Raw genomic sequence first — 134,985 nt, 5'->3', positions numbered from 1 at the left:
AGTTCCCTGACATCCACCTCCCCCCCAGGGCCCCCTTCACCCCCCCGCCTCCTCTCCCACTGGCGGTGAGGGCGGAAAGCCCCTGAAGGAACTCTCCTCATCGTCCGAGGATTCAAACACTTCTAGCCACGGCGTACCGTCTCTCTCCCCGTCTTCCTCTTCTTCGTCGGAGTCGGCTTCCTCACCCACCCCTGACTCTGGGAACCCTTCAAACTCCCCTTCCTCATCGGTGGTCCCAAAGTGTTCCCTCCTAAATCGTGCCACGGGTTGCGGTTTTTTTGGGAAACGCTGATGAAATGTTTCTATTAAAACCTCATCGTTGACTACCTCTGCTGGTACCCAAGTGTTTTCCGACTCTACTTCCCCCTCCCATTCTACCAGATATTCCACCTGATTCCCCTTCCACCTGGAATCAATGATTCCTGCCACGTTCATGTCGCTTTCTCTCTCTTCGATCATGGGCGTTTGGGTGACCTCTCTCTCACGCTCCCCCCACTCACGTCCCTCTCGGTACGGCGACAGTAATGACCTTTGAAATACTGGGTGCAATTTCATGTGACTGGGCAGTCTGAGTTTGAATACTACTGGGTTGACCTGCTGTATGACCTCAAAGGGTCCCAATCTTTTGGGTCTCAATTTTTTACTCCCTCCCTTGAACGGTAGTCCTTGGGTGGATAGCCACACCCGGTTTCCCACCCTTATAGTTTCACCTTCCCTCCTATTTCTGTCTGCTTGCTTCTTATATTCTTCCTTGGCTTTCTCTAAGTTAAGTTGAAGCTGACGGTGGATCGCTTCCATCTCTTCAACAAAATGTTCCGCCGCCGGCACGCTCCACCTCTCCCCTCCCTCTCCTGGAAATGCCCGGGGATGACACCCATAATTTGCCAGAAAGGGACTCATCCCTGTGGACACGTTCTCCGCATTGTTGTAGGCAAATTCTGCCAGAGGTAACTTATCTACCCAATCATTTTCTCTGTCTTCTACATAACACCTCAGGTATTGTTGTAAAATCCTGTTTGCCCTTTCCGCTTGCCCATTTGTTTCTGGGTGCCGGGCAGTTGAAAAATTGAGTTCCACGTGCAGTAAGCTCATAAGTTTCCTCCAGAACCTGGAAGTAAACTGTTTCCCTCTGTCGCTGACCACCCTCAAGGGGGCGCCATGCAACCTGAAAATACGCTCTACAAACAACTTGGCGGTTTCCTCCGCTGTGACCGCATGTGAACAGGCTATAAAATGACACATCTTAGTTAATAGATCTACCACCACCATGACAGCTGTTTTGCCCTTGGATTTTGGCAGGTCCGTCATAAAATCTATGGATACTGCCTCCCATGGCCTTTCTGGTGTTTGTAAGGGTTGTAATAGCCCCGCTGGCGCCACCCTCTCCCCTTTCGCTCGCTGGCACCTGTCGCAACCCCTGACATATTCCCGTACGTCCTCCCTCACCTTGGGCCACCAAAACTCCCTGGTAACCAACCACATGGTTTTGTGCTGTCCAAAATGCCCCGCTGTGGGGCTGTCATGCAACTGCTTGAGTACTCTGCCCCTCAGTTCCCCATCAGGTATGTACAGTGCCCCTTTGTAATACAACGCCCCGTTCTTTTCTTCAAACCCCCCTGTGTTCTCCTCTGTCCTCCTGAGTTCTCTGAGTTTCTCTTGGGCGTATTCATCGTTCTCAGTACCCTCTATCAGTTCCCTCTGCCCCACCAATGCCGCCCCACACACCCAGCGGTCTTCAGGGATTACATGCCTTGCCTCAGGCGCTCCCTCCCCCTCTAAGTACTCAGGTTTCCTGGAAAGAGCGTCCGCCCTCACGTTCTCGGAGCCTGGCACGTAACTAATCTCAAAGTGGAATTTGGAGAACTCCTGGGCCCATCTCACTTGTCTCTGGTTCAGCACTCGGGCTGTTCTCCAGTATTCCAGATTTTTGTGGTCAGTTCGGACTTGAACCTTGTGCTGCGCCCCAATCAGCAAGTGCCGCCATCTCCGGAATGCTTCATGAATGGCGAGCAGTTCTCGGTCGTATACTGTGTAGTTCCTCTCGGATTTGTTCAACTTCCGAGAGAAGAATGCACACGATCTCCATTCAGACGTATCTTTTCCCGGCTGGAGAAGCACGGCCCCCACCGCTCTGTCTGACGTGTCAGTCTCCACTCTCATTGGTTGTTGTAGATCTACGTGCAAAAGTTGCTCTTCCGACGCAAACGCCTGCTTTAAGTGTTCGAACGCCCGCTGCGCTTCTTCCGTCCAAACAATTTTTTTCTTGCTGCTAAGACATCTGTGATGGGCGCTCTTAAATGGGCAAAGTTTTTGATGAACTTCCTATAGAAGTTTCCGAAGCCCAAGAATCTTTGCACGTCCTTCTTGGTCTTTGGTGTTTTCCATTCCAGTACCGCTTGGATCTTGCTGGGATCCATGGCCAATCCCTTGTCAGACAACCGGTACCCCAGGAATTCCACCTCCCTGGTATGAAACTGACACTTCTCCAGTTTCACCCACAGCCGATTTTCTCGCAGTTTGCTCAGTACTTCTCTTACATCTCGCACATGCTGCTCCTCATTCTCTGAGTACACCAGGACGTCATCTAAGAACGCTACGCAGTTCTTGTAGAGCAATGGCCCCAGGACGTGATTCATGAATGATTGAAAACAGGTTGAGCCCGCCTGTAGTCCGAAGGGCATAACGAGGTACTCAAAGGCCCCCAAGGGGGTGAACATAGTGGTCTTCCACTCATCCCCCTTTCTCACACGTATCAAGTTATATGCCCCTCTAAGGTCCAGCTTGGTAAAAATTTTCCCTTTTCTCACCCGTGTCAGAATGTCATCAATTCTAGGCATAGGGAAAGTCACTGGTTCTGACACTGCATTTAGGGCCCTGAAATCACATACAAGCCTGGGTTTACCCGTGTTTTTTTTTGTCCACAAAGAACACTGGGCTGCCCCCCACCGCTCGTGACTCTCTGATGAAACCTCGCTTGAGGTTCTTGTCAATAAACTCCCTTAACTCCTGCATCTCACTGTCTGACATTGCATACAGCTTGCCCACTGGCAATTGTGCTCCTGGGAGTAAGGTAATTTGACAGTCAAAGGGTCTGTGCGGGGGCAGTTTATCTGCTTCCTTTTCGCTAAAGACGTCAATCAAGTCAGCGTATTGTGGTGGCACCTTCCCCTTGTCCATCACTTCCATCCCTGCTAGAGTGGCCCTGGCCCCTGCCTGAGCCTCTCCCTCCTTGCAGTGTTCTAGGCAATGTGCTGATCCAAAGGAAACCACTCTCTGATGCCAGCCTACTAGCGGATCGTGTAGTGCCAGCCAGCTCATTCCCAAAATAATAGGAGCTCCTCCCAAGGTGGCTACGTTAAACGCTATCAGTTCTGTGTGTCTTGCCACCCTCATTATCACTGGTACAGTCTGTTGGCTCACTTCTCCTCCCAACAGTTCCCTCCCATCAATCGTGGTAACCTGCAAAGGCTTACTTAATGGGATAGTCTGTATCTGGTGTTCAGCTGCAAACTCCTTACTCATGAAATTACAGGAGCTGCCTGAATCCAATAGCGCTTTTATCTTTAGTGGGTGTCCGTTTGACAGTTCCAGCAACACCTCTATCACAAGCGCTGGTCTTGGAGGTTCCGGCGTGGGCACATTCACTACTCCTTGGCCTGGCTGCTGTGCCCTGATGTTGGCAGCCAGGCGTTGGCTTTTACTTGCTCCTTGATTTCTCCTTCCTCCTTCCCCCCAACAGTTCCCGCCATCCCTTGCCATTCCTTCCTTTGCGGACAGACTCTGGCAAAGTGACCTGGCTGTTGGCAGAGATGACATCTCTTGGCGCTCTTTCCCTCCTTCTTCTGCCCTTCACTGGTGTTTGAAACTGCGCGCGCGCGCGCTGTTCCAAGTTCCATCGGCTCTGCTGGCGGGAAAGGCTGCTCCGGAATCTCTGGAATGCGGAAGTCCTTCCAACGTTCCCCCTTTCCTTCCCGCTTTTCCAAAGCTCTTGCCTCCTGGCGCGCTCCTATGGACAGCGCAGATTTAGTCAGCTGATCCATAGACTCCGCCCTAGGCGCCCGGGAAAGTTCATCTTTCACTGCCGGAGAGAGCCCTTCTTCAAACAGCATTTGAATAGGTTCACTCGCAAGGTCCCACCCCAGTCTATGAATCAGCATGGTGAACTCAGTCCAGTACTCACGTACAGATCGGCTCCCCTGTTTACACGCCATTAACTGCCTGCGCACCACCCCCTGCTCAATCTCGCTGGAAAACATCAAGTCCATGGCGCGAAAAAACTTCATTGTGACCTTTAAGATTTCATTATTGGCTGCCATCAGGGGTCTAACCCAGTCCTTCGCCCCTCCCTCTAGATGGCCAGTCACGTACGCCACTCTAGAGTTCTCATCGGGGAAGTCATCAAACAGTAGATTGAGAGCATATTGCATCTCTGTCCTAAAGGCTTGATAGTTCCTGGGATCCCCCCCCAAATTTCTGCACCAATCCAGGCACCTTTCTGGCAAGTGGGGTGGTTTTCCCCTTATCCGCATCTTGAGCCCTCCTCTCCTCGAGCCTCGCCATTTGCAGCGCGAGCTGGACCTCCAACGCCCTGTACCTTTCTTCCAGGCTTGGACCTGCTCCAGCTCCAGCTCCTGCTCCTCCGGTTCCGGCTGGTTCGCTCATGATGCCCTCTGCTTGCACAAGCTGCTTTCAAAGACTGTCAGATTGCTGTGATGGGATAATGAGCTGCTTGTGCGTAAAAGCTTGATCCCTCTGGGGTTTGGCTGGTCAACCAAACCGAGTCACTAACGGAGCCCCCAAAGCATGACTCCGTCAGTCGCTGGTAGAATCTGACAGTGGGCGTCTACGGAACTTACTCCAGCATAAAAGCTGTTTGACGGACATGCGCCTCCTGGACTCTCTGCGTGACAGTTTCCGGCGAAGGGTGGGAGTTCCTAAGGGGGGTCTTGTTACCTCTTCACTATTCTCACTGGAAGTATCCCAGAGCCTCCCCTCCGACTCCCCTTCCACCGGAGCTCCTGCTCTCCCCCTACTGGTTCCTTCTTCTGCTGCAGAATCTCTCCTATTCTCCTGGAGCCTTTCCACCACCTGTTCCTCCGATGGCAGTTCCCTGACATGCCTACATGTCCCAACCTGCCTTGGGGTCTAAAAAGGGGGAAAGGCACTATCTTTTCTGAAAGGGGCAGCATTGTTATTCCTTCTACCTACTACTAATACACAGATTTGCTATCACTAAATAACTGACCCGGGTGTGTGTGCAGAACAGTTGGGCTGCCCTGATATAGATATTAACCAGGCAAGGCTTGGTTGAAGAGGAATGATTTCACCTGGCACTTAAAGGTGTGTACAGTGGTACCTTGGGTTACAGACGCTTCAGGTTATAGACTCCGCTAATCCAGAAATAGTACCTTGGGTTAAGAACTTTGCTTCAGGATGAGAACAGAAATCATGCTCCGGCGGTGCAGCAGCAGCGCAAGGCCCCATTAGCTAAAGTGGTACCTCAGGTTAAGAACTTAATTCATTTTGGAGGTCAATTCTTAACCTGAGGTACCACTGTACTTGAAGGTGTCCCCCCAAACCTCCTTGGGGAGAATGGAATCTAACCCCACATTGAAGGTTCCATGGGGCTGAAGAGCACTCTCCGAGCATCACCCTCTGGAAACAATCATCTAAGTAGCACTGGAACCACAGCAAAGCAATGCCACCCACCCCTAACTCAGACAGCTGCTCCAGAAGGATACTGTGGTTGATGGTATCGAAAGCATATGATAGGCTGAGGAGAATTAACAAGGACACATTTCCCCTGTCTCGCTCTTGACAGAGGTCATTATACAGGGCAACTAAAACAGTTTCTGTGCCCAAACTGGGCTAACCCCAATTGAAATGGAGCTAGAAAATCAGTTTCATCCAATTACAGATAGGTAGCCGTGTTGGTCTGCCATAGTCAAAACAAAATAAAAAAAATTCCTTCCAGTAGCACCTTAAAGACCAACTAAGTTAGTTCTTGGTATGAGCTTTCGTGTGCAAAAAAAAAAAAAAAAAAAAAAAGCATACGAAAGCTCATACCAAGAACTAACTTAGTTGGTCTTTAAGGTGCTACTGGAAGGAATTTTTTTAGTTTCATCCAAGACTGCCTGGATCTGATCTCCCTCCCCCGCCCCCACCCCCGCTCAAGAATCTTGCCCCACAAGGGGGAAAGCAACTGACCAATAGTTTGTTAGATTTTCCAAGTCCAGGGAGGGTTTCTTAAGGAGTGGTTCTACCACTGCTTCCTTCAAGCAGGCAGGGACCACCCCTGGCCCAGCCAGCTGTCCCTTCCTTGCTAGTTTTTATCAGCTAAGACGTGCAAGGGTCCAGAGTGCAAGCTCAACAACTTTTGGGGTGTCCTGAGTTTTACTTGTTGAAATATGGCAACCTTACTTTTGCTGCCTTCACTGCCACTAAGTAGTTCAATGAAGAACCCTCACCAGTGTTTGATTGTGTTCAAGCAGAGTCTCCCTCCACTCACATTCTGTTGGAGAACAATGTTTTAATGTACTCTGCTCTGGAATCAAATTTTGTAAACTTCCCTGGAAGCAAATCTGATTGAATAAGCATAAACATAACCCATAAGTATTTCCTATGGGGCAAAATAGCAGCTGCCAGGGTGTGGGAAGAGATTTACAGTGGAAAGCAGCATGGGAACAGGAAGGGGGATAAATCCTCATCTGAATACCCGCCACAGTATGATCATATATCTTAAATAGTCTATCTATGTTGTTTGCATGCACATATCTGAAGGAAAGGGCTGGCTTTGCCAGCAACTCAGTTCTGAAACTGCTGCCCGTGAAACTGCTGGGAGGTGCTGTTTACTTCAGCATTTATTTATCAATTACATTTCCCCCTGCATTTCTTCCAAGGAGCACAGGGCAGTGTCTGCATCACCCTCCTGTTATCCCCATAACAACCTGGTGAGGTAGGTTAGGCTGAGTAATCGTGACCTGTCAATGTCACCCACTGAGTTTCATGTCTGAGTAATGACTTGCACTGGGATCACGCGTGCCCAGAAATCCAAGTCCGGCCCCCTGTCTCCTGTGTGGTGTCTGGGTTTGGATGCTGCCAAGCCTGACCTGGCTGCCTGTTGCCAAGAGCATTGTCTGACCCCAGCAACATGATTTGTAGAGGTGCAGTACGGTTGTTAGAGGAACATATACACATGGGCACTCAGGTGGAATTAAAGGCAAGCAGAGACTTAATTGCTACTTTACATTGTGTTCCTCTTTTCACCTGGATTTCCAAATAGTGAATCATCAGGGCATGGTTTTCGTACCAGGTTCACTTGACCTTGTGCAACCAAGGGCTTCTGAGATTTTAGGCTGACTTCAAAAGGAACATGAAGGTGTAAAACAACAGTGTTGAGAAGATGAAAAGTAATTCTTAGCTAAATTCATGTGGCAGGGAAATCTTCTGTCCAGATGTGTAGCAGTAGAGCCCTGTGATATAACCAGTTTATCTAGTGATAAATGTGCCCTACATGATGTAGGCATTTTTTAAGGAAGTGCTTCTCTAGGTGGGGTTATCTAACTTCCCCAAATGTCCAGCCTGCAATATATACTGGTAGTTTCACACTCTGTAGTTCTCTCCAGCAGCAGAGAGCTGCAGGACAAATTTACAGGAAAGATTCCTCCTTTTGGAGGTAATACCTGTTTCATAGTTTTATAACTGAGCAGGTATGATGACTGGGGTGCAGAAGCAAAGCACACAGCAGCCTGTGCTAGATTCACAGCACTATCACTTTCAAGGCTGATGCAGCATTACTACAGCTGGGTCCAGAAATTTAGGGATGTAGTGGTTAGAGTGTTGGACTAGGACCTGGGAGTGCAGGGTTCAAATCCCCCCTCACTGGATGATCTTGGGCCAGTTACTACCTCTCAGTCTAACCTCTCTCACAGAGATCACATGACAAGAAGGAGACCATGTATGGCACCTTAACTTCCTTGGGGTGAAAATTTGAATATAAATGCAATAAACAAACAAATTATGCATCTCCCATCCCTAGTTTGTGAGGGCATCTTTAAATCAATTCCCCAGGCAATAGCAGTGATATAGAGAATATTCCTAGAAGAAAAAGTGGCTTGGGGTGGACAGGACTGTGGATAAGTGGATAGTATTAATGCAATATGCTCTGTTTTTGTGTATATAACAGCAGGGTGAGTGTCGAGGTGAGAAGGCAGACAATCAATGAGAACAGAGAAACAGAAAGGCAGAAAAAGTCTTGTGGGGTAAGTGGTGAATAATAATGCAGCCAGAGACCACTGCCTTTTTCTGCCACTCCTGCTTCCTTTTCATTCGACATGCTATTGCTCTGATTCAATTTCTTCTGCACTGTGAGCCCATTTTCCTGCACTCTACACCATTTGCCTTGTACGTCAGTAGAGTTCCCTTTCACATTATTAGCTAGGAAAACCACCCACTGGCCTTTGACTAACATCTCAGAGCCAAACTAGATGCGATGTTAAATGCATCTTTGCATTTCACAATGCACAGATTTTTTTTTTTAAATGTCACTTGCATCATCGAGGGAGGGAGGTGATAATAATTATCAGGATCACAGCAGCCACAGGAGAGCAATTTGACCTTTTCTTCCTTTGTTTTGGTCCTTGAAGAAAATCCCTCTCCTGCAGATGGCATTTACACTGGGAGGACATCCCCCTTCAGTGCCACTAGCAGCTTCAAGGGAGGGATTTTCCTCAGGACTGAAGCAGAAGAGGAGATTGTTATGTTCCACTCTCATGCTTGCTGCAAACTCAATAACCCACTCTGGATTGTATTTGCACTTTTTAAAACCTCTATGTTAAATGCAAATAGGCATTTAATATCACATCTAGTTTGTCGCTCCAAAGGAGGGAATGCAAAAGAATATTTTAGGAAATATTTGGATTTTTTTGGTGCAATGCGGACGTTCTTTGCTCATCTCTTCCATTTCACACATTATATTTTAGGTGTACCCCCAAAAAGGTAACACACAGATGAGACATGAGGTTTCTATCTTCCATATAGAACAACACAGGAGAGAGGAGGAAGCGTGAGCTGAACACCTGCCCTCTAATGCTGTGTGTGTGTGAAAGCCTGGCATCCTTTGCCCCCCCCCCATATCTGTTGGAAGGGTCTGGGTTCCTCATTGTTGAGAGGGCGGAGGAGACCGAACGCAGATCCAAGTATAGCATGGCTTCAGTGGTCAGCTCCAGAGGCATAGGAAGGTCAGGTGGTACCCGGTGCGGAAAATTTCTTGTCACTCCCCCCCCCCCATTGATTTTAATTTTTTGTTTTTGTTTTTTGCCTGCAAAAATGGTTTTATGTTATTTCATATTTTATTACAAAGGAATGTGGATTCTGGGCCTCTGATAACAAGTAGGCGACTATGGACAGATACTTAAATTTACAGGATGGATTGTGTTTTGGCTTGTGTTGTTTTATTTATTGTTTATTTATTTAATAAAATTTCTCTTTAAAAACCTGCAAAGTGGTTTACCAAAAAACAAAACAAAACAAAAAAACCCACACTACAGCAGTAAAATCAAGAAAAATCAGCTGCGTGCAGGGGGTGGGGCGAAGGCAAGGCAAGGCCTAATCTACTTGGCGTAATGTCGTTTTCTTCACAAAGGCTAACTTTGCAGGACTCGGGAAGCCCAGCGGAGGGTAAGGCAGAAGGGTGGTTCATAAAAAACTTTTTTTTTATTAAAAAAAATGCCTGCTCCAAAGGTCTTATCTTCCTAAACTAGGGATTATATAGCTATATCTGAAATTCCATGCATATCGGTTAATATCTTGACCCTGCTCCACTGAATTGAAATTTCAGCCTTCACAACATAGGAAATTGGCCAAGTAAACAGCTATTTTCGTGGAGGAGTGTCAAGATATTAACTGATATGCATGGAATTTCATATACAGTCATACCTCGGGTTACAGACGCTTCAGGTTGCGTAGTTTTTGGGTTGCGTACTGCACCAAATGCTGAAGTACCAGAATGGGTTACTTCCGGGTTTCGGCGCTCACACATGCACAGAAATACTAAATCGCGCTTTGCGCATGCCTAATCGCAACCCTCGCATGCGCAGATGTGGCGCTTTGGGTTGTGAATGCTGCGGGTTGCAAACGTGCCTCCCGCATGGGTCACGTTCGCAACCTGAGTATCCACTGTATAGCTACATAATCCCTTGTGTAGTAAGATAAGACCTTTGGAGCAGGCATTAAAAAAAAAAGTTTTTTATGAACTGCCCTAATAGGGCAGTAATTGTTCCTTGATCATTTGTAACCCCCTCTCCATGGGGCGGCCTCCCCCCCCTTTCCTACGCCCCTGGTAAGCTCCTCCTGAGCACGAGAGGAGGAGCCACCGGCCATAGAACCCATAGAGCTCCGCACTCAGCCCCTCCTCATGATGTTGTGCATGCACTGTGCTCATGATGTCACACGCAGGGAATGTGCTGGGCGCCCTCAATCTTGGGTGCAGGTCGGCTCCCCTGCCAGCAGATGTTTGCGCTGTACATATAGGGGATCAACCTCTCAGCATAAGCAATACTGAAAAATAAAAATGCTGGGGCTGCTTTGTAAGATCTTGCAGCTGTATTGCTTCACACAGGAGCTAGTGAAGGCTGAACCTTGTCCTGCCAGGGAATTCGTTTGCCCGCGTCCCCAGTGCCGAAGAGAGAGCAAAAAGCACCAGGAAAGTTTCTTCTTTGGAGAAAAGAGTTTATTGCAATCTGCGCAGAGTGACAACCAGCAGGATAGCTCCTGCAAACTGGCTGTGTCCCAAGACACTTCAGCAGACTTTCTTATACTTTTCTGAACACTCTCCCCCCTCCCATACGCTTTCCAGATTTGCCCAATCAGCTGGCAAATGTTCAACTTATTCCCTTATATGGCACATCTATATTGCTTGCTAAACACATTTTTAATGCTTGCTAAACATTCCCTATACGTGCCTTTCTGCTAGCTAAGCACTCCCCCCCCCCCTCTTGCTTATTGTGTCTTTTCTTATCTTTGCATTAGTAAGCATAAGGCAGGAAGAAGGGGCCTGGTTAAATCTGCAAACAGCAGCTAAAATGTTTTTGCAAGCTAAGAAATGGACTTTTGACCTGCCAGACAAATTTAGCTGGCGATGTGCTAACTGTCTGGCCAAATTTGCAGAAGTAAGATTAGCACAGGATTTTACTGCAGATAGCATTTGAGAGCAACCTTTCTTAGGTACAAAGTACAAAGCACAGAGAGTATTGAAAGAAATCCTTCCCATCTCCCTTTACTAGAGTACCTGAAGATAACCAAGGAATTATATAGAAGCATTCCTACCCAGGGAATTCCTTACGGCCTCTAAGATTATCTCCCACCACTGATCAACTTGTTAGATGCAGTCTTGTTAGATGCAGTGATACCTCGGGTTAAGTACCTAATTCATTCTGGAGGTCCGTTCTTAACCTGAAACTGTTCTTAACCTGAAGCACCACTTTAGTTAATGCGGCCTCCTGCTGCTGCTGTGCCGCCGCTGCACAATTTCTGTTCTCATCCTGAAGCAAAGTTCTTAACCCAAGGAACTATTTCTGGGTTAGCGGAGTCTGTAACCTGAAGGGTATGTAACCTGAAGCGTATGTAACCCGAGGTACCACTGTACTTGGGGCGGAAAAAATTCAACCAGATCTTGGTACCTCGGGATGCGAATGGGATCCGTTCCAGAGCCCCGTTCGCATCCTGAATAGAACGTAAGACGCGACGGCGCATCTGTGCGTGCGCGGGGCGCGTTTTGCCGCTTCCGCGCATGCAAGTGACATCATTTTTAGCGTCTGCGCATGTGCAAGTAGCGAAACCCGGAAGTAACGTGCTCCGTTACTTCCGGGTTGCCGCGGAGCACAACCCGAAAGCGCTCAACGTGAAGCACATTCAACCCAAGGTATGACTGTACTGTGGTTCTTGCAATGGATGAAGAAAGGGACACATCTCTGCTTGAAAACAAGACAGTTCAGTGTTCTTTTCCATAACTGTATGTTCTGAGCATGTGCAAAACACCTACCCATACAACTACCCAGCTCCTGGCTGCTGGACATTTGTGAGAAAGGCTTGCAAGGGGTCCCCAAGCACACTTAATTTTTAAAAGCAATCGGTGGGGGAAAAATGGGCTGCACCTCTTACTCTACATGCATGCTTTCTGTTGTTTTATGTGTGCTGCCTGGATAGCCGTGACATCTTCATTGGAACTGATGTCTGTAGAAAAGCAGAAAAAAGAGGTACTCCTGTCACTTAACAAACTCAGTAGCATTCCTACTTAATATCCTTGTTTTATTGTGCACCTTTTACTGCATGTGAGTGAAGGTAGTACTGGCTCAGTATTAACAGATCTGAACAAATATTTAATGCATTCTACTGCCTTGTTAAACAGACAGCTTTAATGAGAAGCATTAATCGAGCAAATGCTGAGCACAAGTGTCAGGGGTTCAGGAGCAGAGACACAGGAGATGGAGCAAATGGAGAGTGAGGAGGAGGAATCCGAGGGGGGTGTAGGCAGTGACAGTGGTCAGAGAGATTCCACGAGTCTCTCCAGCGAATCGGAAGATTCACAGAGAGGAGCGCCGATGGCCAGGGCAAGGGGGGTGCCAAGGGGGAAACCCCAGAAGGAAGGAGCCAGCGGGGACTCCCTGAGCAGCAGTTGGAAATCAGGACCAGCTTCCCCACCAGAGCGCAGTGGGGGGGGGAGGAGTCCCAGGCATCGGGACCAGTGTTCTCACCACCAGAGAGAGGAGATGAGTCAGGATTGACCACGCCTCCATCGGAGAGCGGGGAAACGGTCAAGGGGAAAGTCACCGGCTGGGCGCGCGCGCCAAGTTCAAATGTACAGGCGAGCGGCACAGCAGGTAGCCCGGATAGGGAGCCAGGTCCTAAAGCCCGCCGGAAGGAAGGGCAAGACTCAGGGGGGTCAGCGTCAGAAGAGTCCAGGAAGGAGGAAACCCCAGGGGGCAGAAGGACCCAGAGGAGGAAGGAACAGCGCAGGAGGTGGAGCCGGGCTAGGATCTTAAACTGGTGCGGAAGGGGTAGTGACTCAGAGGGGACTTCGCCGATCTAGAACCAAGACGTAGGGCTGCACGCTCTGGGGTTTGAAATGGAAACTAAACTTCAATAAAGACTTTTGTACATTACATCAACCGGGCGTTGGTCCTCTGTGAGCTGGGACCTAGAGGCAGCTCTGACAACAAGTCTTTAAATGTCTGACATAATTTGAGCTACGGGGAAAATGGCCACTTATGCACACCTGTAAGTGGCAAATCTCATTGGGCCTGTCTATAGTTTAAAAGAGGGGTGGCTAACCAGTGGCCCTCCAAATGTTGTTGGACTACAACTCTCATCAGCTCCTACCACTAGACAACCAACAACATCTTGCAGGCCCACAGACTCCCCATCCCTGGCTTGATTTTTATTATGATTACAAATATGAATATGATTTGCCCAGGGTAAGGTTAAACATTTTAAACAAATCTGTACTAGCGACTGCATTTTTGTTAGGAGAATCAGCTGCTAAAACAGCAGAAATGCAAGATACGTAATTGAAGGTGAAAGTCTGCTATCAATGTGTGTACAAAGTACAAGAGACCAGGTGCCTGCCCTAACGAGAAATGTAAGTTGCTGCGAGACACTTTTGCAGAAAGTGATGAATAAATGCAGCTCACAGTAACAGGATAAGACATCGGTAGAAGGGGAAGAAGATGAATGCAGGCGATAAGAGGGGAGTTGAGGAGGGAATTTAAGGAAGACAGATTGCCTCACACTTGTTAGATCTTTCTGGACATATGGAGCAAGGAGGGAGAAGTGGCAGAGTCAGCTGAGTGAATGAAGAGATCTTCAGTTGGCTGAAGGTTCTGGAGAAGCAAAGGTCGCGGTCTGGGGATACAAGAGTGGTGTGATAAAGGCAGGAGAAGGGTAACGGAGAGCTTTGAAGATAAGGACACAGAGTTTGTGCTGAATCCAAAGGCGGACTCCAGAGAGGGGAATCACACATTCAGAGCAACAAAGGAAAGTGAACGATTTGACAACAGAGTCCGGGATGGTAATAATAGTAATAGTAATAATAATAGTAATAATAGTAATAGTAATAATAATAGTAATAATAATAATAATAATTTATTATTTATACCCCGCCCATCTGGCTGGGTTTCCCCAGCCACTCTGGGCGGCTTCCAACAAAACACTAAAATACAATAACCTATTAAACATTAACATCGTCCCTAAAGAGGGCTGCCTTTAGATGTCTTCTAAAAGTTTGGTAGTTATTTTTCTCTTTGACATCTGGTGGGAGGGCGTTCCACAGGGGGGGCACCACTACCCAGAAGGCCCTCTGCCTGGTTCCCTGTAACTTGGCTTCTCGCAGGGAAGGAACCGCCAGAAGGCCCTCAGCGCTGGACCTCAGTGTCCGGGCAGAACGATGGAGGTGGAGACGCTCCTTCAAGTATACTGGACTGAGGCCATTTAGGGCTGCACCCCAAGGGCAAAAAGGAACGATACAGTGAAACCTCAGGTTACAGACGCTTTAGGTTACAGACACTTCAGGTTACAGACTCCGCTGACCCAGAAATAGTACCTCGGGTTAAGAACTTTGCTTCAGGATGAGAACAGAAATCATGCAGCGGCGGCATGGCGGCAGCAGGAGGCCTCATTAGCTAAAGTGGTGCTTCAGGTTAAGAACAGTTTCAGGTTAAGAACGGACCTCCAGAACGAATTAAGTTCTTAACCTGAAGTACCACTGTAAATGGAGAAAAGTGCTGTCCTTTCAGGGGTGGCATTTTTTTCCTTATTAAACTGCTGGCTTTATGTACTCAGACACATGCACCAGTCAGTTGTGCTACTTTGCCCTGGTGCAGCAACTTTGCCCTGGTAATTAGCAATATTGCTGAACTGCATGATTCCATTTTCATTTTTTTTTGTTCCAGCCCTTATCGCTGCTGGCAATGGCTGATGCAACAGGAGCAGGTTTGCACAAACAAATGCTCATATGCATGTGATATGAGCTGCTGTTGCTTTTATTTAAAACCAAGCAAATGGGGAGGAGGGGAATGGCTTTGACAGGGATAACACCCATCTGTAATACATTACCCGTTTCTTAGGCTTCAAGTCACTGTGAGGATGTAAGCTGAGGAAGGTTAAAGGGAACAAATTGAATGAGTAAAGTCTGTGGGGAATAAACAGGAACAAAACATATGGAAAAGATCACAGGAGAATGCTGCTCTAGGGATATTAATGCACCGTAATGGCACATTTTCCTTTTAGTATGTCTTTGTATTAGTGTTCTGAATCTACCAAACAGTCTATGTTTATATAGCTTTCTTCTGGAAAAATCCTGCTTGGCTCTACCATTTGGCTTCAAATTTGACATCTTAATTCTGGTCCTGCATCTTTTTTATTTTATTTATCTTCCTTTTTTAAAAAAATAAATAAACACCCTTATATTGACATGTTACATACAAAATTCCTCTCATACACATGCTTTGGCATCTGTCACAATGGAGTATGCCAAAAGTGACCTCCATGGGATGCATGCACATATTTAAACAATATTCCCTATATTACAAAGGACCCTTAAAATAAAAATGTATTATTTAAAAAAACAAAACCTAAAATGGCGAAGCATAATTTCTAATATCTATGAGGGTGTGCATATGTGACTAGAATAATTTTGAAGGACTAAATCCCCCCCCCTTTTGGCAAGCAACTGGGGGTTTCTCACATTCATTATTCTAGCATCCTTACATTTGGCTGGAATCCGAGAATTGCAGATACTTGGGTATTGTGCTGGAATCATATTGCCATTTCTGTTTATATCCATATATAGAATAATATAGAATAAAGTCTTGCCACTCACTCAGAAAGGAGTCTTCTTTTATTTGGCCTCTGCCTAAAAGAAGTTTTTGGGATAACTTTTCTGCTAGCAATGTTATCCTTACTTGATTATGACATTCTTCTTTAGTAATAATTTCTGGTTTAGTAAACACTCCTAGTTATTCGTACTCATCAATCTTGTGATTGACTCTTTAGCAATGCTAAGTTAAGCAGCGAGATGCCCCATTAGCTAAAGTGGTACCTCAGGTTAAGAACAGTTTCAGGTTAAGAACGGACCTTAGAACGAATTAAGTTCTTAACTCAAGGTACCACTGTACTTCTTTGCATTTAATTCCCATTTGACCCCACTGTTAACAATGTTTCCCTTTACACTCATGTAGACTCAATAACCAAGAACAACTGATCATGCAATAACACATTTACAATAACAGATTGGGGGGTTGTGAACAGTATTCTTCGACCTCGGGTCCAGATTTTGTTGGACTACAACTGCCACCATCCCTAACCATGGTTGGAGCTGATGTGAGTTGGAGTCCAACAACATGAAGGGCCAAAGGCTGGCTATCTGTGGTTGGAAGCATATTGTTATCATGCCGGTTACAGAGATCAGATGTACTGTGTTGATCTCAGAATTCATGTCCTCTAGTAAAAATGGCAGACGAGGAATAACAGTCTCAGAGAGACTGGAACAGTGCAGAGGACAGAACAATGTGCACAACAGGCTCAAAATCCATTCATGAGATGGGCTACAAAATCATAAGCGTCTTCAGTGACCATTGTCTCCTCCTTGCTGAGAAATTAAGACTCTCTTATATTTGCTATTGATAAAACTATTTTATCTGGAAGCAGTTCCCTTATGAAAACTCTGGGGGCTGGAGAGTAGAGCAAGGCAGATGGAAACAACTGCCCCCCTGATGGGAAACCCAGAGTCTCTCTCTCCTCAACTCTGATCTGAATGGTCTTACTCAGGCATCCCCAACCTGCCGCCCTCTGTTGGGGACCCTCCTGCTCATTCGGTTGAGAAGGCCTTGCCCTGATAGCACCACTATAGAGGAGCAGGTCTGCTCAATCCCCTGATCTTTTAAACTGTCTCCCTCCCCTTTTCCCTAGCTTAACCACTGACCAATCCATGATATGTATGCTGCTAGCCTTACTTACCGTATTTACTTTCCTTAATTGCTTCCTGAAAAGGGCTCTGACAAAAGGCAAGTGCAAATATGGCTTTGGGAAAGGCCAAATCAATAATCTCTGCTACTCTCCTTTTATCTTTTTCTTAGATGCCTCAAGAAGCTTTCTCCTCCCCTGGGAAATTTCAGGAAAGGACAGTACCTGCCATATGGTGCCTGCTGTGGAAAAGAGAATTAGCTGTCCTTCCAAGACATTTGCTGCTGTTTTTCGGCTGAGTCCCGGAGATGTCCACTCTGACAGAGGGGAAATGGACAGAACAGAAAGAGGATGACTCTCAGGAAAGCAGAGTTGGTCTTAGTCTTAATAATTGAATATGCCTTTCAGCCACAAGCTACTTCTGAGAGGGGACAGGAAGCTCCTTTTAAAGCATTTCAATTTCTCGGTTATCTTTCCTTGTGACTTGATCAAAAAAGGAAGAGCAGAAAATACTAAGCATTGTTGTAGTTGTTGTTGTTTAGTCATTTAGTCGTGTCCGACTCTTTGTGACCCCATGGACCAGAGCACGCCAGGCACTCCTGTCTTCCACTGCCTCCCGCAGTTTGATCAGACTCATGTTTGTAGCTTCGAGAACACTGTCCAACCAGGACTTCCGGGTGTGATGGCCTGGGATTCCGAGTCTGAGAGTGATCCGGAGGAATCCCAGCCGGCGCAGGAGTCCCCGCCTCCAGGGCCGGCTGAACTGGGGCAAGGTCTAGTTGCTGAGGAAACTCAAGAGCAGGCACCAGGTGAAATCATTCAGGCCCCAGAGGTGCTGGAAGACTCAGTGGCTACAGGTGAGCCTCCCCCGGGGCCCAGTAACCCTTCGGCCTCTCCTGATCTGCAGAGGCTTAGGGCAGAGAGGCGAAGGGAACTGGTGTCTCCCAGGAGGAGTGCTCGCCTTAAGGCCAAGAGAGGCGGGGCTTCTGGGGGCCGGGACCGCCCCCGGCCTTAGAAGAAGATAAAGGTCAGGCAGCCCGGTCCCAGGTTGCGGGAGCAACGTCGTTGTGAAGTATCTGCTTTACCCAGTCCTTGTTCGGCACTCCCAGTGTGCCTGTTCCTCGCCCGGCTTCCTGCTTCTGCCTTACCAGTGTTCCTGTTCCCCGCCTGGACTCCTGCTTCTGCCTTACCAGTGTTCCTGTTCCCCGCCTGGACTCCTGCTTCTGCCTTACCAGTGTTCCTGTTCCCCGCCTGGACTCCTGCTTCTACCCTACCAGTGTTCCGGTTCCTCGCCTGGCTTCCTGCTTCTGCCCTACCATCGTTCCTGCTACCCCGTCCGGCTCCCTGTTGATCTTGGCCTACGGTAATAGTACCTCATCCCCCCTGGGACCAGCACAGTTTGCTCCCGCCATACCCGCACTCCCCCTTCGTAGGGGTGCGTTCGGGAAGAGCCAGAGGCCATGGCTGACCAGGCGGCTGCACTGGTGGATTTGGCCCAGAGGAACCAGACCTTGACTCACACCGTGCAGCAGCTCAGTGACGCGGTTGTGGCACTTCAGCAACACTTGGAGGCCCTACCGGCTCCTGGGGCCGACGCCCCGGCTCCTGGCAAGTACCCAGTGGCTTTGCCTGAGAAATTTGATGGAGCCCCGGCCAGCTTTCCCAAGTTCCTGGCCCAGGCCAAGCTGTATATTCAGGGGCGAGCCCGGAACTTTCCTGACGACCGCACCAAAGTGCACTTTTTGATTAGTTTGTTAAAGGACCAGGCGGCCAAGTGGGCGTTGCCGCTACTCAGGCAAGACTCCCCCTTGCTGGCAGACTATACGGGGTTTTGCAATCATTTGGAGGCCGCGTTCGGCAATCCCCAGAAAGGGAGTCAAGCCAACCGGGCGATTCGGCGTTTGAAACAGGGCAAGTCCACGGTGGCCGCATATACCACGGAGTTTCGGCTGCTGGCACAGGACTTGACCTGGAATGATTCGGCACTGCGGGACCAGTATCTCGAGGGGCTTTCAGACGAGGTACTGGACCAGTTGGCCACAATGGAACGCCCCACCACGCTAGACACTCTCATTCAACGGTGTCTACAAATAGACGATCGGTTGGAGGATCGTCGTCAGGCCCGGGGTCGCCGACACTTCCAGTTCACGGCACCAGCTTTTTCCAGCAGCCCCACGGTCACAACTGATTTAACGGAGGAGCCTATGCAGCTCGGGGCAGTGCGGCCACGCCTTTCCCCTGCAGAGAAGGCGCGGCGTCGGGAGGGAAATCTCTGTCTTTACTGTGGCGGAAGTGGACACTTCGCTCGGTCTTGTCCAGAGAAACCGCCAACCCCAGTAGCTGATGGCCCTAGCTACCGGGGGTCCCAAACAGCACAGAATGGGGCCGCACCAATTGAATTACAACACCTTATGGTTCCGGTACATCTATACCCTCCAGGAGGGCCATGGATTCTTACCCATGCTCTGGTGGATTCAGGGGCAACCCGCTCTTATATGGACGCTGCTTTTGCTGCCCAGCATCGGGTGCCACTTCGGAACAAGCCAGAACCGGTACAGGTGGAGGCAATCGACGGACGGCCACTGCGTTCGGGCGCCGTCACTCAAGAGACCCAGCCCCTGGTCCTGTGCCTCCAGCAGCACCGTGAGATACGAACTCTGGATATTGCTTCCATGCCCCGGTTCCCCCTGGTGCTTGGGATGGACTGGCTAGAGGCTCACAATGTGCAGATTGACTGGGTCAAACGGACTGTACACTTCCCAGACCCCAATTCTCCTGCTGAGACTGAGATGCTAGCAGCTGCGCCCACTGAGGAGGCGGCTGCGACGCTCCCCGCTGAGTACCGGGACTATCACGATGTGTTCGAGGAACGGGGGGCAGACCAGCTGCCGCCGCATCGGTCCTTTGACTGCGGCATAGACCTCCAGCCCGGAGCGCCTCTACCGGTGAGTCGCTTATACTCGTTAACAGAGCCAGAGCGCGAGGCTTTGCAGGACTTCTTGCGCAAGAACCTGGAGCGTGGGTTCATTAGACCCTCTACCTCGCCCACTGCTGCACCAGTGCTCTTTGTTAAAAAGAAATGTGGGGAGCTCCGCCTTTGCCATGATTACCGGGCCCTGAACAAAATTACCATCCCGGACCGGTACCCCTTGCCCCTTATTTCGGAGTTACTGGAGCGGGTGCAAGGGGCGCAGGTGTTCACCAAGCTAGACCTCCGGGGAGCCTACAATTTGATTCGGATCCGCGCCGGGGATGAGTGGAAGACAGCATTCGGGACCCGGTACGGACAGTTTGAATACCTGGTTATGCCCTTTGGTTTATGCAACGCGCCTGCTGTGTTCCAACGGTACATCAACCACGTGTTCCAGGACTTGCTAGACAAGTACGTGGTGGTGTACTTGGATGACATTCTGGTTTACTCCCGTGACCCGGCGTGCCACGAGGGCCATGTCCGGACCGTGCTGCAGCGCTTGCGCGAGCATCGTCTGTATGCAAAGCTCAGCAAGTGCGAGTTCCATCAGCAGTCAGTGGACTTCCTGGGTCATCGACTCTCACCAGGTGGGGTGCAAATGGATCCTGGGAAGGTGGCAGCGGTTCGAGAATGGGCGGCACCTCGGAACCGCAAGGACCTACAGCGTTTCCTGGGGTTCGCCAACTATTACCGGACCTTCATTGCGGATTATGCTCACCGCACCACCCCGTTGACCCGGCTTCTGCGCCCCAAGACGCCGTTTTCCTGGGACAAGGAGGCGGAGGAGGCATTTCAAGGGTTGAAGGCCTGTTTCCAGAGAGCGCCAATCTTGCAACATCCGGATCCTTCTCGACCCTTTGTGGTAGAGACTGACGCCTCCAGTACGGCTCTCGGTGCCGTCTTGTCTCAGCAGCACGGACCGGAAGCGCCACTCTTACCCTGCGCCTTCTATTCCCGCCAGCTCCTTCCAGCGGAGCGTAACTATACCGTGTGGGAGCGGGAACTGCTGGCCATCAAGGTGGCCTTTGAGGTTTGGCGCCACCATCTTGAAGGAGCAAGACACCCGGTGGAGGTGAGAACCGACCACCGGAACCTGGAATACCTCCAGACCACCCGCAAGCTGAACCAAAGGCAGATCCGGTGGGCGTTGTTCTTTTCCCGGTTCCAGTTCCAGATCCGCTACATCCCTAGCTCCCAAAACCAGAAGGCGGATGCCCTGTCCCGGAAACCTGAAGACAACGCAGACACGGTTCAGCAAGCAGCACCCACCACGATCCTACCACCAGCTGCGTTCCTGGCCACCCAGGAGGTCGAGCCACTGCAGGCTCGGGTGCGGGAACAGCAGCGGGTCGACGCTTGGGCCCAGGAACGACTCCGGGAACTGGCCGAAGGATCATGCCCTCAGTATCCAGGGCTGGTCTCGCATCAGGGTCTTCTGCTGCACTACGGGCGCCTGTACATCCCACCAGGGCCGCTGCGGGCTGAGGTTCTCCGGATGACCCATGACGCTCCAGCGGCGGGGCACTTTGGGCGGTATCGGACCACCCATCTGGTAAGCCGTGAGTTTTGGTGGCCCCGTTTAAAGGCTGACGTGGCTCGCTACGTCGCTGGTTGTGACGTCTGCAGGCGGGCCAAGGGGCCTACCGGGCGACCCCCCGGCCTCCTTCAGCCGTTGCCGGTTCCACCACGTCCTTGGCACACAGTTTCTCTAGACTTTGTAGTGGAGTTACCCCCGTCTCGTGGCTGCACCTGCCTTCTAGTTTTCTCCGACCACTTCACGAAGATGGTGCACTGTGCCCCCTGCCCATCCATACCCTCAGCTAAGGAAACCGCGCAGCTGTACCTTCAGCATGTCTTCCGCCTGCATGGCCTACCTGAGCGTGTAGTATCCGACCGCGGCGTTCAGTTCACATCCCGGTTTTGGCGTGCTTTGCACCAGGCCCTCGGAACAGAGGTCTGTCTCTCATCTGCTTACCACCCACAGACTGATGGCCAGACGGAACGGGCGAACGCGGTACTGGAACAGTACCTCCGGTGTTACTGCAGCTACCAGCAGGACGACTGGGTCGACCACCTAGCATTGGCGGAGTTCGCTTATAACAACGCGGTGAATGCGTCCACCCAGCAGACCCCGTTCCAAGCCAGTTATGGCCTTCATCCACGGTTGTTTCCGGATGTGCTGCCGACATCTACGGTCCCTGCGGTGACAGAGTGGCTTCAGGAGCTCCAGTCCCAGCAACAGCTGTTGATGGAGCAGCTGCACCAGGCCAAGGAGGCGTACAAGGTCCAGGCCGACCGCCACCGCCAGGTGGGGCCGGAACTTCACGTCGGTGACTTGGTATGGCTTTCCACTCGCCACCTCCACCCTTCTCGACCTTCGCGGAAGCTGGACGCCCGGTTCACCGGCCCGTTCCCTATCGTGGACCAGGTCTCGCCTGTGGCATTCCGTCTCCGGTTGCCAGCAAACCTGAAGGTTCACCCGGTATTCCACAGGTCCCTTCTGACGGACGGTGGCCCCACCCGACGAGTTCCACCCGGACCGTCCCCGACCGCAGCCAGTCTTGGTGCAGGGAGAGCCTGAGTACGAGGTGGAACGCATTCTGGACTCCCGATACCGCAGGGGAAGGCTGCAGTATCTCATTGACTGGAAGGGGTATGGGCCAGAGGACCGTTCCTGGGAACCAGCGGTCAACGTCCACGCACCTGCCTGCATCCGGGAGTTTCATGCAGCGTATCCCAGCAAGCCGGGTCCGGGCCCTCAAGTGAGGGGGGGGCCTGGGAGGGGGGATGGTGTGATGGCCTGGGATTCCGAGTCTGAGAGTGATCCGGAGGAATCCCAGCCGGCGCAGGAGTCCCCGCCTCCAGGGCCGGCTGAACTGGGGCAAGGTCTAGTTGCTGAGGAAACTCAAGAGCAGGCACCAGGTGAAATCATTCAGGCCCCAGAGGTGCTGGAAGACTCAGTGGCTACAGGTGAGCCTCCCCCGGGGCCCAGTAACCCTTCGGCCTCTCCTGATCTGCAGAGGCTTAGGGCAGAGAGGTGAAGGGAACTGGTGTCTCCCAGGAGGAGTGCTCGCCTTAAGGCCAAGAGAGGCGGGGCTTCTGGGGGCCGGGACCGCCCCCGGCCTTAGAAGAAGATAAAGGTCAGGCAGCCCGGTCCCAGGTTGCGGGAGCAACGTCGTTGTGAAGTATCTGCTTTACCCAGTCCTTGTTCGGCACTCCCAGTGTGCCTGTTCCTCGCCCGGCTTCCTGCTTCTGCCTTACCAGTGTTCCTGTTCCCCGCCTGGACTCCTGCTTCTGCCTTACCAGTGTTCCTGTTCCCCGCCTGGACTCCTGCTTCTGCCTTACCAGTGTTCCTGTTCCCCGCCTGGACTCCTGCTTCTACCCTACCAGTGTTCCGGTTCCTCGCCTGGCTTCCTGCTTCTGCCCTACCATCGTTCCTGCTACCCCGTCCGGCTCCCTGTTGATCTTGGCCTACGGTAATAGTACCTCATCCCCCCTGGGACCAGCACACCGGGTTAGCGCGAACGGCTAATGGCGGATTCCCTCCGAGCTCCGGAGGGAATCGGCTCTGCTGAAGACGGGTCTTGCTGTGCCGGCGACACGGGGACCCTCAGAAACCGCAGGCGCGGAAGCCTGCGGACTTGGTGACTCGGTGGGCACCTTAAGCGCCCTCCCCGACCCACGAAGAGCCTTTTTAAAGGCTACTGAGAGGGTACGGAGAGTGGCGTGGTGCTGAGAGTAGACCGCTACTTCAGTGGAGCGAAGCCGCAAGCCATGGCCGGAGAGCGCTGACTTTCTTCCCAAAATTTGGACTGGATAACAAAGGACCCGTGAGTAGTGGAATTTGGACTTTAAAAATTTTTTATCCTTTGAATTCGGCACGACCGGGGGATGTGTTAAAGGGAAGTCCGCACCCCCTCTACTTATAGACGATTTAAAGCAAGGAACGGAGAATTAAGGCGGAATGAATACTGTTTTGATGATTTAAAAGTTTTTCACAAATTTGATAGAAGAAGATTTTGTGCTGGAGAGAAAGGGAGGAACTTTGGAACTTTGTGTGTAATCCCCCCCAAAACCCGGGAGTGTCCTGTTTGGGTGCCGGAGGAAGAAGTGAAAGGAGTTTGACAGCTGTCAAAGAAGCTGTCAAACGGGCGGACAAAGTAAAGAATTTTGTTATTTAACAACTCTCTGAATTAAAGGTGATACATTTGAACTGAGGCGATTGGAAACAAAGTACTGATAATAACAAAGTAACAGATTATTGGAAAAGGACTACTAAATAACTGAAAGCCCCCTAGGGGGATTTAGTGACATTACAATGGCTGCAGAGGGAAAATTACTGGCGGAGATAGAAAAAATGTTCTTTCTCGTGGGAATCCTGCAAGAGCAGAGTATGGCTCTGAGTAAAGTATTTATGACCTTGAATTCTGAAACAAACAACTCTGCTGAATGCACAAAGGAGACGTATGACAAAAACTCTGCAGCTGAGCAGGAAGAGATGCCTTTGGAATTGACAGAGAAGAAAGAAGGAGTGCAGACACTACAAGTGGAAAATATCAACCAGGAATCTACATTGTTAGAGTACGAGCAAGAAGACCTTTGGATTACAAACCTGCGAAAGATGAGAAAGAAGAAGAGGGAAGTCCCTGGAGTACTTGGAATATTAAAACTAAAAAGAATAAAGCAACATGATTGGGACTTTCCTCTTGAGTATGGAAAAGTAGATGATCCTTCGCAGCAAACACTTTTTAACATTCTGGATGAAAGAAAATATGATGTGACTCTGACTGAACTCCTTCGGGGTCTTAGGACCAACAAAGAGGACTACCAATATAGTTGGCAGAGAGGGACTGACAGAGAATCAGACGCCTCGGACGTGAGGAATCCGGGCTAAGAACTATTTTTTGTTTGTTTTTTGGACATTTGTTTGGGAAGGGACAGAAACCGGGGCAGGGGGGGGAGAGAGAATAGAACTATAAAATGTTATGATTTGTTTTATTTGGTCAATGTGACCTATAATTAATATAATAAAGGGAAAATTTGTGGAAGGGAAGTTAGATCGACCTTAAAAAAAAAAAAGAAATTAATGATTATAAGAGAATTGGATAAGTTGAATATAGATAAACAAAAAGAATTAAATTTTTAAAAGTAATATGAATATGCTTAAGAGGTTAGGTAAGAACTTGCTGAATTAATTATTGGAACTGGGATGTAAGAGGAGGGGGTGGGGGGAAGTCAATGAAAGTGGGTAAAGAAAATTAGGGTATGTAATTGTATTTGTGTGTTTTTGTCTTTGTGTGTGTGTTTGTTGTTATAAAATGTAAAAACCCAATAAAAATTATTTTTTTTAAAAAAAGAGAACACTGTCCAGCCATCTCGTCCTCTGTCGTCCCCTTCTCCATCTTTCCCAACATCAGGGTCTTTTCCAGGGAGTCTTCTCTTCTCATGAGGTGGCCAAAGTATTGGAGCCTCAGCTTCACGATCTGTCCTTCCAGTGAGCACTCAAGGGATTGTGTGAAATCAGGAGATTTTTAAAGCCATAAATATTGATGCACAGTTATTTCCATTGACTTCTGACTTCCTGGTGTTGTCCTACTTGTGTTTTTCCTCCTTCTCTTTATGCCCTTTTCAACCAAAGCTGATTAAAGCAACCTTTAATGTTTATTTATTTTTAAATAGACTTTAGCAACAAGAAAACAAAGTTTCAGGTGAGGTGAGTACAGCAACTTCCATTTGCATTGCTCTCAGTGTATCTGCGTCTTGGCAGCATTGGCAGGATTGTACCTGACATCAGGCCCAGAGGGATTCTGTGGAAATGAAGATTGCAGCAGCACTCACCTGCCACCTCTCTGCCTAGTGCCAGGATCAGGGAGCACTGGCCAGCTGGAGCTGCACCAATGTCTGTTCCCACTCCTTCCCACAACCTGCCATGCCTTGCAAATGGTAAGCTTGCTTGGAGGACAGCACAGTGGAACCCTTCCCGCGACCTCCTGAATAGTTCAGCCTCCATTGATCTCAAAGCAAAGAGGGTGCCTGGGATAGAACTGGGCTTTAAGCCAACTAAGTGTTGACCTATTGAAATCAATAGACACAAAGAGAGAAGACCTTGCCTCTCTCTTGAAGCCCTCCATGCATGACAAAGAATATGGGGTCTTCTTCTTTGGCGATCACTCGTAGCTGGTGAGATTGTCTTCCATGATTATGGTCTTAACAGTGTGTCTGTAAGTGACTGTGGAGGCCAATTCTGGATCCACATGTCCTTCCGCAGTGGGGACATAGGTTTCCGGGCAGGGGTTGATCACGGTGAGGATTTCCAAACGTGCCTTCCTCTTAGCATGTTTCTCCCTTTCTTCCTGAGTTTGTGCTTCTTCAAAGACCATGATGCCTTTGGTAAGGCTATTCTCCAATCGGAGCACTCGCAGGCCAATGTTTCCCTATTATTCATGCCTATACTGCATTAAAAAGTTTTGACTTGAGAGTGTCTTTAAACCTCTTTCGTTGTCCACCAGCATTTGGCTTTCCATTCTTAAGTTGGGAACAGAGTAGCTGCTTTGGAAGACGATAATCAGGCATCCAAACCACATGGCCAGTTCAACAAAGTTGATGTTGAATGATCATTGCTTTGACACTGGTGATCTTAGTAGATTGATGGCCACATGTCTTGCAAGTCAGCCGAGCCAAAAATATGTGGAACCCTGATGAGCATTCATGCACATATTTAACATGTGCACTAGGGATGAGATGCATCCACCCACCCAGCATTTTAAGTGACACTCTAGAGATCCCAGGGATAGAGGTAAACACTGAAGAATGACAAACCCTTGTAATTCATGCTAATACCTTAACAAGAGAATTATGTGCTTCCAAACAAAATGCTTAGTTTAACCGTAGACTCCACTGCTGTGAGACAAAGTCATGACCATCAACTTCAATGGCTTTTAAATTGGATCATTCAGATCCATGGAGGTAGGATCTTCCTCCATTTATATGGGGTATGGAGATGCAGAAGGGAGTCGTAAGTGAAGCAGTGCGAGAGGTAACACTGTGATGGGAGATGGGTTGGTTTAACAGAATCAGGAACCAGAACCCCGACTAGAACTCTCCCCACGAAAGGAATTCTCTAGAATTCTGTGTTCCGCCCCAATTCTTCCTGTATAGAAAACATTCCACCTGCGTTATTGAAAGTAGCTCTTCTACTTAGCTTCTTCCACTGGAGTCACATACTGTATGTTATCTCCAGAGGGTGTCAGATTTAGGGTGGTGCGGGCGGTTCCCCAGCACAGGGCGCCGAGCCAAGGGTGAGCAAAATAAGAATTATTATTGTGAAAAGAATAAATATTTAGGGAGAGGGTGCAAAATGTTGTCCTTGCTCAGGGCACCATATTACCAAGGTCTGCCCCTGCTCCCGATCATAGAATCATCGAGTTGGAAGGGACCATGAGGGTCATCCAATCCAACCCTCCGCAATAAAGGAATCTCTTACCCAGAATGGGGCTTGAACCCATGACTCTGAGATTAAGAGTCTTGTGCTGACAGAGCTATTGTGCTTGTGGTGTAGTAGTTTGAAATAAAACAGAAACCAGCTTTACTAGTAACCCATATCTTTCCTTCCTTTGGTCTTAAGCTCCTATTGCCACCAACTTGTGTTAATGAATCAAGAACACACCCTGTTGCTCTTATTGCAAAACCTGTAAAGTTTGTCTTGGGACAGCAATACTTCTTTTTAAAATCACCCTGCATGTGCTACTCTATGTGCACTTTGTGCCTGAATTAATTTAACATCCTACACAGTCTGGTGGTTGTGTGCACACAAAAAATGCTCATCATAAATACTTTCCCCTTAACTACATTCTGTTTATTTTGGCATCAGTGTCAATCCATAGCAATGGAAGCAGAAGTAAGTTTCTCCGGAGCTTTTAATCAAGATTTATCTCAGAAGCATTACATTCATATACATTCATTCATTACTGCAAAATCAGTTTCATGTTGTCCCATTGGTCCCATTTACCGGGGATAGAATATTTTTTGGTATCTGTTCCCAGTCCATCGCTATCCTTATCTCCCCTTTTGCCAGTGTGCTGTTAATGTGTTTAGTGCAAACCCTCCAAGTGTCCCTAATTTCCAGGGACAGTCCCGGATTTACAGAAGCCACCCTGGTTTCAGATTTGATCCCAGAATGTCCCGCTTTTCCTTGTTGTTGTTGTTTAGTCATTTAGTCATGTCTGACTCTTTGTGACCCCATGGACCAGAGCAGGCCAGGCACTCCTGTCTTCCACTGCCTCCTGCAGTTTGGTAAAACTCATGCTGGTAGCTTCGAGAACACTTTCGAACCATCTTGTCCTCTGTCGTCCCCTTCTCCTTGTGCCCTCCATCTTTCCCAACATCAGGGTCTTTTCCATGGAGTCTTCTCTTCTCATGAGGTGGCCAAAGTATTGGAGTCTCAGCTTCAGGATCTGTCCTTCCAGTGAGCACTCAGGGCTGATTTCCTTCAGAATGGAGTGGTTTAATCTTATAGCAGTCCGTGGGACTCTCAAGAGTCTCCTCCAGCACCATAATTCAAAAGCATCAATTCTTCGGCGATCAGCCTTCTTTATGGTCCAGCTGTCACTTCCATACATCACTACTGGGAAAACCATAGCTTTAACTATACAGACCTTTGTCAGCAAGGTGATGTCTCTGCTTTTCCTTAGGACATCCCTATTTTCACTAGAGAAATGTTGGAGGGTATGGAGTTATGCGACCCCTAAGCTAAGGAGCTAAGTAACTATACAACCTTTAGAAGACATCTGAAGGCAACCCTGTATAAGGAAGGTTTTTTATGTTTAATGTTTTATTATGTTTTTATATATATGTTGGAAGCTGCCCAGAGTGAGTGGGGTATAAATAATAAAATTATTATTATTATTATTATTATTATTATTATTATGGAATAGGACATCCCTATTTTCATCTGAAAGATGTTGAAGGGTATGCTAGTTCGAGTTGTTACTGTCATTCTTCAGAGTTCAGCTTTTGCTCTATGGGCTCCAGAAGTTAAATCCCAGGATGGGGAATGAAAACATTAATGGACTTGGTGGTAGCCAATGTGATGCACTCCAAACACACTGGGTGTCAGGAACTGGGCAGATGAGGAGGACTGGTGGAGACCGCCTCCCCAGGAACCATCCAGAAAGGAGGAAGGGGCAGAGAGTATTGACCTACAAGCATGATTTGAGCCTGGGCACACCCCAGTAGAAGAAGCTAGGAGTTGGGAAATAATGGGTGATGAAGAGCAGGAACAAGGTAGCATTGAACAGACAGAGTCTGTACGGCAGCAAAATGACATGCTGTCTCTGGAGAGTCTACCAGAGCCCCCACCTTCTCCAACAACCAGACGTTTGATGCAAATAGCTGAAAAAAGAGCCCATTGTGTCACGGTCAGGTCTACAGGCAATCGAAGACCTGGCTGAGGACGTTGGGACCAGGGGCGAGTTGGCGGGGTGGGAGCAGGAATGAGAGTACAGAAGCCAGGGGTCCAAGGGTCAGGAAGCAGGCAGTCATGAAGTCAAGGGTCCAAGGGTCGAGAAGCAAGGAATCACAAAGTCAAGGGTCTGAGGATCAGGAAGCCAAACGCACCAAGGCAGGAAACGTGTTGCTGTGGCAAAGAGCTGAAGGGAAACACTGACTTTACATCCCTTCCCGGCTCTTCCCACCAGGTGCAGTGAGTTACCAAGCGGCCTCACCTGTGCGGCTGTGTCTTGCCTCTGCAGAACAAACTTAGGAAGGCCCCAGTCCTGTGAAGCCCTACTGGTCACAGGGCCTGGCTCCTGCACGCACTCCTGACACATTGTGTTCAGTGGGGCTTATTCCAAATTGTGCAGAGGATTGCAGCCTTTTATAAACCTGAGACTACAAAAGCTGTAAATGAACAATTAGGAATAAGCATGCAATGAAAGGAAAGACAAAAAACAAAAACAAAAAAGCCACCCTTGTCCTACAGTGCTTTGTTTTGCTGGACACAGCTGCTGCAGCTGCTGCAGCCGCTTCGCTTCCATTGCCCGGGATTTATGCCTCATCTGGAGAAGAACAGTTCAGAGCAGAATTGCTGCTACTAATGATTTATTTGGCTGCACTTGGGTTTTGGCAAGGGCAGTCTTTGCAGAGACATGTTAACAGGAAAGAAAGTTAATTGCTTTTAATGTGGATGGTGATGACAATGTTTTTGGAAAGCTATTTGCATACATTTTCAAGACAATAAAACAAGCAATTCTCTCCACGGGTCTACACTTAGGCAGATTGATGCTGTTCTGGCTTCACATTAAGGCTCAAAAAATTAACAGATGGAAGTCCTGAGATGTAGTGAAACAAAAATGCGTAGCCAATGTAGCAATGCAGTTAGATGGACCTCACTAGGAATGGGCCATTTCAGTCTCTCGTTTTTCCCCAGATCTTTGATTCTCCACATCAGTGTGTGGTTTTACTTTAAGTTCTCGTGAAAATTCATCAGCATTGTGTTGCAAGTTTCTCCTGATATGCATACTTTTGCAGAGCAGTACTTTTCTAAGGCAATGCATTTTTCTATGTTATTTTTTTCTAAGATGTGTGTTTTTCATGTGCACTCTATTCATTAAAAGAAAATGCTGGGTGTTGCAAAGGATTTTTGAGAAACCAAAAAATTAGAAATGGATAGTGTGATGTGTTTGTTTTAGGGCTATGTAACCCCCCTCCAAAAAAAACCTCACTAACTCCCCATTCTGATCCTGCCCCCAATCAATTTGGGGGCAGGGTTAATGTTTAATTGGGTTAAAAAAAAAAACTCTATAGGACTGCGCTTCAGGGAGCAGGGTTCAGTCCTGCTGTATGCCGCTTTGCCAGCACATTCCTTGTGCAGAACATGATGGCAAAGCAGACCTGGGCAGCCAGGAGGATTGCACCTTCCATGGGAGAATCTTCCACTGCTGCTGCAGGAACCAGCTGTTGCACCAGGCCTCCTAGCTCTCTACTCTTTGGCATACCCATTCCCCAACATGTTTTGTTGTTTTTTTAATAATAATATTTATTAAATTTTTAAACAATAATCAACATACATAACAACATGATCTTTTTCAATAGCCACATTTCGTTCTCATCTTTGGACTTCCTCACATCTCTTGTTCCTGCTTTCTAAACACATAGATTTTCTAGCAAAATATTTACTTAATTCAGTTTATATCATATAATTGTCCATTATTAAATCTCAAATCTTAGAATTTAAATCACTCTTTTTTTAAAAAAACAACTTAATTCTAGCATATTATTTATCCAAAATTTGTCTTTTCTTTCAGTCACGTTTAAATTTATATTCTTTGTTACTAATTTGTTGGAACCATCTTGTTACAGATCTTACATCTTTCTTAACATTCGTACAATTTACAATATTTTTGTAAATAATCCTTAAATTTCTTCCAATCCTCCTCCACCAATTCTTCTCCCAGGTCTCGGATTCTGCCAGTCATCTCTGCCAGTTCCATATAGTCCATCAGTTGCATCTGCCATTCTTCCAATGTGGGCAAATCTTGAGTTTTCCAGCTTTTAGCGATGAGTATCCTTGCTGCTGTTGTGGCATACATAAAAAAAGTTCGGTCCTTCTTTTGCACACTCTGGTCAACAATGCCCAAAAGGAAGGCCTCTGGTTTCTTAGGGAAGGTATACTTAAATACCTTTTTCAGCTCATTATATATCATTTCCCAGAAGGCCTTCACTCTAGGACAGGACCACCAGAGGTGAAAGAATGTTCCTTCAGCTTCTTTACACTTCCAACATTTATTATCAGGCAAATGGTATATCTTTGCAAGCTTGACTGGGGTCATGTACCACCTGTATATCATTTTCATAATATTTTCTTTCAAAGCATTACATGCGGTAAATCTCAGACCTATAGTCCATAACTTTTCCCAGTCAGCAAACATAATGTTGTACCCTATGTCCTGTGCCCATTTTATCATAGCTGTTTTAACCGTTTCATCCTGTGTATTCCATTTTAGCAGCAAGTTATACATTCTTGAAAGTATCTTAGAGCTGGGTTCTAACAGTTCTGTTTCTAACTTTGATTTTTCCACCTGGAATCCTATCTTTTTGTCCGACTTGAAAACTTCTTTAATCTGAGCATAATGTAGCCAATCTCGCACTTTATCTTTTATTTTCTCCATACTCTGCAACCTCCAATTATCTCCATCTTTTTCTATTATTTCCCAATATTTCGGCCATTTGGCCTCCATATTGAGTCTTTTCAGGGCCTTAGCCTCCATTGGTGATAGCCACCTTGGGGTCTTGTTTTCCAATAAGTCTTTATATTTTATCCAGACATTGAACACTGCTTTTCTGACAACATGATTTTTAAAGGCCTTGTGTATTTTAACCTTGTCATACCACAAATATGCATGCCATCCAAAAGCATTGTTAAATCCTTCCAAATCTAAAACATCCGTGTTTTCAAGAAGCAGCCAGTCCTTCAACCAGCAGAAAGCTGCTGATTCGTAGTACAGCTTTAAGTCTGGCAGGGCAAAGCCCCCTCTTTCTTTGGCATCAGTTAATATCTTAAACTTAATTCTGGGCTTTTTGCCCTGCCAGACAAATTTAGAAATATCTCTCTGCCACTTCTCAAAACACCCCATTTTGTCCACAATCTGTAGAGTTTGAAACAAAAACAACATTTTTGGCAATACATTCTTCTTAATAGCAGCAATACTTCCTGACAAGGAAAGTTTCAATCTTGACCAAATTTCTAGATCCCTTTTAATTTCAGACCAACATTTTTCATAGTTATCTTTAAATAAGTTCCTGTTTTTGGCTGTTATGTTAACCCCTAGGTATTTTACTTTTTTAACCACATTTAGTTCTGTCTCTTTCTGAAACCTTTCTGATTCTGAAGAGGTCATATTTATTTCCAAAACCTTGGTTTTTTGCTTGTTAAGTTTAAATCCCGCCACCCGACCAAACTCATAGATCAATTGCAATACCCTTTTGGTACTGGGCTCTGGCTCCTGTAAAGTCAATACTAGGTCATTTGCAAATGCTTTAAGCTTATACTGTTTCGCTCCGACCTGAATACCCTCCACCAACCAGTCTCCTCTAATCATATTTAAGAGCACTTCCAGGACCGATATAAATAACAAAGGGGAAATAGGACAGCCTTGTCGTGTTCCTTTTTCAATATTAAACTCTTCCGTCACCACATTGTTCACTATCAATTTTGCCTTCTGCTCCGAATAAATTGCCTCTATCCCATTCTCAACCCCCCGCCCCACTCCCATTCCTTCCAGGTTTTTCTTCATAAACTTCCAAGAAATATTGTCAAAGGCTTTCTCCGCATCTATAAATATCAGAACTGCTTTTGTGTTGATATTTGTCTGCAAGAGTTCCAAAATGTCAATGATGTTTCTTGTATTTGCAAACAAATGTCTACCTGGGAGAAAGCCTGCTTGGTCTTTATGGATCACTTCATTTAACACTTTTTTAAGTCTGCTTGCTAAAATGTCTGCAAATATTTTGTAATCCACATTCAGGAGGGAGATGGGGCGGTAATTCTTAAGTTGTGTCTTTTCAGTTTCTAGTTTAGGTATCAATGTGATGAAAGCCTCTTTCCATGACTCTGGTGCCTTCTTCCCTTCCATAATTTCATTACAAACCTCCATTAGTGGGTGTATCAAATAGTCTTTCAGTGTCTTATAATACTTGGAGGTGAGACCATCTGGCCCTGGAGATTTGCCCAATTGCATATTCTGAATGGCTTCTTCAATCTCTTGTTGTGTTATTTTGTAGTTCAGGATAGTTCTATTTTGGAGGGACAACCTTGGTAGACCATTCTTCTTTAAAAATTGTTCTATCTCCGGTTCGTCTTGCGGACCTTGTGTATATAATTGCTTGAAATATCTCTAGAAGCACTTTCTAATCTCCACTGGGTTCTGAATATTTCTTCCTTCAATTTCTAAATTTGTTACCGTGTTCAGTTTTTGTCTCTTTTTCAGCTGCCATGCTAGCAGCTTTCCACATTTATTTGGTGATTCAAAGGATCTCTGTTTCATTAGCTTGATTTTCCATTCCACTTCCTGATTTATCAGTTTTGAATATTGCGCTTGATAAAGTTTAATTTCTCTTAGAATCTCCTTTGATTTCGGTTTAGATCTTAACTTCTTCTCACCTTCTTTAATTTTCTCCAAAATCTTATCTTTTTTCTCATTCTGTGCTTTTTTTCCTTATAGTGTTCTGTTATATCAGAAACCCCCTCATAACCGCCTTGCTTGCATCCCAGACAGTTCTTTTTTCCACCGTGGTGTTCAGGTTAATCTCAAAGTAGTCCTTCAAAGCTTTTTGGGCCATTTTAATGATCTCCTGATCTCTAAACAAGTTGTCATTCATCCTCCATCTAAAGGAGCCGGTTGGAATTAGTCTCAAATCCATCTTTACAGCGCTATGGTCGGAGCAGGTCTTTGGGCAGACTTCCACTTTTTTATCTTAGGTGCCAGGCCTCTAGTTGTCCCTATTTGGTCGATTCTTGTCCATGTCAGTTGGGCTTCAGAAAAAAATGTTCCCTCTCTTCCTAGGGGGTTCTTTGTTCTCCAGATATCGATCAAGTCCATGTTGTCAGTAAGTTCAAAGAATGTTTTAGGTAGTCTGCCTTCTTTTGTTACATTTTGACTATTTGACTATGTGACTTATCCATGTTGGTTGATACCACCCCGTTCAAATCTCCCATCATAATGATGTTGTCATAGTTCAGATAGTCCAGTATTGTCTCGTGCAGCTTCTTGTAGAAGAAGAACATGTTTTGGGCCCAGCAATTCCACTACCACCACCAATGCCAGCTGCTTCCATCACTGCTGCAGATACCCCCGCCTTGTGCATGAATTCTGCCATTTTGTCAACATTTTAGCCATTTTGCATCAAACATTTTAAATGCTCTGGTTTGAATTGTTTTTGTCTGTCGTGTGTATTTTGCTATAGGCAACTAACAAATGTCAATCATCCTCGTCAAGGATCCACGCATGGGAGAATGAATTCACTGGCAATGTGGTCTAAGCCACTGAGCCTCTCGGGCTTGCTGATCAGGAGGTCGGCAGTTCAAATCCCTGCGACAGGGTGAGCTCCCGTTGCTTGGTCCCTGCTCCTGCCAACCTAGCAGTTTGAAAGCACCCCCAAAAGTGCAAGTAGATAAATAGGTACCACTCCGGCAGGAAGGTAAACAGTGTTTCCGTGTGCTGCTCTGGTTTGCCAGAAGCGGCTTAGTCATGCTGGCCACATGACCCGGAAAAACTGTCTGCGGAGTGGACAAACGCCGGCTCCCTCAGCCTGTAAAGCGAGATGAGTGCCTCAACCTCAGAGTCGTTCATGACTGGACATAACTATCAGGGGTCCTTTACCTTTACCTTTTATTTAGATATCAATACACAGGGTAGACCAGTATGCTATACCAAAGATGCAAACCTATTTTCTCTCTCTCTCTCAGCCAGTGACATGTGGGTCTGGGTCACTAGCAGTGAGAAGGGAGTGGAGGAGGAACAGGCATTAAACACTGCAAAATGGTATGTTTTGAAAGACAAGACTCCGTTTCACAGGTTCCCTAACTTGTGGTCTTCCATAATTCAGAATTAAGGTGGCTAGAGATTAGAATGGCTGCCTGCTGCATGTTCAGCTTAAAGAAAACAGGGAGATGAGGTGCCTTGAAGCTGCCTATCAACAATTTGCATCTGGACACCAGCCTGAGAAGGAACAGAGGTCATGTGGTCGCAACTATCTTCACTATGGCAAGATGTATTGCACTTCTATTTCAATTATAGCAATCATTTCTAACTTTGCATCTGTGCGCATGCACATTTTATGCAAATCTGTGATCCTCTTTTTTTCATCCTCTTTTTTTCATGTGTCGCCGGCCACCCTGCCCAGATGTCTTTGGCTCCAGCTCCCAATAGGGCCCGCCAGCCAGCATGGCCAGTGCAGGGATGGTGGGAATTGTAGTACCTCAATATCTAGGTGGGCCACAACTTCTCCACTCCTGCTTTAGGTGCAACCTTACTCACTCCCTCCATAACTAGATGCATTTTGATACTCCAGTTATCTAACAATTGCTAGCTGGCACACAGATAGCCACAAGAACTTGCTGGATTAGTCACATTCTAGGAAGCAGCAAGCGTGCTCACACGGAGCTGTAGCACATCCATTATATTTTCCAGCAGCGCTGCCAGCCCGCGAAGTGCCCAGTTAAGTAAAGCCACAAAAGTGTAAGAAACAGTTCTGTGCCAAGAGAGGCAATTATTCCTTTATTATCCCATTTACCTTTACAAATTAACAAACCACCAGGAAGAGCCATAGTTGTTGTTGTTGTTAATTTATTTATATTCAGCAGCCTTTTCCCCTGACAGGGACTCAAGGCGGCTTACAAACAAAAGAAGAACAGCGAAAAACATTTTTTGGGGGGGAGGGGAATCCTTAAAAAACAATTAAACATTAATAGAATTCAAACTTTATATATACAATTGCAATAAAAGTAACACAGCACCAGCCCTTTCAATAAAAGCAGCTGGTTCCCGAAAGCCTCTTGGAATGAGAATCTTAAATGTCAAGTTTGTGAGTTCGAGCCCCACGTTGGGCAAAAGATTTCTGCGTCGCAGGGGGTTGGGTGAGATGATCCTCGTCGGTACCTTTCAACTCTACAATTCTATGAGCCTATGGTCTTTCCCCACCGGCAGAAGGACCACAAGGATAAAGGCAGCTTAATTTCTCGAGGGAAGAAGTTCCAAATTCTGGGAGCAGCTACCGCAAATGTCCCTACTAAACATGCCTGTGAGGGAGACAGGATCAAGAAAAGGGCCACCCATTAATATCTCAGATAAAAGCTGCTGACTGAGGATGTTTCTTTGGAAGCAAACCCCATGGGAATCAATGTGCCAGGACACAATGCTTTTGACTTGGGATGCAAAGCAGAGCGAGTTGACTTCTTCCATTCTTAAACAGACTAGGTAGAAGTAACAGGTCACAATCATTATGTAGGAGCAGCAGGTGTGACCACACAGTTAGGACTTACATTCAAGTTAACATGCACAAGGCTCTACATTCCAAATAAAAATATGCATAAAAAAGATAGATAGATAGATAGATAGATAGAGGAGTTAAACCAATGGTTCATGTCGTGAGACTGCCGTAAATGAGCCTTTATTTACAAGGCAGTTAGCTAATTTGTTTATTCATTCAATCCATCCGTTCTGCAATATCCCACCTTGCTTTTGTGGTGGGTTGGGTTGTGCCAGTTTCTAAAGCTACTCATACAAAATTCTACTGACAGCTGGCATAAGGAGAAACAGGGAAGCTGTCAGTAGGGATCTGTCACTTTTGGCTTTTCTTAGTTTCTCATTTTTCTAGTCTTAATTTCCACATCAGTTTGTGGTTTGTTTGTTTTTAAGTCCCCTTGAATATCAGTCAGCATTTTAGTGCAAATTTCACATCCTATTCACACTTATATGTGCAATTTTGCCTAATAGATGTTCGTCACTCGAAGGTTGGATAGAAGTTTTCATATTTAATACAGATCTGGAATATCAGCAGTGCTCAAAATAGCTGTTTATCACTGCACTTGAAGGTCTCCAAGCAATGGCAATGTGTACATGCCCATCTTAGGTCAGACCCTCACAGATGAGCGGTTCCTGACAAGCTTTAAAGGTAAAGGGACCCCTGACCATTAGGTCCAGTCGTGGCTGACTCTGGGGTTGCGGCGCTCATCTCGCTTTATTGGCCGAGGGAGCCGGTGTACAGCTTCTGGGTCATGTGGCCAGCATGACTAAGCCGCTTCCGGCAAAACAGAGCAGCACACGGAAATGCCGTTTACCTTCCCGCCGGAGCGGTACCTATTTATCTTCTTGCACTCTGACATGCTTTCGAACTGCTAGGTTGGCAGGAGCAGGGACCCAGCAACGGGAGCTCACCCCATCGCGGGGATTCGAACTGCCAACATTCTGATCGGCAAGCCCTAGGCTCTGTGGTTTAACCCACAGCGCCACCCGCGTCCCTTCCTGACAAGCTTTACCTATGAATAATTCCTTCAACAACTCTTAAATGGTACCAGAGCCCTGCATCTTTTTGTTTCCAGCCATCCTAGATCAAAGATCCCATGCCTCCATGTTTGTTGGACTACAACTCCCATCATCCTTGGACATTGAGCATACTGGCTGGGGCTGATGGGAGCTGGAGTCCAGCAACCCTGGAGGACTACACTAATTCCCTAACGCTGCTCTAGAACGTCTTTAAATTTTGGGAAGTAAGCAGATCTATGCAAACCACTTTGCTTCCTGGATAAATCCTTGCTATTAAAGCTGAGTGGAAAATTCTAAGCAAAATAACATCAACGACAAGAATAATAGAGAATGTGGCCAAGATAACAAGCCCAACATTGTTGTTGCAGTTAAAAGCATGAGGTGAAACTTAAAAGATCTCAGAGCAGACTCACTCTTTTTCCCATCAAGGGCAATATTTCAGGACTTATTTCATAATAAAAGCTACCGCCCACCACCTCACAGCTTGCAGCATTTATGCAGTGGAGTTTCACATCCTCATGCAACACCGATTTGCACTTGGAGCTGTGAGCTACTCTGAAGCCTGGAAGCCATCAGACACATTACCTTGGAACAACAAAATAGCCTTGCCTTGCAGCAGTCACTCGTGCAGATAAACAGAGAGTCGCCCTATAGTCTGTAAGCTGTTTCAAACTGTCCGCTTCTCAAGGATACAGCAATAAACAACACTTCTGCCTGTATCTTTCAAGCACTGCAGATATTCCAGATCTGTATTAAACATGAAAACTTCTGTCCGACACCAGTGAGCATAGAGAAGCGACCGGATATTGGCCATCCTCCTTGGAGAAATACACAAACAGACCAAACTCTGATGTCATCAGTCAATTAAAACACATGAATGAGCAGTTCAACCTATTCAGGGATGTCATAAAAGACCTCTGAGTGACCGTTCTCAAGAAAATGCATTCTGGCGGGTATATGGAGTGGGGAAACATGAATTAAAGAACAAAGGCGGTTTTAGGGCAGAGTGACTGGCCCAGCCTCACTGGGCACCATGCTGCAGTGGAAGCTACATCAATGTTGTAGAATAGAGCACAAAAGGCTCCTTCCCCAAAATTTTCATGTTGTGCATAGCGCCACTGAAATTTGAGCCCAAAGTCCACTACAGTGGTACCTCTGGATGTGAATGGGATCCGTTCCGGAGCCCCGTTCGAATCCTGAAGCAAATGCAACCCGTGTCTGCACATATGTGCAAGTGCGGGTTGCGATTCGCTGCTTCTGCGCATTCGAGTGACGTCATTTTGAGCGTCTGCACATGCACGAGTGGCGAAACCTGGAAGTAATGCGCTCCGTTACTTCTGGGTCGCCGCAGAGCACAACCTGAAAATGCTTAACTGGAAGCTACTTCAGCCCGAGGTATGGCTGTACTGTAAAGAGGGGGGATGATTGTACAAGCCAGGGCATAAACAGAATCGTATGGCAGCAATGGGGGACCTCTGGCCCTCTAGATGTTGTTGGATCAAAACTCCCACCACCCCGACCATTGTCTATCTGGCTGGAGCTGATGCGAATTGTATTCCAACAACATCTGGAGGGCCAAAGTTTCCCCATCCTTGGACTATGGCCTTGTCTTTCATTTATAAAGACTTTCCTTTCCTTTGATGTTTGTAGTATTATATATATATATGAATGGTTGTTGAGAGCAAACATTCCACTAACCACATTGTGATGACTCTGCTAGCTATTACACTTTGGCATTTGAAGAAACAGGATGCAGAAAACAAGTCACAGGAGACCACACAAAAGCTTGTGCCACATTAAAAAGGATGTTAGTCCAAAACAGGTGCTACTGGTTACAAACTTTTAAGCCTGATATTTGTTAATTACTGTAATGTTTTCTTAACCAATTTGCTAGAGAGATGAGGGACATTTAATGTCTATTCGCATTTGAGATGTGACACCCGAAGATGCTATTTAGATCATAAGAATATTGTAATTCCAGAGATGTCATAAAAAGCTTCACAATTCCTTGACACGGCAATCAGCTGATTTTGGGCACCTGGGAAGGGCACTTGCACAGAGCTTTGTAGGCACTGCTGTTCAGTTAGTTGATGGAACAAAATGGGCTTTGCAGGAACTCTCAGCCAACACCTTTACCTGCTCCATGTTTGACATCATATATGGCGGCAGGTGTAGGGCAGGTGTATGTAGGTTGGCCTCATGGGCACAATGGGGAACCCTGGCAGACCCAGTTAACCCCACTCCTGACCTCCTTGGGCCCTAAATATCTGCAAGGAGTGCCTCCTCCAATACCAGTCATTTTGATCCTTAATGGAAGGAGCTCTGCTCACATTCCCTGCTAGGATTCATAGTGAGGGGATGTGTAGAATAATCTTCCCTGTAGTGGGGGTCGGATTTTGGGATGAACTCCCTCTGGACTTACACCTGTCTCCCATGTTATTGGATAAATGGATGTCATTTGAGGATAATTTTAATTTGCTCAGGATTTTTCACAGTTTAATGACGACAAATCTTATTTACTTTCATATTGAGAAACTTAATCCTTAATAGCAATGGGCGAGCCTGTGTTTTAATGATTTTGTTATTTAATGTTCATCTGGTATATGTGCTTAGTGACGCTTGGTGTGTCTTGGTTTTGTGCTTGTTGTGTATTGCTCCAAGCTTCTTTTGGAGGAAGCTTGATTCATTAATATCCTAAATGAACAAAAATGCATGTGTGGTTTGGGGCCAAGCACCCACACTTCGTTTCATCAAATGTTTCTCTCATTATTGAAAGCTAGACCTGCAGTTCATTACTTGGCTTCTGTTGGAATGTCCCTTAAGTCAACTGTTCTGGCTACATCCTGGTTTCTTTTTATGTAGGGCGAAGAAAGCCATGCAGATTGTGCAAGATGCTTAAAACTAGAGGGTTCTGCCTCCCTGCTTGCCACTGTCTCCTCCTGCCCCAGAGATAAGACCTTAGACCTTCTTCCTTTCCACCCCATGCAACCGCTAGGTCTCACTTTCACCTTCCCAACTTTATTTCTGTCTTATATGCTTCACTTCCTTGAGCCCCACCAGCTACAATCAGGAATTATGGCAGCTGTAGTTCAGCAACATCTGAAGGTCCACCTCTATTTTGAAGATTCCTTGTTTTCAGTGGAAGCACCATAATTTTCGCCCTATAAGATGCACCAGACCATAAGACGCACCTAGTTTTTGGAGGAGGAAAACAAGAAAAAAATATATTCTGAATCTCAGAAGCCAGAACAACAAGAGGGATCGCTGTGCAGTGAAAGCAGCGATCCCTCTTGCTGTTCTGGCTTCTGGGATAGCTGCGCAGCCTGCATTCGCTCCATAAGACGCACACACATTTCCCTTTACTTTTTAGCAGGGAAAAAATGAATCTTATAGAGCAAAAAATATGGTAAGTACATAACAGCCTCTACCATCGAAGACTGTGAATTTTCAAAGTGCTTAAATGGTGACTGCATTTTACTCTATTTAACTCTATTTAACATAGAGTAAATGAAGATTCAAATCGTGCACCCACTTACATGACAGCAAATCTCACTGAACACCTCCCTCTCATTCATCTAGATTCCACTTTTGCTCCCAGCCAGTTCCACCTGCCAAATTCTTCCTTTCCCCCTTCCCTTCCCCCAACTACTAGAGGACCAAAACTGTCATATTAACCTGCTCTTACTCATTTCTCTCCCCACCCCACCCATTGTTCTCAGAGCAACATCACCCCAAGATATAGGCCCCATATATTATACAGGAGGTGATTTGAGTTCCTTGCATTGACCAGAGGCGGCTTTATCAGCAAAGGTTCCATTAGATCTATGATAAATTGGAAGCAGGCTGTTTTATCAACCTAGCGCGGCATAGATAAGCCGCTGTGGCATATTGCGTCAACAGGAAACAATAATAAGCAGAAGCAGCTTGCTGGGTAGGGCAAAACTGTTAACGTTAGTTTCTTCTGCAGGTGGGATGCTGCTGCTTTCTGAGGAGAGGGTGAGGGGTGAGACGGTTGATCCAGTGCAAGTGCACCAGCAGGAGCACTGGATAAGCTCTGCCAATGTCAGGCAGCCACCCAGCAATAAATCACACGGAGTACGTGGCGTTAATACTTTATCAGCAGAAACAAGGCCTGCTCAAGGGAGACAGGCCTAAGGAGCACAGCAACTCTTCTTGGTCGGTCTTGTCTCTATGAGGCAGTTGCAGAGGCTCCTCCTCCCCCAGGTCCTTCCCAAGCAATCTCAGACTATGCCGACGTGCCTCTCTCTGCTTCTCCCTCTTCATAGTTCTTCTGGACCTGGGAGACCAGCAGGGAGAGAAGCTTCTTGCAGCAGGAGGGGGAGACACCCTGGCTTTTCACCAGCCTGATTCATCTCTGTTGGTTTCTATTTCCCTCACTGAGCAGCAACTGCAGTCACAAGACATTGTTTTGCGTTCCACAGTCAGATGGGCCGAAGCTGGTCAAAATCTCACAATCTCTGCCTCTTGGTCTCCTCCTTCTCTTGCTTCAGCTTCTGATTCTGGACTTTCCTCTGACACAGCCTCTCCCTGCTCACTAAACCCTGTTATCTCTTCCGCTCCCAACATCTCCTCCTCCCAGGCTCCCCCTTCTCCCCTGTCCATGCTTCGTCCTTCCACCACCAATCCCCGGGTTCTGAGCCTTTGTCCCTTGGGGGTTCCCCAGCTGGTGCCTCCCACCACTCCTCTGTGTCCAGCCAGTCCATGACAGCCAATGAGTTTGCACCATGCACCTATTCTTTTTGACAGAGGCCCTTACTTCATACTAAACGTTTAAGAGGCAACGCTTCTTTGCAAGATTGCTTGCATTTCTAATTCAAAGCTAAATGTTGCATTTCAGCTGACTGAACACCTTCTGTTAAATTTCAATGTGTTTCACAGGCTGAACCTATGCAGTCAGCAGCAAGAACCACAGAGGTCAATGGAACTTACTCCCAGGAAGCTATGCATATGAGTACCATTGTACTGATCCCCCAATTTACTATGCAATTTATGTTTTCCGGAAGCAGTATGACACAGTGGTTTGCTGAGTAAAATAACAGTCATTGTGTTTGCTAATATGTTACCAAGGTAGATTAACTCTCCCATGTTTAATCTCCTCTCAGATGTTTGCTCAGATTTCAGTGCAAGGCTGTTCCTTTGAACAGCAGATAATGCTGTCTCCCTTTCTCCCATTCAGGCTCCCCTCCATCGATAGACATTAAATCTTCATGTGTCTGAGGTCGTGGCAGATTAATCTTTGCTCTTGTACACATGCAAATATAAAGGCATATGCATGGAGCACAAAATGTCCAGGCCTTGCTCCCCCTTCCAGATTTGCTTATCCAGATAATGGAATCAGCTAAGAAGTTTAAGGTGCAGCTATTCTGTAATAAGTACAGTCATATAACTATTATGAGATTAAACATTCCTAAGCTAAAGTAAATGGTTATGCTCAGTTAACACATCCTGTTTCAGCAGCCAGTGCAAGGAAGGTACAGTAATTACAGAATGCAATGTATGGAATTCTGGGAAAAGCCCTTTTCAGTGCGGAATGGTGCATAAAAGCAGCAGTCCTGTCTTGGTCACCAAAATGTTGGCAGATAGGCAATCTTATGCATACTTATTTGGGAGCAAGTCCCACTGAACTTGGCGGAACTTACTTCTGAGTAAGCATGGAAAAGAAAATATGGTCAAAAATATGGAAAGCAAATTATGAATGAAAACATATGCAAACTAAAATTTTGGTAACCGGTCATTAAGGCACTTAAATATTGCTTTGTAAGTTAGGATGTTCTGGGGCAATGTGCATCATTTTGCACTAGTTTGCACTGGATCTCATTTGCCACTTTAATGCCCGTTCGCCCAATTTGGAGAGATCCTACTCACAATCCCTTTTTATTTTTAACAACCCTGAGCAATTTGGTGCCATCAGTAAATGTGGCTACCACACTGTTCATCCCAACAGTCATTTATGAACAAGTGGGGATTTTATTAAGCCCCTGTACTGATCTTTGGAGGGACGCAGGTGGCGCTGTGGGTTAAACCACAGAGCCTAGGACTTGCTGATCAGAAGGTCAGCGGTTCGAATCCCCGTGACAGGATGAGCTCCCGTTGTTCGGTCCCTGCTCCTGCCAACCTAGCATCCTTTTATATATTTGAACATGGCTATCATATCACCCCTTAACCTCCTCTTCTCCAGGCTAAAAATGCCCAGCTCCCTTAGCCGTTCCTTAGCAGTTCGAAAAGCACGTCAAAGTGCAAGTAGATAAATAGGTACCACTCCAGCGGGAAGGTAAATGGCGTTTCTGTGTGCTGCTCTGGTTTCGCCAGAAGCGGCTTAGTCATGCTGGCCACATGACCTGGAAGCTGTACGCCGGCTCCCTCAGCCAATAAAGTGAGATTAGCGCCGCAACCCCAGAGTCGGCCACGACTGGACCTAATGGTCAGGGGTCCCTTTACCTTTACTGATCTTTGGGGGATTCCACTTCCTCCATTGGGAGAGAATATCCATTTATTTAGCAAGCTTCATATACGGCTTAATAGTTAAAATAAATCTCTAAACTGTTTATATAAAATTGTCCATTTTTTTCTACTCTTTGTTTCCTGCTCCATAACATCAGTCATCAGTGTCACAGAAAATACTACTGAAATACTATCCCAGTAGGAAGTGCAAGCAGTTTACTGTTTGAGACATACTGTACCCAAAACAAATTGTAGCAAAAATCTAGATTTCATTTGGTTACTTCCCACTAGCAAGGCAACTCTTTGAATACTCGTTGGTTTTGCAACTCGAATTGCAAAACCAAGCATATTTCCGCAACAACTTTTTTTTTTAAGGCTGTGGGTTATTTTAATTTTAATTTCAACTCTTGGACTATGGGTTAAGAAAATAAGTGCCTATCCCCAACTCATTTAAGACAAAGAATATAGCAGCTATTACTTTGTCTTTGCAGGGGAAGAACTTTCTTTGAAGAAATACAGTGACATCGTAGTGCCCAGACATATGCATCTGTGTTGTTTGGAGCTATATTCCATCTCTAAAGCTTATGTCTTTAAACAGATACACGTAGATTAACAACACATACACATATCTATATGTAGACTTACAACATTACACATTTTTCTGGACATCTGTTGTATTGATTCCAAGTATATCATGACAGATAATGTTTAGACTGCCCTGTAACATCCAGCAATTAAGACTAAACACAGGATAATTTAGTGCTGTATCATTTTGGGTGAGATGGGCGCGGGGGGGAGAGAAGAGTCTCAAACAATAATAAAATTCCTGTGCACATTCAAGGAAGGAGTCAAGCCAACATTTACTAACAGATGCTTATTAACCATGCAAGCAGACAACCACAAATGAAAGCTTTGCAGATGGCTCTTTTTGAAAAATGAAAAAAAAAAAAATCCTTTTGTGCCACAGCAGCGTGTGGGCTGTGAAGAGTTTGGCTGATACACTATTACCAGGTTGGCTCTATTTGCATTCTTCTCTAGTGCAAGCAAAAGTAAGTTTTGGGTTCTCTTCCTTTGCACGACTTAACCAGCAAAAACCATTTTAAAATGTCAGATTTCCTTTGCATCCCTGCCTCTCTTTCTTTCTCTTCCCCCGCTTCCCCCCCCAAACCATGCCATTCCTCTGCGATGCGAGCCCACTCTCTTCAGCAGAATATTTTGTTCATCCTGTTATCTCAGTTATAGTCTTTTATCAAGGATGTCAAAGGTGCACTTGCAAAAGTGATACAGGGTGGCATCCAACATTCTTGTTCTGTTAGTGCTAAGATTTCCACTTGCACAGTGCTAAGATTTCCCCCTCATCTCAGCCCCCCACCTATAATAAGCAATTCTTTATTCCCACCCGCCAACAAGTGTCAACCCCAGGCCCCAAAATCTGCTCTGCACGGTTGTTGGGGAGGAATTTCCATTGTACAGTCATAAGTCCTTAACGCTGATGGTATGAGTTTGTTGAATACTGCCCCATGGGTAAAACCACAAAGAGCAGGTGAAAAGAGCCATTAATAGCCAGAAGGTTTCAAAATACAATGGAGTAGAAATGTTTTTAAATGCCAGCATGATAATTTTTTTTAAGTTTGCCTGGTGCTTGAGACATGCCACATGTGTATCTCCTGGGGGTGGGGGGTGGGATTCCATAGCTTGGACACCATTCCTGACAAAGCCCCCCCCCCTTGCAGATGAAGGTGGTATTTGGAGACGGACACTGGCTGATGATTTTAGCAAGAAGGCTGGAAGGGGAGGAGATCGCTTTCAAATATTCGGGTCCTGTGCCATTTAGGGCTTTAAGGTAGGGTGGCCACTTATGCATTGCCAATAAAGAGGCTTTGCATTCCCCTCCAAAATATGACACAAATTTGCAAAGAGTAATTTATATGCATAGCCGCAAATTTAAAAATAGTTACTATAATTTAAATATAGCTCCAATGCACATCACCTGTCAAGGACTGGCAGGATGAAGAGGAGTAGTGAGAGGCAGCAGCTAGGGAAACCCCAAGGGAAACCCCAGAGGAGGAAGGCTCAGAACCAGGGGACTGGTGGTGGGAGATAGAGGATTGGTCAAAGGGGAGAGATTGGCAGGAGGAGGTGTTGGGAGCTGAAGTGGCAGCAGAGTTTAGTGAGCAGGAAGAGCCTGTGACAGGGAAGAGTTCAGATTCTGAGGCTGAAGCAGAGGAGGGGGCGTGTCAAAAGACTGCTGAAGAATCCAGGGAGTCTCCCCCTCCTGCTGCAAAAAGCTCCCCCCCCCCCCGGTCTCTAAGACTGCACAGGGTAATGAGGAGGGCAGAACAGAGGGCAGAGGACAGTTTGAGACTGCTTGGGAAACGTCCTGGAGGGGGCTTTATGGGTGGCAGAAGGCAGGGACCTTCCATCCTGGCAGCTGTTCCATATGGGTAAGACCGACTGGGAAGAATTACTGAGACCACTAGGCTGAGTTGTATTCTGTTTCCTTGAATAAAGAGTTACTCACTGGCATTGGGGATTTGCTTCCTTTCTCACTGACCTAGCTGTTGATGGGCAACGTCAAGGCCTCTCCCTTCATAGGGTTCCTTACCTTTAAACCAGATTTGGACTGGGCAGCCCCTTTAAACAGAGAACACCTCCAAACGGAGGACTTCAAAACAGAGGTCTGTGTAAAGCAGGGCACATGGCAACCCTGCGTTCAAGGTAAGCACCAACACTTCAAATTGGATCAGGAAAAGAAACAGGAATCCATTGGAGTTCTTTTAAGACCGGTGAGATGGCATTTGAATCAGCAGTGCCAGTCAACTCTGTCTCGTGCATCCTGAACAGATTGCGGCATCTGTTTTCCTCCCCAGGGGGCAGCCACATATAGACCTCATTGCACTTATCTTGAGAGGCTGTTACACAGCCAGACTCTTGGTTCAGATGAGGTTGCAGCTGGTATAGCAGTCAAAGTCAATGAACAGCATTCTCCACTCTCAAAGTCTCTTGGGCCCAAAAGGACAAAGGAGGGTCCAGGACCACCACAAATCCGCAAACCTTTTTTTTCAGAGGAGTGTGCCTCCACTCAGAATTGGCTGGTTACAATCTCACAGGAACATAGTAACCTGCCTTATAACAAGTCAGGTCATCTTGCTCAGGATTGTCTTCACCAGGATTGCCCAAACTAGGTCTCCAGCAGCTTCTGAACTACAACTACCATCATCCCTAGCTAGCAGGACCAAGGGTCAGTGATGATGGGAATTGTAGTCCAAAACCAGGTTGTCTACACTGACTGGCAGCCCTACCTGGAGATGCTGGGAATTGAACCTGATACATTATGTATGCAAAACCAATGTTCTGCCACTGAGCTATGGCTCCTTAAACTAGTCTAGAGGGGAACTTATTTGACTTTCTCTGACCTGATTGGTGTGATGCCTGAAGGGAGGTCGCTGAATGGAGGGAAAAGAGACAAAAGAGATATGCAGTTGTTCCCACCCACGTAGCTGGAAAATTCACACCATCTCAAGGCGGGGGATTGTACTACACGAGAACAGTTCCCACGATGCTGGTTTTGTCTGTGCAAGAAGGGCAGAAGCTGGAGTGAGAACACTGGGGATGTTGGGAGTTGTAGTCTAACGATATCTGGAGGGCACGAAATTGACCACCTCTGTCCTATAGGAGACCAGCTATATAATGTACATCACAAGCATATGTATGTCACCAAACCTCAGTTCTTTAAAATGAAATGCCATTTCAGGAGGTGGAAACTTAGAGTGAAGGGGCTGGGAGGGGCTACCTTACACTTTCCTCTCTTTCTACTTCCCTGCTTTAAATTCGCCCTTCCCAAGGTAGCACCAGGGCTCAGTTACATCTGTCTGCACTAGCATGTAGTGAGCTCCTCAGAGCAACCTGTAAAGGCTGGTATACAGCACAATCCTATACCTGTCTACCCAGAAGTAACTCCTGTTATATAAAAATGGGGCTTACTGCAACCAAATGCAGGATAGAAGCCTTGTATATCATTTACAAAAAATCGACGAGTCTTTTATTCTATAGCTTTTAGAGAAGGCCATGTTGGGTTCTGTTTGTGGCTTGTCGGGCTTCCTGTTCATTCCAGAAAGCTGTTCCTTCCCACTTTGTGGTGACATGCTTGAAAACCAGCATCTTGCATGCAAAGACTTTCCCTTGTAAAGGGGGTTAACAGAGCTCTGGGACACAGACAGCACATGCAACTTCCTTAGCCTGCGCCTAAAAATATGGATGCTCACCACTTTTGAAAATGCATCTTGTTAAGTCTTTCGATCCAACAAGGTTCAAATCAAATGTCCTATAACCAGGCTCACGAGAAACTTACAGAAACACCCAAAAGAATCTCCTGCTTTTTCTGTAGTTTGCTACCATCAAATAAAAATTTATGCCCGGCTGATCAAATACCTGCAGCATGGGTTTTGAAAAATGAGGAAATATCCAATATGCTTCTACATACAAGGAGAGCGGAAGTTACCAGTGAGACCTATGTCCCAGAATCAGCTCTACCAACCTACCAAATTTTTGCTGCTAGTCACGTCTCAAGCACATCACCACAAAACCACACGGAGTGAAGCAATGTCTTCTTTAGCATGAAGAAGGGGGCCCTGACAAGCCACAGGCTCCATTGCAAACCACTTTTCAAAATGCAGAATAACCGCCATATCCAACTATTACTTGTTCAGTCATCATATAGAGAGAGCAGGGCTGTGAAGCCCGGATCCGGCCTGGGAGTTTTATTAGGTTTACCAGGGTCCTCCTGGCTCTCACTGCTGGGCAAAGAACTCAAATTCCCAGCTGAGTTTCAGCCAAAGTCATAAATCTGATTGGTGCACAGCAGGAAAGGCACAGGTTACAAGGTACAACAGGTACCTAGGAAGTACAGATACATGGCTAAATGCAACCTAAGACAGTGATCCAGCTAGTGACAGGCCTCCCTCAGACAGCTGCTTCAAGATATCATGGTCGATGCTGTTTAGCGATTGTACTTATTATTAATGTATTTTTTCACTGTCAGGGAAGCGTGAGGTCCTTAGTTGAGGCCCATGAGATATTTTATCGCCTTATGCCCCAAAATATTTTGAATGCCATTGGAAAAGATGTATGGGTTGATGGGGAGAGAGTGCCATTTTGTGGCTCCTTTAGGGTGGCTGTGCTCTACTTCTCAAGAGGACAGTCATGTGTCATAAGTCATTCTGACGAAGATGGAAAGAGCTACTTTTTCCTATCATGAAAAATGTATTGTATGTACTGCATGTATGCAACGCAGTCGTGGGCGTAGCCGGGAATTTTTTAATATATATTTTTAGGGGATCGCCGTCCCAGCTGATAAGCTGTACAGAAGCGATGCGAAAGGAGAAGGGACCAGGGCGGGACGAGGAATGTCCGCGTCACCCATTCCTGGGAATCCACACGCAACTCCTTGTCTCGTTATCGTTTCCTAGCACAGCGGAACAGGGCGACACGTTTCGGAAGAGCGGCTGTGACGCCGCTGCCTGGAAACCGGCGCACCTCACTCGCTCGATACTCACCCCGCCCTTTTGCCATGGAAACGCCTCGTCCGGAGCCCAGAGAGGCGTAAGCGAGAACCCGGAAGGGTGCCGCGGCCGGTTTAGCCCCGGCTCTCTATGGTGGCGGGGTGAGGGTGGGGGTGTGCGGTGAGGTAATAGTTTTCCCTCCCCAGTTAAGATCCGGGAGGGAGAAGAAAGCGAGGAAATGGCGGAAATGGAGTGAGTGGGTTCTCCTTGCGGGGGGGGGGAGGGGGAAAGCAACCCCCGTGAGGGAGGCTGGCAGGCGCGTCCGCGGGGAAATCCCCGGCAGGCCTGAGGCGGGAGGAATGGAGGCCCCGGTTGCCAGGGCGATGCGGGCGAGAGGGAACGTGGGAAGGCGAGGCCGGGCCGGGCCAGGCAGGCGCTGAACGGGGCAGAGGGGAAAAGAGCCACGGCAGGCGCTGCCCTGCCCCTCAGCGGGTGCCCTCATGGATCTGCTCGCCCCAGGGGCACGCGCCTCTGAGCATGTGCAGAGCGCCTTGGGGCCAAAATCCACCCCCCCCACCCCGGGGGACGTGCGGTTCGCACCCTTGTTTTCGTCTGCCTCAGCCCCCTGTCCTGAACCAGCCGCGCTTGCCAGTTAGAATGAGGATGTTGGGCTACAAGCCAGGAAGCCTGGGTTCAAATCCTTGGTCCGTCTGAAACATACATTGGGTGACCTGGGGATAAGCCCTGGCCAGGTTCACACATAGGCTATTTGCCCTAACCGGGGGATCATCCGGACTGCTGTTCGTGCCGCAGTTTCTAGGCACAGCTTGTAGGCATGGGGTCAGAGTGGGTTTCTTTTCTTGACTCTCCACTTTCTCTAGGAAAACTCAGGGCTCATCCAGACTTCCTTTTGTGCTGTGTTTCTAGACACGGGCCAGCTTTAAAGAGCTGTATCTTGAGTGCTTTTTTGTTTTGTTTTTTGACTCTGTGCGTGAGAAAATCTGCTCCATACCAATAGGAAACGGTCATCCTCAGTTTTTTATGAGGAAAGCAATAGGACAAAAACAGAACCACCATTTGGACCCGTGCCTACAAAGTGCTGACCTATGCCTAGAAATTATGGCAGAAACAGAAGTGTGGATGCTGTGGTTTGGTGTGAACTCATGTGGGTTACCAGGGTGAAGATTGTGGCTGCTGGACATTCTGTGGCCACACTATGTAAGGCTAAACCATGGTTTGGCATAGTGTTGCATCCTGAACTCAGGCTTATGATTTGTATCTCTCAGACAAACCATGCATAGTACACTGAGAACCGCCTTTGGTTACAGCTTGTGATTTGTCTGGAGTGAGACAAACAAGGCAAGGTTCAGACATATACCTAAGCCACATCATGGTTTAGTCCTGAGTAGCTCAGCAGCAGTAGAACCAGAGGAGGAGCAGGGCCTGGATTTTGACTCCAGGAACCTGCTTATTTGTGTGAAAACATGGTTTGGCCTGGGGTTATGTCTGAACCAGTTTATAGTATCAGCCTAGTTTACTTTACAGAGGTGTTCTGGGGATGGAAAATTGGGGAGGTAGGGGAGAATTGTACAGGCCACATTGAGCACCTTGGAGATAAAAATGTAAAATAAATCAACATTAGATTGCTATCCCATCCTTTGGAATTTATGGCAGCATACAAAGTCCTCTGTTCCCTTTATCTGTTGTCCAAATGTAAAATCTACCTTGGGCAGTATGCTCCCATGCATTTAAGAGATGCCTTTTATTCTTCTGTTGACAACCTGAATGCTTGCACACAAATAGCTCATAAAAGTGCTTTTAAGTGTTGCATGTGAATACACACCTGAGTCAGCATATAGGGGCCCTGAGGGTATTATCAGCTCAAGTTCCAGATGCTGGTACATGTCATTTGAGAAATCAAATCACTTATGCCAGATAAGCTGATCCACAATCAAGGACATGTTTCTCCTCTTCACTTCCTCCTGTGCATGGATTTATCTGGAGTTCTTTTCTATAATAGCTCAGTATCTCAGGGTGGGTGCAAATCATATACCTAGCTAACCACTTCCAGTCAGCACTTTGCTTTCAGCTAAGATTTGCAAGTAAGTGAGAATTGGGGTGATTAAGCGAGATAATTAAGTGTGGATGCATGTCACTTCTCCCTTCCCAACAAATCAAACCACCTACAGAATTTTAGAAATCAGAGTTGGTCGTGCTACATGCAGTCAGCTGCAGCCCCTGAAGATGATCAGCACATGGCATGTCTACCAGTAGGCAGTACTTGCCAAGTTGCTATGCTGAAAAAGAGCTATTACTGCCTTGCTGTATACTTCTTTTCAGCCTCAGCAAAGCCCCTAGAATTGGTTTGGGGCTATCTTAGACTGGAAGGGAGAGGATGTTTGTTTGCTTCCTTCCTATTTAATCAAATCATCTGCTCAAAGGGATGGGCACATTAGGTAAATTGCAGGATGGCCCAACACATTTACAGGGAGAACTAGCTGCTGACTGAAGGAATATTGAGCCAGAGAACCTATCAAAACATAAGAAAAGCCCTGGTGGATCAGGCCAAAGCCTCATTATAATCCCACATCCTCTACTCACAGTGATTCCTAGCAAGTAATAGTCAGAGGTATACTGCCTTCAACATTAGAGAAAGAACATAGCCATTGTGGCTTGATAGCCTTGTCCTCTGTTAATTTGTGTAATCTTTCAAAGTAATCCAAGCTGATGGTCACTAGTACATCTTGTGCCAAGTAAAGGACCCCTGACCATTAGGTCCAGTCGTGGCCGACTCTGGGCTTGCGGCGCTCATCTCGCTTTATTTGCTGAGGGAGCCGGCGTGCAGCTTCCGGGTCATGTGGCCAGGATGACTAGGCCGCTTCTGGCAAACCAGAGCAGCGCACGGAAACGCCGTTTACCTTCCCGCTGGAGCGGTACCTATTTATCTACTTGCACTTTGACGTGCTTTCAAACTGTTAGGTTGGCAGGAGCAGGGACCAAGCAACGGGAGCTCACCCCATTGCGGGGATTCGAACCGCCGACCTTCTGATCGGCAAGTCCTAGGCTCTGTGGTTTAACCCACAGCGCTACCCGCGTCCTCTTGTGCCAAGTAGCTGTAAGAAAAGTGAAGGGGGGTAGCAAGTTGACTTGTTTTTCCTTCTCTCCGCCCCCCAGCAAAATATTGCTGCTCCCCACTTGAATTTCTTTATGTTGACACACTTTTTGCTAGAGGTTTTTGAGGTTAGTTAGGATGAGGGACAACAACTTGTGGACCAAGTTCACACACTGATGCACTTCACAACTGTTTCACAAAGAAGTGGTTAAGGGAACAATCCTGTATACAGCTGGTGGTATAAATTGAGCCGGAATAAAGCACAGTGGTACCTCTGGTTATGAACACTTCAGGTTACGAGCTCCGCTAACCCAGAAGTAGCTGCTCCTGGTTGTGAACTTTGCCCCAGGATGCGAATGGAAATTGCACGCCAGAGGCGCGTGCGCAGCAGGAGTCCCCATTAGCGAAAGCGTGCCTCAGGATGAGAACAGTTTCAGCTTAAGAACAGACTTCCAGAACGAATTAAGTTCGTAACCAGAGGTACCACTGCACACCAGATCCAAGCTCCATTCAGGAGCAGGGCTGTTGCTGGCTGAGCTGGCCTAAGTCTGGCAGATGGAAAACAAGCCTATAAAATAGTGTTTGAGTTTACTCCACTCTTTTTGTTGGCTTAACTGGGTTTCTGGCTTAACTGGGCGCTGGGTTGCCATGTCATGTGACTAAATTAAACAGGCATAGGATTCAGCCTGTCACCCCTCTTTGGTCCCACCCGTGCCACATTCCCAAGCAGTACTTCTTTCTCAGCCATGGCTCAGCAAACTGGATGATAGGTAAATTAAGGCGGCGTAGTCCAGAAATCCACTCTATCCCCTATCTCTCATTTTTACATTAGAGGTTCCTTTGCATGTAGTGTGCAAGTTTAAGAAAGAAAAAGAAAATATAACTTTTTTTAAAAAAATATGGTTTGTAACATTCTTTTATTAAGAGTCTTTGAAGGTATTCACAGTAAATAGCTGTCAAATATCAAACAGCGGTAAGGATTTTATATAAATGATACGATTTGCATAAGTGTAGAAAAAAGAAAGAGACCAGAGCATCATCACCCCAAAGTTGTGTCCTTCAGGTTGTGGCTGGAGGGGTGAGCAAAGCCATTACTAAGAATCTTTGGGGAAAGTGTGGACATCTCATAAGAGTTTGTTGGTATATGGCAGGATGGCATATGAGTTTGGGCAGGAAAAAGAGGAGGAGGCGGCAGATGATAGGCTTGATAGTTTAGCAGAAAGGTACAAATGTAGGATTTGAATGTATGCCAAGCTTTGGAAGATTCTCCCTGCCCCACATGCCACCCTCAGCATGTGCCCGTCCCCCACCACTCCAGCAAAGCTTCACCAAGCTGCCAGAATAATGCTTCACCTGATGTGATGTGGGCACCATAAATCATTCTGAATTTTCTTTGAATGTGGGCCTAGGGATGCCTCAGGGCTCTGCTTGCAAACCTCAGAGAAGGCTTGTGTGAGATCAGTTTTTTAAATTTATTTTTAGTTATGCATTTTCCAGCATACATTATACATACCTTTTCCCATCCTATCAGATCTAATACAGACTTCCCAACCTATCTTTCATTGACATCCTATTACAGATTCCTTAGTTTGCTACATCTCCATGGGTTATCTATTCTTTTCTCCTTCCATTCATGATCCTTTATTTTGCCTGCTGCTGATCACAGATTTATCCCTGCTTGTAGATTTATCTTAGTATCACTTCATTTTAAATACCCTTCAAATTGTTCCCACTCGCTTGTCACTTTATTTCCATCTATATTTCTTATTTTGGCTGTCATACTTGCTAGTTCGACATATTCTATTAGTTTAAGCAGCCATTGATCCTTTGTTGGGATAGCCTTCTCATTCCACATTTTTGCGTACAGTATTATTGCGACTGCTGTTGCATAAAGAAGTACCGCATTTTTTGCCCCATAGGACGCACCGCCCCATAGGACACACCTAGATTTTTTGGGGGGGAAATAAAGATATTTTTTTTTATCTCCACAGCACCCCCCCCCCCCGTACTTCGGACTTCAGGCTGCCGCCCCAAGCCTTGCATGCCCGGCGGAACCTGCCGGGCGCGCGAGGCTTGCGGATAGCTTCCTGAAGCCTGGAGAGCAAGAGGGGTCAGTGCGCCTCTCGCTCTCCAGGCTTCAGCGAAAGCCTGCATTCGCCCCATAGGACGCACACACATTTTGCCTTCATTTTTGGAGGGGAAAAGGTGCCTCCTATAGGGCGAAAAATACGGTAAGTTTTTAACTTTGTTTGGTATTTCCTCACCTACTATTGCTAACAGGAATGCTTCTGGGTTTTGGGGGCACTTAAGCATCTTTTTTAGTTTGCTATATATAATTTCCTGTAGTTTGTCCCCACAAATTTGCATTGCCACCACATGTGAATTAAGGAGCCCTCTGTATCTGAACATTTCCAACATAAATTTGATCCTCTTTTGTACATTTTTTACTCTGTCCAAACCCCTCTCATCCTGGTGGCTCTTCCTCTAAGATTGATCCCTTAGTTTTACAGTCACCGTTGAGCCATTGCTTAATGACATTGCATTTTTATATCATTTCCTCTTTTTTCTGATGTTCAGATTGTGAGTATTGTTCCTTAAGTAGCCAAAGCAGTACTACGCCTGCACAAGAGGGTTTGGAGGAACCCCAAAGTGAGCTGAAGTACATTTTTTTTAAAGGAAGAGAAATTATAAAGGGGGGAACCTCCAACATACCCCAGTGAGTTTTAGGTGTGCTAAAATTCTGACTGACTATTGGGGGTAAAATGCCCTGGAAAAGCAGTGGTGGGGAAGGAGAAATGGAACAGAGCAGCTAGAATCTGAACAGCAGCACCTCACTGCAACATTTTGAAGCAGGTCATCTTTTATTAGTATTCTTCAAAAAACAGCACTACATGTATTTTATTAAACATGAGCATTCTTTGTAAATATAGCAAAATAGCCTGAAATAGCAAGAGTAGGCCAGAGTTCCCAGTCTTCAGAAGCAGGCTTTCAAACTGTAGAGATAATAAAAAAGGGAACAGCAGCTTTCTTTGCTTATTATTTATGGTTTATTTTATTTTCTCACTCTTATGTTTATCCTGACTTTCTTCCCAGAGAAGCCCAGGGCAGCAGACAATACAAAACAATACAAAACAAAAGCAATGCAAACAGTATCAAAAGAATTAAAAACATTTAAACATGAGTAAGGTATCCTCCGGGATGCGGGTGGCACTGTGGTCTAAATCACTGATAGGGCTTGCCAATCGGAAGGTCGGTGGTTCGAATCCCCGCGATGGGGTGAGATCCCGTTGCTCTGTTCCAGCTCCTGCCAACCTAGCAGTTTGAAAGCATGTCAAGTGCAAGTAGATAAATAGGTACTGCTCCGGCGGGAAGGTAAGCGGCGTTTCCGTGTGCAGCTCTGGTTTTGCCAGAAGCGGCTTAGTCATGCTGGCCACATGACCCGGAAAAACTGTCTGTGGACAAACGTCAGCTCCCTCAGTCAGTAAAGTCCTTTACCTTTACCTTTACTAGGTATCCTCCTTTGAATGTGGGCCCTTATATTACCCAGACAGTATAAAACACATGAAAGGAGGTATCAGCAAGCTTTGGGGAACGCCTCCCCAAGCTAGCAGAAGCACAAACTATATTTTAAAAATACCTATAAGCCACCCCCCCCCAAAAAAAAGACTTGGGCATTTCTTATACTAAAAGTGGCAGTTTAACTCTTAGGCAAGCATGCTGTGCAACCTAAACCTACTTCTTTGTTTCCTTAACTTATTTGGTGGGTTTTTCTCTGAGAAAAGCTTGTGACATGCTGAGGTTTTGCATATAGTGGCTCAAGATATGACACCATAATTCCTGTTGCGAAATAAATTCACTTCGCCCTTTGCCCATCCCTTCTCCACTACAGTGGGCACAGAATGCTGATTAACTGTTGGATAGGTGTTAATGAGAAATAGGTGGGAGAAGAAGAGTGAAATAGCATATACTGGAAAAAGGGCATGTTTGGCTGGCTGGCACTTTGTACAGAAGTGCAATGTACTGCAACATTTTATTGCAGGTCCCAGTTATTTTCACCTTTTATAGATAAAAGCTTATGATATCCTGCAGTCCATGTCCTCTTTTAATCCAGTACCGAATGCTAGAGTCCATTTGCCATCATGTGCTACTATTTGTTTTTGCCATGTGCATGACAATATACCAAATACTCCTGTCTTGTTGAATACTTGAATATATGACTGCACCATAATAATTCAACATGTATTTTCCCCTTCAGACTGATGGGTTTTTGCAGGTATATTCTGCAACATGCCATCAATTTAATAATATTGCATTAGTGATAGATTTACACTGGACTGTCCACAAACCAGTCCACTTTATTGCTTGTTCTGCAATAATTCCCCAAGGTTATGTTATTGCCATTTGGAGGGGCATTATTGTACTATAGTGCAATAAAAGTGGAACAAAAAGTTACAGGATTTCAACAGGAAAGTATGGAGCATGAACTGTTTGGAAACAAAGCAGAATGTCCACCCCAAAACATTTGCTGGCCCAAAGCAGTATTGAAAGAGGAATCTACCCTCTCTTACGAGGCATCTACCCTCTCTTACGAGGTTTAAGTCCAAGGATCAACGTGGTTGTCTCTTCCCTCTCAAAGAAGTAGAACCAGAGTGCCAAGCAAAGTGCATAGCTGCTCATTCATCACAATACTGCCATGTAATTGAAGCATTCTGGGATATCCCTACCACCAATACTCCTGCTTGCTTCTGTAACCTGCTTTCTGCAAATTGTGGGTGGGGTTTTTTTTTGCATCACATTGGGAAGATTTACATCCAAGGCTGGCAGATAAAACATCAGATACAGGGGTTTTTTGGTGTGTTTTTTAATGTCCTTGCTGCTTTTCCTTTCTAAATGCTGACATGGTCCTCAGTTGCTGGACCTTGTGCAGTTGGGCTTAAGCCTTGCTCCATAAGGCACTGAATTTCTGGAAAATCACAGGCCTCCTGGGGCCCCGGCTACTTCTGCTGGCTCTTTGCCCAGTTCCACCACTCCCCTCTTTGATTTGTGAATGCCCTTTTTTGTCCCTGTATAAACTTCCTCTTGGCAGCCTTTGCTCTGTGCAGCAAAGCATTTACTGTAGCCTCTCTCCTGGCTTTTGCCTGTTCTTGTTATGTTTTGCTTTGCATCTTGCCTCAGCTGGCCCTTTCCTGATATCTCACTTTCACAAATCCTGCTAACTCCTTTTCTTCCTGCACTTACCTCCTTTTGTGGCTGCCTTTCTAGAACTGACCATATAGCTTGCTGATATACATTCTACATCAGCAGCTTTCCCCAAATCACCTCCCCACTCCTGTGAAGATCCAGCTCCTCCTCCTCTTTGTCCAAAGGGACCTGATCCTGCAGGGAACACTAGCCAATCCTTGAAAGCTGCTGACTATTCATGAGCAGAGAGCCCTTTAAAACACCCACAAACACCCACACCCACACACCCCATCTTCCTTTGGCATCTTTAATTTGTTTTTTGTCTAGGCAGGCTCAGTGCTGCACAGCAGAAAATTTAAAGCAGCAAAACATGTCACCTCGCATACCCGAGGCAACATATACGTATATAGGAACATGTACTTAATGAGCACTTAATTTCAGTGTAACTTCTTACTGAATACTCTATTGTGGCATCTGACACATGTTCATTCAGAGCAGAAGTGCAGGACACTAGGGTCTCTGACAGGTGCCCACATTTTCACAATTTTGGGGGGGATAACGGGGAAAAAAAACTATCCAGTGAACATTTACTGTGTACTAAATCATTGGTGGGGGTGAGAGTAATTCAGAGATAGTGCTTTGCATGTATAACATCCCAGGTTCAGTCTCTGGCATGTCTAGTTAAAAGGTTCAGGTGTCTGCAGCGGACGGGGAATGACCTTTTCCTGAAAACTCGGAGATCTGCTCCTCCTCTGAAACTTCAGCAATGGACTAAATCAACAAATTGTCTATATCAGGCATCGGCAAACTTGGCCCGCCAGATGCTTTGGGACTACAACTCCCATCATCCCTGACCACTGGTCCTGTTAGCCAGGGATGATGGGAGTTGTAGTCCCAAAACATCTGGAGGGCAGTGTTTGCCTATGCCTGGTCTATATCAGTGTTCTTCAACCTTGGCTCCTTGGGTATTACTGGACAACAAATCCGATCCAGCTGTGCCAGTGGTCCAGGATGATGGAAGTTGCAGCCCGGCAACATATGGTGGACTCATGGTTGAAGAATACTGGTCTGTGGTCTTAGGCAACATCGCATGTTCCTAACCTTGTTTTTAGTGCATGCAGCTGAGTGTAGGTAGTTCAGTATGTGGACCAGGATTAACACCATTTTGCCATGTTTATTATATCAAGGATGGCTGATCTGAAAGCATAACTTGAAAATGAGTTTTTTTAGCTTTCAGTGAGTCATTCAGTAATGATTCCTGCTGGAGGAAAACCAGCTGAGTGTCTCCTCAGTCTGACCTGGGTGTGTTTTATCTTACAGGTTCTCAAATGCTACCCACGAAGTGCTCAATGCCACCCTCCACACCACGCTGGCGCTCACCACGAAGCTGGTGCTTCCTACACCTGCCAAGCCTATCCTTCCAGTGCAAACTGGGGTGCAAGCTCAACAAGAGGAGCAGTCAAGCGGCATGACTATATTCTTTAGTCTTCTTGTATTAGGTGAATGTGCATCCAAGACTTTCTGATCAGTTACTCTTGGCTGCTCGCCGGAGCAAATGCAGGTAGACAAGTGGAAACATAGGAACATGGGTAGCCTAAACATCTCTGTTACCCAAGTCCCCTGTTTCACTGTTCACAGGCCACCCTCACTTAGAATTCATTTCCATGTTTGCTATTCCAGTCAAGAATTGGTCCCTGGTATTATGTTTCTGATCCTTAGAAAACAAGCAAACTAGAAAACAAACCTTAGAAAACCTTAGAAAACAAGCAGACTCCTGAGGGTCTGAAGTCAAATAATAGTTGAGAAAATATCTCATAGTACTTTCTTTTCTCCTCCCCGTCCCAATCACTAGCTTTATTTCAGTGTGGAGCATTAGTAAACTTTTTTGTTCCTTTGAGTTTTTGCATGGTTTTTGTTTGCATTCTTATTTAGTGCATATGAACTGGTCGATTCTCTATGTGGATTGTTGTATTTACACAAGCCCATGAGATATTAGGGACCTGTTAGGATGATCTGCCCTCAGAGGCTGATAGATTCGTTTAGTTTCCAAATGGCTTTGGGAAATTTTTCCAGATAATATGACTGGCTGTCTTGCTGAAGCCCTGGTTGATCTGTGGAATATATGGATGCCCCTATCCCACTTGGTGGGAGACTTGTTGGTATATACCACTGTTGACAGCAATGAAACAAACTGGGATTCTGCTTGAATTCATGTGAGGAAAACTCCAGAAGACTGGGATGGAATGACAGTGAATGCTCATTATTGAGCCTGCTCAGTGGCAGTGAAGAAGACACACTTTGCTGCTTCCATTGCATCCTGGCTGTCATGCTTTTCTGGGTACTGCAGGGCCCACAGTCATTTGTTCACTAGTATTCATGCCATCGCAGAAGAAGAATAGCTCTGTTAGCACCAACAAATGTCTCACAAAGTAGTCAGCAAATCTTTTGAGTTCTGGAGACCTCTTCTTCAGGTTTGTGCTAAGCAGAAGGGAGTGGGAGGGCTGGACAAAATGCTGCTACCCTAAAGCGGAAAAGAGAACCCAAGGCCCTCCAGATGTTGCTGGACTACATCTCCCAGTGTCGCTGATCATTGGCCCTGCTGGTAGGGCTAATGAGAGTTGGAGTCCTGCAACTTCTGCAGGGCATGCAGAAGGCGTTTGGTAAATTTAATTGCAATAGATTGAGATAGTATTGCCCAACTGGCATTTTCCGCTCTCCAAAGTCATGTACCTTTCTGTGTTGATGGTGATAACATATTTGTACTAGGCTAGAGGAACCTGCCGTAGGCCATCCATCACACCTAGTATTGTCTACTTTGGCAATGGTTCTCTAGGGTATCTGGCTGAACTTGAGCACAACACCTGCTACCTGATCTTTTTAACTAGAGATAGAAAGGGCTGAATGTGGGGCTTTCTGCATGCACACCATGTGTTCTGCCACTGAGTTATGATCTCTTAGGGCAAGGGTTGCCTTTGAAGACCCTTGCTGATAAGTGTGTGGACACCCGGCCACAGACAGAGGAGTTGCAAGGCCACATTTAGCCCATGGGACAGACATTCCCCACCCCTGCTTTATGCAGCTCCTATGCGCAAAGGTAGTTTCCTGCTAAACACCTGTCACTTGGTGGGAATATTGGGGCGTCAGGGACTGCTGCCTTCATACTTTGCTTGTGAGCTTCCTGGAGTTACCTTGTTGGCCGGGATGTTGGACTAGATGAGCTGATTCTTCTTGTGTTCTTACATAGCGTACCTGTGGAGATGGTCCTGTGCGCTCCACCTTGTGTGCTGGTTGGAGACCGGGAAAGGTTGGCACTTGGTGTGTGCATTCTGCCGGGAATGCCACTCTGAAACAGAGCCGTGTCAACTTCAGGTTGTTCTTTATTAATTGCAAGTGTGCGTGTGTGTGCATGTCCTCTCCAGAAAAACAAAAAACGTTGGACAGTTTTCTGTGATCTTTTAGGCGTCTGCTGTAATAAGAATATTCACTTCGTGTGAGAAAGTACAGGCTTGTTTGCAATACCGTAGACATTTTGTATAAGCACAGGGAGGCAGATCCTATGATAAAGTGCCAAGAGACTTTAAGCAAAGCAAAAGAAGGCAATAAAATTGAGATAGTTTTTATTCCAAATAAACGAACATTCCTTGTTTGTGCAAAACAGCCCTTTGTCTTTAGAGGAAACCGGCATCTGCCTTGCATCCAAGGCTAACTTGATGTTTAAGTAGTCATAAAAATGAAAGTTCCAAGCCAAAGGAAAGGGCAGAAGATAATGCAACTCAAAGTCTAAACATCACAAAGAATTTAAAAGGTTGCTTTGGAGTGATGGAAGATTCTTTCCCTCCCTTTTCTAGCAAAATATACTATATAAACTAAGATCTGGACTGTATTAAAAACTGTCCTGGAAGCAGCCAGTACTGTGAGTGCCATCTACCTGCTACTACCCACCCCTACCCCAAGTAGTGGTTTTGTGCCATTAACTGTCCAGCTACTACAACCGTAACAACAGAACCATAACTAGCTGGCACAAAATAAACACGTGAGCTGGGGAGTCCACAAAGGCTGGCTTGGTGGACTAGCCAGCCATTTTTTTTTTATGGTTGCCACCAGCTTTCTGCTCTTCACAGAATCCCCTTGAAGTGGGCAGAGGGACTAGCAGAGAGACTTTCATTTGCACTGAGGTATGAAGACGTTAAGAAGCAGCAAGAGCCTGGGACCCCTTTCAGCCCACATCTGTATTTGGGAAGCCATTTTTAATGCTTTGTTTCTATCCATCTACCTGTGACCTGGTTATGGGTCCTCAACCACCATTTGCAGACCAATGCACTAGTGGGCCAGTTGTCCTTTTTCAGTTTGTAAATGCCAGATACCAGATTTGGACAGTCCACCACAGCAATGGCACTTCTGCGGCACTGATAGGGATAGTATCAAGAGGTTCTTGGCCTTTTGGCTAAGATCAAGTGTTGCATCTGTTCTTATCAGTTTAATATCTGAGTATGTTTTACCTGTAAGGTAAGTTCTACTGAAATCCATTGGCTTAATGGCCATGTAAACAGTTGGCATCCTAAGGTAAGTTATTTTACAGAAGACAGTGGAAAGGAAAGTTTTCTACCCCTTGATTCGCCTGCAGTCACCAATCTTGGGAGAGTCGGGATGTCTTCCTAAGCAATGTGAGATGAAGATAATTGGCCAAAATTGGGCTGGCTCCTAAGAAAAGTTAACTGAAGGAAGTTCATAGAAGGAATATTTCCTTTTCCCATCTCCCCAAAGAGCTACCTCACCTTTTCCAATTGTTTAACTGAGCTCTCCTGACTCTCCATTGAGGCTTTTGGGGGCACACAGGTGGCTTCAAGAGGAGAAGAGAAATGTGCCTTCTTCGTTTATCTTAAGATTTGTGCCAATGTGTTTAGGATCAGGACTTTTTAGGGCACTTAGGTCTCGAAAGCCCTGTTATGCAGGTGTACTGTCATGCATGGTTCTTTGTAATCAAGTCGTCAAGAAAGATTCTATCCACCTGGGGGATACTGAAGATTTTCTTAAAAATAAAAAACCTGCACAGCACTGTAAAACCTACTATTTCATCTTTTAATGAACTTGTCCCTGTTCTGGCAGTATTTGATATTTCTCAACTCCATCACTGCTACTTCTTTTTTTGGCTTTGCATTTCTTTTAATTTCCAAAGGGAATCACGCAATTTGTTTGAATCATGCTATGTAGCTGCTGTTCATCCTAAATGTTGTTTTGTTTCCTGCCAGGTATCTGCATCATATTGGTGCATTTATTGATAAGATTCAGGCTGCATTTCATGCCAGAGAGTGTTGCTGTTGTTTCTTTAGGTGAGTATCTCATATCAATGGGGAAAAGGAACTGTATTTTTGCGTACTTATTAATTGTTCAGATGAAACACACCCTTTCCAGTGCTCATTCTGATTCAGTGAAGCAAATGTGCTGTAAGAGGGAGAAGGGACATGCAGGCTGTTTTGCAGAGAACGAACCAGGTCTTGTCTGAGAGCTAATCTAGTTCGCAGGGGGACCTGTTCTCTCCAGACCCAACCATTGCTGTGCTTGGGGGAATTTGTTTATTTATTGTTGATTGCATTTATATCTCACCATTTGTCTCTAAGGAGCTCAAGGTGGCACACATGGTTCTCCCCCCACCTTTAATCTCCACACAACCCTGTGAGATAGGTTAGGCTGAGAGGCAGTGACTGGCCCAAGGTCACTCAGCAAGCTTTATGTCGAGTGGGGATTCAAACCCTGGTCTCCAAGGTCCGTGGCTTGGTGGGAGAGCATCTGCTTTGCATTCAGAAGGTCTCGGGTTCAATCCCTGGCATCTCCAGGTTGGCTAGGAGAGAGTTTTTCCTGAAACCATGGAGAGCACCTGCCAGACGATACTGAGCTTGAAGGACCAATAGTCTGACCTGATATAAATCAATTTCCATGTTCCTAACGGCAGCCATAGCAGCAGGCATGCAGCCATCTGCTTTTCTTATGGACTCTGTGTCAACAGCCAGGGAGATGCTTATCATAAGGATGTGAGCAGCTGGAGAAAATTCAGAGGCACCAACCGGGTTGTGTGTGAGGTCTGATGAATTAGATCATTATTAAAAAATACACAAAAGCAGAGAAGGCAGAATTTACAGGCAGGGGCACAGAGTTCTTATAAACAAGACCCAGTATCATAAAGTTAAGAATTTATGGTGTGAAGAGCTCATAAGGGGCTTTTTCACTTGCTTTTTTTTTTTTTTTTTTTTTAGGTTTCCTTGATTTTAGAGAGAACTTTCACCCCCAGTTTAATAGTGTCCTGTGGCAGGAGTTGGCCTAGATATAGCCAGTGCTTCTCTTTCGCTTTCAGAAGCAGATATACTGTGTGTAGCTCTCCAGATTTCACAGGCAGATGCATGGAGGTTATGCTTGACTTGTTAGTGTATATCAAATATTGCTCAGCTGAAGGTCTTGGAAGAGGTATGGAATCGAAGAAGCGTTCTGCAGCTGTCTCCAAATGTGTGACTGACAGTTAGCAAAAGACGATAAATGATAGGCAATAGGAAAGTAGGCTATCGTAACAGAACACGAGAAGGAGTCCTGCAGGGAAAAGAGATTGGGAATAATAGACATAGATCTGGTATGGATGTGTAACACTAAACTATGGTTTAGTTTTACATGAATGAGCCTTGGACTCGTGTCCTCACTCCTCCGGTACAATTGTGAAGAGGAGATCAAAAGCCTCCACTTAGTTTCAACTAACTTTGGTTTATTTTTATGTCAGTCTCCAGATTGTGCACGATCTTAGCTATGGCTCAACCAAAGAAGACAGGATCATAAACCACAGTTTGATCTCTTAACTGTAGTTAATGCAGGCCACAGTTTGGTCGGGTTATCACATAATAGCTGTCTCCCCATCGTGAGTGTCTTGTTTTTTTTATAATAATATTTATTAAATTTTCCAGAATAAAAAGGAAAGATAAAAAGAAGAAAAAAATATGGTTTACACTTAATATCATTAACATCTTTCCCGGACTTCCCCCCCCTCCCCCTGTTGTATTCCATTTCCCTTAAATTAATTCCACAAGTTCTTACCCCGAATTTTAAAGCCTTATTGTAATTTTAAATAACCCATTTATTCCAAATTGATTTATCTTATTTATCTTATTTAACCATTTCTCCTTATATTTTATATACTTCCCTAAGGTCGACCCCAGTTCCCTTCCACGAATTCCCCTATTTTCAAACCAACAAGAAAGAAAGAAAGAAAGAAAGAAAGAAAGAAAGAAAGAAAGAAAAAATATGTAATTTTACAGCCTTTGGGTTCCAAATCCCTCCCCCCCCCCATTCCCCGGTTCCGATCCCCAGAGTTCATCCATCGTCTACTGCCAGCCTGGTGAATCCACGCCCATGTCTCAGTTCCGCTTTGCCGTCTTTTGATAGCTTTTAATTTCAGAAAGTCCAATCTCGGAGAAACTCTCAGAAAAGATCATTCTTCTTCCATCCAGACCTCTATGTTTAAGAGTATAACTCAAATTCTGTTTCTTGATCCTTTTAAAGTCTGGATGTCCCAAATGCTCCAACTTCAAGTTTAGTCCAGCTCTTATTCTTCAGATTTCTTTTTCCTGTTCTGCTGCAAAAACCTTCTAATTCAGAAACTTATTCAGAAACTTCTTGTTCTCCACAGAGGCTTTTGTTATTCAGGAACATAAACTTACGTCAAGTCCCTTCCTTTCTTCAATAGATAAATCCATTGTCTCCTTTAGTATAGAGACCTCTGTAGACAAAATAATGCTTCGTTTTTGCAGCTTTCCCAAGAGATAACAAATCCTGCTCAAATTCATAGTATTTTTCCACTTGCTGCTACTGTTGCAATGTCCCGGCCTCCCTCTAGAGGGAATATGGTAACTTAATTTCTTTCCAGATCAGACCCAAAAGTCAAATAACTTGTTGCCTTTATTTCCAATAATTTATGTCCAAATTGTAACAAATCTAACCAGCAAAGCCATCGTAACAAAGTTCTCTCTTTATTTTCCTGCTTTGACAGCTTTGACAGCTGTCAAAGTCTCTGTGTCCCTTCGCCAGTCTCTCATAGCGGATCGTTCCCGGTTCCCGGGGGGTTGCACTTTAATTCCCACAAATCAATCTTCTCCTCCAGCGCAATTATTGTAATTTCCCTCCGTGAAGTTAATTTTTTTTTCAAATAAGCAAGTTCATCTCTCGATCTTAGTTGTCAAATCCTTGCGTTAAGCCATCTACAACGGGGGGGGGGGCGGACTTCCTTTTTGCACCCCCCCGCTCGCTCCAAATTCATAGATCAGATTTTCCTTTTAAGTCCAATAAATTTACTCACGGGTTGTTCTTTTTAATCCAAATCCGAAATTTCCAAAGAAGAAGTCGTTGCTCTCCGCCGAATGGCATGCGGCTTCGCTAGGCAGGGGAAGCAGTGGACTCATAGCACCACACCCCCCCGTCACCCGCTCCGCAGCCTTTAAAAAGGCTCCTTCGCGGGTCGGGGGGCGCAAACGGTGCCCGCCGAGTCACCAAGTCCATGGGCATCTCCGCCCATGGTTTTTGAGGGTCCCCGCGTCGCCGGCGCGGCAGGACCCGACCCCTACCCAGCAGACTCCCTCCGGAGCTCGGAGGGAGTCCGCCATTCGGCGATGGCGCCGACCCGGAAGTCCCCATCGTGAGTGTCTTGAAGGGGTGGAAAAGGAAGTGGGAGTGCTTCACCTTGAGGTCTGTTCAGGTGTTTTGCATTTTGTCCAAATGAGGGTATAGTGGATTTTATGTTGCATGAGGAAGTCAAGTTTTGTTTACATTGTCAGTTGAAAGGAGAAGAGAGTGATGGCTTTTCCTTCAAGTCTTGTGAGGAACAATTGAGGGAGTTGGATATGTTTAGTCTGGATAAAATGAGACTGAGAGGCGATAGGGTAGCCATTGTCAAATATCCAAAGGGCTGTCACATGAAAGATGGAGCAAGCTTGTTTTCTCCTGCTCTGGAGGGTAGGACCCATACCCATGGCTTCAAGTTACAAGAAAGGAGATTCCAACGAAACATCAGAAAGAATTTTCTGACGATAAGAGCTCTTCAACAGTGGAACAGACTACCTTGGGAGGTTGTGGGCTTTTCTTCTTGGGAGGTTTTAAAGCAGTGGTTGGGTGGCCATCTGTCATGGATCCTTTAGTTGGGTTTCCTGCATTGCAGGGGGTTGGACTAAAGGATCCCCAGGGTCCCTTCCAACTCTACAATTCTGTGATTCACCCAAGCTAAAAGTTGGAAGATTTATCCAAGATGGAAAGCTATTTTTAGGGAAATCTGGTAGCTAAAAGCATGAACTATGCAATTCAAGTCCCTTACATCCCTTACATCTTAGACCAGTCATGAACTCACTGGTTGTGGTCTTTAGTGCAGGTGTCTCCAACCACCAGGTGATGTTGTATTGCAGCTCTCATCATCCCTGACCATTGGCCATGCTGGCTGAAGATGATAGGAGTTTGCATCCAAATCATTTGAAGGATACAGGGTTGGGGATGGTTCTATTGCCTACCTTTCAGCAACAGCTGATTTCCATCTTTAGCATGGGTAAAATAGCTATGTTAACACTAGTCTGCCTTAAGGCTTGTTGTTAAGTATTGCTGAGCTAATGTAGATAAATAGTCACTTAATAACTAGCCCTTCTTTTTACTCCAGTTATTAGCTGTTCTTCTTAAGATTGCTCTTTTCTCTCCCTGTTCTTATGTTGCATTGTTAAGTTGTAAGCCTTTGGCAAGAAATGCTTTTTCACGGAGCTATTCTACAGGGCCCAGTATAGTTTTAAGCTCTTTATAAATAATCAAGGTCATAGTGCTGCTTCTTATTAATATGTAAGTAATTCTGATAAGCTTTGAGCCCTTTGGAATTAAGTACTACATAAAGGCCATGTATTAATTATCATGATGCTACTAAAACATTGCATGCCATTGAGGAGCTGCCATCAAGACGCCAAAATGAGAATAAAAATGCCGCAAGAAAGGAGCAAAGAAACACAGAAGCTGACTAGAGGAACAATATGTCCTGTGAAGCACATCCAAGTTGAACTGAGGAACACGTTCGAGACATTGTCTGAAGAAGAGGGAGATTAGATGCTGAGTTGGCCCTGACAAAAGCCTTAGAATAAATAGGACTTTAGCAGTGGCTGTGGACGAGCCATGAGACACTTAGGAAAGAGCAATAATATAAGGGAGTGCTGTTTTGGAAAGGCCATTAAAGTACAAACAGAGAGACAGAAAGTACAAGCAAGGAGACCATAAAATATTGCAGGGGGTAGAAGAGTTAGTTCACTTGTGATGGTAAAGCCTAGAGGTGTGGAGGCTGTGGTGAGACCACTGTTGAAAAAGGCATTATTGGATCCCATTGCCCTAGATAATTCTCAGACTGTGTCCAGTGATCTTTTCTTGATTAAGGTCCTAGAACGTGGCAAACAGCCTCTTGCCTTTCTTGGATGAAGCACACTATCTGAATTCTTTCCTATATGAGTTCAGGCCTGATTCTGGTTTGTTTAGGACCAACCAGGTGGATGATCTATGCAGGAACTGGACAGGGGAAGCACATGCCTGTTGGTTCTGCTGAACCTCTCATTGGCATATGATACCACCAGCCACATTATCCTTCAGGAGCTGTCCTCAAGGGGGAGGGATGTAGCTCAGTTGGTAGAGCACATGGGCTGAATCCAAAACGATTCAATCCCTGGTATCTTCAGATAGGGCCGTGAAAGTTTCCTTTGTGAAACCTTGGAGAGCCACTGCCAGTCAGTGTGAACCAGGGTGGGCAGCATTTAGACTTGCAGGATGTAAGCCCTGAGATCTACCAACTGGGAGCAGGTACAAAAGACATGTACCTAGAATTAGGGGATTCTGAGCCCATGAATTTGTTGTGAGTACCAGAACTGAGCTGAGCTTGTCGTCCTTCATCATAAAAAAAAATTGGTTACTGCCCCCTGGCTGTCATCCTCTTCTTTCTTTCTTTCTGCAGCAAAAAAAGTGTTTTTGCGGGGTGGGGCAGATTTATTTGTTGTTGTTTTTAAAAAAAACTGGAAGTCATAAATCCTATAGGAAATCACCCAGAGATCTACCAATAGATCTCTTATCTGCTTCCTGCCCGCCCTTGATGTAGATAGTACTGAGCCAGATAGACAAATGGTCAGATATGTTTTTGTTCCAGTTTTTATTGCTAAATGGAAAAGCAGAAGTGGTTAGCAGAAGTGCTTTCACTATGACATGCAATGTACCTGCTAACTTTGGACTCAAAATGAAAGAGCTTGTTTCGGATCATATTTGGCACAAAAAATAAAGAAACCAGATCTATCCATTAAAGCTTTACTAATCTACCTCTGAAATGGTTCAGGCTGACTTCTCTAATTGTTTATTACAAAACTGAGATGTGCCTGGGAGCTGGGGAGGAGGGGTACCTTAATCTTGGTCAATCTTGGGTGCCACAACTATATTTTACTCTGGGGTAGTTGGTATTTGAAAGAGATACAGAAGTGCTTCCTTAAGGGTGTATGCTACTGAGCTTGCTCTGAGAACCTAATCTTTGTATCTTAAAATTTTACAGCTACTGCAAGATTATGAAGCATCTTCACTGTAGCGTAATGAGGGCTATTTCTGTCACTTGGAGAGTAAGAGATTGTCATCTTAAATCCAGATCAAACTCTGAGGCATTTGCGAATATGTTTGAAATGTTCAGCAGCTGGATTCTGCTTACCCACTGGTTTGGCATGCTGGTGTAGCGTTCCTGATTTCTGAGAAACTATGCCTTCAAAGCATGAGAACGTGTGCCATTGTAATTTTATTTATTTATTTGGGAGTTTTTTTATCCTGCCATGTGGTCACAGGGTGGATCGCAATATATATATATATATATATATATATATGCTTTCGTAGATTTTCACGGGTACAGGAATGCAGGTTTTGGTGTCCTCGGGTGTCTTCCCGTGTAAAAGTTGGGGTGTCTAGGCGACGTTTCGACGAGGTCTCACTCGTCATCTTCAGGCTGGTGCTTTCGGCTTCTTGTTACTGGAACAGAGCAGGATCTCAGTGTTTGAGTTCCTATAAATACACCAACCAAAAAATAGCCAATATCCTCAGAAACCCCAAGGATAAAATCCAGTTGGAAAACCAAGGGATCTATGAAATACCCTGCAAAGTCTGCCCAGCCACGTACATTGGACAAACAAACAGACGAATAAATGCACGTATCGCAGAACACAAGAATGCCGTCAAAAAAGAAGAAAAAACTTCCTCTCTTTTCCAACACATGAAAGAAACAGGACACGAAATTAATTTTGCAGATTCCAAATTGCTCTTTAACACGGAACATCACCACAAGAGAATAATCATGGAAGCCATCGAGATAGAGAAACACCCTCACAACATGAACAAGCGTGACGACACATCCCGCTTGCCAGACATCTGGAAATTAGCCCTCCCCACAAAAACTGACACCAGATCCAGAGGCACACAGAACGCCAACACCAATCAACCACACCAGACCCAAACCCAGACCCTCTCCACAGATGAATTACAGACACCATCCAGTAGCCAATCCATGGTGGCACCTCCGGATGCTGCACCCCCCTGCAATCCCTACACAGATCTGGCTGACACAAGCCACAAAACCACAGCTCGCCCCTATACACGAAGCCAAGCCAGAGCACAACTAAGTACAGTACAGCCATCTTCTCATGAAAACTCTTCACAAAGTTCAAGAGGTCAAGACACAAAGACTTTAGCAACTAATCCACACCTAATGACCCACCTAAGTGGTACTCAGGATATCACTCAAGAAATCACTCAAGATATCTCTCAAGTAATTAAGGAACAAAAGAAGAAAAGGCACACTAGCCTGGGAACTTCCTCTCTGCCCAGAACATTGGAGGCTATACACCACACCCCCTCTACAGTATTTATAGGAACTCAAACACTGAGATCCTGCTCTGTTCCAGTAACAAGAAGCCGAAAGCACCAGCCTGAAGATGACGAGTGAGACCTCGTCGAAACGTCGCCTAGACACCCCAACTTTTACACGGGAAGACACCCGAGGACACCAAAACCTGCATATATATATATATATATATATATATATAACAAAACAAAAAACAAAAAAAACCCTACAACCAATGAGATACAACTCAAGAGCATCTGTTAATAAAAGCACAATTTAGGAATTCAGCACTGCAAATTCAGTATGCATATCCCGTAAACAAGAACAGAAGACTGAATTTGCATCTAGTGGAAATAAATAAAATAAATAAAAAATTGTCCAGTAGCACCTTAGAGACCAACTAAGTTTGTTCTGGGTATAAGCTTTGCACGCACACGAAAGCTTATAGCCAGAACAAACTTAGTTGGTCTCTAAGGTGCTACTGGACAATTTTTTAATTTTATTTATTTATTTCGACTGCATCAGACTAACACGGCCACCTACCTGAATCTTGCATCTAGTGGTTATAGAACAGACGTGACATATTCTGCTGAGTTTACTATCTTGATAGACAGTTATATGGAAGACGGGATGTAAGCAACTTTTAATTCTAAACAAAGGAGCATTTTGTTTAATTCCCTTAGTGTGAGAGCATCAAGTTCTCCTTTTTCTTATTAACTTTTATTTGCACGAATTTTCCTGGAACTTCCTTCAGTAGGAGTCTTATGTTCAGACTGATTGCAATCTCATTTGGAGGGAGGAATGCAAGGATTATGTTTCGGGCAAGTTCTCCTCTCAGTTTCCTCAGGAATCCTGTATGTTGTAACATTTTTAGTGTTGTATCAACAGGATCCTGACTTCAAAGCAGTTTACTTGTTGAATAAGCAGGGTATGAGTTTTTCTTTTCCCTCCCGACTCTTTACTGGAAATTTGGCTTCCGGGTCCAACCACTGTTTCACAATAAGGGTTGTTACGAACTCCCTCTGCCAAAGAGATCCAAATTTGCATGCCAGGAACGCTTACGTTCTACTTTCAAGATAAGTTATTTGCATGACCTTCGAGGGATACAATTCATTGTCATTTAAGAGCTTGTTTTAGAAGCAGGTTTTTATTATTATTATTTCTTTGTACGACTGTAGTTTCTTCCTCCCAAACTCCTTACCGTTGGTAACATTGCAAGGTAATCTGGTTGTAATTTTGCCATTATCCTAAGAGGTCCAGTTTAGGGCCAGCCTAGCATTAGGCAGAAGGAGGAGACTGCCTCAAGGGGCAGGTTCTTGGTGTATCCACATAGTCTATCCTTGGTCACCATAATTAGTACACTGCCTTAGGTGTGCTGGAGGATGCTATCCCATTTTGGAGGTTGCATTAAGTTTCAGCTGGCAGCACTAGTGGTGCACATGCTGGGGGCAGAGCCACCATCCCAACACCACCGTCGCCACTACGTACCTGAGCTGGGTGTAGCTGGAGTTGCATAGTTACATTGGCAGGAGTGTTAGATTGGATCTGTTGGGGCATGCACACAGCCCCAGCCTTGCCACCACCCAGCGCCATCCATGTATAAAGCAGTGAAGCTAGTGTTGGAAAAACAGTTCCCACCACATGGGCTGGTGCTGGTTGCTAGTCCTGTTGCCTTCTGTAAGTGGACTGGGGCTGTAGTGTTACACTGTCCTTTTCCACAGGCAGCAAATAGTCTTGGGCTTGCCCTGGTTCAGCTGAATACACTTTCCCCCTGCATTCAAGATATCCCATTGCAGTATTGCAGAGGGCGGCCATTGAAGATCTCTATTCTAGTCAAAGTGGTGGAAGTGCTAATCCAATTAGTCTCCTGTGCTTCTGCCCTCTTAAGCCTCTGTGTGTGCAAATTTTTCTAGTGCTCTGTAATGGTGCAGTTACTACTGAATATTACTAGGGATGGTTCCTCATGGACCACATTGAGTTGGCACAGAAATAAAACCAGCCGTTTCCCTCAGAATTTGTAAATTGCTGAGCTTATTTATGAGCCAGTCCAAAGTCCCCATTGAAATCAATGGGGATATTTGAAAGAGGCTGCAGCTTTGAATGTAGCTGGGGGGATGGGATAGCTGGGCGACCTTAACTCCATCCTAGAGCACATGCATTGCATGCAGAGGGTCCCAGTTTCAACCACTTAAAACCCAGTTAAAAGGGTCAGGTATTAAGTGATGGGTCAGAATCCTGCTTGAGATCCCAGGAGTACAAACACTGGGTTTGATGGGCAAAAGGCAGCTTCCTATGTTTCTAGACTCCTTGAGGCAAGAAGTTACTCAGCGGTAACCACTATTTGCTCCGCACCAGCTATTTTGGGACTGAATGGGGAGGTAAACTGAGAACTCTTCTCTAATTTGGCTTCCAATCTGAGCTGGAGAAGAACTAAGGCCTTCTAATTCTTTCCTTTGTAATGAGCATTGTTAAGCACTCAGATCTTGTTTCTGAACCTCTGCCTTGTGAATTTTGCTGGTCCCTCTTTTTAAAAAAGCAACAATCACTTTTATGTGGTTGATGGGAAGTATTTAATTGATTTTACTGGGTTTTTTAAATTGGCTGGTTTTTAGGTTTGCCTGAGGCAGAATTTGTGGTAACCTATGTTGGATATGCACTTGGTTACCTATCCACATCCTGGTCTGTCCCAGGCTAAATGTGTTTTGGAGCATTTTGAAAAGCTTACAAAAGAAGTTGGTATCATAACAGCTGGTATGTCAAAGTGTGTGTGTGTGTTTAGCAGCAGGTTTGAAAATTGGTTGAACAGGCTTAATGTAGCAGGTTCTATTCTTCGACAGATGAATGCGTAATACATAAAAGATTAAAGTAAAATGTGTATGGGGAATGAAAGCATTAATTATGAACAGTTACCGAAAATGTGTCACTCTTGAGATTTCAAGCAATCAGCTATGTTATGACATTTCCCACAGTTCACTCAGTACAGAAGTGACACATCAAACATAGTTTGGAACAAGTTGTCTCTCATTTTGTTTCTCGATAAAAGCTTGCCAGCCAGTGACTAGGCAGAAGATTACATGGCAAAATTCAGATACCTTCCTATCAGTTGCTGAATCTTATTGTTTAAGCAATATTCTTGGTTTCTCCTGTGGATTTGCTTTCTATCACATCCTTCCTGCTGGCTAGGAGATTCCACCCATTCCAAAATAAGCTCACCTGTCCCATTTTACATGCATACCTTTGTAGCTTTCTATGGAAATGCCTGCAGGGCATCATGTTCTACGCTTAGGAAACTCTTCAGTTGGAATCTCTCTGATTTCATAAGACTTCTTAATTAAAAAATAAAGAAAGCAAACTCTTCCCAGCACTGTGGGTTGTGGGAAATAGATTGAGCTGTTCAACACGGCCTGCCAAGTTTGGAAATGTAGGCCTTCTCTTCCAGCCTATGAAATGCAAATGTGATCAAAGCCTTGTTAACAATTTTAAAGGACAAAGTAAGCATAACCTGTTTTAAGTTTGCAGGGTATCTGGAAAGCTTGCCTACAATTCTGAACTGAAGGGGTAGTTGTCAAGCCCCACACTGGACAAAAGGTTATTGCATTGCAGGGGTCCCTTCTGATTCCAAGTTTCTATGAATATCTGGAAAGTGGCAGATTAGAGAAGGCTCAGTTGACGCTGTTCCATTTGATTGGTTGGTTTTAGTTGTATGTTCCTTGGAGGAAGGATGACTTTGCTGGAATTAGTGAGAATCAGCCCCACATAGCTTCTGCTTCTCAACTATTTCTTTATTTGTAAGATTTATATGACCTGTGCCTCGTCACATGTGATCTTAGGGTGGGTCACAACAAACAGCATAAGCAGGTAAAACAAAAATGCTGTTTAAAATGAAAATCCACAAAATAATGCAACAACTCAGTCTTGAACACACAGTTACCCAAAGGCCTGCTGGAAAAGAAATGCCTTCCACAAGTAAATATAAGTTGGGATTCTTCTTATTCCTGTGTTTAAAAGATTAAGAGAAAAATTCTGTTGCATCACATACTGCTTTCTTTTTGGTTTGTAGCTGCACTTCTCCCCCCCTCCCTTCGTTGCAATTTTTTAAGGGTTCATCCTATACTTAGAAGGTTGTCCCTGAAAGACAAACAAGCTTCATACTTTCACAGTATATTGCGTTACAACACATTCATCAGGAGCAGTTCATGTGATGCTCTTTTGATCACTTCTGTAGGTCAGAGTGGCATCTGCCTCTTCTAAAAAAATACCCTTCCGAACTCTCACTTCCAGTTCTCAAACCATATCTTCCAGAGTTAGAATAAAGAATTTCTCCTGCATCCTAACACATGCTTTTCTGTGTCGAAGTAAATCCAAGCATTCCCCCACCCACACTTATGTGTGATTGCCTCGTGCACAAGCAGCGTCGGGAAATAAATAAATGATTGAATTCAAACCTGGAAATGGTGGGAGAGGGCTAGAGAGGCCTTGTGGCTTGCAAGAAGACCCTCCCCAGAGCCTAGAGAGACCAGAAGCGCAGCAGGGCTTTGTTTACGCTGCTCAGCTTCCACGCCTGACAGCTGATGTGCGGGGTAGCTCAGCAGCAGTAGCTGCTTTCCCTTGCGTTCTCCAGCCTCCTGTCAGCCCCAGAACTTCAATTCTAGTTTTGGATATTTGGGGATACAGTATTTTCTGTGTGGATTGAAGAGACAGAGTGGCCAAAACGGTGATTAGAGGGTGCCCCCCCCCCACTTTACGTGATTTCACTTACGTGGGGGGAGGGCAGAATCTTGTACAAACTATAGGTGCCAGACAGACCTGCAGAGATCTCAGTTGAGTTAGAACAGTGGTTCTCAAAAGGTGAGGCAGGAGAGGATGGCAAGTGTAGTGGGAAGATTCAAGGACAATCAAAGAAACATTTAAATAGTGTTGTGTAGTGTAGTTTTGTGTAGCTAGACAGACAAGCAGACAGACAGATACAACAGCGTATGGATAGATTTTTTTTCCAAATTAGAGCAAGAATATTGGCTATTCTGTAATTCTGTCCAACATATTGTGGGTGAACAGGAGTTTTCAACTTTTATAGTTCAGAAATATGAAAGTTCAGAAATGAGAGAGATTTCTTTGTGTTGATGAGGATATGAGAGTTTGTCTCAAATTAGACCTAAGGTAAATGAGATAACCTCTCAAACAAGTTCACACCTCACATTGAGTTTGTCTGCATACGTAAGGTACACATGTAAGAGGCTCGTTTATAATTATATTTTGGGAATGAGTTATGTTCTTATGCAGTTGCATTGTTTTGTATTTTCTGGGTGTTCATATTTTGGAGTGGTTGTGTTCTGTATTATAAATCAAGCATTGCTAGCAGTTGTTTATTTTTGTTTTCCAATGCATTTTTTATCAATGAAAAATTGGTGTGGTGCGAGCAAATTTTTATTCTGAAAGTGTGGCCCAGAGAAAAAAGTTTAAGAACAACTAAGTTAGAAGGAGGAGTTAGAAGGTTCCTTCCTTGAGAGTTTAGAGGAAGAAGGAATGAACTACTAAGGAAGAGAAACCAAGGCATTACCAATCCAGTAGAACAATGACTTCTTCTTCCGCTAAATGTCTTGAAGCAGGAGGTTGTTTTCTACAGTCAGGCTACCAGGTGGTTGTTTCAAGTTTGCAATAGGGGTACTGAGGCCAAGAGATCTCCTTTTTAGCCTCCCTTTTTTCCTTCTGGGTTGCAGGGATTTCCTGGATATGAGGTGGCAGGGAATACCGTAAGGCTGTGCATCTCCTGGAGCCCTGGCTATTTTGTACTCTGCCTAAAAACATAGGTGGAGAAGGAAAATGGGTGGAAAGGGGAGGAGGATGAGAAAAGCTCACTGAATCTGTACTGACGTTGATTGAAAACAACAACAGCAACAAAAATCCATTGGCAGCTGACGTTAACAATAATAGTCCATGAATCATGTTTATACATTATTATAAGCAGTTTAAATAGGTATCTAAATGAAATGGACGATGATAAGCTATGTGTGCAGACTTAACCAGGTTTATAACCCCATGGTGTCAATATGCTGCCATTTATATCTTGCTATTATAGTCATGTTTTCGAACAGCTTAGTTCTCGATCCTTTTGGCTCCTGAACACTTCAAACCCAGAAGTGACTGTTTCGGTTTGCAAACTATTTTTGGAAGCCAAACGTCCAACGGGGCTTCCGCAGTTTCCGATTGGCTGCAGGAGCTTCCTTTGGTTTTGGAAGTCGAACAAACTTCCGTAATGGATTCCGTTTGACTTCCAAGGTATGACTGTATTTGCATGAAATGGATTATCATTGCCTGGATTGTGGAATTGTGTTTTGGGGCTGGGGTGGGCTGAGTCATAGTTGTGATGTGCACGGGATTGTGCTTTAGGCGAGGCGACACCACGCTAAATCTTTGTGCTCCCCATTCACACAAAACTGAGCGCCTGAACACTCTGATGGATCAAAGCTTTTCATGTTTCACATTGTGCTTTTCTCTCTCCTTTTAGGTATCCTCATGGGAGCATTTATAAAAATTATAGAAGCTCAAAAGCTAGCCAACTGGAAGGTACTCTGACAACATTTTAAACTTCTTGGTTTTTTTACCATATCTTTTATGCTGCGCTTAATTTGAGGAAGCCAAAGAAGCGCCACTTAGGGTTCCTTGCTTTGTATCCCTGAAGCAGGATGAATCTTGCACTGGTCATCCCAGCCCAACAAAAGAAGCAGTAGCAACAGCGGCTGCCTGGGGCATCACCATTTAAGAAGCATTGGGCTAGTCCAGGGGACTCGGAAAGGGGAATGCAGTTGCCTGCATCTACCCTCACCCCTGCCACACAGATTTTAGCACTATGAGAGATGTGTGTCCCATTCCTAATAATTTTCTAGTTGCAGCTCATTTTCCTTCCCACAGTTCAACAGTCTCCTCTCTCTCCCTCTCTCCCTCCCTCCTGCCCAGATGCAGGAGAGGATAGGAGGCAGGCAGCACAAGTTGTCACTTACAGTTCCGACATAACTTAACTGGGCACTCTTCATCTCTAGCCAACCTGGAAATGCTGCTAAAAACGAGCCAAATCAATGAATGAAAAATAAAATGCCAGAAGCTAAAAACTGTCCAGCATGTTCCTTTAAGGCATATGCACTTAGGTTCAACCCTATCTGTTTTGGGCACACCAGCCACACCAGCGGGGACCGGCTGGTGCATCTGAACCAAGCAGGATTGAACTCTCTGTGCAACAGCCACGGCTTCGCATGACATCACATATGGTGCCACATAAGTCATAAGTTGTGGGGCAACTGGGCATGGTTTGGGGAAAACTGCCTCGGCGGGCCAAGTTTTGTCCATGGGCTGAACGTTCCCCACCCCTACTTTAAGAACTGCCTGCTCCCAACCAGCCCCATGCTCTTTTATACCTTTAACTACTACTTTTTGTATCTCAGGAGCATCTATTGGGCTTCAGTTTCCCCACTACAGGCTGCTGCAGTTACACAGTGCTTTGACCCAGTCCGTTTTTGTCTAGTTTCAGAAATGGCTAGGGAAGGAAGTTTGCATACAAACAGATCAGTGCTAATCTAAGTGTTGTCCGCTTTGCCTAACTGCAGCTCTCCAGAATCTCCCAAGAAATTTTTTGTGGTCCTGTTACCATGAAAGACCTTTAAACTGGAGGTGCTGGGGATCTTACTTGGAGTGGCAAACATCATTACTTTATGGAATTGCCTTGCCACAGGATGTGGGGATGGCCACCAGTTTTTATGGTTTGGGGAAGGGATTAAGAGGTGTTTAAAAGTGATTACTGTCTCCACCTCATGAATTACCTGGGGGTGGGCATTGCAAAAGGTGGGTGCTATAATAGAGTTTTTGACATTAGGTGGGGATGGACACCCTGGTCCTTAATCCCAGCTATATTAAAGTATTGGGTGTCTCTGTTTATTTTTATGGGCAACTTTCACTTCCGCCCTGGTGCAAAATAGCTCTTCACTGTGAAACAGGAAATAATCTGTCTAGACAATGAGATAATTCTCTCTACACTTTTTATATCACTATATCTCTTTATCTACCCCCTTTTCCATCCATTTGATTCAATTCCCCATCCCACCTGTAATGGTTATATAACAATACCTAGTTGCTTAGATTTCTTTTTTAAGAATCATAATAAAAAATGTGGTCTACTTCAAATCACGAAATGTGTTCAGCTCTTTTTAAAAAAAGGGTTATCAGCACTTTACAAGCCTGATATTCAATTGGAATGACGGACTTTAAAAGTCAGCACTTAAAAAATCTGCAGCCCTATGTAATTTCCAGTACAAATGTTGCACTTGTAAATATAAAATGCAGGAGAAAGCCATGAGAAATTGGCAGAATGGTTTTGCTGATGTCAGCTTGCAGCATTTAAAAAACAGAAAGTGTGGCAAATGGCTGTTTAAAACCAATTTGTCTGAGTTAAGCTTTTTCCCCAACACCCACAATATGTGAGCTTTTAAGCTCAATCAATTATATTAATATCAGAGATTTGCAATATTTGGAGGAAAAAGCAGCTGTTAGTCCTTCCTGTGTAGCTTTGTGGATCACTGAATAACTTAGTATTTGAGGATTTGACCTGGAGCCACAATTCTGAGTTTCAAAACATCTTACTACACCTTCCCTGATTCCCCACTCTCCCCTAGAGCCACTATCTTGTCCTTCATTTTAACTATGGAGTATCTACCTGACTCTTGTTCTTGACTTCCTTTTTGACCCCTCTCTATTGACTAGTTCCTTTGCTATTGCTTTTCTCCCTGGTGGGATCTTCACCTGTGCCTAGGTTACCTGTTTGGGCTAGTGAGCCAATGCTGAAAACACTTGAGGTTTCAGTGCTGGACCATTATAGATTGTGTATTTTATGTAGCTGTTTCCCTTAGTGGGTTTGGGCAGAAAAAGGGGAAGCAGCCTTAGTATTGCTACTAGTTGACCTCTATGGCCCCTGAATAATGAGTGTGAATCTGTTGCTTGGGTCATGCAGCCGCAGTTGGTTAGGGTGCCTCCGCTATTTTGTGTGTGGGAGGGGGGTGGTTCAGGCACATAAAGCTGGAACAATTAAAGTGGATTAAAGTACTCTGTCACTCTAGCACTACAAATCCACTTGAAAAAAGAAATCGACTTTTTGCGGTTAGGAAAGTGATGGAGAAATTTTGAACAATGTGGGATGAATGGATGACGAAAGGGAAGACATATGAACACCCTTCAAGCAAATCAGGATGAATGTTCATTGTTACATAATATCCCCACAAACAGATGCTCAGTAAAGATCAGATATAATCTAACGGGTCAGAATGCACACTCTTTCTTTAGTGTTTGTCAGAGAAAGGGAAATCTCTTAGCTCTGGACCAAGAAGTGACCATGCTGCTTTATAGTCCATTATAGTTCACCAATAAAATGCCATTAAGAGTATTCCCAGCTGATGGTAGGTGTCGTGACTGGGCTTTAGGAAAGGGGTGGTACCTGTGGATTGTAAAATGTGGCATTTAAGACTTCTTGGTCAAAGCAAGCCTTTTGAAACATGCTTACTTTCTATAAGGAACCAGTGCAGATGCTGAGCTACAAGAACAATGTTATTTCCTGTATCTCATCTCTGCCTGGAATTTCTGCACCTGTTGTGGCCTCCACACTGTGGAAGGAGGACTTTCCATGGTATGAGAGCCACCTTTGTCAATGTAGGTAGCGCATGTCTGTGAGAAACAGTGACAGAACCCATCACAGTTCCACATCCATATTAAAGTTCCACTTATTACTGATTGCATTTATGATTCTGAAAGCCAAAGATAAGAATGCTTCAGTATTTCCTATAGTGAAATGTAGTTTTTTGCGGCACAGTAGGCTCACTTTCCCTCGCTTTTTATTTGGATGTAGCAATTCAGTTTGTGCTTCCTTTTTTCAGCAGTTGAATGAAAGGCAATTTAAAGGTAATCCTGAGGATGTTTGCTGTCCTAAAGCCCCCTTTATGGTGGGTTTTGAGGTAGATTAATATAAAATTCCTTTCCTAGTGTATTTGTTTCTTAAAATATTCCCATTTTGGTAGACGCTTCAAAAAAGCTGGAGTTGGGTTTGTTTGTTCCAGGTGTGCTATCCTTTTTATTACAGATCTTGAAATTTCCTTCTCATATATCTTTTTGTCTGCTGTATTTTACAGGAAGAAGAAATGTTTCGGCCAAATATGTTTTTCCTTCTTTTACTTCCACCAATTATATTTGAATCTGGGTATTCATTACACAAGGTGAGAAATCGTAGATCCTTTGTAGCTATGTTTGTGTCTTGGGCAGTGCTGTGATTACAGCTACATTGGAGTTGACAGGAGACATTCACTAAAATTTCATCGTTTTATGTCAAGTGTATCTGAGGGTTGGCTCACACATCACTTAGCTACTAAAGTGCTGGAAACTCTTGGGAAAGACAGAATGTTAATTTCTCATCATGATACCTCAATGATGTGATGGGCCATTCATACAAGTTTGAACCAGCCTAATCCTAATATTGAGGCTTGTATCTTTCATTACCATGCCTTCATTACTTATGCCTTGATCCAAAAAAGTCAAAACCAAAGAGCGATCTAGTTCAGTCCTTTGTTGCAAGGCCTGACTATCTCCCTGCCCAATACCAGCATTGCAGTCCACCAGATTCCACTAGATCCGCTAAAGAAAGATTCCAACAGGGCAGAATTCCAGAGTGCTTCCTGAAGTAGGGGAAAGAGAGTACAGTGGTGCCTCGCAAGACGAAATTAATCCGTTCCGTGATTCTCTTCGTCTAGCGGTTTTTTCCTCTTGCGAAGCAAGCCCATTGACGGCTTAGCGGATTAGCGCTATTAGCGGTCTAGCGGCTTTTAGCGATCAGCTGAGAGGCGGCTTATCAGCGGAACAGCTGATAAGCGGCTTAGCGGCTTAGGAAAGGGGGGAAAAAGCGGGGGGAAACCCGCGGGAACTCGCAAGATTTTTTCGTCTTGCGAAGCAACCCCATAGAGAAATTCGTTTAGCGAAGCGCCTCCAAAACGGAAAACCCTTTCATCTAGCGGGTTTTCCGTCTTGCGAGGCGTTCGTCTTGCGGGGCACCACTGTACCTTAGTCTTGGTTCATCTGGCTCAAATGCATTTAATAATCATATCAGTACTGATCTGAGGAAGGGAAGCACCAAGATTGCACCTCCTTGCATCAGCTACACAGGCAGTTTGTTGGGCGAGGTGGGTGGCAACAATCTGTACCACCAGCCAGTGATCTATTTCATCTTGGAGAAAGCCTTGTTTCTGCACACTGATTGCTCTCATCGGGGTGGGGCATGTAAGTGCCCCAGCAGCTTTAAAACCAAACAGTTGTGAAAGCACTTGGTTCTTTGTTTGCTCTAACAGAATGAAAAAATGTCTGCACTTTGCAATTAGCTTCTAAGAACATGAGATGCTAGGCCTTCCTAAAAGTCAACGCCCCAGGTTCTGAAAGCCCTGTCTGCTAATCCTAGCCATGCATGGCTGAGCTCTGTTTACTTACTCATGGGCAAACACATTCTGTGCTTCTCCAATACATTATTCTTTATTATTACTTCATGCGTTCAGAGGCTCAGCTTCCAGGTTTCGGATCTGAACCCAGATGATTCCTCACCCAGATTTAAGTCCTCTCTAACCTCACTATTGTTTGTTCCTCCCCTCCACCTGTTTTTAGGGCAACTTCTTTCAGAACATCGGCTCCATCACTCTGTTTTCTGTGATTGGGACAGCAATTTCGGCTTTCATTGTCGGTGGAGGAATCTACTTCTTGGGTCAGGTGAGGTCGCCTGAGTGCATGCTGTTTGTTGTGGTGTGAAATATTGGGCCGCTGCCAAGGGCTGGGTCCTTTGACCCACATACAGGATTGTGGACAGAAGTGGCTGAAGACATGAGACTTTGTGGCGCTGGAAAGATTGGCATCTCAGACACACAACTAGCAAGCAGACTTGGCCCAACAGTGTCCTTCAGCTCTCTATATTGGACAAACAGGCCAGACCTTACGCCAAAGAATAAACGGACATAAATCGGACATCAGGAATCACAAGACAGAGAAACCAGTAGGAGAACATTTCAATCTCCCAGGACATTCTATACAAGATCTCAAAGTAGCTGTTTTACTAAAAAGGAATTTCAGAAATAGACTAGAAAGAGAAGCTGCTGAATTACAAGTTATCACCAAACTCAAAACCATGGAGAAACCTGGTCTGAACAAAGACCTTGGATTCTTATCTCATTATACATGACAAAGCCATTTTTCACCTTTTCACCCCTTGCTTTTTCCTGTAAGACCTATTGCAGTCGTTAAGAGTCGTCAACAGGCTCATCACAGCTATCTGCCAATCACCCATTCCCACCACCCTTCTGAGTAATACCCCTCCCCACCTTCTCACTATATAGAAGGGTCTGGAAACTTCTGTTTCAGTGTATCTGAAGAAGTGTGCATGCACACGAAAGCTCATACCAAGAACTGACTTAGTTGGTCTTTTAGGTGCTACTGGAAGGAATTTGTTTTGTTTTGACTATGGCAGACCAACACGGCTACCTATCTGTAATTGGGTCAGCATAGTGTTTGACTGTGATGACATTCGGGGTGCGGGGTTGGGCTGTTACTCTGGCTGATTTGTCAAGCAGATCAGTGTAATGTCAGACGCAACCTTCAGAAATCCACATTCCCTCTTGGACTGAATGTTGCTTCGTACCAGGATCAAAGTGTCTTTGGTGATGTTGATCTAGGAATAGGGCCAAGCTGAATGACATGAGGGATTCAGAAACTACCTTCCCACAGGGGCAAAAAGCAAGAGAGAAATATCCAGAAGTGCTGAGGAAATTCTTTTTAAAAAATAATAATTTATTTTTAGATAAATTTCATAGATGTGTGTATACAGAAATTTTACAGTAACTTGTTGGCATATTAGAGTATTCCCTTCCTTTTCCTCTCGAACCCCACCCCCACCTGGGCATTCATAGAATTATAGGATTATAGAATTGGAAGGGACCATGAGGGTCATCTAGTCCAAGCCCCTGTAATGCAGGAATCTTTTGCCCAATGTGGGACTCGAACCCACAACCCTGAGATGAAGAGTTTCATGCTCTACTGACTGATCAGAAGCACCTTCAACAAGTTATCATCTCCATCTTACACATTACAGGTACAGTGGTACCTCGGGTTACGAACAGTCTTGCTTACGAATGCTTCGGGTTACGAACTCAACAAACCTGGGAGTAGGTGTCCCGGGTTGCGAACTTTGCCCCAGGATATGAATGCAATCCACTTCCAGGGCCGCAGGAGGCCTATGTAGGGAATGCGTGCCTCAGGTTAAGAACGCTTTGGGTTAAGAATGGACTTCTGGAACAAATTAAGTTTGTAACTCGAGGTACCACTGTATTCAGCTTTTCATGCTGACCGTGTTGGTATTTTACATGAGGAAGAAACAGCTGGTGATGTTAGTTATACTCAGAGTAGGCACACTGAAATCAATGGACCTAAGCCCATTAATTTCACTGAGCCTATGTATGACTAATGTTGTATACCACCCAGTAGTTGCTCCTCTGCCTTATACTACTTTAAGCAGTTACTGTATTCTGAACTGCAGAGACTTTTAATAAATCCCAGTGCAAAGGGAAAGAAAGCAAATTTTTCACACTGGGGAACTCTTGGTAGTTAATTACACCACAGCAGGGACTGAATCCTTACCTAGCATCATGGTTAAGTCAACCCTGCCCTAGACTACGGTATCCCAGAGGGCCATTGTACACAGAGCAGAAAGAGAGAGACTTTGCAATGTGTCCAGCAGTCTTTGCAAGGGAGCCATTGTAAGTCAACTTTTCATATCACTTTCATGCTGTGTTTGCCAAAAAATAATAATCATAATATCGTTTCTGCCATTGAGGCACCCAGGGCAATGTATAAAATACTGTTACAACTGTAAAGATAAAAATGTGGTATTTTACACCTTGAATAAAACCAATCATTGCAATGAAATGTCTATAAATTTACAATTGTAAGCCAAAGCTAACAAAATAAATTTCAGTTGGGACTGATGCAAGGTTATGCACTTATGCAGGAAGAACCAGCTGCACAAAATTCTGCGCCCCCTGCCTCTCCTCTCATGCTCCAGTCTAACTCATAGTTGCGGTGCCCCTGAGGCACTGCACCCAGTGCAGCTGAACGGGTTTTGCGCTCCCCTAAATCTGCCTCTGCATGGTCTAGCTTACTTTTTTTTCTGAACGCAGGGTCATGGTTTGTTTCATCCCAAACAGACCACAAGGGAAGCCACTTAGCGCTCGTAGTTTGAGTGAAACAAGGTTCGGGTAACACAAGCCAGACCATGGCTTCTTTCCCAGCAGGAGTGTAGAAGGAGCGTAGTGCTTGTGATTTCAGTGGCATAGCTTATTTTAACCACGATTTAATGTCGCAGGAGAACCAGCCTTTTTCAAGTGGTCATACATCTTCCTTGCTTTTGCCCTTCAGATCTGTTTCTTGTATAAGAGCTTGCTTATATTATGAACATGGCAAAGTATGAGCAAGTAATTTGCTTGTTCTGCTTACGACTCATGCTTCTGCAAGCAAATGTGCTCTTTACTGTTGCCTTGCAGATATATTTTAATTAATTCGGATCTTCCCCCGTCCCTCATTAAAAGTGTTGTATAACCTAAGTGGATAGCTTAGTCTCCTCATTTGAGCCCCTTCACCGATCACAGCATTGTCACATTCATTGTCCCATACCAAGTTTAAGTCTTGCATTTACCCAGACATGTTTCCCAATGAGGCAAATAGCAGTTTCAGGAGAGAGGATTTATTTTAGGAAAATTGTGTAGACAAAAGGCTTAAGCCCCTTCCCTCAGTGCTATTATCCTAATCTCCCTCCTGCCCTCAGTAGCTGCTTCTCTCCTCCCCTTTTAAGGAAATACCAGGATATCTATTAATAGATTTCTTATGTCTTGTCCAGTTTGATTCCAAATGTGCCAAGAAAACCACCACCGCCCATTTTCGCACCCTGTAATTTATCATTCGTTGTAGTCAGCAGGGGATCAGTCCTTCTGTGGTCTTCTGATTCACCTCAGTAAAGCATCTCTTGACCACCTCATTCTCCATAGTCTTCTATGATCCATTTATTTCTGTTAGCATCCCACTCTCGTGCATGTTATGTTAGCTGTGATTCCTGCAATGCAGGGGGTTGGACTAGATGACCCTTGGGGTCCCTTCCAACTCTGCAGTTCTATGATTCTGTGCCATACTACATTTTATTCTATTTTCTGTTAAGCATGATGGCAATATATAGCCTTCTGTGGCTCTCTTATTTTGTGCAATGTGCTCTAGGGAAGGGATGGGAAACCTCAGGCCCAGGTGCCAAATGCATCCTTCCAGGCCTCTGTATCTGGCCCTCAGGACTCTACTCATGCCAGGCCCCCTTGGCCTTGCTCTGTGTCCACCTCAATAATGTGTACTTGAATGAGGTATAATTCTCATGTTTGCCTAGATTGCCTAGTTTGTCTGCCTGTTTGCTCCCCCCCTCTCTCTGGCACTTTCATGGTTAACTTCTGTCACACCCTTTGCTCCACCCACTTCTTGCCTCTGGCTCCTCCTACCATAGGCATGCAGCCTTCAGAAGGTTAGCCAAGAGGAAATATAGCTCTTGAGTTGGAAATGTTCCACCAACCCTTCTCTAGGTGTCAAAATAACACTTTGTCAGAAGCAAACCAGTTGTAAATCACACAGAGTTGGTGAAGTTAATTCTTTATTAGAAAAACTGCTCCTATGAAGCAGTTGCAGAGACTAAAGGTCCCCACCTTCCCACAGCTGCCTAAGTCTCCTCCTCTCCAGGGTTTTCCCTAGGCAATCTGTGACTGTGTCGGCAGGCCTATCTTTGCTCCTCTCACTTCATGCCTCTACTGGTCCTGGGAGACCAATGGGGAGCAAAGTTGATCACAGCAAGAGGAAGAGACCCCCACACTTCCTCACTAGCCTGATTCATATCTACCTCTTGGCCTCCCTCCTCTTCTGCTGCAGCTTATGATACTGGACTTCTCTTTGCTACACACACTTCCTGTTCACTAAGCCCTGTTACCTCTTCATCTTTCGACACCTCCTCCTCCCAGGCTTCTCCCTCTTCTCCCTCTGACCACTTGTCTTCATCCCACCACCACTCCCCAGGCTCTGAGTCTTCTTCCCTTGGGGATTCCCTAGCTGATTCCCCCCACCATTCCGCTGCATCCAATCAGCCCATGACACATTCATTAGCATTTAACTTGTATGCATTGGAAAAAATTAAAAATTAAACAGAGGGCGGAAACGGGGTAGTTGTCCGGGAAAAGGGACTTTGTCAATCCCACCTGCTATTGCACCCAGTGTGTTTTGACAATTTTAGCTATAGACACATGTTGTGGGGTTACTGTACTGTCTAATACTATATCTGATCCTGTTTTGGTTCATTTTTTAAACAAAATTGCTGTAGCAAGCTGTGCTGCTTCCTTATACTTCTCTGAACAGTAAATTAAGATTCTGATCCGTAATGCCAAATAGTTATCTGGTCTTCAGTGTTCTCAGTCTTTTACAGAATCTGCTTTTCACACTATGGCAGTATATAAATTAATTAGGATGTATGAGCTGTGATGGTAAGTGTTCTCGTTTGTCAGAATTTTCTAGGACGCATGCCTCTTTCATGGCACAAAAATACAGGTTTTTTTAAAGCACAAAAGTTAATTTTTTAAGTCTTTTTTTCTGTTTTCGTTGTTTTCCCCCCTCTAGGCTGATGTTATTTATAAGCTCAACATGACTGACAGGTAAGCTTTTGGCAGAATCTGTGTCATTATCTATTATTTGTGCAAGAGATTCTCCAAAATGATACCTCTTGATGAAATTGGTTCTTATTTGAAGAGTGGTTGGCAGATCCTCGAAAGGTGGGAACCCAACTACCTGCAACCACAGCTCATTCCATGCTGATTGAGTTCTTAACTATGGCTAATGTGGAAATTTGTGCCAGGGAGGGCAGGGCATGCAGGAGAAGGAGGACACAATTCTGTACTGAGCCCTTCCAGTCACCTTAGTTTCATCTGCACCACTTTGTTCTGTATTAATTATAATGTTTCAGTTGGCTTGTTATTAAGCATCACTTAATAGTGAGGCTTTGTGTCTAAAGAGAAATGGCATGGGTAACCATTGCAAATACTGCTCCCTTAGGGAAAGCGGGATCTACCCTCAACCAGCCCCCACTTCCATGCCTTCATACCTGCAACCAATCCAAGGAGCAGGACTGCCTATCGACTTCTTCCTTCTTAAACTCTGTTTTACGCTTGTAGATCTCAGCAAAGAGGAGGGGAGGGTGGAGACAAAACTAGAATTAGTTGGCTATGCCTGCCATTGCCGCAGGCTGCACCTGCTGTTGGTCACCTTGCCTTCTGCCCTACCCTCCCAGGGGGTACAAGCCACTACTGCTAAATATGGGGGGCGTTTGATCAAAAATATGTACTTGCAAAAGCAGAAGTGCAACTGCTGAGAAATCTGAAAAGCAGGTGTAAATGATTTCTCAACTTATGATTATCACTGGCGAGATAATGCCTGCTGGTTTTCACTCAGTTAATGGGTAGCCCAGTTAATGGGTAGCAGAACTTTCCCAGCTGCTCCTTTCTTTGTTAACAGTGCCCTGTTCTAAATTATTATTATTATTATTATTATTATTATTATTATTATTATTATTATTTGTACCCCACCCATCCGACTGAGTTGCTCCAGGATGCTCACAACCTTCAGTTTGAATTAGTAACATGGTGAGAATCAGTTCAAAGCGACACACAGACACACACATTTGATCTGGTAATAGTTTATTTCACTTAACAGATGGATCAAAAGGATTTTGAAAAGGATATTGCCACTTAGTTTTTGGTAGCTGTTGTCTTCCGGTGTGAAAAGTCACTCCCGTTAAAACTGATTTATTTTTTTTAATCCATTGATGCATCCCAGGACTGCTCAGCGATGCTTATTATTACATGCACAGCAGCGTTAAATAGGTCGAAAACAATGCTAACACTTTTGTTTATTTCTTTTTGTACAGCTTTGCTTTTGGCTCCCTGATCTCCGCTGTCGACCCAGTAGCTACCATTGCTATCTTTAATGCTCTCAATGTGGATCCTGTGCTTAACATGTTGGTCTTTGGGGAAAGTATTCTCAACGATGCTGTCTCAATTGTGTTAACAAAGTAAGTACGTGCCATAATGTTCCTCTATGCTTGTCAGGGAGTTGTGATTTTTGGCTGCAGCATTTTGCTGTTGGGACCCCCCCCCCCATTTGCCTCCAGACAACATGTGAAATAGCCCTATTCCCCAAGTGTACTTAGCTTTATGGCCTGATGCTTTGTTTATAATCCCAAGGGTCTCAGCCTTCCAGTTTTATTCACCTCCAATGTCCTGATCTGCCTTTTTCCTTTGATCCGTGCTTACACACAGAATGCTTCCCTCCCACATTCTCACCTACCTTGTTGATCAAAGGAAAGAGCACCTTTTTTCGTAGATAACATTTTCCAAGGAGGCACGCTCTATCCAGCATTGTAACACACACACACAGAAAGAGAGAGAGAGAGTGTGTGTGTCCGGGCCTTCTGCTGGTGGGTTTATTCTTAAAAAGTGCATCTCCTCTTTGCTTAGACATATTCCCATCTATTTTGCTGCAGCAGGCATCTTCCGGGCTTATTTTGTACCATTGCTTAAGAGCATCACAAAAAGCGAAGCTAGACTTCCAGATTATTGTTGTTTTTTTAGTAAAGCTGTGTTTCCCCCCTGGGGGGGCGGGATTGCATCAGCACTTGATTTAATGCCTCTTGACATTCTACTTGTTATATCACAGTAAAAGCATTTTAAGAGCAGTTCCAACAAAGAAATACAGGTTGATGAGGGGTTTTTTTATGGTGCGGAGCTTGCAAGTCATAAGATTCAAATATGTAGCCTCTTTCCTTGTCCTTTTTTTTTTAATTGTTCCCAGCACAGCAGAAGGCTTGACAAGAGAACATACGTCAGATGTGAGTGGATGGCAAACTTTTCTGCAGGCCTTGGGTTACTTTCTGAAGATGTTCTTTGGTTCCGCAGCGCTGGGAACTCTGACCGGCCTTATTTCTGCAGTAATATCCTTCGCTTTTAGGTAAAGTAAAGCAGATGCATAAAGCAGAATGCCTTTCCATTTTAATAATGACCCTCGGTCATGTTTCATATGGAGATTATCTTTTTTAAAAAAACAAAACAAAACCCCAAAACCTCAAAAGCCTTTTTGTTGGCATTCTGTTCCCTCTCTTCCATTTCGTTTTTAATTGTAGCAGTGCCAGTGGGCAGTGATTTTGGATTGCATTAAACCGTTGCATTTCTATGCAGCTCTCATTAAGGCATAAGCTACTGTATAATAGCTCATCACACATACTAATAGAGGGGTATAAATATGCTGATTGTTTGCTGTGCTAGTCCTAATGCATTAATTCCATTTTCAGTAATAGGTCATTTTTGTTAGCATATGCTCCAGTTTTCATATGTATAAAACATCCCATAAGCAGATTAGGGATTCTGCCCCACTTCTGCCCAATTTAGGGAAATTCTTCTGCCCAATTTGGGGAAATTCCTCCCCTCCCACTATAGCTTCATATGATTCAATGCTTATTAAGTTGTCCTTCAACTCTTGGGGGGGGTGTGGAGGGGGAGGGGAAGAGAAAGGGAAAGATTAATTGTGCATCATAGCCCCAAATGTATATACGGCTTGTTGGGCCATCATTCTCATTCATTAAGGATTTATGTAAAACTGAATTGGCTTTCCATACTAGCTTGAACTCCAGAGTCCCTCCACTAGAGCCGCATCTAGAGTTGCAGAGATTGTGTCTCCTTTGTGCTGACATAGTCTTGCGTTCTTAATGGTGCTTGACTTCATCTCTAACTGACTTCACCTTGCAAACTCAGGGAAGTGCAGGTGGTATGTAATTCAACACCAGTTAAGCAGCTTTAAAAGATTTCTGGAGGGAAAAAAATGGAAAACAAGCTGGCGATTTCAAAATAGTGCAGTGCATGTATATTTCAAAGGCAGAGTATATTTTTAATGTAAATAAAGAAATAGGTTATATATATATATATATATATATAAAGCAAACTTTAGCCAAAGGGTCTTTTTCATGTCATTCCTAATGCAAACACTGAATGGGGTTGTTTTGTAAAATTTAACCTTTGTGGTTGAGCTGCGTTGGTGGGAAGATGACCTTTTCATCTTTTGATCATTGACAACTGATAACAGAAGAACAAAAACGAGGAGGCGAGTAGTTCAGTTTCCCTTCTATTAAATTTTTCCATTTCAAAAAGTAGTACCTTACCTCTGGAGCATAATAATGTGTTAAGGCAAAAGGCAACTTAGATTATTTGTTATCATCATACAGTTGAATGATTTGGATGAGAAAGCATGTTTCTGGGTCACAGGCTTTCTAATAATTTTATTTATTTAGTAAAGCATTTCTTATACTGTCCTTCCCCAGACTGATTCCAGTGTAGTTTGCAAGGTGAAAAACACAGGGGGATATCCTACTAAGTCATATTCGCAGTAGAGCCACTGAAATTAATGGACAAGTCCTTGCTTTCACCTTGTGGCGAATGAGGAGAGAGCTTAGCCAGCTGCTTGTCCCAGTTCGGACAACATACTAGGGCAAACCTTGGCTTAGTGCCACGTGGCATCAAAAAGGACCAGTGAGCTCCACTCCAGGAGCCTGCACAGTTGTGTGATGTTGATAAACCGTGATTTGGCCTAGTGTGTTGTGCAAACCAGGTATTTGTATGCAGAGTGGACCTGCCCTGCTTCTTGGAGCCTTTAAAATTCGATTCTTCCAACAGAGCATCACCACATGGCAGGAAAACAGCATCTGTTGTTCTACCTGAAACTATATCAGGCATGGCCTATGTGGTGCCCTCCAGATGATGTTGGATTACAACTCTCACCATCCATGATCATTGGTCATGTTTGCTGGGGCTGATGGGACTTGGATATCTGGAGTGTACAACATTGCCTGCCCCTGCACTATACAGCATGTAGAGAAGAATACCAGAACTCTGCTTTGCACAGGGTATATCTCATGGGTCCTATATATTGGTTCACTATGGGACTTCCACCCCCAGCCCTCTTGTTCTCCTCTGGTTAAAAAAGAACTGTTTTTCTATTTGTCCGATTTTCCTGCTCCCGTATCTTTCTTTTATTTTGCTTAACTCTTTGATATTAACGTGCTGAAGCATATTGATTTACGGAAAACTCCTTCCCTGGAGTTTGGAATGATGATCATCTTTGCTTATCTTCCGTACGGACTTGCAGAAGGCATTTCTCTCTCAGGTAAGTTGCAAAACGAATAAGCCCAAGGCCTCTTGAGATTGTCAAAAAGATATACAGTCTGTTGGGATCGTCAGAACTTTCTGCTTCTTTGGCATATTTCTTGTCCACAATTTTCTGCAAGGGCTGTAGAGCTCATGCGCCAAATTTGTGCTACAGAGTCTTCAGTCTGTAGACTCTGTGTCCACTATGTTGCATCCAAATAAAAAGCTCTTCTGCTACTTCTGGAGGTTGCTTGAGCCCTAGTACATTTTGTGGAGGAACTCCACAATGGGGGAAATGCACTGTTTCAGATCAGTGCATGCTTTTGTTCTACCCCAGTAGCTCAGGGTAGAAGGTAATACCTAACCAAGACTAATGCCTGGTTTATTTGTGTCCTGGAACCCAACTTCCAGTCTGAGACTGAAAGAGAGAGGATGGATAGTGGGTTTAAATCCCCAATACATATAAACCTGATGTTGCTCTGAGTTACTTTTACCCAGGGGAAGGAACAAGGTGGGGTGTGTACTCAGGCTGTACATTTTAGGTAGAAGAAAGAACATCTGTACAAGAGCCATGTGTTGTTTGAAGTTGATACTCAGGTAGTATAAATAAAGTGTCTGTTCTTGGTTGAACTCAGTCATGTCGATAGGAAGAGAAGATGAGGAACCTCTCTCCGTATTGATGGATCTAAGCCTGCTTTGTAGTCGGTTCCAACACTTTTTGCTCATAATGTAACCCGTGTGGTTACATTAGTCCCAAGGCTAATGCTACATTAGCACCAAGAAGGGTGCTTCAGGAAACCCAGGTCCCTTTCCAGAGTCTGATATAATGGAACATTGGAACACAATCTCCTGTTTTTAACACCAATCCTACTCTCCTACCCACCCCCTGCCCCTGCCACCAAATAAGGGATCTTGCATTAAGACTTGGAAGGAAATGCATGTTTAATCATCATGAAACGTAATGTAAGGAGCCTAAGTGCTCCTCTGACCATTTCTCTAAAGCATCTGGGGTGTTGTGACTTGACACAAGTCCATTTGCATTTATTATAATCACAGGTGGGTGGGTATGAAAGATTACAGTCAAATAGTGGTGGTTTCTGCTTATAGAATTTGAAACATTCTCCCTCATTCTTTCTTCAGATACTGAAGAAAACTCCCATTTGATTTGCCACAAGTTTTATAGTTCTTCTTATTACATTTATTTCCACCTTTCCTCCAAGAAGCTCAAAGATGGCACATACAGTTCTTTCTGTTTTATCCTCCCAACAACCCTGTGAGGTAGGCTAGGCTGAGAGACAGTGACTGGCCCAGGCTCACCCAGTGAGCTTCATGTCTGAGTGGGGATTCGAACCCTGGTTGCCCACATCCTAGTCTAACGCCCTAACCTCTGCACCACGGTGGCTCTCTGATGTGTCTGTTCCATCTAAGCCTGCCTGCCATTCATCTCAAGCATCAGAGCTTAAAATCCATCTTGCTTTACATGTAAGAGGTGCCCTATTCCTTCCCTTTCTGGTTGTTCCTTTATGATTCCATAGGAGGCATGATGGATGACTGCTAACAACTTACACAGTGAATCTAATTCATCTAAGGCAGACATGAAGCAGCTCTTTTGATGACCACTTCCATTTCACTTATGATGGCAACACTTGTGTATTGGCACATACAATTTTCAAGCTCTTCCCCATCCTGTTGTTGTTGTTGTTGAGTCATTTAGTTGTGTCTGACTCTTTGTGACCCCATGGACCAGAGCACGTCAGGCACTCCTGTCTTCCACTGCCTCCCGCAGTTTGGTCAAACTCATGCTGGTAGCTTCAAGAACACTGTCCAACCATCTCGTCCTCTGTTGTCCCCTTCTCCTTGCGCCCTCCATCTTTCCCAGCATCAGGGTCTTTTCCAGGGAGTCTTCTCTTCTCATGAGGTGGCCAAAGTATTGGAGCCTCAGCTTCAGGATCTGTCCTTCCAGTGAGCACTCAGGGCTGATTTCCTTCAGAATGGAGAGGTTTGATCTTCTTGCAGTCCATGGGACTCTCAAGAGTCTCCTCCAGCACCATAATTCAAAAGCATCAATTCTTCGGTGATCAGCCTTCTTTAAATACTTCCCCATCCTGAGGCGACCCCAATGATCCCATGTTTACCCTTCTGAAGCAGTGCATCCCAGATGAAATCTGGGAAACCGTGGAACTATTAATAATTTGAAATTTGGAGCCCATTCAGTGATTTAATAAACACTTAATGAAGTGTTAGGAATTACATTGGGCAAATTGAGTTATTACGTAACTGAGCATTTTTAAAAAATCAGCCAAGGGATTATGGAAACACTGAGGTTTACTGAGCCTGTCAGCTACTATCAGATCACTATCTGTGTTCTAATGCTGCAGGGGCTTGGCCCCTTTTTGTTCCTGTAGCCCAGTCCTGATTGCATAGGAAGTTTTTCATTTCCTTTGTGCAAGCACTTGCACATCTGACTGAAATTCCTCAGAGCTTGGCAAATGCTGTCTAGGTGGAGTTTGGTGACGTGTCATGTGTGATCTCACTTTCGTGGATGGTACATGCGGTGATTTCCCTACTGGAAAATATCTCCGCCTGCTTCCTCCAGCTCTGTGAATACATAGAAAGTACACAGGGACTTTGAATCAATGGGCTTAGCTTTAAAACCATAGTTCAGGATCTTCAGTGTACTTTCAGATGGCCTCTGAGACCACAGTCACAATTGGGAGGGGGAAAATGCCAAAGAATCATGGCTTTAGCTACCTTCAACCCACTTTTCTGTCTGCTTGAAAAAATAAATTTAAAAAATCAGTTCTGTAGAAGCTTGAATGAGTTCACCTGCTGAATAGTTGGCAAGATGCCTTTAGTTTGATAAATCACAAGTTATGCAGTAAATCTTATATAAATTTTGTTTTAACAATTGAAATCTTTAAAAAAATAGTCTCTCGAAACTAAGTTGCTAAGAAGCATCAACTCAAAAAAAAAATTGGGCTTCTGTAATTATAGTAGACTCCAACCTTGACTCAAAGTCCCAAACTACATACATAGAATTAGAGCTGGAAGGGACCCTATGGATCATCTAGTCCAACCCCCTGCAATGCCAGAAAATGCACTCATACGGGGATCAAACTGTGGCCTTGGCGTTATCAGCCCCATGCTCTAACCAACTGAGCTGATCAGCAAGGTTATAATGCTCAAAGTAACTTGCTCTGAGCCATATTCTTCTCCATTCTAGTTCAACCAAGCTGTAGCCAAACCTCACCAGTCCTTTAAACTGCTTTTGCTAAACAGGGTACTGAGTTAAAGTGCTTTCTGGGTTTCAGTGGGCTTTCACCTAGGAAACCTTGTGCCACAATAAATGTGCTCATCTTGAAGGGACCACTTCAGTTTATGCCCCTCCCACCCCCTGAGCTGACTTACTAATTGCATTGAAGGGTAACTGTTTAAGAGTGAGGATGTTGTTGATGACGAAATGCAATATATTCACAGACTGTATGCAGTCCAGCATTATCTGCTATCCCAGAAAATATTTTATTTCCTTCTTGGTTTCTTGCAAGCTTTCCCCCCTGAAATCTGGGCAGCGCATGCTGTGGAAGGACAGATGGTGCCGTTTCCTGGCCTGTAGATGTTTTGATTTATAGCTCTTCTATCCCTAAGGCAGAAAACATGTGGATTCAGCCTCTCATACGGTGATGCAGCCCGATCCAAAGTGCTTTAGGAGCTCCAGCACAAACCTGAGGCTCCGTCATAAGCAGGGACTGCCTCCTATTAATCTCAAAGATGCCTAAACATCAGCATCCATCCTCTGAGCTGTCTCCGATTTTGAAAGGAATAAGGAAGCCCTTGCATTTATATATTCTGTGCTTTTAGAGCTCATAAAAATGTCCTTTAAGCCTGACAGTGACAAGTTTGGCTATGTTTGCCCAGGTTGAACCAGATGATTGAGGCGCCTTTGGCAGCTGGCCAAACTAACTGTACAATGTCGATGCAACAACTTACACCCAAAGGTGGAGTAGGGCTCACTTCCTGATTTATTTTCCCCGTTCCGTTTTCTGCATCACAGAGCAGTGTTGATGTTTTGCTAATTGGTCTGGGATGAGCAAGAGCTGGGGGAGATTTGTAAGGTTATGCATTGATACGTGAAATAATATTTATCTGATTTGTGCTGTTGTTTCTCCAGGTATCATGGCTATCTTGTTCTCTGGCATCGTGATGTCTCACTACACTCACCATAACCTCTCGCCGGTTACACAGATCCTAATGCAGCAGACACTGAGGACCGTTGCTTTCATGTGTGGTAGATGCTGTCTTCTTCTTGTTCTCCTTAATCTGAACTTCAGCTATTCAAACAATTCCTGATTATCCAGACACTCATGTAGCTCTCATGTAGCTATAGACTGGCTTGCCATTATTATTACAGTCGTGCATTGGAAGTCAAATGGAATCCATTCTGGAAGTCCGTTTGACTTCCAAAACGTTCGGAAACCAAAGCGTGGCTTCTCATTGGCTGCAGGAAGCTCCTGCAGCCAATCGGAAGCCACGGAAGCCCCTTCAGATGTTCAGCTTCCAAAGAACGTTCACAAGCCAGAACACTCACTTCTGGGTTTGCGGCGTTCGGAAGCCAAAATGTCTGAGTACCAAAGCGTTTGGGATCCAAGGTATGACTGTATTATTATTATTAATAATAATCATTTATATGCTGCCCATCTGACTGAGTTACCCCAGCCACTGGGCAGCTTCCAACAAACTGAAACTCAATAGAGCATCAGACATTAAAAACCCCTGACCAGGGAATTGTTTCTCACATTTGTATCCTGCCATGGAGCTCAGGGCAGTGTGGTTAGGAGTTATTCTGCACAGCATGATGCGTGAGAGGCAGTGTGGCCTAGTGGTTGGAGTGCTGGACTAGGACTCGAGAGGCCAGGGTTCAAATCCACACTCAGCCATGAAGCTCAAGGGGTGGCCTTGAACAAGTCACTCACTGTCTCTCATCCTAACCTACCTCGCAGGATTGTTGTTAGGATCAAATGGCAAGGAAGAAAACCCTGCACCCCACCTTGAGCAAGTAGCAGTGGTTTCAAGTTATCATAAGAGTCTCACTGGATCTAAGGGATGTGAACCTGCGGCCCTCCAGATGTTGTTGGACTCCAACTCCCATCAGCCCCCACCAGCATGACTAGGAATGATGGGAGTTAGAGTCCAGCAACATCTGAAGAGTCACAGATTCTCCATCCCTGATCTAGTTCAGTGTCTTGGACATCACTGCATATCCAGATGTTTCTGGGAGAGCCAGCAGTGGGGGCACAGAGGTGATGTCTCAGCTCTGCTGTTGTCCCTCAGGACCTGCTAATCGCCTCCCCTGCCTGTGAACTTGGACACTTAGGATACCTTGGGTAGCATCCGCTGCCAGAACGATCACATCTGAATTCATCTAACCACCGTTTAAAGCCATTCAGAGACATGAATTATAGGCAGAGAGAGAAGGAGAGAGAGAAATGTTCCTGTAGCCAGGGGAGTATCTCTTCCACACATTTCTGACTTACTAATACAGAGTCTGCCAAGCAGTCTAAAGTCACCTTTACTGCCAAACAAGATAAAATGTGCAGTAAATCTTTTTCTCTCCCTCATCCTCCAGGCTCTGGCTAAGACTTGCCACAAGATTGATAACAAAATAGATCTCTTTGACTCCTTTCCCCCTCTAGGCTATTTTTAGATTTAGGAGATGCAACATGCCTACATTGCTGTTAAAAGCTTTTGGATATAAAGAAACTTTTTTTGGGGGGGGGGGACCTGGTAACAAATGAATACAAAAGAATATAAAGTGACTAAATAAAAAAGTATCTCTGCATAGCCCGTCCTTTCTGATATTGCCTGATTTTAGCCATTTTTGTTTGTTATTTTAAGTGGGGATTAGATTATTGTTATTATCACCATCACATTTATGTCATACTTTTCACCCAAGGAGCTCTGGGTGGTGCACATTTTTCTCCTCCTCCTCCTTATTTTATCCTCACAATAACCCTGCGAGGTAGGTTAGTCTGAGAGACAAATGATTGGCCCGAGGTCAGCTAGTGAGCTTCATGGCTTAGCCCTCTTCTCACTGGTCCTAGTCCAACACTCTTAATTGCTAAACACATTCATTAATTTTAAGCACATGCAGTTGTCTACTCCTGATCAACTAGTTACGTGAGCCCAAATGTAAGGCTCTTTGTGTCAGTACATCCAAAGTATAATCCATTTGCTCTCATCTATTTCTCTGCTGTCCCTGCTCTCTCTCACGGTTTTCATACAGGTAGCATACACATACAAGGTCTTTAATTATTAAGTGGGGTGGGTTGCTGTTGCTTTTGTTCACCAGTTCAATGTATGCTCCCCCAACTTAAGAACATAAAAGGAGATACAGCCCAATTTTAGAGCTTTCTGCAAAGGAAGCAGAAGAGGAAACTCCTACTCCCTGTTTCCTCTTCTACTGCCTTTAAGAAGAAAATAGAAAATATCAGGGTGTCATGAATGCTTCTTTCCATTTCTCTTTACAACACTATTCCAACTGCCTGTTCATTTATGCAGCTGCATACGTATCAAGTTGTCCTTTTAAGAATTCCCCACACCGTTCAGGCCACAGTAATTCAGTGCTAATAAACTGCAGCATCAAAGGGTCATGCATGTGGTTTTACATTATCCAGCCTGGTTCACTGTTCATCTCTGTTTTTTCTCTTTCAGAAACATGTGTTTTTGCATTTCTAGGCCTATCAATATTTAGCTTCCCTCACAAATTTGAAATGTCCTTTGTCATCTGGTGCATAGTAAGTACTTTCTTAAGGGATAAACATTCATACTTTTTTTTAAGAGAGGTGTTGTGTTGAGCTCCTTTGGTGCTGTTTCAAAGGACCCCCAAATTTTCTGACGAGTTATGAACCCACTTAGTAGCCATTGTGTGTGGTTTTGGTTTTTTATTTTTTAAAAAAGGGTTCTCTTTTGCAAAATAGGAATAATGGCAAAGCATTCTTGGTGACTGCACTTAGGGGCACCATGTCAAAAGCCTGAGACAGCTTTTCAAAAGTTCTATCTTGGTCAAAGTTCTCAAGGGTCTGTGATTTTGGCATATATTCTCTTTGTAGTATATTTATCTAGGTATATGTGAAAAGTTCAGAAATGCAGGTCTCAAGAGCAGGGTGAATGAGAAAGTTAAGTAAATTAACAATCACACTCTGGAGTTGTGGGATTTTCATATAATTTAGAAATGTTGGCCCTAATGAAATCCCATCGACTTTTAGTGGCTGTGCTCTTGAGTTAGCAGAGCTCTGTGAATAGATCAGATTAACAAACAGGTTTTTGAAGTCCACTTAAAGTTTGTTTGGTCGAGGCCACCCTCACTTCCGTGGAGCGGGAGTTCCATAATCTGAAGGCCCTCAGTTTATGGAACTGCTATTTGTCAGAATAGAATTTAGCAGACTAACAGAAACCTGCAATTTACTCTTTGGGGAGGGGGGAAGATTTGGATGGGGCTATGTCCTCTACCCTCACAAGCTGACACTGCTCTTTACCAACCTCTAAGAGGCTGCAGCAGGAGCCAGGGTGGGGCTCTGTCTTAAGAGCCTCACTACGAGGCTGGGAGAGCAGCTTGAACAGCGCATTGCTACTAGCATTATATCTTGGCCCTGATTTTGACGCACTGCTTACCTGAACGGCCCCTCAGTTTGCCTTTTTCCTGAGCCCTTCATTGACTCTCCGCTTCTTGGGGCATGGAGCTTGCACTGCCCCTTGGTTTGCTTTTTCCCTAAGCCCTTATTGGAGCAAATAACTTGCCTGGAATTGGACCTTGGAACAGCCTTGGACATCCCTGCCTTGCACAAATCCCCTGCAACCAGGGACCCAACAAAGGCAAGACATTGTGACTTGTCCAGTCCAGCATCCTGTTTCCAGCATTGGCCTGCTGGGTGCCTCCATAATAAGCTCGCAAGCACAACAAAGCAGTGATGGCTACCTTGTTTTGTTTCCCTCCCCATGTCTGCTACTGGAGAGGTACTGCCTCTGCCCATTTTGCTCTCTAGAGGCCTTGGGAGCTAGGCATTTGCTTCTCTTTTGAAACAAAAGATGCACATCTCAGAACACGACATACTCTTCTGCAGTGGTTGTGCAAAAAACCCATAGCTCTTGCCTAAGCTCTGACAATATATAGTCATGATTACTTAATATGCACTCTGCTCCCTTGCATATTTCCTTGGAAGTGTCCCTTTTTATTTAGAGCTGCTTTATTTCCAAGTAAACGTGGAGATTATTGGCTGCCTGCTCCATCTCATAGTCAGAAATAGTTAAGAGTGACAGGATGATGGATTCCCCTCCCTGCTTTCAGTGGGCAGTCTAAAGAGAATAGTCTACAGCAGGGACTGCTGCTAGCAGGGAGGGTTATTCTATCACTGTTGAACAGTGAATTGCATGGGGGATGAACATATGAATGATCTTCGAATTGTAGAGTTGGAAGGGACCCTGGGGTCATCCAGTCCAACCCCCTGCAATGCAGGAATCTCGGCTAAAGCATCCATGACAGATGGCCGTCCAAACTCTGCTTAAAAACCTCCAAGAAAGGAGAGTCCACCACCTCCCAAGGGAGTCCGTTCCACAGATAAGTTTGTGTGTGTGTACGCGCACAAACACACAAGAATATATATACCTACTTTTAGGACAATATGGGAAGGTTGTCTTTTGATGGGGTATAACTGAGAAATAAAAAAATATATACATCTGTTATTTTACATACATCACACACATTATTGTAACCTATATCGTGAGCTACACCCCACTCCCCTTTTTAAAGGAATAGTTTTCATTATCGTTTTAGTTGGGGCAGTGAGCTTCTTATTTCCATGGATGCAATTCTTCCTCTTCCCGCACAGCCCCTAAATCTGTTCTGTGTTTTTCCCTGAGCCTCTTGAGCAGATTTGGGGAGGGCACAGGGCATACACAGGGACAGGAGAGGGAGGGGGAGTTGTGCAAAATATAAATCCTTTTTCTGGTGGAAGCACTTCCTTGGATACTACCCCTTGGCAGAAGAGCTGGTGTATAATGGGTTATTTGTGACTCTTGGTTGTCAGCTGATCTGAGGAGCGTCCTCACAAGCCTCTTACAATTTGGACTGCTCTGATGCGCCTGAAAGAACGCTTCCCCTTGCCCAGTGGCTAATTTGCTTGCCTTTTGACAGGTGCTTGTGCTTTTTGGCAGAGCTGTCAATATTTTCCCCCTCTCTTACCTGCTCAATTTCTTCCGCGATCACAAGATCACCCCAAAAATGATGTTCATCATGTGGTTTAGTGGTAAGTATTTTGGCTTACTTGATACTTAAAAAAAAAAATAATCCTAGTTATTTCTTCATATTGTACTACCGATCAACGTTTATTGAGCAATGCAAGCAAAAAGACAGGTCCCTGCCCTGAGGAGATTACAGTTTCCATATTTATTTTTTTTGGTATGCTACTAATTTAACTGCCCTGCAGTAAAAGGAGGGGCATCAGCCAGCAGCAAAGCACAAGTTTTGCATTCTGAAGTTCTCTGGCTGAGGCATCTCCAGTGGAATGGCCAGGTAGGAGCTTGCTGTGTTTATGGAGCCAGGTAGGGGGTGATGGGGAAAGACCTCCAGGTGGATACCTCCGGGCAGTTACTGCCAGTTAGATTAGGCAATATTGAGCTGGATGTGCCAGTGACCTTACTCAGCATAAGGCAACTCAAATTTCCAACATTTTGTGAAGGAGACACTAGGAACATAGCAAGCTGTCCTATACCAATGGTCCATGTAAATCAGTTATGTCTGCACTGACTTGCAGCAGCTCCTCAGGGCTTCAGCCAGGGGTCCCTCCTAGGCCTGTCTGGCGATGCCAGGGATTAAACCCGAGGCCTCCTGCATGCAAAAAAACATGTTACCACTGAGCTGCAACCCTTTCCCCAACAGAGACAGGGTGAAGGGTAACAAGGGATGACAAATGCAGCCTTGTCAAAAGTCTGTGGGCTGCAGTAGATGAAACCAGGGTATGGGATGTGCCCAGTCAAAAAGCAACAAGTAAAACAACCAAATCGTTTGTGTAGCTTAATCGTTTGTGTAGCCTATTGGTAAATAAATTGCATTCCTTATTTTCCCTCTGCTCATCTAGGCTTGCGTGGGGCCATCCCATATGCCTTGAGCCTCCATTTGGGCTTGGAGCCGATAGAGAAGCGGCAGCTCATTGGCACCACGACAATCATCATTGTGCTGTTCACCATCTTGTTACTGGGAGGAGGAACCATGCCCTTAATCAGACTGATCGACATTGAAGACTCCAAAGCCCGGCGAAAGAACAAGAAGGACATTAACCTCAGCAAGACAGAAAAAATGGTGAGCTCCTTTTCCTTCCAGCTTAAGCGGGGCGGATCCTTCACTTTCGCCAAACTCTCTGACCGCTTCTGTCACTGTATGGGAATTAAAGGAAAGGAGAGGCCTGCAGGCCAAGGAGTTGACAGCCTTCTGAATGTTCTGCATGGAACATCTCTGCCCTTTAATCCTGGGCTTGACAGAGCCCTTTTCCAGTTTGTGATGCTACTCACAACTTGAAGTATAATGGCAAGTTATTTCCTTTAAGTGAAATAGCATTTCTGCTGAAATTCAGTCATGATAGCACTGGGTGGACTGAGTCACATATAAGTGGATGATAATAACACATAGATAGTGAGTCACACATCACTCAGGGAGACAGTGGTGTTCCCCTCCGCCGTTAAGCGGCAGCTGTAAATCATTGGCAAGCTGTTCAAAATGGGGATATGCACGGCTCTGTTCAGAGAAAGGCAGAGAGAGTTCCCTAAAGAGTAAAGGTTGCTTACATCCACTATCTTGCCAAACCAGAAGTACTGTGAAACAGTTGGCTGTACCCAAGCTGTTGTTCTGCAATGTACAGAGCAGGTAGCAAAGTGTTCAGAACAGGCCAGTGCTTTACTGAGAAAATGAGTTGTACTGGAAGAGCATTCAAATCCACACTTCATGTGAACTTTCACATAAAGCCTGACATGTCTGTTGCACCATATCAAAGTGTTGTGTCAAACAGGGCATGCCAGTGTGGTTCCCACGGGTGAGATGCCCTTGAAGTCTTCCTCTAGTGCCCCTAAAGCCTCTGAACTCACCTGCCCACTCCAACTCACGGCTCCACTTGACCATGCAGTGCTTGAGGACGCTTACCTTGTTCTCCCTTGAAAAGCACAGGAATTTGGAAGACTGGTCCTTTCCCCGCTTCCTCTTTCATCTCTATGTGCTTTTCAAGGCCCAGGTTTATTCTACCTGATCTGACTTTCACCCAGATCCATTGAAAAGTGAGCAGTGTGTGTTTGTGTGTGAGAGAGAGCGCTCACACACGCATGCTTTCTTTCTCTTGTGTGCAGGGGGGGGGGAGCGGGGAGCTGATCCAGGGCAGGGGGAGAGAACCAGAGCAGGTAGCTCCCACATCACTCACTCAAAAATCCAAATGCACCCACGGCCCTTAAAACACTGGTGACTCCAACGTCATTATCTCCCATTGAAGACACTTAAATGCCTAGTTTACATGTTGTGCTAAGCCACAGTTTAGTGGCATGTGCATGGACCTCAGGGGGTTTTGCCCCCCAGCCGTGCCTGCATTAAATAGGGCAGGCCACGCCCCCCAAGGCAGCCGATTGGCTGTCCAGCGGATGATGCAGCCGGGGATTCCCTCAATCGCGTGGAGGCTGAGAGCCAGCTGCCGCGCGCATGGTGTGGCTGTGAAGCCCGCAACACCACCTCCTTCTGTAGGCAGAAGTGGCTTTCTTGACCATCCACCTACTTTGATGCTACTGGTGGAAATCCAGACTGGGCAAAGCTCAGTTGGAGGCTTCATTCACAAAAGAGGCAAGCAGCCTTGCTGGATAAATACCAGGTCCCTAGCAGGTGTGCTTGCAACTTTCCTTCTCCATGTGTTTGGCACAGCCATAACCGTCAGCAGTATCAGAGCAGGACTGATGAATGCCATGGCAGTTTCAGCCTCCTCTGAACCCACATTCTTGAAATGGCCTGCTGCAAATTGGCATTTCATTACCCGAACGATCGTTATTATTTATATTGCTGCTTTCTGTCTGGGGTATTGATTGGCTTCAGTGAAGTATGTGAATGGGAAAGGCTAAGAAGCGACCGAGGAAACAATGGTTTGGGATTCTGATGTTTCGTTTCCCTTCTCTGATCTCTCCAGGGTAACACCATTGAATCTGAACACTTGTCCGAACTCACCGAGGAAGAGTATGAAGCCCACTACTTAAAGCGCCAGGACCTCAAAGGATTTATGTGGCTCGATGTTAAATATTTGAATCCTTTCTTCACTAGGCGGCTCACACAAGAGGTGGGTTTGGCCATTGTGCTCCTGAATACTATTTGCTGGGAATTGCAGGTGGGCAGAGTCCTGTTGTGCTCATGTCCACCTTGCAGGCTTCCCACTGGCATCTGGTTGGCAGCTGTAACGCTGAACTAGATGAGCCATTGGCCTGATTGAGCATGCTCTTTTTATATTCTTAGGAATCACTTCCCACAGCAATGTCCTGAAGCAGTTTAGAAGAAAAATATATAGTGGTACTGTAAAAAAACCACACCCAACTTATTAAAAACACTATTAGTGTAAAAACAGTCAATCATTGGTGCTGCCCAGATGCCTAGGAAACAAACAAAAACAAACAAACCTATATTTGCTTGGTGCTGAAACAATGACAGCATTGGTGCCATTCAGGCCTCCCTGGGGAGAAAAGTTAGTTGTGAGATTCAGGAGAGAAAGGGCATTTCCCAGGCTGAGACAGACCCTGGCAGGGAAATTCTTTCCACCTGCAAAGTTTCTTTATTCTGTGTGAATGTTGCCACTACACTCCCTTTTCACAGCGTGGTTGGATGAGCTACAGCAACATTTTGTAGCATACAAAGAAATCTTTCATAATTGATTTAGATTCAGTGCCAGCTTTGTTCAGAACCCACACGTTCAGAAATCGCACTTCTTAGCCACAGGCTGTTCTTCCAACATAGGGAAAGATAGAAATGCTGTCTTAAGCGGTTGCAATGTTCCTTTGCCTTAGGACTTACATCACGGACGCATACAGATGAAAACCCTCACCAACAAATGGTACGAAGAAGTGCGACAAGGGCCCTCCGGTTCTGAAGACGATGAGCAGGAGTTACTGTGACAGGGTGGAGTCCCTTGCGTCAATGACACCAAAAATTAGATTTATGACAGTACTTGAGTTTTGCTGAATGTACTCAGTATACATCTTTGTAAGAGAGCCATCTGGAAACTCCTTTCCAAGGAAAAGGTTGCACCATAGTTTGAAACGAAAGACGATCTCTAATGCCAAATGTCTCTGGGAGTTATGTCGAATCCTTGAAAAGCAAGCACCATCTACTTTGGAATAATGAGAAAATGGGCTGTACCCATTATGATTTGTTCTGTAAATGTACATTAGAGAGATTTCGTAGGACTGTGTCAAAAAACAACAACCCGTAATGCACTTTATCCTATACTTTGTCAAATACACTGACCCATGGTGGGAATGAATGATGAATAATACTGTGAACTTCTATCAGTGGGGTGAGAAAGTTAAATTATTATTTCAGGTCCATCTTTATATTTGCTCTGTTAGTATATTATGGGCTAGGGGTGCGGAGCAAGAATGGTACCAGAAGACTGTTACTGTGCATGAAGAAAAGCACCTAATTAAAACCTCATTGTCTCTGGTATTTCAGAAGATGTTGAGCTGTTTTCTTATTTCTGAGATTGAAATGGCCTGACCCTGCTCCTTTACTGGGTGGGCACCAGGCTGACCAAGACTGCTGTAGGAGATCGTATGCTTGATGGCAAGGCAGCCAAGCTCTAGCCCACACTGTCCCTGCCATGACCTATTGTAAGACCTCCACAAGATCTAAGGTATTTTTTGCAAAAATCCTCCTTATGCTTTACTTCAGAGAAAAAGATTGGGATGCACATACCGGAAGCTGGGAATGGAAACTGGAGACAGAACTATACCTAACCTGCTTTTGTTACCCTGCACATTTATGAGCACTGGAGTTTTAAAGCAGAGGTTGGATGGCCATCAGCCATGGATGTTTTAGCTGAGATTCCTGCATTGCAGAGGGTTGGACTAGATGACCCCCAGGGTCCCTTCAGCTCTACAATTCTGATTCTATGAGATCAGCCTTACCCAGCAGAGCTACGTTTCTGATTCTAGAGCTTATTTTATCATAGCTGTGAACATCTGGCCCAAACTAAGGAACTTGCTCCAGCTGCCAATCACCAGATGGTTTCATTTCCTTGTTTGTTTATTAAAAGCCCAGCATCAATTAAGCAATATGCCCAAGCCCGTACTATGTAGTGCCTCCGTGTTTTTCCAGGAAGTTATTTACCCATGCCATAAAGTTAACCTCAAAGCCCTGGGATGGGCTGGTGCTGCAAGTATCAGCAGGCTCCCTGAAAACATTATGTTCTGATAGTGTTATATTAGCAGTTGACTTTTTAATATTGCCGGAGGCCTAATGCACAAACAAAAAACCCCAGGAAAACCTCTCTCTGCTCAGACTTTGACCTCTGGCCTCACCCACCACTGGAATGTTTCCATCTCACCCAAGTTCGCTCTTCCCTGGGCAGGAAAAGGTTCATCACCCGGCACAAAGAGGCAGGCTATTTTGAAATAAGTCTACATTCAGGGCTGGATTAGGAGTTACCTTCTACTTCCACATTGAAGCCAGACTGTTTTTTAATCTTGCGCATTATAGTAAAGTCAAGGATGAGTTTACTGGCAAGGCTGCAATGAGCAGCAGAAGGAGATGATGTGAAAGAGTGGTAACTTTCATCACCTACGGGAACATTGTAGGCATCTGTCTCAAGAGACAATGGAGTGTGCCTCAGGGGGTGAAGTCTGCTGTGTTAGCAGCCCTGAAATGACTTTCCTGGGGTGCAATCCTGGGCATTGTGCATGGAGGTCCTGGGCTGCCCAGATGACAAGACTCCTCTCTTGGCTGACGTGGTCCAAAGGAAAGTAGAGCAATATCTTTGGCACCAGCTTGGCTGCAGGAGTTGCCAGGAGACATACAAGGCGCCATCCAACCAGTTTAGGGACTCCACGCTGGATTTGTGTAGAGTCTACTTACTCCTTAGCCTTTTCTTCTCCCGAAAATTCCCAACAAGGCAGTGGAGGTTTAAGATCAGTTTTCTTCTCCTAGATGGGCAACTTTCCCAGCTTGATGAGTCCCATCTGCCCCTCACTTCCCTCTACAGCACGTGCAAAATAAAATAATAATAATAAATAAAATAAAATAAAATTTATTTATACCCTGCCCTCCCCGGCCAGAGCCAGGCTCAGGGTGGCTAACACCAATAAAATCACAGTAAAAACATAATAGGGAAAAAGGGAAGAGGAAAAAAAACCCAATTTAAAATACAAGTTAAAATGCAGTTTAAAATGTAGTCTCATATTAAGAGTAGCCAATAAATCAAGACCATAAGGCGAGGGAAACATAAGGGTCAGACTGAGTCAAAACCAAAGGCCAGGCGGAACAGCTGTCTTGCAGGCCCTGCGGAAAGATGTCAAATCCCGCAGAGCCCTAGTCTCTTGTGACAGAGCGTTCCACCAAGTCAGGGGCAGTACTTACTGAAAAGGCCCTGGCCCTAGTTGAGACCAATCTAACCACCTTGCGACCTGGGACCTCCAAAATGTTGTCATTTGTGGACCTTAAGGTCCTCCGCGGGGCATACCAGGAGAGGCGGTCCCGTAGGTACATGGGTCCTAGGCCTCCTTGACAGTTGGATCCACTATTGGTCTTGTCTGCGGAATCCGCTGGAGCCTGTGATCACACACAGGGGAAGTCCCTAACTCACCAAGGGCTTGAGACCCATTGGCTACCCTCACCCAGTTTAGCCAGTCAGTCAAAGCTGTTCCCAGGGGACAGTCGCTGACAGTTTCTAAGAGCCACAGGTGAGAGGTGAGTGCAGGGTGGGGACCTAAGGTGGACAAACTACCCCAGAAGGAGCATGGTGGTACTACCCCTCTCCTAACACCCCGTACACCCCAGGTGGGCTGCTGTTAAATCCCATTGCTATGGCCATAATGCCTTCCATGTGTCTCTCTTGCCTCTGGATTGCCCACTGGTATCAGTTGCTGATCTTCTCAGTGCAGCTTCTGCCAACGTTACCAAATGTTTTACCTTCCATTAACTTTTTCTGCTTGATTTAATTTGCACGCTGGAGAACTTTATGACAACGTTGCTTATGTTCTGCTGTTGCTTCCCTACACAGAGATGTGCCGTGCCCTTTATGTGCAGAAGACTGCGCACGTGGACTGGCATTTTTTCATCGCCAGCGTATAATGTATTGCGATGGCTGCAAAGAATAAAAGCGCACTGCTCCCATTAGGCATTTCCTTCCCTCATCATGGAATAGTACTCTAATCAAATTTAATGAGTCGATGGCTTGCTAGATATGCGAGCCTGTCAAGACGTATTTCCTCCTCTCTGTTCTATGCATTGAAGTTGTTGTTATTGACAGATGAAATGCACCGCAAGGTTATCTGTTCAGAAATCTTAAAAGGCGTCACATGCAACTGGTGGTTTCTTGCTTGCGGTACTCTTTTAAAAGCAAAACGCCAAAACGCCAAATCGTGAGACCTTGTTGCTCCAGGATATAAACCAGCCTACAGCAATCTAGTGATCCTATAACAGGGGTCGGCAACGTGCGGCCCATGGACTGGATGCAGCCCACGAAGACCATTTTACCGGCCCACGAGCCGCCCCTGAATTGAGCCGCTTGCTCAGTGAGTCCCCCGCGCACTGCGCTAAACCGGCACAGTGCGGTGCAGGGACTCGCTGAGCAGCGCCGGAATTCGCATCTGCACATGTGCAGATACTGGAAATTGCTTCTGCACAAAAAACACTTCTGTGCAGGCGCAGTTTCTGGCGTCTGGGCATGCGCAGAAGCAATTTCCGGTGCCACAGACATGCGCAGATGCAATTTCTGGCGTCATGCTGTACCAGTCCGGCCCACGGATGATCTCCGTGGGAGTGATCCAGCCCATGGCCAGTAAACCTTGCTGACCCCTGGCTATTTCCAACCATGGAGGCAGAGCATAGCCAACACAGCTAGCAGCTACCGATAGTCTTACCCTCCATGAATCTGTCTAATCCTCTTTTAAAGCCATCCAAGTAGATGGCCATCGATGCATCTTGTGGGAGCGAATTTCATAGAATCATAGAGTTGACCCCCATGGCCATTGAGTCCAACCCCCTGCAATGCAGGAATCTCAGCTAAAACATCCATGACAGATGGCCACCCAATCTCTGCTTAAAAACCTCCAAGGAAGGAGAATCCATTCATGTCAGAAAGTTCTTCCTGATGTTTAAGCTGGAATCTCTATTCTTGTAACGTGAATCTGTTGGTTCAAGTCTTACCCTCAAAAGCAGGAGAAAACAAGCTTGCTCCACCTTCTGCGGGACAGCCCTTGAGATATTTCAAGATGGGTCTCATCTCTCCTCTTTCCCAGGATAAACATACCCAACTCCCTCAACTATTCCTCATGCGGCTTAGTTTCCAGACCCTTGATCATCGTGGCAGATTAACTATTGGCTATGCAAAGAAGTCCTTTGTTTTAGCAGCCTTGAATCCTCCAAAATTCGGTGGCACTGGATGTCCACAAGTTCTAGAGAGGAAGGCAGACAAGAATCTGCCCACTACTCCCGAAGATTGTTACATAAGGAGCAACGTGAAGTATAGCAACTAAAACCTGCAGGTTCAGGGCAACCCTCCAGTTTTAAAATGCCAGAGTGCTGGAATCTCTCCCATCCTGGCAATTTTATAGAGTCAGTGCATTCAAATGGAGCTCTGTGAATGATTTAGTGAAGGTGACTGAGAGGGCAATGTAGCCCTTAGCATCTTTTCTCCGAATCCAACTCCTGTTGCTCATGAATCACTCACACACCTCTCTGAATTGGACGGCCTCTTGCCAGGATCATGCCCTGTAACACACACTCATCCTAAGAAAAGACACCCACAAGGCACAGTTCTTTGTGGCTCTCTGCCAGTTTACAAATGGGATAATTTGGAACAGTATCATCGCATCTCTCTCAGCTCATTAAGAATGTCACTGTAATTTGCACCTCTTCCAGTTGTTCTCTCAGAAGACACCAACCTTCTAATGCACTCTGTGGCCACCTGATATTTCAGTCCTGCTCAATCTGGCTTTCTGCAAAAGGTGTTTTGAAGGCCAGCTGGAGTATACATTGATATGAAAGAAACTCACTTTTAGTTCTCCTTTTTAAAAAATATGTATCAGCCACAGTATCATATGAAAGAAACAAAGTTAATATTTATAACTGATTTCAGCCCAAGTCTTTTAACTGAAGCTTGAGTTGAGATTAATTGTACTTTAAATAATTCACCTGTAACAATTATGTTTTTCTTGGAACAATTTATTTAAATCAAAAATTAACATGGACCTCTGAAGAAAAAAAAAATACTACATTAGCTTATACTTTGTTTTAAATGTTTCATTAAATGCTTTCAGACTATTCACAGGATTGAGGAAACAAACTTTCACTTCCTAAAATACGCCTCTATAAAAGGGTTTGTTTTATTTTACTTTCTTTAAAAAATTGCAGTTATATGTTAAACCATCTGAATGGTCCCCGTTTATTGTTGGGGGGGAGACTTCTTAGTTTCCTATTTATTAAAGAAATACATTGTTCTTTTTTTTACCCAAGGTTCTAACATGGACTAACTTGTTCTTTTTATTGTATTGTTTCTTATTTATTAAAGAAAGGCATTGTTTTCTTCTTTACCCAAGGTTCTAACATGGACTAACTTGTTCTTTTTATTGTATTGTATTTTCAAAGGTAAACCTCACCCATAAGGCGTATGAACCTTTAGTTGACAGAAATGTATATTATCTTCTTTTAATAATCATTTAAATAGAGACATCTGATCCTATTTAAACACAGCTGAATCCTGCCAATGACTTATTTTCTCCCCAGTTCCACACCTTATCTTTGTATAAAGGCACAAAGGCACCTAAGTTTCATTTTCCCCCATGCAGATTGGTCATTTCTGCCCTCTGCTGGTAGCTTGTGGGAAAGAGCTCAGGTGATTGAAGACTTATTTAACGTACACCTCAGTCAAAGGATGTTTTCAAAGCAGATTCACGTTCAGATTCCTAGCCTGAAGGATTAGTGTGTAGTTGTTTTTAAAGCACATGTAACTCTGTTAAATGGGATGCGGGTGGTGCTGTGGGTTAAACCACAGAGCCTAGGACTTGCCGATCAGAAGGTCGGCAGTTCGAATCCCCGCGACAGGGTGAGCTCCCATTGCTTGGTCCCAGCTCCTGCCAACCTAGCAGTTCGAAAGCATGTCCAAGTGTAAGTAGATAAATAGGTACCGCTCTGGCGGGAAGGTAAATGGCATTTCTGTGCACTGCTCTGGTTCGCCAGAAGCGGCTTAGTCATGCTGGCCACATGACCCGGAAGCTGTACGTCGGCTCCCTCAGCCAATAAAGCAAGATGAGTGCCGCAACCCCAGAGTCGGTCACGACTGGACCTAATGGTCAGGGGTCCCTTTACCTTTTTAACTGTGTTAAAAGAAACAAGGGCATTAGCATACCTAGCAAACCTCATCCCTCAGTCACACTAAGGAAGCAAAGGGCCAAAAATTCAGAGGTGAGCAATACATTCAGCCCAGAAAAAAAGGAGTGGCACTGCAGGAATGAGGAGAGAAGAGGCACATTCTCCAAAAAATAAATTAAAGCAAACTCTTTTATATAAGCAAGCTCATTATTAAGGCCTCTGTGGGTTGTATTCAACCTGCCGCTAAGTTACTGGTTGCAACAGTGCAAGGATTTCCCTTTTTAAAACAGAATATTCTCCCCCTCTCCTCCCCTTCTGCACCCCCTAAATCCATTCTGGGGGCTCACAGAGCAGATTTGGGGGTGGTGTGGGGTACATACAGGGCAAATGTCTCTTTGCTCTAGTGCTAATTCTTGCAGGTGCACAGCTACTTAGTTGAAGACCGCCCTGCCAATCAATTTCCACAAAAGTTCCCTCCTTCTGGAAGACATCTTGCTAGCAGGGCCTCAGGAATGGGCCATGTCTGAATAAATTTGAAGGGAAGCGAAGGCCATCTATGATGGGGGCCTCAGGTAAGGGCACACCTGAGGCAGCGGACAGAGGTACACAGAAAGATAGGAAGCTACTTTAAACAGTGAGTCAGATTATTGGTCCATCCAGCTCAGTATTTGTGTCACCAACTGGCCTTAACTATGCCGGATTTCAGACTGGGGGCATTCCCAGCACTGCCCGGAGCTGCCGGGGATTGAACCTATACAGTTAAGTACCTCTAGTTAAGTACTTAATTCCTTCCAGAGGTCTGTTCTTAACCTGAAACTGTTCTTAACCTGAAGCACCACTTTAGTTAATGGGGCCTCCCACTGCCGCCGCGCCACTGGAGCACAATTTCTGTTCTTATCCTGAAGCAAAGTTCTTAACCTGAAGCACTATTTCTGGGTTAGTGGAGTCTGTAACCTGAAGCGTATGTAACCTGAGGTACCACTGTATAGACAACGGCCTGAGGTGCATGGACCAGTAGTCTGACTTGGTATGAGACAGATTTCTATGCTTTTTTTCCCTCTGAATTTTTTTAAATTAACAATCACAACATAGCAAATTATCAAAACAAATCATCTTCCTTATCCCCCCCCCATTTTTCCCTCCCACCTCCCCAACAAGCCCTCCCTCCCTTCTCCCTACGACTTCCCTCAGCTCCTCTTTCTGATTTCTCATCCAATGTTAACTTCTGCATATTATAAAACTGTAGACATCCTTATATTATCTATCTTCTATGTTGTCCCTCAGTAAATTTGTGTATGTTTATTCAAACCTGTCAGGGAGTCCAACTCATTTTGGTTGGGTTTTTTAGATAATTTGTAAAAGGTTCCCATTCTTCTCTGAAGTCACAGTTGTCCATGTCTCGTAGTTTGCATGTCAATTTCACCAGTTCTGCGTAGTTCATCAATTTCTCTTGCCACTGTTCTTTTGTCGGGGTTTCCTCATTCTTCCATCCTTGTGCAATCAAGATTCTTGCCGCTGTTGTATCATACAAAAATAAGTTCTTTCTTTTTCTTTGGTAGGTCTTTTCCTACAATCCCTAACAAAAATGCTTCTGGTTTTTTTTTTTTACAAATGTTAATTTAAACATTTTCTTCAACTCATTATATATCATTTCCCAATTTTAAAAAAATTTCTCTACATATGGTAAAAAGTCCTTTCTTTTTCTTTACACTTCCAGCCTATGCTTTTTAAACCTCTGGCTCCAGGCCTCTTTATCCGACTTTTGGAAGTCCTCCTAGGGAACAGCCTTTTCCAGGTCGCACCCATATCCCCAAGCTACACCTCAACGGCCTGGTTCTCCACCCTCCTCAAGTGCCTTTGGCTGGATAAGTGTTCTCAAGATGTGCTAATGCCTCTCGCTTGCCAGGCCAGGAACAGAGAGAGATGCATGAGAGAGATAGAGTAACAGTTGCCGGCATGTGGCTCCTGGAAGATGGCCTCTGAGGGAACGTGAATGGGACTCCCCATCCCTGCCCTGAACGCCAACAGTTTCCTGCCTGCCAGGGTATTGCAGAAAATCTACGCTGCTGTGTTCGATGCCGCCCTTATGCATCTGACGGGGTCAACCCTTCCCAGCAGCCTTAACAGAGAGACGTTGCTGTCACGGCGTCTTTCAGTTAAAGCAACAGCCTCGCCATTTGGGCCGCTCTGCCGCAGCACTCCTGTTCCTAATGACTGCCATTGCTCAGAAGGTTCCAGTCGATTAGTTAAAAGAACCAGAGCAGCTCCCATTGGTCATTTTTAGCCTTAAGGCCCCTCGGAAAGCGAGCGGCAGGCACTCGCACATCCATCTTCCTCAGAGGTGAAGACGCCCTTGGTGATTCTCTTTATAGTTGTGGGCCTATGAGAAATCACACTCCCTCCTGCCAACTTTTTGAAAAGAAGAACAAGTCTTAAGCTTTGTCCTTTTTCTGTTACGAGAGAGAGAGAGAGAAGATCTGCAGGACTGGGCTTACTGGGACAATTGCAGCTCTTCACAGTACGCAAAGTGGCCATCAAGCTGTCAGAGTAAATTTCATGTGATTAAAAGGTGAGCCTGCTGTAAGTAAAGAGGCTGCTTATGTGCCCTAATTTAAAGAGGACAGTTGGAGTCTTCTGGTTGAAGGTCTACCCAGCCCAAGGCTAAATTAAAGCAGCACTGTGTCAAAGTCTGTCCTGTAAAAATATAAGAAAAGCTGGCTGGATCAGGCCAATGGCCCATTTTAGCCCAGCATTTTGTCCTCACAGGGCAACCAGATACCTGTGCGAAACCCCCTGAGCACGACAGCACTCTCCCCCTTTGTGGTTACCAGAGATGAGTATTCAGAAGCATTAGCTACTCTTCTCCACGAATTTGTCTTATCTTCTTGAAAGGCACAGTGAGTTGGTGGCCTTCACTGCTTCCATATTTAAGTAGACACTGTGTGAAGAAGGACTTCCTCTGGACAACAGTCCTCAGATGAGGTAAAAATGGGAGGGGGGTGGCGCTGTGGTCCAAACCACTGAGCCTCTTGGGCTTGCCAATCAGAAGGTCGGCAGTTCAAATCCCTGTGACGGGGTGAGCTCCTGTTGCTCTGTCCCAGCTCCTGCCAACCTAGCAGTTTGAAAGCACACCAGTGCAAGTAGATAAATAGGTACTGCTGCGGCCGGAAGGTAAATGGCTTTTCTGTGCACTCTGGCTTCCGTTACGGTGCCCCGTTGCTCCAAAAGCAGTTTAGTCATGCTGGCCACATGACCTGGAAAGCTGCCTGTGGACAAATGCCAGCTCCCTTGGCCTGAAAGCGAGATGAGCGCCGCAAACCCATAGTCACCTTTGACTGGACTTAACCATCCAGGGGTCCTTTACCTCAGTTGAAAATAGGGGCATTCCTCACTTCTCCCCACAACTGACCCTCCTTGACCTCCCATTTTTGGGTGTGTGTGTGTGTGTGTGTGTGTGTCCCCAGCATTTCCTATCAAGACTCCTTGCACTCCTCTCTGCTCCCCCTTTCTTCCCACCCAGAGGCCTTGGCGGCCCCTGCCTCTCCTCCTCCTTGCCCACTCTCCAGCAACCACTATGAGCTGCCCAAGGCTGAAGGCCATGGAGAGGTGACAGGATTCTCCCTCACCACCGCCGCTCTGGACAAGTACTGGCTCATCCTCTTCCTGGAGCACTGGTGGGGGAAATAGGGACATTCCAGGATCAAATCAGAAGCTTTCGTAATTCCAGGACTATCCCTGGAAAATAGGGACACTTGGAGTGTCAAGTTGTGGGTGAACATATCAGACGACACAGCGATTCTTCAACAGCTCTTGTTTATTCACAGGCCAGAACAGAACTGAACTGAAGGGTTCAGCCAGCCTGCTTATATAGAGCTCCACTATAATGCAACAGTAACAACTTTCTGTAACTATCCAGTCACTGAATGTCACTTTCAATTCCTTATTTGCATACGTGGACCTGAGTGAAAACTATCTGCAATATCCCCCTGCTGGCCCAGGGTGAGAATTTCAGTACATAACATGGAGGGTATGGGGTTGGAATGAGTGTTTTTAAAGATCTTCCCTGTCGATTAAATGTTCTGCTGGTGAAATACAAAACTTTATTGCCAAGGCTGACTAGTAGAGTGAACCTGCTGTAGTCAACCTGTTGCAACAAAGGAATGCCTGGCCCTGACAAAAACTCATAAAGGGGAATGGGGAGTCTCTCCCAGCCCTACGTGGAGATGCTGGGAATTGATCCTGTGACGTTCTGCATGCAAAGCAGCAAACTTTCCCTTGAAGGGAGTGACAGCAAGGAGGAACAGCTGCAGGGCCAGGAGGCTCTGGGTGTCAGCCTTTGACTCCCTGCAGAGGGGGAGGGCCTTGGCAGATACCTGATGATGCCAACCCTTGGTGCCTGTTCGCGGGCAGGCTGCTTGTGACAATAGCAGGTGCCCGCCCATCTGCCTGTTCCCCTTCCCCTTTACCTTCCTCCCATGGAGCTTCTCCACCCACCAATGTAGCAACCACAGGAGAACACTAAATACACAAAGGATCCATTGAAAGGCAGCTCAGCATTACCAAACAGCATTCTTGATTTGTTGTGAACTCTTCCAAGAAATTGTTTCTCCAAGAACAAGCAAAGTTTGAAAGCCTGGGATATGTTCTTTTGTCCCATACTGGTTCCCCTGCAGAACAGCCTTCAGGCCTGAAACATACCCAGACCTGTTCCTTACAAACACTATAGGTTTCTATGGGTTCATCTTTCTGTTGTGTTACGCGGACTGGAAACCTATACTGAACTTGAGAACTCCAATATGCGTGTAAGTTAGGTCCGCAGTTGCATTTTAGTCCTTGGGCCAATAGCAATACAGTGGTACCTCGGGTTACAGATGCTTCAGGTTACAGACGCTTCAAGTTACAGACTCCGCTAACCCAGAAATAGTACCTCGGGTTAAGAACTTTGCTTCAGGATGAGAACAGAAATTGTGCGGCAGTGGGAGGCCCCATTAGCTAAAGTGGTACCTCAGGTTAAGAACAGTTTCAGGTTAAGAACGGACCTCCAGAACGAATTAAGTTCTTAACCTGAGGTACCACTGTATTTGCCTCCTGGTACCACAACTTCGGCCAAATATCTCTATGTCTAGGTCCAGAGACTTAAGTCACACCCATCCATTGCTTCCTCCCAACAATCCTGAGAACTGTAGTTTGTTATGAGTCCTGGGAACTGTAGCTCTCTCAGGGTTAACTATGGTTCCTGGTATTCTTTGGGGGAAGCCATGTGCTTTGACTGTATGGTGCAGATGTGACCTTAGATTTAAGGTCCAGTTTAAAGTGGGGATTCCCAAGAAGGAGGGAGGAAGGGTGTGAATGATAACCTTGGGCTATGTTGTTGTCATGTTTCACAAGATGATGTCAGCCTAGGATTACAGTGGTACCTCGGGTTACATACGCTTCAAGTTACAGACGCTTCAGGTTACAGACTCCGCTAACCCAGAAATAGTACCTCGGGTTAAGAACTTTGCTTCAGGATGAGAACAGAAATCGTGCTCTGGCAGCATGGCAGCAGCAGGAGGCCCCATTAGCTAAAGTGGTGCTTCAGGTTAAGAACGGACCTCCGGAACGAATTAAGTACTTAACCCAAGGTACCACTGTATTTTCTTGCTGTCAATAGAACATCACCCACATTAGTCCTCTGTATGTGTTTGCTTCATTTGCATGAGCAGGCGAAAGCAGGAGCACAATGACATCAACATGCACATCTTTACAGTAGTGGTTCCCAATTAGCTAAGTATTGCGGGCCCCCAGTTTTTCAAAAGCCAAGCCATGGACCTCATGTTTTTGAAAATGTTGACATCTCTGTGGTAGTTTTTGATATGTGAATGGTGCCACCAAACCCTCCAACATGTCCCAGCGCAAAACTGGGAGTGTGTTTCTGGGCTGCACTCACATGTGGGTCATGTACCTGTGCGAGAGCACAGCACCCCAAAGTGCATGTTTGGGGACACCACGATCTTGCACGACATGTGCACCTGGTAGGGTTACCATTTTTCAAACATTGAAAATAAGGACAGAAAAGCTGTTTTTGAGCTATTTTGACGGAAAAACTGCAAAAGTGGCATGGCTGGCAGGAGCTACCATGGATTTTCCCAGACATCTGACAAATTTTTGCCCGGACAATGCTGTCGACCGCAGTATTCTGGGAAAATCTGGACGTATGGCAGCTCATGTTGTCAGTGCCACTTTTGTAGTTTTTCCATGTGAGAGCAAGGCCCCCCAAAATGGGATGTCCCAGACTCATTGATGGGTATATCCCATGAACCCCCTGGGCGGGTTACATGGACCCTCTGGGGGTCTGATCTATGGGTCTTCCCACTGGCCAATGCTCTTTTGATGCTGCGCCACCTGAGCAGATGCTCAGGTGTATTTGGGCATTCTCTGTGCATGGAGGTCAAGCCACATCTGAAAAAGGTTCTGTTCCTATTTTATTAGTTTACTTCGAGTTTGAGTCCCCAGTTTCATCAGTGTTCATCGGCTAATGGACTTACGAGGAGATTTTGGAGAACAGATTGCACTTCTGCTATTCTTTGCCGCACTCTCAGCAATAAAGCCCTGTTTGTGTCCGACTCCATTGCGTTACGTACCATTTGATGCTCTTTATGGAGCCATTCTGAACAGATTCAAGGGCTTCTGATAGCCACCTTTTCATGCCCAAGTGCTTGAATATAGCACTAACCGGCTCATCAATTGGATTCAACCTGCCCATCTGCTTGTGCATTTAAATCTCTATGAGAATAGACACGGCGGATGGCTTGAGAATTGCAATGTTACAGGTGGATAACAGTGAAGCATCAGTGGTTAAATTTAGCAGGTAACGACATGTCTAAAGCTATAAGTGTACAGACCTGACATTGAGGAGGCCTAGTTAACTGCTGTCCTGCTTCATCCAGGCTGCAAAGCCAGGAGATGCTAAGTAAAGTTTGAAGGGGGTCTAGCACTCAGTGCAGGGGTAGATACCCCAGGGCCTGCAGGAAGCACTCAGCTCCCGTAAGAGGCTCTTTGTGGTCCCTCGAGACTACCCCAAATCTGTCATTTATTTATTTTTAAAAAAGAATTAACTGCTCCTATTTGGTGCAATGCTGAAGAAACTGAAATTGACCAATTCTATGAAGACTTACAACACCTTCTGGAAATGACACCAAAGAAGGATGTTCTTCTCATGATAGGGGATTGGAATGCTAAAGTAGGGGGTCAAGAGACAAAAGGAACAACTGGCAAGTTTGGCCTTGGAGTTCAAAACGAAGCAGGGCAAAGGGTAATAGAGTTCTGTCAAGAGAACAAGCTGGTCATCACAAACACTGTTTTCCAACAACACAAGAGACGACTCTACACATGGACATCACCAGATGGGCAGCATCGAAATCAGATTGATTGGAAGTGAGAGCTGGACCATAATGAAGGATGATCGCCGAAGAATTGATGCTTTTGAATTATGGTGCTGGAGGAGACCCTTGAGAGTCCATTCTGAAGGAAATCATCCCTGAGTGCTCACTAGAAGGACAGATCCTGAAGCTTAGGCTCCAATACTTTGGGCACCTCGTGAGAAGAGAAGACTCCCTGGAAAAGACCCTGATGTTGAGAAAGATGGAGGGCACAAGGAGAAGGGGACGACAGAGGATGAGATGGTTGGACAGTGTTCTCGAAGCTACCAGCATGAGTTTGACCAAACTTCAGGAGGCAGTAGAAGGCAGGAGTGCCTGGTGTGCTCTGGTCCATGGGGTCACGAACAGTCGGACACGACTAAACAACTAAACAACAAATGTGGTGCAATCATTCTGAAGGGTCTTTTTTGGGGTACCTAAGACACTTCCCCAGACATGTGGCCCCCAGAAAGTTAACTGTGGGTCTATATGGCCCTTGGCCTGAAAGAGGTCCTCCTCTCCTGCTGTAATGGGCATCATCCACAACAGAGAGCAGGTAGCAGATTCCAAGCCACTGGGAAAGACCAGCAGTGTCCCCACCAGCCAGGACTTGGGGCCAGCAGACCAGGGAGCCACTCAGAATGAGTAGGAGGGACCCCCAAATAAAGCAGAGCTGACATGACACATTTTGATGGGGTCAAAAAAGTATACGCTGCCATCTGAAGGGAAGGGCTGGGAAGTCCGGAGTCTGAAATGACTCAGCTGCACCATGGAAACCCAGCCTCTCCCTTTCAGATATTTTTACAAGCCGAGAGCAGCCAACTCCTTAGTTCTTGCGGCGACATGTCACCTCTAGTTTACCTGACAAAAGGAATACTTGCCAGGGCTAGTAAGGTAAACTTCAGCCATCTTTCCTGCCTGAACCTCAAAGTTGGATAAACATGATCACAGAGTCTGTGTACATACCAGGGTGCTTTTAATGCATATGTGGGGATCCATCGAGCCATTTTGTGTGTATGTGTGTGTGTGTGCTTTTGTGTGCTTTCATCCACACATGAGTGCTTTTAGTTATCTTGGTGTTACTCATCCATAGCACTGGGCTGTCCTCGCTGTGGTGAATTTGCACCCTGTTCTGTTGTACCTTCCTCTCAAATACTACTTCCCTGCCCTCCAGAAATTCCAGAAACCTGAGGTCTGTCCACATGTGCCTGCTTTTTTAAAAAATTATTTTCTCCTTGGATTAGTGCAACAATGATTTTTCTTTTTTGTAAAAGCCAAAGTTTGAAACACGTTTCCCAGTTGGAGGGCGGAGGGCGGGGAGAAATGGCCAATTTTAAAAATAATTTTTAAAACACATGTTTTTTAATGTAATTGTGCCAAACAGAAGTTTCCAAAATAAATATGCATTTGTGTGCCATTTTCATTGGGGCAGAGGCTAGGGATGGAGAGGAGGAGGACATAATTTCAGTTTGAAGGATCGCTTTCAGAAGAGGGGATTTTGCTGTATAATTTTATTATTATTACTTTTGAATATTTTCACAATAATCTTCATATATCGCATAGTTACGTTGTTTCATAAAATGAATTTCCCACCTCCACAGTGTTCTTAATCAAACATTTTCTACTGCATTACATCTTTTTCCATTACAAAAAGTTACAGTTATTTTATCGTCTTCCGCTGCTCTTATCTCAAGTCCTGCCCGCGATTTCATTTGACTACGGTGCGTGTGTGTGCTTTAAAAAAAAAAAAGTCCATGAAAAGCCCTCCCTTCTTATATAAGAAGTTCGTCATTTTGGGACTTCCGGTCGGCGCCAGCGTCTTAATGGCGGTCTTTGCCTCGAGCTCCGAGGCAGGACTGCTCCACGAGTTCGGGTCTGACCCGCTACGGCGAGCGGGGGACCCCTAAAATCACAGGCGCAGAAGCCTGTGAACAAGGAGATTCGGTGGGCACCTTTGCACCCCCCGGTATCACAAAAGGAGTCTTTTTAAAGGCTCCGGAGCGGCATCGGGAGTGAGTGCGGTGCTGAGGATCGCAACCCAGCTCGCAGAGCGAAGCCGCGTCGCCATTGACGGAGAGCGCCGATTCCTTCCTGAAATTACCGATTGGCAACAAAACCTGTGAGTAGGAATTACAAAATATTTGAAAGGGACTATTTTTAAGAAGATTTGGCCGAAAACGGGAAAGGCAAAAATTAAGGAAGTCAGCCTCCCGGAACTGCACGATTAACGCAGCAATGAAAAGAGCTAGCTGTATTTAAAGGGAACGTTTTGTTTGAACTTTGCTAAAACCCGACATTGAAAGGACCTTCCCCCCACGGAGCGGGAGTAGGGGGGAAGGAAAAATTGGCTCAATTTAACCCGCTAGAAGAAGTAAGCTGTGAACGGGAAACTCTCCGCTGCCGATACCTTTGATCAGGCTGCTTGAGCGGTGAGCGTCTAGAAACGAACTGTCAAAAAGAGAGGACTGTGGATACAAAGTAAGACTATATTTGAAACATAATAACGGGACTTTACTTGGCAGACCCAGATTTTTAAATGGCAACAAAGTAGGACTTTGGGTTGGATTTTATTTCCTTTGGGACATTGTATGGCTACTTGCTTCCCTGTTTCTTTGTTATTCCTGCTTGGATACAATTTCCCCCTCTAGAGGATTAAAAGAGAGACTGCAGTACTGAAGTAAAGAACTGGGATTTTCCATTTGCAACTTTCCTGTGAGAACGACCTTGAGTTATGAGCACGCCACTGGATGAAATATCAACAAGAAGCAAAACAAAGCAAGCTCAAAAGCAGGCTCAGAAAAGAAGCTCTATATCAGGAGCAGCAGCTGGACAAGAAAAAGTAACAACAGCATCAATGGATTCTATGACACAGGCACTGCTCAAAATAAATCAATCTCTAGAAGTACTCACTAAGCAATCTACAGAGAACTCCAAGAAATTGACAGAATTAACAACAAGACTGGATTTGAACACAACGACAATATCATCTAACACAGAGTCTATAAATCGTTTAATACAAGAAAGCACGGAAACAAGGAAAATAGCTGAGACTGCTAAAATTACTGCCGCGGAAACTAAGGGAAAATTTGTACCTATTGCAAAGAAGGTACATGAACATGATGCAACTTTAGCTCTTATGGAATTGGAGAGGAAAGGTAAGAATCTGAAACTGAGACTGGTACCAGAGGAGGAAGAGGGCAACCTTGGGGAATTTCTCACAGACAAATTTCAAGAATTTTGGACTGATGAATTAGAAGGAGAAGAAGATGAATTTGTAATAACTACAGCCTTCCGGATTGGCAGGAAGCAAGGCAAGAAACCAAGGGATTGCTTAATCACCTTAAGATCCAAGGAAGAAAGAGATAAAATATTGAACCTACATTTCCAGAAGGCACTGATTATTAAGAATTCTCAAATACAGATTTACAAAGATATTCCTAAATATTTTTTGGAGGCGAGGACTCAATTTAAAGATTTAGTGGATTTGTTGAAACAAAACAACACTCCATTCAGATGGGAGTTCCCACAAGGGTTGTCCTTTAACCTTAAAGGGAAGAAAATTAAAATAAAAACAATCCAAGATAAGGAACATTTTCTGGAGAGAAATTTTGAGGACTTTCAGAAAGGAACTGTGAGTGAGAGAGAAATACCGGATATTGCAAATCTATCATTTGGACTGACTCCAGCACCGACCGATCAGGAACAAGAACTTGGAGCAGTTGGTGGAAAAGACACCCAGTAACAAAAATGTCTCTGCAACTTCTGAGTTGGAACTGCAATGGTCTTAACCATCCCCGAAAAAGGACTCAAGTATTTCATATATTAAAGAAAGAGCAATTAGACATAATATGTTTGCAAGAAACTCATATTGCCAGAATACATAGAAAACTTTTGACAAATAAAAGATTAGGACTGGAATTTATTTCCTCAGATAAAGTTAAGAAAAGAGGAGTGGTGATCTATGTCAAGGAAAAATGGGAACCAAAAATGATCTTTAAGGATGAACAAGGAAGATTTCTGGCAGTGGAAATTCAAATGCAAGGAGAAAAAATTTTGATCGTAGGAATTTATGCACCTAATGAGGGGAAGGCTGAGTTTTTCAAGAAGTTGCATGAGACATTAACGGATTTTATGGACTATAAAATCATAATGATGGGCGATATGAATGGAGTCGTCTCCACAAACATGGATAAAGCTCAAAGACAAGTAATCTCTAAGGATGGGAGACTACCAAAGACTTTTTTTGAACTGACTGATACAATGGACCTGATTGACATTTGGAGAACAAGGAACCCTCTGGAAAGAGAGGGGACCTTCTTCTCTGAAGCAAAAAGGACATGGACCAGGATTGACCAAATATGGATTTCTAGCAATCTGGCACCAAGGGTTAAAAATACAGAAATCTGCCCAAAAACTTGCTCTGATCATAATGCAGTAAAGATGGAAATGAAATTGACAACAGCTGGAACTTTCAGATGGAGAATGAATGACACCCTCTTTAGAGATGAAGCAATCTTAAAAAAGGCCCAAAAGACTCTGAAAGATTATTTTGAAATAAATCTAGGAACAGACCTGGAAAGAAGAATAATATGGGACGCAAGTAAGGCTGTCATGCGTGGTTTTCTAATTCAACAAAATTCGATAAAAAGGAAACAACAGAATGAGAAGAAAGAAAAAACTTGGAATCAGATGAAAGAAGGAGAGAAGAAACTGAGGTCAAAACCAAAATCCCAGGAGATTTTAAGAGAAATAAAATACTACCAGACCCAATACATGGAACTGATGAATCAAGAAATAGAATGGAAAATAAAACAAATGAGGCAAAAAACTTTTGAATCAGCTGACAAATGTGGAAAATTGCTGTCATGGCAATTGAAAAAGAGACAAAAACTGAACACTGTGACGTCCCTTGAAGTAGAGGGAAAATTTATAAATAAACCAAATGAAATCAGTAATTGTTTTCAAAGTTTCTTTAAGAAATTATATGCACAAGGGCCGAAAGATGAACAAGAGATAGAAGAATTTATTAAAAAATATGGACTATCAAAGATCTCGGAAAAAAATAAAAGGAGTTTAAATGAAAAAATTACGAACCAGGAAATTGAGGGTGCCATCCAGAATATGCAATTAGGAAAATCACCAGGACCAGATGGACTGACGGCGAGATATTACAAAGCAATGAAGGAATGGTTAATACAACCATTGAAAGAAGTGTGTAACCAAATTTTGGAGGGGAAAAAGGCTCCCGAATCGTGGAAAGAAGCATTCATCTCACTTATATCGAAGACAGAAACTGAGAAACATCAAGTTAAGAACTACCGCCCTATATCACTCTTAAATGTGGATTATAAAATTCTTGCAGACATTTTAGCAAAAAGATTTAAAAAAGTGTTGTTAGAGGAGATTCATAAAGATCAAACAGGCTTTCTCCCAGGGAGACATATGTCAGATAACGTAAGGAATATTATAGATATTTTGGAACTACTGGAGACGGATATAAATAGAAAAGCAGTCTTGATTTTTGTGGACGCGGAGAAAGCCTTTGACAATATCTCCTGGAGTTTTATGAAGAGGAATCTCCATGGGATGGGGGTAGGCCAAAACTTTGAAAACGGTATAGGTGCAATATATTCAGAGCAAAAAGCTAAATTAATTGTGAATGGTGTAGTCATGGATGAAATCCTAATAGAAAAAGGGACACGACAGGGTTGCCCAATATCCCCTCTATTGTTTATATCGGTCCTGGAGGTGTTGTTGAATATGATTAGAAGGGACCAGCTGGTTGAAGGAATACACCTCGGAGCTAAACAATATAAGTTAAGAGCATTTGCAGATGACCTAGTTTTGACTTTACAACAGCCAGAAGTCAGTACAAAAAGAGTTTTAGAGTTAATTGAAATATTTGGTCAGGTGGCTGGTTTTAAATTAAATAAACAAAAGACAAAGGTATTGGAAAAAAATCTAACGATGGGGGAAAAAGATAGTTTCCAAAGGGAAACTGGTTTGGAGATAACAAAAAAGGTGAAATATCTAGGGGTGAATCTAACATCTAAAAATATGAATCTGTTTAAAGATAATTATGAGAAATGCTGGTTGGAAGTGAAGAAAGATTTTGACATATGGTCTAGATTGAGATTATCCTTGTTAGGCCGAATTGCTGTTATTAAGATGAATGTATTGCCGAGATTGTTGTTTTTGTTCCAGACACTGCAAATTATAGACAAGATGGATTGTTTCAAGAAGTGGCAGAAAGATATATCTAAATTTGTCTGGCAGGGCAAAAAACCCAGAATAAAATTTAAGATTTTAACTGATGCAAAAGATAGGGGGGGTTTTGCGCTGCCGGACTTAAGACTTTATTATGAAGCAGCAGCTTTTTGCTGGTTGAAGCAATGGCTACTTCTTGAAGACACAGATATTTTAGATTTGGAAGGGTATGATAACAATTTTGGCTGGCATGCATATTTATGGTATGACAAGGTAAAGATCTATAAAGGCTTTAAAAATCATATTGTCAGGAAAGCTTTATATAATGTTTGGAATCGATATAAGGATTTGTTGGAAAATAAAACACCCAGATGGTTGTCACCAATGGAAGCTAGAGCGGTAAAAAAACTTAACATGGATTCTAATTGGCCAAAATACAGTGAAATTATAGAATATGACGGTGAAAAAGTTAAATTACAGAGCTTTGAGAAATTAAAATCCAAAGTTCGAGACTGGTTACATTACTATCAGATAAATGAGACTTTTAAGCAGGACAAGAAACTAGGATTTCAGAAAGAGAGGTCAAAATTGGAAACAGAATTGTTAGAGACCAATACTAAGAATTTGTCTAAAATGTATAACTTGTTGCTGAAATGGAATACACAGGATGAAACAGTTAAATCAGCTATGATTAAATGGGCACAAGACTTAGGTCATGATATTATGTTTGCTGACTGGGAACAGTTATGGACCACAGGCCTTAAATTTACGGCATGTAGTGCCTTGAAAGAAAACATAATGAAAATGATCTATAGATGGTACATGACTCCAGTCAAGCTTGCAAAGATATATCATTTGCCCAGTAATAAATGCTGGAAATGTAACGAATGCGAAGGAACTTTTTATCATCTTTGGTGGACCTGCCCAAAGGTTAAAGCCTACTGGGAAATGATCTATAATGAAATTAAGAAAGTCCTTAAGTGGACATTTGTAAAGAAACCGGAGGCTTTTCTCTTGGGCATGGTCGGCCAATTGGTACCAAAGAAAGATAAGACCTTTTTTATGTACGCAACTACAGCAGCAAGAATTCTCCTGGCAAAGTATTGGAAGATGCAAGAATTACCTACTCTGGAAGAATGGCAGACGAAGGTGACTGAATTCATGGGACTGGCAGAGATGACTGGCAGAATCCGTGATCAGAGGAGGGAGACAGTGGAAGAGGACTGGAAAAAATTTAAATTATATCTTAAGAACTGTTGCAAAATCTCGGACTGATAAAATGTTAAGGGTTAAGAAACAGAGAACTATAGCTGTAAATATTTAAGTTAAGAAAATTTGGAGGGAAATCAAATTTTGAAAAGGAATGAAGGATTGCTAAAAATTTTTTGAAACAGGGGTGCAGTGAAGGGGAGGCATGGGGAAGTCATGTATTGTTTGTTTATTTGTGTGTTTTTTGTTTTATGAAAATTAATAAAAATTATTTAAAAAAAAAAAAAAGAAGTTCGTCATTTTGATCTCTTAATTTCGCTGTTAGCTTTGCCATTTCTGCGTAGTCCATTACTTTCAAAAGCCACTCTCAGAACAAGGGTTTTTAAGGAGGCAAAGCTCAGACGAACATTGCTCCATCTGTTGTCAACACTGGCTGGCAGCAGCTCTCCAGGTTTTCAGACAGAGGTGTTTCCCAATCCTACCTGGGGATGCCACGGGTTGAACCCGTGACTGTGTGCATGTAGAGCCACAGAGGGGGCTACTCCCCCTTGGCATGGCAAACTGCACCCATGGCGCAGTCCCAGGAGAGGTCCAGCCAGGCAGCCTCTCTCCAGACATCCAGCCTCCTTCATGCAAACATATTTCTCCTGACCGGGTGTCCTATTAAAAACTGGAGCTGTATTCCGCTGGCAGCGAGCGTGTCCGTGCCTCGCTGATTGTTTTCTCCAAACCTTCAGTTTAGATTATTAACCACGTCGGAGCCCAAACATTTCCAGTCTGCGGCGGAGTTTTAGCATTCCAGCCTTGCACCGCCGTGTTCTCGGCAAATTATTCAGGCTTCTAATCCAAATGACACATATGGGGGAAACTACATTTCAATTTAAGCTCAAGTTAATAGAAGCAAAAGTGCAGGCAATGGCAGGCCAAGCCGATCCCGGCTATTTGGTGCTGTATAGATTTGTTTGCACCGGCTCGGGGTTTTAAATTGCCCTATTTGCATACATAATCATGGAGCGTTTACTTGCAAATGAGGCCTGTGCTCCTGTGAAGGAGAGCCAAAGTGTCTCTCTTGCAACCGCCATCTGATCACCGGGAGAATTGCAGTCTCTCTGTGTTTTTATTAACACTCACACATCTGGGAAGTTAGCTTTATTGTCACTTTCTTCTTAGCTTGCATTTTCTTGGCAGGGGGAGGCACTGGGATGTCTTAAATCCCAGAAATACATGGCATGGGATGCTTATAATTCTATACAGCCCTTTATTTCCTTTAGGTACAAGTATCGGTAATCTTGCCAACAAAGGTCCGTATAGTTAAAGCTATGGTTTTCCCAGTAGTGATGCATGAAAGTGAGTGCTGGACCGTAAAGAAGGCTGATCGCCGAAGAATTGATGCTTTTGAATTATGGTGCTGGAGGAGACTCTTGAGAGTCCCATGGACTGCAAGAAGATCAAACTTATCCATTCTTAAGGAAATCAGCCCTGAGTGCTCACTGGAAGGACAGATCCTGAAGCTGAGGCTCCAATACTTTGGCCACCTCATGAGAAAAGAAAACTTCCTGGGAAAGACCCTGATGTTGGGAAAGATGGAGGGCACAAGGAGAAGGGGACGACAGAGGACAAGATGGTTGGACGGTGTTCTAGAAGCTACCAGCATGAGTCTGACCAAACTGCGGGAAGCAGTGGAAGACAGGAGTGCCTGGTGTGCTCTGGTCCATGGGGTCACGAAGAGTCGGACATGACTAAATAACTAAACAACAACAATCGGTAATCTGACCCAATGTCCACCCAGTGCACAGCATCTCCTAACAGACCTAGGAAATGATATACAATGAAATGAAGGATGCTTAGTATAACATTTGTAAAAAAACACACACCCAGAAGCCTTTATCTTGGGAATTATAGGGTAGAACTACCTAAATTGTATAGAAATTTATTCATGTATGTGACTACAGTGACAAGAATATTAGAATCTTAGAATCATAGAATCATAGAGTTGGAAGAGACCACAAGGGCCATCGAGTCCAACCCCCTGCCAAGCAGGAAACACCATCAGAGCACTCCTGACATATGGTTGTCAAGCCTCTGCTTAAAGACCTCCAAAGAAGGAGACTCCACCACACTCCTTGGCAGCAAATTCCACTGTCGAACAGCTCTTACTGTCTTATTACTTGCACCAAAATGGAAAGAAACAGAAGTCTCAGCAAAGTAAGAATGGATATAAAAACTTATGGAATATGCAGAAATGGCAAAACTTACCGGAAGAATAAGAAATCAAGATAGCAAACTTTTTATAAAAGAATGGAAATGGTTTATTAAATATTTACAGATAAATTATATACAGATAAAAGTACTGGCAGGATTATTGTAGCAACCTGCAGCTACATAAGAGGATATATTTAAAGAAGATAAATAAATGAGTAAGTTAATTTGGATATGCAGAAGATATTAAAAATAAATTTAAGGAACCGCAGAAAGAGGGGAAAGGAAGTCAAGTTTTAAAATGTCAAAATGATTGTAAAATCAGTGAAATGGTACATATCATATCTATCTATATCTATCTATCTATCATCTATCTATCTATCTATCTATCTATCTATCTATCTATCTATCTATCATCTATCTATCATCTATGTCTCTGTGTGTATGTGTGTGTGTATAAATGTGTGTGTGTGTGTGTGTGTGTGTGTGTGTCTGGAAAATTCCATTGTGACTGGTGAGGGGTGGCTGGTGAGGGCTGGGCTCCAGCTGTCCTTTTTATTGTGCATCCTTGATGACTTGTGAGCACGATGGTATACATAGAACCATGTAACTGTAGAGTTGGAAGGGCCCTGAGGGGGTCCAACTCCCTGCAATGCAGGAATCTTTTGCCCAACATGGGGCTTGAACTCCCGACCTTGAGATTAAGAGCCTCCTACTCTACTAACTGAGCTATCCATGTGGTGTTCCCTCTTACAATACTGCAAACTTTTCTGAGCTAGGGTTGCCAGGAAAGGAGCATCCTGGACCCTGAGATTTCGGGACCCAAGCCTGAGAACTAAGGGTACCCCCAAGTGATATTTCCCCCCTCTCCATCTCTCATAATACTAAAACCAATGAAGCTGAACATTGGGGAGACTTCCCATCCTGGAAGTTACCAAAGTGTGGAAAAGTGTAGGCAGGCTATCTCTAGCCAGATAAAGGGGACATGTCATCCAAAGCTGGTTGGAGGTGCTCCTATTATCAGCGACTGCCATTTCTTTGGGGGTCTCTGACATCATTTGGGACAAACAATCCAAATCCACTCCCCTTTTCTCACTGTCGCATACAGAATTTAGTGCCTTTAGTAATAATGCAAGATGCTAAAGGCTATAACATTAAATGCAAGGGGCATCCATATTAGCCATATTAACTTTGGAAAAGTTGCAAATCCTTCTTAGACTAAGCAGGCTTCCTCAAACTCAGCCCTCCAGACGTTTTGAGACTACAATTCCCACCATTCCTGACCACTGGTTCTGCTAGCTAGGGATGATGGGAGTTGTAGTTCCAAAACATCTGGAGGGCTGAGGTTGAGGAAGCCTGGACTAAGCTGTGCCCCCACAACAGTGCCCTGCCTTTGCTTAGACCAGGCATAGCCAAACTTGGCCCTCCAGTTGTTCTGGGACTACAACTCCCATCATCCCTAGCTAGCAGGACCAGTGGTCAGGGATGATGGGAACTGTAGTACCAAAACATTTGGAGGGCCAAGTTTGGCCATGCCTGGCTTAGACTATTTACTTATTTCCAAGCTGTCTAACACCCCTTCCCCTCTCCAGTACCTAAGGGCACATAGCCAAAAATGGGAAATGCAATCGTCTGCTTCCTTTAGGGTCATCCTCACTGTAGCAAGACTCTTCCCTCCTCCCCACTCGGCCCATATTGTGCTAATACCCTTGCAATGTCATATTTACGCGAATGGCGTCATGTGATCCCCAGATGACGTCCTTTGAAACGCAAGCTGCTACACCGTATGCAATCTTTTGGACTACCACTAGAGGGCAGCCCATGCCCATATTTACATTTCTCTTCCTTTTTAATCAAAAGAGAACTATTGAGCAAAACGATGTATCCTATAGAGTGGGACCAGTGTTTTGCAGGACAAATCCCCACCCCATCCCACCCATTGGATTTTTCTTTTCCTCAACTTTACAGAATTTTCCCCAAAGAAATTTTCTTTTCCTCATCTTTACAGAATTCCCCCCAAATATTATCTGCTTCTGTTTGGATGGCAGCAACCATGCTACCCCCCCACCCCCCACAGAGTGTCCAAGTCATTGTGGAGGAGGCAAAATGGCTGTGAGGCAGCCAACACAGTTGCTGAAAAAGAAAGGGAAGGAGGGAGGGGCTGGGGCAGAGGGGAGAGAAACTGCTACTGGTGAGTTTTTCCCCTGAGAAATGGTTGGAGAGTTTCTCGTCTGCCTTGGAGAAACATGGTGAAATGTGTGGCCATTTCGTACGGGCGAAATCGTGTGTGCTTTTGTGTTGCTGTGGTCCATTAAAGGTTTTCATTGATGCAGAGCATGAAATCACAAGGTGCTTTAAATGTAAAGGTATTTTGCATGCAGACAGGCTCATTGCAAGCTGCTTGTTTAATGTGAGATTGTTAACTTTACATGGCAGCCTTACCTATGCATGCAAAGGTAAAGGGACCCCTGACCATTAGGTCCAGTCGCTCATCTCGCTCTAGGCCGAGGGATCCAGCGTTTGTCTGCAGACAGCTTCCGGGTCATGTGGCCAGCATGACTAAGCCGCTTCTGGCAAACCAGAGCAGCACATGGAAACGCCGTTTACCTTCCCGCTGGAGCAGTACCTATTTATCTACTTGCACTTTGACATTCTTTAGAACTGCTAGGTTGGCAGGAGCAGGGACCGAGCAACGGGAGCTCACCCCATCGCGGGGATTCGAACTGCCGACCTTCTGATCGGCAAGCCCTAGGCTCTGTGGTTTAACCCACAGCGCCACCCGCATCCCTGCATGCAAATGTAAAATTGTCTTATTTCTACTTGCGTTGTCCTTTCTATCACATTTTGTGGGTGATGCTATGGGGCAGCCTATCCTTGACCTACCTTAAAGGTAAAGGTACCCCTGACTGTTAAGTCCAGTCACGGACGACTCTGGGGTTGCACGCTCATCTCGCTCTATAGGCCGAGGGAGCTGGCATTTGTCTGCAGACAGCTTCCGGGTCATGTGGCCAGCATGACTAAGCCGCTTCTGGCGAACCAGAGCAGCGCACAGAAATGCCATTTACCTTCCCGCTGGAGTGGTACCTATTTATCTACTTGCACTTCGTGCTTTCGAACTGCTAGGTTGGCAGGAGCTGGGACCGAGCAATGGGAACTCACCCGTCACAGGGATTCGAACTGCCGACCTTCCGATCGGCAAGCCCTAGGCTCTGTGGTTTCGACCACAGCGCCACCCGGTCCCTTTTGACCCACCTTAGGCCTCTGCGTGTCTCTCCCTGTGACCTTCTGCTGGTCATTGAGCGATGGTTCCCTCCCTTTGGATGACAGTGACACATTCCTGTGTGTGTTAGATAAGCTTCCTAGTTAGATAAGCTTGTAAGCTTCAAAAAAGCAGTGGGAAGAATATATACGCTCCTTTTTTGTTTCTCAATAAAGTCATCAGCTTTTCCCTCTGCCAGAGCTCCTGCTGCCTTGGCAGAGGGAAAAGCAGAATTTCAACAGGTAAAACGTTCTCAATCTCTGCATGTTTATGCTGGGGGAAAGCTTTTGTGGTTGAATTTCAGCTTTGCAGTCCATTATCAAAGGCACAGGAGCCTGCATCCTTGTTCTCATTACATGAATCACCAGTGATGCCATCAAGTTGGGAGTTTAGGGCAGACATCCAGGGTCCTGGTTCAGCAGAATGAACAAAAGGGCCCCCAAGCATAGGTTGGCCGGCCGACCACATTTTGAAGTGGGTGAGGTAATGCCATCTAAGATTCTCTTCCGTAATGCCCTCCCTATTGAGCTGCACTTGTCCCCAACACTATTAACTTTCAGGAGGAATTTGAGAACGTCCCTGTCTACCCAGGCCAGTATACCTGAAGCAGAGACTTCACCCCAATTGTTCAGCCCCCACACTGAGATCCAGCTCCGAGGGTCTTCTGCCAGTTCCCTCACTGCGAGAAGTGAAGCTACAGGGAACCAGGCAGAGGGCCTTCTTGGTAGTGGTGCCCCATCAGATGTCAAGGAGATCAAGAACTACACAACTTTTAGAAGACATCTGAAGGCAGCCCTGTATCAGGAAGTTTTCAAAGTTTGACTTTTTATTACGCTTTTATATGTGTTGGAAGCCGCCCACAGTGGCTGGGGAAACTCAGACAGATGGGCAGAGTATAAATAATGAAATAATAATAATAATAATAATAATAATAATAATAATAATAATAATTAATATAAATTTTTTTTATACCCCGCCCTTCCCGGTTCAGAAAACCGGGCTCAGGGCAGCTAACAACAAAATTTGAACACTTAATTGATGCAACAAAAACAGCATAAAATACAGAATAAAATGTGAATAACAATAGATTCAGAATTCAAAATCAATTTAGGGGGGAAATCTATCCAATAAACATTAGATGATCACCAGGGCTAGCTGGCTAAATTAGTCCTATTTGGGCCAGCGAGGAGACCAGGGGAGAATTAGCTGTGGGATCCCAAGTGGGTAATCTTCATAAAAAGGGGAGGGGGAGGGAAGGAAGGGGAATAAAAGATAATGATGATGATGATGATAATTTAGTGTCTGAAAGGTACAGATCCTTGAGATCATTGGATGGAATACTGTTTTTAATTGCAATTGCTTTTATAATGTTTCTAATTTTAACAGTCTTCAATTCAAATTGTTTTTAGAATGCCTTTGCTTTGCTGTTGTTTCTTAACAGGATGTCTGTTTGCTTCCCCAAGTTCCTTGGGGAGGAAGGGTGGGAGAGAAATTCAGTCTCATATCTGAGAATGACAGCTCTCTTCTCTTTCTCAAGGCTCAAGGAAGGCATTCTTGCCTGAATTCGCTGGCAGCTCCAGCCACCAAGGTATCAATCCCATTTCCCAGATTTTCCTGCCTCTAGTTGCGCAACAGAAGAGGAGCAGCTGTTGGAAGACAGGGAGCAGATAGGTGCCACCGACGAAGAGTTTCAGCTGCTCACCGGCAGCAACTGCAGTTAGGAAAGAAACAAAAACCCTAGATGGCAAAGCAATTCTGGAAGGAACATTCCTGCCGTTGAAATCCAGCGGTCTGATTTTTATCCGCCACCTGCCTGCCTCCAAGGCCATGTTCCAGGTGATGGGCAGCATTGGGGCCCAGCGGAGGCAATTGCTTTGAATTGCTCTTCAAGAGCTCTCGAAGCTCATGCGACAGCTCTCTGCAAGGCTTTGACACCTTTCTGGGCTTTTCTGGCTTGCCAGTCAAAGTGAAGCAGGCAGTCAAGAGCAAGGAAGTTAAAAGTCTTCAGAAAGCAAAGGGGTGGGGGAACAAACCTTTGCCAGGAGTGAAGAGTGCCGAATGGAAGCTGGCACTCGGAAGAGGAATGGGGAGGGAGGCTTGTGTCCATACTGGATGTAAAAAAGAATGATTTGCAGTGCTGGAAATCAAACGATGGCCTAAGTCACCTTAGGCTTTCTCTCTCTTAAATATATTGTTATAGGTTTGGGGGGACCCCCTAAACCCTAGAAATTAATACAGTGGTACCTCGGGTTACATACGCTTCAGGTTACATATGCTTCAGGTTACAGACTCCACTAACCCAGAAATATTATCTCGGGTTAAGAACTTTGCTTCAGGATGAGAACAGAAATCGTGCAGTGGCGTGGCAGCAGCAGGAGGCCTCATTAGCTAAAGTGGTGCCTCAGTTTCAGGTTAAGAACAGACCTCCAGAACGAATTAAGTACCTAACTCGAGTTACCATCTTAAATGGTAGGATTTTGGTTAATTGGGATATGGATGAAAGTACAAGCTGCAGAGCTGCGCCAGACAAGGAATCCCTGGGCTGACTTAATGCAAATCAGCCTGGCTGGCCTCTCGAAGAGCAAATCTGTTAACATGACAAAATATGTTGATGGACCATCTGAGAGGGATCCTTTGGCCTGGGGAGACAGATGTTGCCAAGGTGATGGGGTGTGTGT

At 44.9% G+C, this 134,985-nt stretch overlaps 1 protein-coding gene across 3 annotated transcripts; it reads left to right on the top strand.

Annotated features, from left to right (window-relative positions):
- Positions 1 to 49,829: 49,829 nt before the first annotated feature.
- On the top strand, positions 49,830 to 106,171 carry SLC9A8 (solute carrier family 9 member A8). Of its 3 annotated transcripts, none has more exons than XM_081867753.1 (16): positions 49,830 to 50,031; positions 59,545 to 59,723; positions 63,474 to 63,554; positions 77,634 to 77,692; positions 81,292 to 81,375; positions 82,805 to 82,906; positions 87,878 to 87,912; positions 89,181 to 89,324; positions 90,104 to 90,242; positions 92,359 to 92,464; positions 96,614 to 96,730; positions 99,154 to 99,236; positions 101,633 to 101,744; positions 102,576 to 102,796; positions 104,649 to 104,795; positions 105,514 to 106,171. In XM_081867753.1, the coding sequence occupies exons 1-16, from the start codon at positions 50,000 to 50,002 to the stop codon at positions 105,619 to 105,621; spliced, it is 1,749 nt and encodes a 582-aa protein (XP_081723879.1). In that variant the 5' UTR covers positions 49,830 to 49,999; the 3' UTR covers positions 105,622 to 106,171. The 3 variants fall into 3 exon arrangements, with proteins under 3 accessions (XP_081723879.1, XP_081723878.1, XP_081723877.1); XM_081867751.1 differs by lacking the exon at positions 49,830 to 50,031 and adding an exon at positions 50,072 to 50,183; XM_081867752.1 differs by lacking the exon at positions 96,614 to 96,730 and having other exon boundaries at positions 49,985 to 50,031.
- Positions 106,172 to 134,985: the final 28,814 nt, after the last annotated feature.

The sequence above is a fragment of the Podarcis erhardii genome, assembly GCF_964252035.2.
Source record: "Podarcis erhardii genome assembly, chromosome: 6".
NCBI lineage: Eukaryota > Metazoa > Chordata > Lepidosauria > Squamata > Lacertidae > Podarcis > Podarcis erhardii.
Note: the sequence above shows the minus strand (reverse complement) of the source record. Positions and strands in the feature narration are given on the sequence as shown.

Coding starts and splice junctions, on each gene's coding strand:
- SLC9A8 (XM_081867753.1), top strand. CDS start 50,000: ATGGAAACGCCTCGTCCGGAGCCCAGAGAGGC. Junction 96,731..99,153: donor GACCGTTGCTTTCATGTGTG/GTAGATGCTGTC, acceptor TTTCTCTTTCAG/AAACATGTGTTTTTGCATTT. Junction 102,797..104,648: donor TCAGCAAGACAGAAAAAATG/GTGAGCTCCTTT, acceptor TGATCTCTCCAG/GGTAACACCATTGAATCTGA.